Here is a 144,179-nt window from a genome sequence, read left to right on the forward strand (position 1 = left end):
TCAACAGCAAAAAGTGATTCAGAACATACATAAAACATCTGTTGACAACTGCTTCAAGAAATGGCATCTTTTCTTGGGATCCAGCACAATCCCAGTGGGGGGGGGGAATCATTTGATTTAGTCGTTTGTTACATTTTGATCATTTGATCCATAAACACAAAACAGTATATATTCCAAATTATTTTATGCCTTCAAATCTGGATCACTGCATTCCTTCTATCTGCAAAATTAGGGGCCTACAGAAGCAGTTGTTGACATACAACTAGAAGAAGCAAAGAGAATCCTAATGTACTCAGGGAAGTTTTCCAATTATGTGAAATGGAAAAGGAGGTGGCTTGGGAACAGGATAAGTCTTTTAAATGCACATCGTGGTTAATAAGATCAGTCAGATAGCAAAAGCATACCACTAGTCAGCACTACCAATTTGAATTATAACACATATGAATGTATGGATGATTTCTCCAAGTAAGTCCCTTCTGATAAGAAGTCAAAACATGATTCTGTGTGACAAAAGTGTTCCTTCTGCTTCATATGGACAGGAAAAGTGATCCACAACAGATTTCTGTGATAGCTACAAATTTAATTAACTAATTAATAATAATTATATAAAAATAGGTGCAAGTTAAAATTAGATGAAGATCTGACAGTCATGGATATTCAGTCAATTACACAATAGACAAGATATGAATCGAATAGAATCCTTTATTGGCCAAGTGTGATTGGACACCCAAGGAATTTGTCTTGGTGCATATGTTGGTGCATAGACAAGATATGTTAGGTGGCATAATAATATTGAAGACAGGAGTTCTTATAATGCTGAACTGATTTTCAGTCACATTTCAAAAGGGACAATATCAAAGATCTTTGTTTCTATCTTATTAGATTTTGGGTAACTAGGGGAGGTAGCTTTTAAAAAGTCAAAGAATCCCATCAGTCAATTTTCTGCTGAACCTTCTCCTTTTCTTTGAAATAAGTTTTTTTTTTAAATTTCAGCCTCTGTTAGCTCTGAGTTTTCCTTGAACAGCTGCATTAGCTAACACTGTTATTCTCAGCTGTTCCTGTCTCTAAAAATTCACACAGGTTTGTTTTCCCAGACAAGTCTGGGAATTAATTTGGTTCTGCAACCCAACAGGACAGACACAGACTTCAGGGTGTAATTAGGACTGCAGAAAAAAACAATTACTACCAACCTGCCTTCAATCGAGGACCTGTACACTGCACAAGTCAAAAAGAGGGCTGTGAAAATATTTACAGACTCCTCACATCCCGGACATAACCTGTTTCAATTCCTTCCCTCAAAACGATGCTACAGAGCATTGCACACCAGAACAACTAGACACAAGAACAGTTTTCCCCCGAAAGCCATCACTCTGCTAAACAAATAATTCCCTCAACCCTGTTCAACTCTTACAAAGTCTGCACTACTATTACTGTTAAATCTTGTCATCACTCCTTATCACCCATCCCCTCCCACTTGTGACTGTATGACTGTAACTTTGTCACTTGTATACTTACGATTTATATTGACTGTTTCCTAGTATGATTGATTGCTTATTGTACCCTATGACTATCATTAAGTGTCGTACCTTATGATTCTTGACTCCTGACAAATGTATCTTTTCCTTTATGTATACTGAGAGTATTTACACCAAGACAAATTCCTTATGTGTCCAATCACACTTGGCCAATAAAGTATTCTATTCTGTTAACAGAAGAAAAGGACCATAGATATGAGAGGACCATAAGCAGAACACAGGAAACTTAGTGGTCTATTATTTCAACTTCAACAGTTTATTTATTGGGACCAATTGGTGTTTTAAAGATAATAAAATAGACATTAGGAAGAAATATTATTAAGAGCACTGTAATATGTGAGCGCTCACAAGGTGAGTTAGATGTTATAGCCTTATGAGAAGCGGGAGTTATTCTTCTCTGGAAAACACTCCCTCCATTTTATTATCACATATTCAGAAGATTAACTACTGAACTTGGGAACAAGTTTTCCCAGTCTAAACTAGAAGAGTTTGTGCTAATCAGTTGTGAATCTGTAGCAGAACCAAGCCTGATCTTTTTCAGCTTAAAAATAATCTGGATTTTCGAGGAGGCTGGGAAGAAAACTTTAGAATAATTTAATACATCTTGAAATAGACGCAACAAAAAGTGGAAAGACCAAACTGAGAAAAAAGATACGGTTCACCTGGGAGGTAATAATAAAGAACCCATGAAGAGTAAAGACCTAGGAGAAGGTGTCTTTGATATACAGCAGCAAAATGTAAGTCCTACATTCCTATTCAAGAGTACAAGCAATATGAGAAAAAAATGGATTCAATTTAACAATACATTTTTCATAATTTTGAAATACTTGATTCCCAACTGCATCAAAATCTCTTCCTTGAACTTCTCCCTTGAATTTCTTGGATGAATAGTAGAATACATATGTGAGCCATATTATTATCTTGAATAAGCGAAGGTGCATAGCCCCTGATTTAGGCTGTATGTGGCTTTTTTAGGTATTTGATTCCCTTCCAATTGTGCTGAAAACATTTGTTTATTTATTTTTACTTATTTAGGAACTTACATAGCTATCTGTCTTACATAAGATAATACTAAGCAGCTGCCACAGTATTAAATTTAAAAAAAGTCAAACCCACGACAGCATTACATATCCCAAACACAGTATCGCAACATCACATAGTTGCTTCATGCTTTTATATTTGCTAAGCTATCCTAGCCTAGATCCATCACGTCTTCTCAGCCCACCAAAAAGCTAAGTTTGTAATACACAAATCATTTCCTACTACTTGAAAAGGCAACACATAAAGCTGAAATAAGTGCCTCAAGATAACCAAATCAGTAAAAAACAAAACCACTCAAAAATAAACCCATTCCTTTCCCAAACTAGAGAACAAATGGAAAATTTGAGTAGCACATGCTTGAATGGTGGCTTTGTCCTCTACAGCAACTCATCCAATTCTAAGTACAGCCCTAGTCACCCTTGAAACATTATAATATTTCTTCCTTGGAGATTTAAATTTTGTAGCTTTCTTACAAATTTGTTAAAGATAAATTCCTGCTAACTACAGCATTCTATTTTCTCTTTAAAAATACCCTTTCCCTTTTACCTCTGTTCTTCTGCACAGATAAATAGTTTGTGACACCATGCCAAGTTTCAACGCTTGAATGGGTGACATGGTAAGTTGAAAGCACTATATGTGCTCTGTGTGGATCCCCACCACGAAAGGCTAGGTAGAGGACCAGGTGTGTCATTCATCTTCCAATGTTCAGCAGGCCAACCCACAACACTAAGATAGAATTTCACATCAGGGAGATGAACATAAAATCAACCAGTGAATCATTGATCAGATATGCTATTATCCATGGTCTGACTTCAGCTTTCATGTGTTGTGCTTGTAGTCACTGACATTTAAGATGCTTGTTTAAGGAATAAGGGAGTCAGTGTGATATTTGTGGTTAAGGTTTTGGGTGAAAATTTGGGTTTGAACTCCTTTTCAGATGTGGAAGCTCACATGGAAAATTTTGGGGCATTCTTTCTCAGCCCATCTTTCCTTACACTGTTGTTATAGAGATAAAATGAAGAGAGATCCTCTTGACTTCAGCATTCGGAGGGAAAGTACAAAAATTAGTAATAAAATGGATAAATGGAAGCATAAGGTCCCTGCATATGCATAAAAGGCCAACTATATGTTTTTCTGTCACATATGTCCTTGGGGTATTTTATCTGAAGTGCTATATATAGCCAGAAAAATGCTCCTTCCTTCCTTCCTTCCTTCCTTCCTTCCTTCCTTCCTTCCTTCCTTCCTTCCTTCCTTCCTTCCTTCCTTCCAAATCCCACTCCAAAGAATGTTTTTTCTGCTTTTTAAGAACATGTTTAATTTTGGTTTTATAACACATTTACAAAACACCTTGCAAAGTTAAAAAGATCTCACAAGGCAATGATGTTGAGTTTCTTCTATCTTTTCTGGATCCAGTTCAGACTCCTTTGTACATACTGTATAGTCCTCTTGTATCACTCACTGACTTTGGAAACAGAATTTAAACTGGATGGAAATCAAAAATGGAAAGTATATGCAGTTATATGCATATTGCAGTGAAAATGAGTATGTAGATTTGAATGCCATTTAATTTTCCTCCTGTGTCTGCTGGTGCAAATATCTGGAATACAAAAATATGGGAACAGTCTGGAGGCAAATCAAATTCAACAGGATATTGAAGAAGGTAATATTCCTTGCAAATGAACTAGACAGAGCAATAACAATTGAATTCTTCAACCAACCTAACACCAACCTTATTGCTTGCAACTGAAGTGAATACATTTCAGCCAGCTTATGTTATGGTCTAAAAAAGCTATGTTTATTTGCAGACGGGATGTACCAATATAAAAGTTTTCCAATATAAAAATTGTCCTTTCAAACTGAACTTGTAAAGAGGTAATGTGACCAGGCTCCTGGGATGATGACCAAAAATATTTTGGTGATATTATTTGAAAAAGTTGTGCCATCCAATGGGTTGAAATATTATTACATTCATATACATGCCTGTTGTATTAGACATTGATAATCAGTACCAGTACAAAATACCTTCCTTGCCAGTTGGGGGTGGGGAACCATTTAACCTGAAAAGATTTTGAAATCTATGAATTTCCCCAAGGATCAACTGATAAGATGTGATTATTATGGCTAGTCTTTTTAACATTTGTATTTTATTGGGTTGTACTAATCTGGATGAAATAACAATATATATTTGCTAGTCCATGTATGATATCCCATATGCTAAATAAATAAATAAATAAATAAATAAGGACAGTGTAATGAACCACATGGTATGCTATGGTCCAGGGTTTGTGAAGAGTTGGACATGACTGAGCGATGGAACTCAACAATGATAAACTGTGGCTTAGGTATTTTGGCTTGGGTAGTTTTTGTGGGACTTGTTGCATATTGAACTTCTGTTGAAGACTAATACTAGGAAATGCAGCAACATCCTTAATAATATAGTTTTCTAATGGACTTGATAAAATATTTCCTCAAATCTGAGATCATCTCGACATTTACTACATGTGGGATAAACTGGACCTGAAAGAGGCAAAAGGTTTTGAATAGGGGCTGTTGCATCAAATTTTATCTTTTTAAAGGATAATTTAATTATGTAAGATTAAAGGATTTGTCTGTTCTAAGAGTCTGATTATAAATATTCAAATTTACTAACTCTCAAATCTGATTTTTTTAATGTATGCACCCATAAGTTAAAATTATAAATGGATTTAGCAGAATTGGGACCACAGCCAATTAACTTGTAATTCCTTGAAGATAACTATTATAAAATATTCTACAAAGCAACCATATGCTTCTGTGTCAAATGTATCCACTATTATAACACTTAACAATATCTCTTGATGTTACATAAATTTGACTTCTTGAGTCCTCAGCAATTCCAAACAGGATAGATACCCATGTTGAGCACTCTGACAGGATTTTCTTTATTCAGCAATTAACCAGGTCCTTACCCTTCAAAATGTAAGGAGACTGAGCTATATGTGAATTGTAATAAAGCATTTTAGTGTTTAATGCTATCTCAGCCCTTCCATACAACTGGCATTATGTTAGAAAACATCCATTCATTCCTATCTAGAAGTTGTGAGACATGAATCTGGTTTATTTCTGTTTGGGAGTTTGGTTTGTCATTTTAAATAGTGCACTTCTGAAAGGGAAAAGTGGGCAGAAATAACTTTAGACAGGAACACTATTTGATCTAATTAATGTTAAACAATATATTGCTTCTGAAAATGAGGCACTGGAGGGGCTGATAATATATATGTGCAGAAAAACAAAGGGTCCACACAAAACTTCATTTAGAAATTGATGGAATCTGGTGAGTCTTATAACTCTTCATTAACTCCCTGAAGCCATGTGATTCCTTGTGAAAAGTGCCATAAATTCATGAGAGCATGCAAGGTGATTTCCTGAAATACCCTGTAAACTGACTTAATCCCATGTGATCCTGTGAAGGAATTCTGCTGACCTCTGAAATACTACAGTAGATAGCCCTCAAGTGTGATAACCATGGTCAGAGATAATCCATAATTCCCATCTGAAGCCAGTTAAGCCAATAACCATCACATCTTGAAACCAAAACACCCAGGATTAATTTTGCATCCTTTTTCAGTTTGGTCTGATTCTTCTGTCAATTAAATTATACTCAAAGTCTTCAAGCTCTAGGATAATAGGAAAAGGAAAAGAAAACCAGTTAAAATGTATGAAATACAAGTAGTGAGCTATCAGAATATTCTGAAACTGTGTTGGATAATTTACCGTGTACAAGGTTTAGCAAAACCTTTTCCACCTAGATTATCTTGTTTCCAAAATAATATTTTTTTTATAATTAACACCTTTTATAGACATGCTGTAAAAATCATTAAACAAGAAAATAGCTTTCCAGATGGAGCTACACATCCCTCCCACGCATTCAAAATTAGCATTTCTCCCTTCATTAATGTATAAAATATGGGTTTTTTTTTGTTAAAGTGTCTCCACAAAAGATCTAATTATGTATAAACCATTAATAAGTGGGTGTACTACAGCTGCGTCACCTTTAACTTTTGGATGACACACTAGGGATTGCATGCAAAAAACATGGGCAGAGCCAAGACCAAGAAGTTTGGTATAATTTTAACTTAACAGTTACAAACATACAATTAAAATAATTTTTCCTCTTAAATTTAACCATTTTTTTTCTTACCTACACATTTACAATGTAATGGTGACTTCTGGAGTAACAGGAGAGAGAGAAGAGAATGGAACAAGAGGAGGAGAGTTAACTTTGTTTTACACCTAATTGGAAGAGCTACGAACTGCTTCATTCAATTGCTGTTTTGGGAAATGCATGACCAATCAGAATAGATCAATAAAGTAAAAGCGATAAAGAAGTAGAATTACTTGAATTATGACCCTTCAGATGGTTGCTCTTATTCTAATCACCTCACAGATCAATAATTGCAATGTGCTACAGTGGGGGCTGTCCTTAAAAATCGCTTGGAAACCATAGCTGGTCTAGAATGTGATGGCATGGACAGTAAATGAGATGTCACAGTATGGGCATGTGACATCACTGCTCCGTGGACTGCACTGGTGGCTACCTGGCTTCCGGATGCAAATCTAGGTGCTTGTTCTTAATTAAAGCCCTTTATGGGATAAGGTCTGGTTATTTGAGAAAGCCTCTACCCATCCTTTGTGATTCAGCAGAAAGGGTACCCTGTTAAATCACCTCACTGGGACTTTGGAGGTGTGCCTTCTCTGTGGCAGGACCTGCCTGTCAGACATTATCACCACAAAGCTTGATAAGGTTGTCACCCTGATGATCTTCTAAACGTCTTCCCTGGAGAGGTATGTGAGCCTTTCTACAGTTTTTATCATCAATTCATTTTACTGCTGTGACTTCTTATTGGGAAGTTCAAGTTCTGAAGTTGTAACTTTGCTCATTCTTACCTTTCCAACTAAATTTTAAAAAATGGATTCCGTGCGAGAGCAGAAATAAAGGCTGCTATTTTATTGCCTGCAGAATATAGTACAGGTAGCTTCCATTTTATGAGCACTATTGATTGGTAAAACGTATTGGCCACCCATCCTACCATAGAGCAGGGCTGTCAAACTCCTGGCCTGAAGGCCAGATGTGTCCCATGCCAGCCACGCCCACACCCAGAATAGCGAAGGGGAAAAAAAGTCCTGATAAGTCACGTGATGCCGCCATGACAATGCAAGTTTGACACTCCTGCCATAGGGTAACTCTGGGCGGCTTAGTCATAAAAAGGTAGCTATACATATACATTAAAACATAATTAAGATAAAACCAAACATTAAAATCTAAGGACACATGAGGAGGGCAGGGGTGGAGTGCAGGGAAATGTGATCTGTTGCTTCTTTATCAACCAGGTCCACAATTGAGCACAAAATTTCTGTTCTTAAGCCAGACATCTGTTAAGTGAGTTTTGCCTTTTCATGCCAGTCGTTAAGTGAATCACTGCAGTTGTCAAGTTAGTAACAAGGTTGTTAAGTGAATCTCCCTTCCCCAATGATTTTGCTTCTCAAAAGATTGCAAACAGAAAAATTGTCTGTGTTGAGTACTTTATACTTTGCTGCAAGTTATAGTTTGCATTGCCAATTCAGAAAAAAACAGTAGTAATGTATCTAGAATGACTGGGAAGATCTTATGGGCTGCAGTAAGAGAAATGGGATTAACAGCATAGATCTGCTGTTGAAATACTCTCAATATTCTTTGCTATAGAGGAGATACTTGAATGCTGTTCTTGACATAAGACCTCAATTGGGACTAGAATTTTGATTGTAAGTAGTTGCGGTCGTAAGTCAAGGCACCCATGTGACTGAACCTGATTTTTTAAAATTGTTTTTATAGTGGTTGTTATGTGAATCACACAGTTGTAAGTCTGAATTATGCACGTCTTAAGCAAATCCATTTTCCGATATGGGTGATTTTTTTTGCCAGATATTGGTAAAAAAAGTCATACCTCATGGTTGACTGCAGGATGCTGCAAACAGCTGTAAATGCCAGCCAGTTGCCAAGGGCCCCAAAGTGGTCATGTTTTACAAATGGCTGGAAGCCCTTTACAGGCTGAAAGCACCGTTTCCAAGGCCGTGTAACTTTGAACCATCATTAAACAACTGATTGTAAGCCAACGGCTATCTTTATCAGTTGTGTTTTGTAATGAATACTGCAGTTCCATAGCTACTGTTTATTATGTTGCTGGAACTTGTAAATGGGCTGGAGGGGTGTTTGCACTCATGTGCTGTCTTTGAGCATAACTTCTGGGCACAATTGTGTAAATTGAGCTGGAATGAGGCCTTGTTCCTAACACTATGGAAAGGATGAAAAGGAACACTTCCATTGGAATGATATTCCATCCCCTTGGGTGAGAGGCTGAGCAATGCAGTTTCATTCTTTGAAAGAATGGCTAAATTGTGGGAGCATGTTTCAATGCCCAGAATATTTGACTATGTGGAGTCCTTGGTGCTCTATGAATCTGGTTGCTTTCTTGCAGACGTTTCATTACCTAAGCTAGGTGACATTATCGGTGCTCTGCAAAAAACAACCAAACTCAGAAAGTACCAAGGACCCCTCATTTCAACCTTGAGCTACAAATATTCTCCTTTATCAAATTACATCTTAACTTAGTTTATAACTTTTGGTACTTATCTAATGTATTGCTTACTGCTTAGAGTTGGTTAGAGATATATCCAAGTATATTCCATTTAAAGCTCTCTTGGGATAATTATCTGCAGCTCTGTGGGGTTTTTTTACATGTTCCATACTTATTTTTCTTACATATTAGAAACATTTATGTAAAGCCAAGAGAAGATGACATCTTGTAATAACAAAATAATTGACTCTAAACACTTGAAGCTACTTTTGATGTCACAATTGCAAACAGATCATTCAGGCATGTCTGCCCTGAAAATTAAGCATTTATTAAGATTTAGAATGAAAGCAGAACACAAACAAGAAAACCACTTTGTGAGTCAGTCATAAATATAGTCCATTTATTTAAAAATATTGGTAGTCAATATTAATAGCTTATTTCAAATGAAAAAAAAAAACCAAGAGTTTTCCCTAGTTACATCTAAATGTGCTTGCACCGCAATATGCTGGTAAGGAATTCTGGGAGCTGTAGTCCCATCGCATTTGAAGATTCAAGGACTGGGGAAAACTTGCATTAAACATGGGTGGTCAATGTAAGACAGAAGAACACCGAATTTCTGGGGACAAACTGCTAAACTATAACTAAATGCCTAGTGTCAGTATAGTGCCAATATAGGACTGCTGTCTGTTGCCTTGTTTTACAAACAAAACTCTATGAAACTGTAGAAGGAGCTTCTTATATAGTGCTCATAATAAGAGTGGGACTTTTTCATACTTTGGATTTATCTACTGCCATTGCCTCTGAAATAGACTTTCTGGTAAACAATGGAGAAATGGTTTGGAAAATGCCACCAACCAAATCAGTCTTAGAGTCCAAAATTGTTTGAAAACCCCCATGAAATTCACATATTTTTGAAGGCAAATCAGGAGGTTTGGAATTATCTGGATTCCTATTCTCCAAACAAGGGAGAAAATACACCAGCCCTGGAGTTAACATGTTTTTGATCCCATCTGCTCCTCAGTTTCAACCCTGTAATGTTGTTCTAGTTGGACTTTGGAATGGGTGGTTCAGTTGCCATAGATTGACCTTCCCCGTCTGAACTTGACTTACTCTTTTACGGAGGTTGTACCTGCCCATGCGAGCAAATACCAAACAGTTGTTTGCATTAATGAGAGCAGGTTGCATTGAAGGATTTTTGCTCTTCAGTGAAATTACAGTTTTGTTTGTACAGTAGAGTAGCGTACTGTAAAAACGCCTGGATACACAGAACAGAAACTCATCAGAAGAAAATATGGCCTGAAAATTGATCTCAAAACAAACAACATATTTACAGTGTACAAGAGAACAAAAGGCATAAAGGCAAAGCACAGAAAGAAAATACTAAAGAACAGTTTTGTATGCGTGTAAACATATACACATGCATGACTTTTTGACTGTCTTCCAGGCTTGTCACATAGAAGCATTTTCAGTTTAAAAAAAAAAAAGCTTCCATAAACTTTACAAGTTCAAAAATCTTTTTCCAATACAAGAAGCTGTACAACTTAATTGGGCCTTATGCACAATTAATGCACGGATTTTTTTTCAAAATAATTCACATTTAAAGAACATATTTTCACCTGAAAATATTAATTGGAATCTTACTAGAATGGTTTCATTTACATGAACTAAAATATATACTTTAGAAGTACTTTCAAGTGTAACTGCCATACTAAACAAATATTTAAAAGTCTACTGCACATTCAGTTCATACATACTTCTTTAACGAAGTATTAAGCATTTCAGAATAACCAATTTTGTACATCCTGTTAATAGACTGATTTTAAAAACCAAAGTGGAAATCAGTGAACATTTCATTGCTTTGAATGAGAGTCTCTTGCAATAGCTGCAGTATGCTTTGAAGCTTAAGGATAGCTATCTCGTTGAAGTAGCTGCTTTCATTTTAATGAGGTTTTTAATAGAACACACATTTTTCCAATTAAATAAATATATTTTCCTTCAGGCTATTAAATATACACATATTTTGAATCTTCCCTTTCCCCCCTAAAATTCAGAAGTTTTAGATTTGTTGAAACACACAAAGGCCACGAATGTATTGAATGCAAACATTCAATTGCTGATGAAAGCAGCCGTGTTATGATTATGTATCAAAGTTGATTGGTACAAGAGACCCTGCTCTGAAAAAGCAGGCACACCCATTTGAGAACCAATAGGACAATGCCTTTATTCTTTCCAGTGCCATTAGAGATTCAAATGTAGGGTGATTTTACCATTTTAAAAATTTATGATTTTTGAGCTGACCACTATAATGGCTAAGTTCACATAACTCTTAAGTTACGGTTTGCTTCACCATGGTTTATTGAATAAACCATAATTGGTTGAATTTAAGCAACATACAAAAAGCACACCTGAGTTTATAAACCACAGTGACTGAGTTCATACAGCACCGTACCCGAAAACCAAATATATTACATCTCCACAGAGTTTCTATAACCTGAGCATTACCCAGATATGTGGACCTTAATTCCAAGAATTTCTTAGAATTCCAGGAGCCCACATATTTAAGAAAAGCCAGAATTGTGGAAGACTAGATCAGTACAATATGTCCATTTAGTACCTGAATTCAAATTAGTGCATTTATAAAAAGCTAGTCAGGTTTCCAGTCCCTATTCTTTTATAAGCTATCAACCCACAAGTCAGCTAGTAGGTAGTTGCTTTCTACGTTTGTTGAACTCCTCATAGTTCTGATTCTTTCTCATACTCATGCAGATAATATTCATCATCTGTGGTGGTGTCAGAGTCAGAATCTGAATCTGAATCTGAAGAATATGCAGAGGCTTCTTCGTCGAAATCAAAAGGTTCATTTGGGAACTGTTCTTCTGTAGCATTTGATTTCAAGAGCTCCAACCCACGTAAGGAGTACCCATCTTCCCTTTTAATAGACCTGGAGTTCTTTAAAAGACACGGATTCCACAACCGTCCTTCCGTGAGTGACCTCTTTATGTTATCCAAGAAAGTCTGCTGCTGTTCTTTCCCAAAAATACCAAATTCAATTGAGGGGTACATGATACGTCGTGAGCCGAAGTTCCTATTATTCTCGTTGTATGTGTCCCAGTTCTCATTTTCATCACAGGTCAACAGTTCAGAATAGGAGTTAAACTTCCGATTGTATCCGGGCTGTGTCAGGTTGTTTTTGGGGGGCAAAGAATCGTGGAGTTTTTGTGTGCAGGAACTTTCAGAAAAATGTCGTTTGCTGAGGTTTAGAACTGGCTTGGCACAGGATTGGTTTATATTTTTAAAGATGTTTGACTGCTCATTATCTTGATAATCATCACGTTCTACTTGAGAAGTCAATTTTTGCAGTGGACAGATATTTGCCTTTGACTTATTTTTAATGTATGCATGTTTATCAGATAGAAGTGGAAAAGATGAAAGCTCACCAATTTTACAGTGACCTCTTTTTGAGGGGTAAGCATCCATTCCTGCGCATTTGGAGAAAATGGGATGGTTGTTATTTTCTACAACTTTGCTACCTGTCTGTAAATTGTTGTTTAGCACAGGCATAATTGATTTTGAAAATAGGATGCTAGAATTTTGGATGGCCTTTATATTTTCATCACTTTGCCCTGAATGTTCTCTTTTCTGGTTGCACAAGTTTGTCAAAGGCCTCCTATCTTCATTAGCTTGCAATTTCTTAGTTTCCACTTTACTCAGCTTTGGAATATCAAATTCACCAGGTAGAGAAACCTGATTCTGATTCTCATTCCCTGTTTGCTGGGAATCATCGGGCAAAATCAACATTGGATGGTGGCTACTCTTCTCTAATGGAAGTACATCATTTTGTGAAAATATGCAACTTACATGTGGTTTGGGACATGAGCTTTTCTTATTAGAAAACTTTCGACTTGATCTGCACATGGCTGCCAGTTTGTTTTTAACTGAAGACCTATTTTTCCTTTTTTCTAAGTCATTAACTTTATTTTTAAGGTCATCCAGCGCAAGCTTACTTTCAGGTAGTAAATGCTCAGGCAAGTCCTGGGTAGGACCAGAATGCATCTGATCTTTAGAGCTAAGGTTCCCATTGTCCGCACAGACTCTTTCAGACCTCTGTAAATTTGTGCCAACTTTGTGGAGTGCAGGATTTTGGGGCACCTCTTGCAGTTGGGGCTTTGAACATTCTACCGCATTCCATTTTAGATGAACTGCATTAGCTGAAAGAGCAGCATCCCCTGGCGCAGTTAAATTCTGAGACTCTGAATGCCTCTTGGTTGTTGAAATTGACGTTTCATTTTGGACACCTTCATTTGTCAATGGAAACCGATGTCCCCTTTCAGAAATAATGCGGCATATATAACGAGCCCTTTCTTTGATCTCTGCAGCATTTCTCATTTTTTCTTTAGTGACATTTACTCGGGTGCCGACTTCTGGATACGCAGCGGGCTTTCCATTCTGGATAACATCAATTAAATTGGAAGGAGGAATGTTTGCTGATGCTTCAACAGATGGCTGACTACAACCAGGATTCCCTTTTTGGCCATTTATTGCAGAAGAAACTGCAGAAATATTCCCCAGAGAGATACTTTTGGAATTCAATGAGTTAAGATGTAAGCTTTTATTAAGTTTTGGTGTCTCTGTCCATGGAGAAGAGTGCCTGTCAACACGCAGGCTGGACAAAATATTGGGGTTAACTGTTTCAACCTCTTTTCTGCTGGGTTTGGGGCCATCCACAGGAGGCCTGTTGGAAATTGCAAGTCCCAGCTCTTCAGTTCCAGAGACAACTAATTCTTTTTTATTATTCATTGAACCATGTGCTTGAGAAATATCTGCTGTTCCCACAGTGGGATTTGAAACTTGGAGAACTTTAACAGGATTGCCTGTATTTTTTGAATCCTGTTGTATATCAGGAGCAGGTGTTTTGTTAGGGGAAATCAGTTTCTCTCCTTTTTCTAAGCTGGATGGAAAAGCTACAGTTGTCATACCGACACGAACTTCATACTGCTTTTGAGGGGTCTCGGGTTTTTCTGGGGACGAGGATGAATCTGCCTTTTTGGTATCTCCCAGGAAGACATCGCACAAAGTTTTTGAATGTTTCTGTGGTAAAGTATAATAAACTGAAATCAGTTCATGGTATTTTACATTATCTTCATCTATGCTTACTGTCAGTGTGCTGGTAGTTTTATATTGCTTTAAAGGATTTTCTGCTTCCTCCTTTTCAGGAGAAAGACAAATCGCTTTCTCTGGACCAAGCATCTCAGCTCTTTTTTTCCGCTTGCTGCCAATTACATTAGTACTCCCTGAAGGGCAGTTAGGAGCTTGAATTAAATGCACGTGGTACTTTTTAATTTGTTTGTTTTTTTCTTCAGCCATTTCTTTGGACGATATGTTTAAGGATGAGCAGGATGAGCTGAACAAAGACCTCTTATCTCCCTTATTTGAATAAATATTCCCAAGTCTGTTTGATGCATGACCTTCTAAGCTATCCTCCCCCATCCTCTTAGTTCTGAAAGGAATTTTCCTTGTAGGGGGAGAAATGAGTGTTTTAGAGAGATCACTGCCATCAATACTAATTGATTTTTTATATAACGTCTTAGGCGTTTTAGGAGATTTCAGAGGGCTGCTGCTGGGTGAGCCACAAATGCTATTACTAGCCGAATATCTAACAAATCTATTTGGTTTATGGAGTGTTTCAGCATAAGAAAGTGGGAAATCATTGTTTGGAAGTACTTTGGGGTCTTCAATAAAAACAGGGTTTAACATCTTATCAGGGTTAAAGGTTTTCCAAGTTTCCAATTGGTGTTCCTCTTGAGGGTTACTTTGAAGAATTGACAGCTTTGAAGGATTAGCAATCAGGTGTGGGGGACACAGTTGCTTTACACTGTTGCTTTCAGTGCTGTTGTCTTCATTTCTTTGGCCATTATTAGTGTGAATATTTGATAAACAAACGTTTTCAATGTGTCTTAAGGAATTTGCCTTGCCTTGCCTTTTTGAATTTAATATAAAAGGTGGGTGGAGGGATACACTCATAGGAGGGGTAGCTTGAGAAGAGACTGTAGAAGGAGACATATGACATTCTGTTGGATTATTTGTTTTTATTTGTCCAAACGCTTGAATTAATGATGTCTTTTTTATGTCCATGCTATCCACTTTGTCTGACTGATCAGCACCATTCATCTCTTCCGTGCCACGCATTTTAGAGTTTTTCTTCATTTGAAAGGGTTTAACAAATGTCTTTGAAGGAGTTTGTCTGTCTCCACTAACATGACTTTGACTTGGCACTGCATATTCAGTTTGGTTCTCCGAAGCAGCTGAGACGTAAGTTGGACCTTTCTGCATGCCTTTTGAACACTTTGCAAACAATCTGTGAGTTCCTCTTCCTGGATGGTCCTTACTCTTTGTGTATTCTGAGGCACAGTCTCGCATATGTTCACTTTGCCATACATCTTTTTTTCCCCCATAGTCATTTCGCCGGTCAATCAGCTGTTCGAAGTTTATATCAGGGACATGGTTAGCATCACTGAAATACTGATGATTATTACGTCTAAAAAGGTACTCCTCCGTTCTTCCAAAAGGAAGATTGTTTGGGGGCAGATTCATTTTACCACGAAATGATGGGTATCTGTAGCATGGTTTGGAAACATTTTTCAATGGATGTAACACATAATTCTCCCCACTGTTGAAACACAGAGGGTCTATCCGTCTCTCAGTGAATAAAGGATGGGTCTTGTTTGGTACTACTTGCCTGTAATTCATTTTTGATCTATAAAATTTATAACTTGAATTTTCCTCTGGAGAACAAGGATGTCTGTCCTCAAACACTGAGTTAAATTCTATTAATGACTGTGTTCTACGAAGTCTGTTTGGATGTACTGAATGTCTAGAAGACTGTGGCATATTCCATACAATGGATGAAAGAGGAGTCCGTCTGGAATGATGGTGAAAGTTGACTTTTGTGAAGTCCATATTGTTTTCAAAATCATGCTGTAAGGTACCAGTGGAAAACCCGTCAGCAGACGTCAAAGATGAACGCCTTGTAAGGCAAGACAAAGAGTAACTTCTGCCCATTTTATTCTTGGACATGAAGTTCTTAGGACCAAATCCATTGCTGTAAGATCCTGATGGAAATGCCAACCTATCTTCTGAAGAATGTCCAAGAGAACAAGTAGAATATCCTCTCTTCAAAACAGAAGATCTTTCATCATACAAATCCCCATATGTGTATTTTTCTGGGTGATGCTGCATTGTATAATTATCATAAAGCCTCCTTGGTGTGAAGAGAGTTTTGTATTTATCTCTGGCTCTTAGTATCCTTGTTCTGTCTGAGAAAAACAAGTTCTGGTCATTTCTCTGTACTTCTCCAAGGAAATTTGGTTGTACAACAGCGGAATGATGATGGATTTCTGGTGCTGTAGAGCCATAGTTAGTAGGAGTTGTTGTATTCATAGTATCTTGAGATTGTTCTTTTGCCAGCTGGTTATCCAGACTGTCCAAAACTAGTGAACAGAGAAGAAGGAATGAATTAATTTTATTTTTCAACATTGACATAGGTAAATCAACCTGCTATGAGTTATTGTTCTACATAAAATAAAACCCCCTATATATCTCTATTTTAATCAAGACACATAACAACAGATGTACTTCAACGTTTTTGATACACACTATCAGAGGTATTTCTTAAACACACAATATTTTTTCTCTCATTCTATGAGGCTTTTGTTGTTTTTATTGAAATGCAATTTTCTTACAAGTTAAAACAGGTTAAAATCATAGAAAATATTACAAAATTAGTACATTAGATTGCGTGGATGTTGTCCCATGTGTTACTGATTTTTCTCTAATCTGAATTTACAGCTAATGTTCTTGCTGTGGCACATTGAAAGCAGATAGCAGAATTCATAACTGAATTCATTGGCATCCTGATGTATATTTACTTGCTTGCTGGCTGTTCCTTTGGGTGAAATATTAAATCTAACTTCATTTCAAGAACATTTTCTAACTGCCAAGAATGTGGGGAGATTAATTTGCAAAGTATTTTCACCTTGGGGATACAAGGTGTAATCATTATTTTTTGTGCTGCGTGTGTTAGCCTGCATCTACCATTCCTTAGTTCCCTTAAGGGAAAAATAATCTTTTTCATATCAATTATTTAACCAAGATAAAAAATAAACACTTTAAAGGAGCAAAGTTTTAACTTTCCTACAACGACTTACTGTGACCTCTGAAGCACCATCTAATCACACCGCTGAAATTCAGCAACAACCTGACAATACTGTCAGTGAAATTTTATGTGCTTTTCGGTGCAAATTAAAGAACAAACTGGGCATGGTTTCTCCATTAATTGGATTTAAAACATTTATTTTACCCCTTATCTTCAAGCCCCAAAAGAAATGCATACTCTGGTGACATCACCTTATCCTCTGCCATACTCTCTATGGCAGTGTTTCTCCACTTAGGCAACCTTAAGGTGTGTGGGTTTCAACCTCCAGAATTCACTATCTAGCCTTGAATTCCCCAGCTAGCTTTGAAGGTGTTGAAATCCACGTATCTTAAAGTTGTTAAGGTTGAGAAACATTGCTGTGTGGGCTCAAGATCTGGAAACATGACCAGCCAAGGGGTGAGTAATTTTGTTGTCTCTGCTCTGTGAGGAAAAATAGGAATGCTTGAATATTGGAGAAAAAGATTAAGGAGAAACATCAGAAAGTTTAAGAGAGTCCTGGAGTTTCTGATCTTCTCCATTTGCTTTTAGGGAGTGCTTTTCCTGTCTTTACCTTGATGGGTAATGAGTATTATATTCTGCTGCACAGAATGTACTATGTAACGTTAAATAGCAGGTAGATGAAGCTTTGAGGAAGGAGAGCCAGTTATCCCACTGGGATGGCAAGAAAGAAGATGAACTATGTCTCAAGGACCATCTTTCATTCTCTACTGGTTTCAGCCTTATAATTCAATACAGTCTTTTCAAACAACACTAATATAATTAACTGTATGTTGCTTGGTGGTGGGTTGCTTGGTAGTCTTCCTGGACAACGAGACCCAATTAATGTCCCCCAGGCAGCGACAGTAGTGCCACTGTAGCTAACCAAAGGAAATACTCAAAATTTTTGATGTGTGTCAGTTCTTGTCTGGGGAGGTTGCGTTAATGCCTGAAGGTAAACAGGACGGCTATGGATAAATTGGAAGGTAATAAACCCTTATGTGATTATCTAATTCATTTATTACTCCACTCCAGTCCTAGGATCTTGGTGAAACTACAGGGCAGTCTGCCCCAGGCTATTGTCTTATACACACATTTACTTCAACTCCCAGAATTCTTGGAAAGCATTACCAGTAGACTGACTGGGAACTGACATTTAGCACCAGCTTAGGCCACAGTGGCATTACAGGTGGTCCTTGTTTAACAACTGCTTATTCAGCAATTGTTCAAACTTATAATGATGCTGAACAAAGGGAAATTATGACTAGTCCTCACACTTCAGTGTCATAGTATCCCTGCAATCACATGATCACAAATCAGGCACTCAACATTGGCACACAATTATGTCATGGTATCCTGCAGCCACATGTCACCATTTGCAACCTCCTTTGCAAACTTCCTAAAATGAATGGGAAGCCAGCAGGACATCACAATTGCATTATAAGTATTAAAACTATCGTGTGACACCCTTGTTTAATGGCCCACACTTAACAATGGCGAATAGAATAGAATAAAATAACAGAGTTGGAAAGGAACCTTGAAGGTCTTCTAGTCCAACTCTCTGCTCAGGCAGGAAACCCTATACCATTTCACACAAATGGTTGTCCAATCTCTTCTTAAAAACTTCCAGTGTTGGAGCATTCACAACTTCTGGAGGCAAGTTGTTCCACTGATTAATTGTTCCAATTGTCAGGAAATTTCTTCTTAGTTCTAAGTTGCTTCTCTCCTTGATCAGTTTCTATCCATTGCTTCTTGTTCTGCCCTCAGCTGCTTTGGAGCTTGACTCCCTCTTCTTTGTGGCAGCCCCTGAGATATTGGAACATTGCTTATCATGTCACCCCTAGTCCTTCTTTTCATCAAACTAGACATACCCAATTCCAGCAACCATTCTTTGTATGTTTTAGCCTCCAGTCCCCTAATCATCTTTGTTGCTCTTCTCTGCACTCTTTCTAGAGTCTCAACATCTTTTTTACATTGCGGCAACCAAAGCTGGATGTGTTATTCCAACTGTAGTCTTACCAAGGCATTATAAAATGGCATTAACACTTAATGTGATCTTGATTCTATCTCTCTGTTAATGCAGCCTAGAACTGTGTTGGCTTTTTTTGGAAGCTGCAGCATGTTGATAACTCATATTTGTCCACTAGGGCTCCAAGATCCTTCTCACAATTACTACTATTGAACGAGGTACCACCTATACCGTACCTGTGCATTGGTTATTTTTGCCTAGAAGTGCCGAATTTCTGTTGCTAAGTGCTAAAATTCATGTGACATTGCATTTTCTGACCAAGTTACTTAGTAGGAGACATTCCGGTCCCAATTACTGTCATTAAGTGAGGAATAGCTGTATATAAGAATGTTTTATACAGTTGTATCACTTTCATACCCAGAGTTCGCAGATCATGTACAATGCGGAGCAGAGATATGAATTTACCTTTTAAAAGCTCATTTTCCAGCTCCTCATTCCACGTTGATGAGTTGTCCATCACATCAGCAATGTTTGCATCAAGGCATTCAGTCGTAGGTTCAGAGGGCTTGCATGTCTGGGTTTACGAAGAGAACAAATGAAGAAAACAGATACTTTTTTCAACCAAACAAAGCCTTGAATACCTATCACTTATCACAATTCTCTTCTATGGTGATATTAATAGTATCTTGGCTACAGAGGTGGCCTTATTTCAACATTTGCACATTTTTTCTCTCTTGCGGATAAACTGCTTTAGCAGGCCTTAATTTAGTTCTAAACTCTTCAACAATTAAGGTAAATTAGGCAAATATTGGCCACATCTGCAACAAATATGGGGTAGAAATTCATAATTATAGTTTCTGAACATTACAGCTGAAAAGCAATTTTCTGAACGAATAGCCATGCTCTTCTTGAATGGGAAAAAATCTTTTTGGAATGATCACAATTATTAAAATTAAATTAAAATATACAAATATCAATGTTTCTTAAATAAATTATTCCCTTATTTCTAGCACATAATTGAAAGAAAAATGTGAATAGAGGTATATTGTAACACTGGGTCCAAGAACCAACCATAGTTTGGTTAACTGTTTTGGTTAAATATTAGTTAACTGATTATAATCAAACCTCTTCATGGAATCTTGCATGAAGAACTTTGGTCTTGTGTTAAAGCACCAGGTGAGAAAGCAGGAGAAAGCTGGGAATACACATCCTGGTTATATACAGGTGAAACTCAAAAAATTAGAATATCGTGCAAAAGTTCATTTATTTCAATAATGCAACTTAAAAGGGGAACCTAATATATGAGATAGACTCATTACAACAAAGCAAGATAGTTCAAGCCGTGATTTGTCATAATTGTGATGATTATGGCTTACAGCTCATGAAAACCCCAAATCCACAATCTCAGAAAATTAGAATATTACATGCTATCAATAAAACAAGGATTGTACATAGAACAATATTGGACCTCTGAAAAGTATAAGCATGCATATGTACTCAGTACTTGGTTTAGGCTCCTTTTGCAGCAATTACTGCCTCAATGCGGCGTGGCATGGAAGCTATCAGCCTGTGGCACTGCTGAGGTGTTATGGAAGACCAGGATGCTTCAATAGCGGCCTTCAGCTCTTCTGCATTGTTCGGGCTCATGTCTCTCATCTTTCTCTTGGCAATGCCCCATAGATTTTCTATGGGGTTCAGGTCAGGAGAGTTTGCTGGCCAATCAAGCACAGTAATCCCACGGTCATTGAACCAGGTGTTGGTGCTTTTGGCAGTGTGGGCAGGTGCCAAATCCTGCTAGAAAATGAAGTCAGCATCCCCATAAAGCTCGTCTGTGGAAGGAAGCATGAATTGCTCCAAAATCTCCTGGTAGACGGCTGCATTGACCCTGGACTTAATGAAGCACAGTGGACCGACACCAGCAGATGACATGGCTCCCCAAATCAACACAGACTGTGGAAACTTCACACTGGACTTCAAGCATCTTGCAGTGTGTGCCTCTCCCTTCTTCCTCCAGACCCTGGGTCCTTGGTTTCCAAATGAGATGCAAAAGTTGCTCTCATCAGAAAAGAGGACTTTGAGCAACAGACCAGTTCTGTTTTTCTTTAGCCCAGGTAAGATGCTTCTGCCGTTGTTCAGGAGTGGCTTGACAAGAGGAATACGACATTTGAAGCCCATGTCCAGGATCCTCTGTGTGTGGTGGCTCTTGATACACTGACTCCAGCCTCAGTCCACTCTTTGTGAAAGTCCCCAACACTTTTGAATGGCCTTTTCCTGACAATCCTCTCCAGGCTGCGGTCATCCCTGCTGCTTGTGCACCTTTTTCTTCCACACTTTTCCCTTCCACATAACTTTCTATTAATGTGCTTTGATAACAGCACTTTGGGAACATCCAACTTCGTTTGCAATTACCTTTTGAGGCTTTCCCTCGTTATGGAGAGTGTCAATGATGGTTTTCTGTACAACTGTCAGGTCAGCAGACTTTCCCATGATTGTGATTCCTACTGAACCAGACTGAGAGACCATTTAAAGGCTCAGGAACCCTTTGCAGGTGTTATGGCTTAATTAGCTGATTAGAGTGGGACACTTTGAGCCTAGAATATCGAATCTTTTCACAATATTCTAATTTTCTGAGATTGTGGATTTGGGGTTTTCATGAGCTGTAATCCATAATCATCACAATTATGGCAAATCACAGCTTGAACTATCTTGCTTTGCATGTAATGAGTCTATCTAATATATTAGGTTCACCTTTTAAGTTGCATTACTGAAATAAAAGAACTTTTGCACGATATTCTAATTTTTTGAGTTTCACCTGTACATACGCAATATGCAACCAACATCTTCATCTGCTCTCAAAGCAATGTCTAGTTCCTTGCCATTCAGGCTGCTTAAGTAATTAAATTTGCCCTGCTTTCCCATCTACTATTAGCAGAGTTTAGGAATCAGACTGCCCTTTGGGGACATGGCAATGTTCAGGAATTCTCCAGTACCTGCTCCTGACAGAAGACTTTAGCAGGCACAGCAAGGTAAGTTGGCAATCACACTGGAAAGACATCCTCTCGTTCCAACAAATACAATATTTTATTTATTCATTTCAAACACTAATACAGCCACCCATATTTCAGGCAACTCTGAGCGGCTCCCAATTGAAGATTAAAAGACATGTAAAACCACTTGAAAAACTATAAAACCCAACCAATTAAAACATAGAGCATTTAAAGTAACAAACACCTGGGGCCAATCCATGCTAATGTGCCATTGTGTAATCTTCTTCCAATACTTGGAAGGAAAAATTAGGTCTTTAAAGCCTTACAAGAAGCTAAAAGGGTGGAGAGGAACTTCAGGGAGCAAGATATTCCATAGGGCAGAGGCTGCCCCAGAAAAGGCATACTTCCTGGTTCCCATGAGATGACAATATTTGGGGGAAAGAGCCAATGTGACAGGTGTTTGCAAAAGGTAATCTTAATTTTTTTTAAAGGCAGACTTTAGTCTTTGGCCCACAAATGAGGGCATCACTGTATCAGATTAAGGTCAGAAAAACTGAACCAACTGCGTTGATGATTTCCAAAGACAATCCCAGCAGTTCTTTTAAAATGAAGAAGAACATGACAGGTGGGTAGAGTAATGTCTCTCTAGGTCCCTAAAGCCCTAGCTTGAAATAATTGTTCTCATCATTCAAGGCTTATAGAGATCCTCCAGTTGTGACATATGTAGTCACCAAGAGAGTCTAGAATAATTATGACAGTGGCAGAGTGGGTGTATTTGCATGTATGTCATAACTGCAAAACAAATTCAGAGCTACATGCAGAAGAAAACTCCTGAAGAACATCTTTTTCAACCCCTGGGATCATTTTCTTAATGTCAAAACAATGTTTGTTTCTCTATTCCTACTAGTGAAATCTCATGAGTGGAACAGAGAACAAAGAAGCTAAATAGCAAAAGGATGCTTAAGCCATTTTTAAAACTTTATCAGTTTTTATCTTGTTTCCCATTCATCCTCAAAAGGTTCACAGGCAATTCATAAAAATAAAATAAAATAATGAAATCCATAACACAAATAAAAGAACAATTGGAGGATGGAAGATAAGAAGAAACCAAAGATGAAATCAGAACAAAGTAATGATTATAATTAATTAATAAAACAGTAAGCTTTTTTAAAAAATAAAGAAGGCTGGAGTATTTTTAAAAAATGTAATCATTGTATCACAAATACAAGCGAGAAGAACCTTCTTATGCCTCCTTTTGACATCAAAACTCCTTTGACATCAAAACTTTTCAAATAGAGTCTGAACAAAGTCTTAAGTTCATGCATGAGCTAACTCACATTCACCACAGTTTGTCAGTTCTAAACTTTCAACCTGTATTAGAAAGGGACTGGGAAATTGGACACAGAACCCGTATTTTATTTCCTGTCAATTTTCTTTAAATGGCATCGATGAGAGTGCCATTACTACAGGTAGTCCTTGACTTAGAACCAGAACTGGGACCAGAATTTCCATTGTAAACAAGGTGGTGATTAAATGAATCATACCCAATTTTATGACCCCCTTTTTTTTTGCCTTGGTTAAGCAAATCACAGCAATTGCTAAGTGAATCTCACACTCATTAAACAAATCCTGTTCCCCCATTGGCTTTGCTTGTTGGAAGCCATCTGGGAAGGTTACAGCTGGGGATCACATGACCCCAGGGAGCTGCAACCGTTACAAATACATGCCACTTGTCAAGCACCTGGATTTTGATCACACGATTGTGGGAATGCTGTAATGGTCATGTCAATCACTTTTTTCCCCGTGCTGTTGTAACTTCAAATGGTCACTAAATGAATGGTTGTAAGTCGAGGAATATCTGTAACTTCATTCCTCAGCTGGGTTTCTTACAGAAGCAGGCACTGTACAATTGATGTTTTAACTGCATCTTTTAAACAGATAATAGATAACCAGAGTTGGAAGGGACCTTATAGGTCATCTACTCCAACCCCCCGCCCAAGCGGGAGACCCTACACCATTTCTGACAGATGGGAGTCCAATCTCTTCTTGAAAGTCTCAAGTGATGGCGCTCCCACAACTTCCAAAGGCAACTTCTGTTCCACTGGTTGATTGTTCTGTCAAAAGTTTCTCCTTATTTCCAGGTTAAATCTCTCTGTGTTCAGTTTCCAGTCATTATTCCTTGTCTGGCCTACAGGTGCTTTAGAAAATAGCTTGACCCCCTCCTCTGTGGCAGCCCCTCAAATATTGGAAGACTGCTATCACGCCTGGTCCTTCTCTTTACTAGACTAGCCAAGCCCAGTTCCTGTAACCATTCTTCGTATGTTTTAGTCTCCAGTCCCCTAATCATTCTGGTTGCTCTTCTCTGTACTTTTTCTAGAGTCTCAACATCTTTTTTATAATGTGGTGACCAAAACTGGATGCAGTACTCTAGGTGTGGTCTTACTAAGGCAATCTATTGAGAGCAGTTCTGGTGTAGTGACTGATTAAACAGGATAAAGAATTCTGATCTTCATGCAGCCATGAAACTGAGCAGAAAAATCCAAACCCACTGAAAATATTTAAGTTTTCATCTAACTTACCACATGAAAAAGGATAAGGATGAGGGGGACCAGATTTATTCCACCCTTATCTCACACAGAAGATACAAATGTAATAAGTCTACACTCTGTACCTTCAGAAACTAATAAGAACCATAATATGGCTCATACCCTTCCTACCAGGCACCAGAACCACCCATATTGTTGCTGCCCAACTTAACTTCATCCTAGCTCAATGCTTGAGAGGAACCAGATCTTCATGGCCTTCTGGAAAACTAACAGCATAAGGGGTATGGGGAGCTGAATCTCAAATGGGATCTGTTTAAAAGATTAGATGGCCATGAAGAAGGTGTGCAGCCGAAGTAGAATAGAATAGAATAGAATAGAATAGAATAAAATAGAATAGAATAGAATAGAATAGAATAGAATAGAATAGAATAGAATAGAATAGAATTCTTTATTGGCCAAGTGTGATTGGACACACAAGGAATTTGCCTTTGGTGCATAAGCTCTCAGTGTACATAAAAATACTTTCATCACAAATCAAAAGATACAACACTTAGTGATAGTAATAAGATACTAAATAAGTAATCAAATCATACTATGAAACTAAATAGAACAATATAAATTGTAAAGATACAAGAAATAAGGTTATAGTCTGAAGTAGAAGATAGGTAGAGATAGATAGGTAGATCCCACCAGATGGCAACAATTGAGGAAAAGGATCTGGAGTATGCCCGCTCTATGTGACCTGGTAGAACGGGTCAATACAAGGACTCCTTCCTGCTAACTTGGTCTCTTTCTTATCCCTTAAAGACGTTTCAATAGATTAGGGTCACATTGGCAATGCTACCCAATGTACTGTATTAAATGTGCAGTATTGTAAGTATCATGTCTTGGATCATCACTAAGATTCTGCAAAACAAGGAGGCAAATATTAGATGAATAATATTGCTTCTAGCACTTGGATCATAAAACAGTTAAATGACCGACCGTTGCCATTTCTTCTGCTTTGAAAGATGTGTGGGCACCGGAAGTCATATGGTCATGTCTGAAAAGAAGAATTTGAAGTGTTAATTTTTCACTGCATGTATCAAGTCATTGCAATCAGAATCAGAATTGAAAACTATCTACATTGCCTGAATATCAAGAAACTTCACATTAAACCACCCTGATAAAGCAATATTCCATTGCAATCCTCAGTGTATCTTTTTGGGGGTAAGCTCTATAACACAAGCAAAATATTAAAACAGGCATTCACAAAATTGAATTTCACATAAATTTGAGAGTTTTATTTTTATTTTCCTTACTGGATTCATAGAAAACATAATTATGATTTGTTAAATAGCAATGCTTTGTTAATTGAATGCTATTAGCTTAATTCATGTATGTAAGCCGTAATACAATTTGATTTTGTTTAGCACTGCAGTCTATACATCTTGGCTATCACTGTAGGGATGTCAAGTTTCCTGCCATGGATATCAGTATTTGCATAAATTACAGTATTATTTCATCTGTTTAATGGTTCTGACATTTCCTAAACCAGGGGAATTTCAGGATATTTGCTAATGCCAATTTACAAAAATCCCAATAACACTATTATGTTATAGCATTATAGCATGTTATTACAGTATTATAATAATTCATATTATATTATGAATTAATATTCTCTTATGTTTTTACTCTAAAATGGAACAGGTTAGCATAGCGGGTGATGCTGCAGCAGTTTTTAACATGTTAAAAAGCAAACTATAATGCATTTATGATTTGGAATAAAATTAATTATTGCTACAATCTGGACTAGAATAATCCTTGTATAACCTTAATCTAAACTTTTGAAGAATATCGATTTTTCATATAGAATTATAGAGATGCTTACTTTAGATTCTCTAATCTAACAGAAGGCATTCTGAATGGTGATCACATCTTTGTAATTGATTAATAATACATCTCAGTTCAAACTCTTGTCTATCCAAAAGTCTGTGGTAACAAGGTTAACATAGATTTTACCATAGTTATGATGGATAATTATTCTTAACAAAGAATCATTATTCCATCTGTGTATAGAAATATTACAGTCTAGGGATAGGTGAACAGCAGCCCTTGGATGAAGCACAAAATCCCTTCAAATTCAAACATTTCAAATGTACAGTACTGTGCTCCTTGCAGAAAACACCTTGCTCCATGTTTGAAACATTTTGTGGTGTTATTCTGACCACTCTGGAAAAGTTTCAAGCTCCAAATAGCAATAATTCAAGCTGGAAACACCTGTTTCAAATAGAAAACAGGTGCTTCAAACTAAAAGTATTTCTGGAATGAATGGAACATTACCAGTCATAGATAACCTATCCTGAACCTGCAACAATTGTGATGTTGAACCAGAACATTTCATGCTCAAGAAAAAATCCAAAGCATTTTGCATACATCCCTCGGTCCCTCTTTTGTGGCCCTCAGAAATTCTTCCTGACCCAGAGAGCTGAAAATGAAAGCAGCCTCTTGCCATGTGGACACAGGAAACAGATGAGAATTGTGCAGCAAATCCTAAAACAGAATATCGCATTTAAAATACTACTCTCTCCGAAAACTTTGATTTAGAAAGCAAAGTTTGGGGCTCACACATCCACATTATAGCACTTATGAAACCCATCCTCATTACAATTTTTATCCAAATTACCCTAACATCAGGATAGCTAAAAGCAGGCAGGTAACCAAAAGGCAGGAATATGGATGGCCTGAACCACACTTAGCACAAATATATTCATGCCTTACTCAACGGGGTGCTAGAATTCCCAGAAATTTTGCCAACAGCAAAGTCTGCTGGAAGTTATCATTTAAGAAGAACCTGGAAAGACATCAGGTGCCTCTTTTCTAATGGAAATTATGTGCATCCTTTTCTAAACAATACAAAAAATATTGTGCAGTGGAAACTATCAAGCAGTTCAAGATAATGCAAGATGGAAAGCCCTAAAAACAATATTGTTTTTAAAAAGTTGGGTTCATTAATTTCAAGGCTTCTTTGGTTGGAGTGGGACTGCCTCACTACAATTCCTCTTTGGCTTTTTTTAAAAGATCAACAATTTTCTGCTTTTTGAGGTTTTAATTAATCCTATAGAAATGGAATGATAAAAGTTTGGCAAGTCATGATACACAGCTCAAAAGGAGCATATGATGATTATTTTGAAGTCAGTTTCTGGATCCATTTATTTATTAAGCATTCCCAGCAAACATTTTCCTGGTCTTTATATTTTCTAGCTGGTATTCTAATTCTTTATAGAAACAACTCATACTGATGCAGGTACATATCCACATAGATTTATGTAGGATTGGCAGAATAAACTTTGAGAGAGAAAAAAAGATGAAAGCTGACATGCTTATCCAAAGCACATGAAAGTTAAGTGGGAGCTAAAACAACACATTTGCAGAATGGAATTTGAATATGCAGGATTCCAGCCATTCCTTATGTTTTCAAACTTTTATTCAAGTTTTATCCCTTTTTAACTCCCATAAGGCAATTGGCAAGTCCAATTCCCCCAAATAGTTCCACATTGTTTCTGAAGTTCCCCTCCTGATAATTAGTTATTTGCCCTTGTGGAAAGTTTGGCATTCCTACAATATACTTCTTTAAAGGAAATTATACACAGACCATGCCTCTCCCCGCTTAATGGGAAGTTAAAAATATATACTTCCGCCAACCCCAAGAAGACAGTTTGACTGTCTAATATGGCCTGTTCTCTAGACTTATTTTTACAATCCTTGCTTTTTTTTGTTTTGCAATTAATATTAATACAATCCCTTGTGAGTGGGATATAGATTAGGTCCCTTTAACAGAGAGGTATCTTAGGCCAAGAAAATGATTCAATATTTAAACTTATTGCTCCTGTGGCTTTTCTGCAGATAGATAGTGGGAAATACTGGTGGCCTCAGTTGGTGTGAGACAAGCAAACCAATTACAAATATTAAATATTAACGCTCTTGTGAGCTTTTTTTATTACTACTTTTCAGAAACTATACTAAGAACCTCTGCCTCAAGTCAGCCAGGCTGTCCAAATAATGCAGCCTCTTGCTTCCCCTGTGGCCAAGCCAATGTCCTTCTAGCTATTTCTCAGACAGAGAAAAAAATCATTTACTGAATTTTTACTCATCTCATGGCTATTAGAAGGCAAAAAAATATATATATCTTTAATTCCTTACAGTGAGAAGTTATAAATTCCTAACATTAAAGCAATAAATCAATCATTATCTGCAGATATAATCTCAACAGTTGGCTAGTTCCAGCCAGCTTATCCAGGCAGAACACAGGTTAAATCCGATAAGACTGGCAGTTCGTTTCACATTCACTAAGCAAATGTGAAAATTGCTTATAACGTGATTGCCTTTAATACCGTTTCACCTTGGAGCTGTTGATCTATCCGAGGTGGTGAAATGAAAGCGATTCATTAACAAGAGTAAATAATTTAATCTCATTCTGCATCTATAAGTCTATACATATGTTCATTGCCTAATTTTTTCTTTCAAGTGCCTTGCTAACTGGCGAGAGAAACCACTCTTACAGAAGAGGGGGAAAACAACAACTACTACATTGACACTGCCATTACAACTACACTTGAGGTAAACATTATCAATAAAAAGTTACTGGACTACTCCAATCTTTAATTTCACTATTTTAAAATGCACCAAGCAAGTTAAATTGGGAATGCTACCTTTTCCCAATGGTTCTTTATTTAATTGCAATCCCCAATAAGGGAAAACAACAACAACAATAGATGCTATGGTTTCAGAGGGCATAAAGGATGAGGAACAGAATCAAGTTAAAAGAAACAGAGGAGAGAGAGAAGCGTAACCAGGAGCTAGAAGTGTAACACGCCTCCCCCTCTCTTCAGAGCAATCCGATGATGAATTTAATTTCATAGTAAACAAAGTGGAATGAAGTGCGTTGCTAAACGGGGCAAAGTAGGAGAAGCAGCAGTTCTAGTTAAAAATTTCCCTGCGACCTACAGAGCGGAGTTAATTGTCTTCCGAAGGTGCACTTTTCTCCCGCCCACCCCTCCCTTGTGGAAAGGGGTTTTTTGCTTACCACGTCAACAACTTTCCTTGCCAGTAACAGTTTGTCTTGCCTCTCACATGGTTGGTTGTCCTTTCTTACTGGCGCTTTGCCTTTCAAGTGAAACCTTCAGGGCTCTCGCTCTCTCCCTCTTCCTCTCTCTCGGTGGTTTGCAATTCACGCTTTAGAGACCCTTCGCAACCCCTTCTTTTTGCCAGCCTCTCTTCGTCCACCGGCAGCCAATTGTGTATTCACGGAAGCTTCAACTTTCTTGTGCTCCAGCAGCAAGTATAAACTGGCTCGCTGGCATGCTTGGGGTGTCTGAATGAATTTTCCCTCCCAGATTGCTTTGTCATTTATTTGCAATGTGCTCGCAGGCAGGGAAGAACAAGTTGAAAGGTCCAAGTGCCTGCAATTTTTTATTTTTATTTTTTTTGCGGGGGAAACTGATGGACAGATAGAAAAAAAAAAAACAACCCAGCTAGGTTTTTAACACCTGCTGATCTGTGGTTTCAGCTGAGAGGAGAGAAAAAAAAATCCTCACAACATTTTACAGCTGGCCCGCTTATTCCTAAGCTTTTCAAATAGAAAAATCAAAAGGTTCAAAGTCTTCTGTTCATCCCTAAGATTCCCTTCATGTAAGATCTGTTGAAAGGCAGCAGCCCTGGTACTTCTAGATCAGGGGTGTCAAACCTAATTTCATTGAGGGCTGCATCACGGTTGTGTTTGACCTGGTGGGGGGGGGGGAATGGGGGCTGTGGCCAGGGTGGGTGTGGCCAGCTCAACGTCACTCATGTTGGGGGCGCCTGTGGTGGCCCAAGCGGTATGCTAGTGAAAACAGGCTCCTGAGCTCTGTTTTTGGTTGTGATGGCCTCCTGCAACCGCGGAGCGGTCCTTCACTGTTTCCAGGGCAGCCCCATGGGCCAGATCTAAGCACCCTGTGGGCCTTGAGTTTGACACCCCTGTTCTAGATGGAGGGACCCTGCCCCAAAATAGGGTTCAATACAGGTAGTCCTGTATTGAAAGAAAGTAACTTAGGATCATTTTTCCCATTTTAAAACAGTTGCAGCATCTCCAGGGTCCCAGAATCAAAATTCAGACTTGCTTTGCAAGTGACTCGTATTTATGACGGTTGCAGTGTCCTGGGATCACGTGATCATCTTTTACGACTTTCTGACAAGCAAAGTCAATGGGGAAGCCACATTCACTTAACAGCCATGTCAGTAACTTAACAACAGCAGTGATTTCCTTACCAACTGTGGGCAAGAAAAGTCGTAAAAATGGGACAAAACTCACTTAACAACAGTCTTGCTTAGCAACATAAATTTTGGGGTCAACTCTGGTCATAAGGACTACCTGTATTCCCTTCAGTCAGTAAAATGCATTCATCTTATGATGACCTCAAGAAATACGTTTCCGGCTCCCCAATTGAAATTGAATTACTATGCTGAGTTCCGGACTTCCAACAGGCAAAAGACCAGGGCAAAAGACGGAGTCAGAAATGATGATGGATTTCACCGAAGGTTTGAAGGAAAAAAAGATGGTCAAAGGAAATGAGATTCTACTTTCCAGGCACAAGTCTGTGGTTCGGCTTTCACTCTGGCTTCTCTGGAAGAAAGTAGCAGATAATGGGCAAAGGGCGAAATCCCTGGACAAGGCAAGGTAAAATAACTGTATTGTCATTTTTTAATGCAAGCACACCGGCCCACCTTAATTCTGTTTGCCTGCTCTCAAGAGAAAGTTTATATCTACCCAAACACATACAGAACACACATATACACATGCTATATACATACAGAACTGGTCTCCGAGGAGACAATTTTGAGTTAGGTGGTTATATTGCAATGGAGGATTTCTGTGTCAAGGCTTACTAGAAAGCTACTGAAATGTGCCTCTCCGAATAACAGAGTTGGAAGGGACCCTGGAGGTCTGGTCCAACCTGCTGCTCAAGCAAGAAAACCCTATACCTTTTCAGACAAATGGTTGTCCAACCTCTTCTTAAAAACGTGTGAAGTCCCACGGGTTTTGAAACTTGTTTTATACGGGTATCACGATGGCATTCCATCAACAATTCACTGAGACATTCTTGACAACAGTTTCTCCTCCGATCATGGACTGTTTGTTTAAAAGAATGCAGAGACTTCAGCAACCTCAGGGGTGGGCTGCTGGGAGTTCGCAAGGGTTTGGGAGAGCCCCTAGCTAAGATAACAGATAACAGATAATCAGAGTGGGAAGGGACCTTGTAGGTCATCTAGTCCAACCCCTCCACCCAAGCAGGAGACCCTACACCAGTGGTCCCCAACCTTTTTATGCCGCGGCCCGGTACCGGCATCAGCTGGCGCGCGGCCCGGTAATGCATCAGCTAAGGCCGCCATCTTGTTTGATGAAAAAGCCCGGTGAGCTTTCACCCGGAAAAGCTCACGGAAGCACTTTTTCATCAAAAAACAAGATGGCGGGCCCAGCAAACCAGCGGCCCGGTAGGATTTGTTCCACGGACCGGTACCGTCCACGGACCAGTGGTTGGGGACCCCTGCCCTACACCATTTCTGACAAATGGCAGTCCAATCTCTTCTGGAAAGTCTCAAGTGATGGTGCTCCCACAACTTCCGAAGGCAAGCTGTTCCATTGATTGTTCTCATGGTCAGAAAGTTTCTCCTTATTTCCAGGTTAAATCTCTCCTTGTTCAGTTTCCATCCATTACTCCTGGTCTGGCCTACAGGCGCTTTAGATTCTATGCAGTTCAGAGAACCCCCAAATCCCACTCCTGGCTGGCTTCACCCACCCCTCCCCTCCTGGGAGTCTCCACGCGGCCTGTTTTGGATGCAGATAAGTGTAGGGCGTGCGTGGAGGCTTGGGGAGGGCGAAAAAGGGCCTGAAATGGGCCCGTTTCCAGTGAGCCTCTGGAGTGCAGGGAGGCTGTTTTCGCCCTCCTGGAGGCTCGAGGAAAGCCTCCGGAGTCTAGGTAGGGCAAAAACACCCCCCCCACTGTAGTGCAAGAGGCCGACTAGGCCACGCCCATCATGGCCACACCCACCCAGCAACCAGGCAAAATTTGCTAAAATTTTTGAAGCCTATCCCTGAGCAACCTCCATCACTTCTATTAAAGCAAGCATGAACGGCCTAGTTTCCTCCTTTCTGCCTAACTCAGGGGTGTCAAACTTGCAGCCCGCAGGCTGGATACATCATGCGCTGGCCGTGCCCAGTTTAGCAAAGGGGAAAAAAGTCACGATACATCACTTGATGCTGGTGTGAGTGACGCTGTGAGTTTGATATTCCTGGCCTAAGTCACTGCAGCTCCCCCTAATTCCCTCTTCCATTCATTTTGAATGAATGTAGCAGGAATTCTACCTTCCTCTGGGTCCAGTCTTCCTACTTTCTCCATTATTCCTCCATTATTAATGTGATGTGACAGGTGAAGTCAGGGCTATCAGGAATCCTGTTTCCAATGCCAGAAGCCAGGAAACAGGTGCCAGTTTCCTACTCTCCAGGTTAATGGCAAAACAGAAACTACAACGGCTGTTCCTGAGTCAATCAATAGCTGGGAAGTTTTTCAGCAGATCAAAGAACCTAGAGACTCTCAGGCTTCAAGGCCTGTGCCACCCATCAATTACTTTAATAGCAAACTGAGGTCAGGAGAGCCAAAATAAGCATAACCCAAATGGCATTATTGGAGAAACAATAACACCTCAGTGGAATGCTAAGGTTCAGGGAAGAACAAAGCTTTTGAAAAAGACATTTGTAGGATAATGATGCCTTTGGTCCCAATTAATCAGAAACCTACAGAGATTTTACAATGACCAGTACACTGAAGCAGAATAGTGAATATTTATCTTGGAAAACACATTATTTTCTTGGAGAAGGAATATTTTCAGAATAAAAATGAGAATATGAAGATTTGTCACTTTCATATCCTTCCAGCCTCATTGAACTATCCTCATGCTTTTTTCAAAGCAGAAAATAAGGCTGTTTGGATGATCCATATAAGCACTAATGCAGGGCCCAGGAAACAGAGCTGATGTTCCTTACATCTGCTTTCTCTGGGTGATCTTTGCCTATGATTACAGATAATCCTCGACTTACAACGATGTGTATAACCATTCAAAGTTATAATGCCACTGAAAAAGTGACTTACAACCACTTGTCACACAGCATCCGTACTAGGTGGATAAACAGTCGTGCAGTAAAATTTCGAGCACTTGTTATAATAAATACATGCCAGTGGCCAATTGCAATGTCCTGGGATCATGTGATTTCTATTTGCAACCTTCCAAGGTAGCTTCCAACAAGCAAAGGTAATGGGGGAAGCTGAGTTTGCTTAACAAACATGTGATTCACTTAATATCCACGGTAAAAAAAAAAGGTTATAAAATTGGGCATGACTTACTTAACAATCACCATACAGGGAGTGCTCAACTTTCAACAGCTCATTTAGTGACCATTCAAGATTATAACGGCACTGAAAAAAGTGACGTAAGTGTTGGTTAGCCGGCAGCAGGTGCAGATGGCTGAGGAGAGTGAGGACTCAGATGAGGGGCCAGGACCATTAGGGAGTGGACTGCTGTCTTCAGAGATTGTGGGGGCTGGCAGCAGTGATGAGGAGGTTCCCGAGGAGCCTGTGCCAAGTGCACATAGGAAAGAGCAGTTACAACAGCACGGGCGACTCAGGAGTAAGGCTGCAAGGTAATGGCCCCTCCTTCAAGAAGATAAAAGCCAGCTGTGAAACGAACGTACTTTGCAGAAAGCAAAGACATTTTGAAATTCCAGCCTCGTGGACATTCCAGTATCCTGAGTTTGTATTTGAAGATTCTTATTTTGCAAATTATTTCTTGTCTGTTATCTTTTGGTAAGTCTCGCACAGTTTGGTAAGGCTTGTGCTTATCATAGCTAATTATTTTGCAAAACCATTACAAGGTTTCTGTTCCCTTTGGATTGTGGTTGATTTGTTGGAAATGGGCGTGGGTCAGAACAGTATGACCGTTTTTCAACAGTTACAACCTTTGTAGCCTCCCCATGATATGTGATCAAAATTCAGATGCTTGGCAACTGGTTCATACTTATGACCATTGCTGCATCCTGGCGCCATGTGATCATCATCTGTTGCAACTTTCTGACAAGCAATTTCAGTGGAGAAGCCAGATTCACTTAACAACTGTGTTACTAACATACCAACTGCAGTGATTCACTTAACAACTTGCAAAAGAGGGTTTGTAAAATGGGGCAGATTCACTTAACCAATTTTCATTTAACAACATAAATTTTGGGCTCAATTGTGGTCAGAAGTCGAGGATTTCCTGTACTTAACAACAGAAGTTTGAATCCCAAATGTGGTTGTTGAGGACTACCTGTACCAGGCAATCATGGATCTCTCCTTTGACTTCTACCCTGGCTGTATCACATTACGGACCTGCGTGTTAAATAATTGAAACTGGCCACCATCATCTCAAACTGATCTGAGACAGGCAAATCAAGCATCTTCTACAAATTAGTATTTGAAAGCCAGCATTGAGCATTTATTTTCCCAAGTTGGCCCCTCCTGTAAGAATTATTTTCCTACCAGTTTTACCTAGAATTGCACAATTAGAAAAGCCATTCAGGGAGAGGTCAACGTTCTACTCAACCCAACAAACTAAATTAAGGTTTTTCCAGACAAATGCCTATTTAGTCTCTGCTAGAAACACAACTAGTAAAGCAGAACTCATCACCTCTAATTGCTTGCATTATCAAATTGATCTTGCTTTTAGGATGTTTGCTTAATGTTCAACATGAATTTTCCAACACCAGACAAACAATCAAGCAGAAAACAATACTCAATCAAGGAACTACCAAGGAGAAAACCACCCCCCCCAACAATACCAGAAGGGATAAGCTAATACATGCAAACAGGGAGCAAACTCCACACTTACCAGCATTTATGAGACTACAAGAAAACAACCAAGCTTAGAAAGCACCAAGGATTCCACATGAATTTCCTTCCTGTAAGATAGGGAAATTTTCTTATTGCAGAAAAGTGCTGAGTCCTGAGATCTCACAGTGTACAGGAACACCAACCCTTCCCTTCTTATAAGGAATGCTCTTTAAGAAATAAAACAGCCTCTTGTTAGTTGTCTTGGCCAATTAGAGGCAGAATAGTGAAGAAAAAAATATTTTGACAGCCAAAGTAATAAAAGAGGAAGTTAAGAATAGTTTAAAAAAAAACCCTAAATGTTTCAGTTGTGCTATTTCTTTCTTTCTTTTTTTTTTTTTTAATGAAAAGCAATCTAAAATATACAGTGCAGATTTTGCCTATTTCATTACGGTATACACGTTGGGGAAAGTTTAAAACTTTGGAGATTGTATACCGTGCATGATTTTTCTGATGTTTTCAAGACAGCCATTTTAAAAACCAGATGAAATGCTTATGAAGAGAAATATTTCTAATTTAGCCTTCCTCAATTTTACAGCGTGTGGATTTCAATGCCCAGAAATATCAGCACAGCCAAAGTCATTTACTTCATACAATTTTATATTCCTACAGAACACAATTCATAATATGAACACCAAACACTGTTAGTAAATTTGCACTGTTTGATTCATGACCAACCAGGCAAAACATCAACAGACCCTTTACGTTGCCATCCTTAATCATGCTCCCTTTCAGAATCCTTTGCAAACAATCCTTAATTTGTGCCCCAACGTTTTCATGGTACTCTCTTCTGAATTCCTTTTGTAAGTGTTTTAAAATTGTCCTGTTTATCAGTGAGGAAATATTTAATGACAGGGAATACAAGAATATCTTAGCTACCTTCTATTTCAGGGCATCATGTCATGTGCTATTATGTACCTGTCTGTCTGTCATACATTTGGTAGATTGAAATGCATAAAGCTTGCCTGCCACTTCCCCCAAAACAAAAATTAAGAAAGCATCAAAACAAAGCAAAGCAAAGCCATACCCAACCCAACCCAGCACATGTTTTCTTTGCTCTGAAAGAGATTTGATAATGCAGAAGTTGGCAAGTGAAACGTGGTCATGGTGAATAAAATGAGATGGTTTGGGGCTGGTTCAAGAATTACAACCAGTAGCTACAAATTAGAAGCAGTGTTCTCTTTTTAGGACTCTGTTCTGTGCAGCTTCAGTCAGAAGAACGAAACTGGTTTAGAAAAGCTTTGTAAACAATATCAACAAAATAAATAAAAGTCCCACTACTATACAGTCCACAAACAATAACAACAATAACAATAACCACCACTAACTCGCAGTCCAGGTCCATTCTCTATTGACCCATTAATCCTCAGGCTCGTGTTAACACACTGACAGTGGGACGCAGCTTTTATTTCCCAGGACATGTGATTCCACAGGAGGAATCTATAAGAGGCATTATCATCAAATAACAACAACATTGAAAAACTTTGTAGGGTCAGTTCTGCCTTATCTTGACAGCTTTGTTCAGTTTTTTTGCTTTGTGGGTATTGTCTTGCTGACGTCTTGGATAAAACTAGACATAGAGAACTTAGTTGCCAAGATTGCCTGTGTGTGTGTGTGTGTGTGTGTTGTAACAAATCTGGAAACGGTGTACATTTTATTTGTATGCCAATCTCTCCACTTCTTATTTGCAAACCCAGCCAAGTTATTTGCCTTAGCAGGAAAATACTGCCATTGTTTTCCATCAGCTCCCCAGAAATGCAGTTTTTATGCTAGCTTCTGGAATTTTCCATCTACACATTGTCTTGGCCACCACACTTGCGTTCTCAGGAATTTCTCTATAGCTTTGAACTTGGACAATTGACAGAATCCCTGCTCCATTGTGTGCTTGGCCATCAATAAGATTTAATGTTAAATATCCTCTTGAAGGTGCTACATATGCCAGCAAATTTTACCTAGTGACTCAAGAGAATATTTATGATGTAACCAAGCATCATACGGAATTCCTTCCCACATCAAATGGTTCAAATTGAAGCAGTTAGATTATAAGATTATCTGCCCACCCAGGCTTTGAGTAATGGCTGTGTATTTCCATATGGATTCCAGAGTTTTCCTGTGTTAGATAGGGAAGGATGAATACCTTAATTTTATTTATCTTCATGACTGATTCCAGTACCGATTGCAGAATTTCATCTGTTTTTTTTAAAGAGCTTCAAACTCCTAAGAAGCAAAAAGGCCCCTTCAAGGCTCTGTCATCTTCAAAATAGTAGACAAAATTATTCTTTCAGGAGATGTAAATAAAGCATGTTGTAATCAGTACAGTGATAGCATTGTTTGTTTATGCATCATGTGACTCTCTATGGGAATGGTTTCAAATGCTTTTTGCAGGCAAGGATTACATCATATGAGGCCTGAGAAAATAGCTGTAATCGGTAAGTAACACCATCCCACACAATGCAGGGGAAGTACAATTTGCTGTAGCCTAGTGTTTCTCAAACTTGGCTACTTTAAGATGCGTGAACTTCAACTCCCAGAATTCCCTAGCAAAGTTCACACACCATAAAGTTGCCAAATTTGAAAAATACTGCTCTAGCAAATACTCTTTCTCTGCATTTACATGTTGTTGTTCTTCAATCGCTAAGTCTGTCCAATTCTTCATAAACCCATGAAGCAAAGGTTCTGGGGAACCGGTAGCGGAAATTTTGAGTAGTTCGGAGAACCGCAATACCACCTCCTGACTGGCCCCTCATCTATTTTCTGCCTCCCGAGTCCCAGCTGATGGGTCTTCTTTCGTTGCCCTGCCCAGGAGAACAGAGCTGGAAAGCAGGTTAGTGGGGTGGGGAGGAATGGGATTTTGCAGTAACCTTCCTCCAGGAGTGGGGAGGGAATGGGGATTTTGCGGCATCCTTTCCCTGCCATGCCCACCAAGCCACGCCACAGAACCAGTAGTAAAAAAATTTGAATCCCACCACTGCCACGAAGGCTTCCCTGTCCTCCTCCATTGTCTCCTGAATTTGCCTAAATTCATGTTCCTTGCGTCAATGACACTATCTAACCATCCCATCATCTTCAGTTCCTTCTGCTTTTGCCTTCCTTCTTTCCCTATGTCAGGTTTTTTCCAAGCAGTTCTTTTCCCATTTGGTGGCCAAAGTATTTGAGCTTCAGCTTCAGTATCTGTCCTTCCGAAGAACAATCAAGGTGGATTTCTTTTAAGATTGACTGATTTCAAAGCAAAGCCATACCCAACCCAACCCAGCACATGTTTTCTTTGCTCTGAAAGAGATTTGATAATGCAGAAGTTGGCAAGTGAAATGTGGTCATGGTGAATAAAATGAGATGGTTTGGGGCTGGTTCAAGAATTACAACCAGTAGCTACAAATTAGAAGCAGTGTTCTCTTTTAGGACTCTGTTCTGTGCAGCTTCAGTCAGAAGAACGAAACTGGTTTAGAAAAAGCTTTGTAAACAATATCAACAAAATAAATAAAAGTCCCACTACTATACAGTCCACAAACAATAACAACAATAACAATAACCACCACTAACTCGCAGTCCAGGTCCATTCTCTATTGACCCATTAATCCTCAGGCTCGTGTTAACACACTGACAGTGGGACGCAGCTCTTATTTCCCAGGACATGTGATTCCACAGGAGGAATCTATAAGAGGCATTATCATCAAATAACAACAACATTGAAAAACTCTGTAGGGTCAGTTCTGCCTTATCTTGACAGCTTTGTTCAGTTTTTTTGCTTTGTGGGTATTGTCTTGCTGACGTCTTGGATAAAACTAGACATAGAGAACTTAGTTGCCAAGATTGCCTGTGTGTGTGTGTGTGTGTGTGTTGTAACAAATCTGGAAACGGTGTACATTTTATTTGTATGCCAATCTCTCCACTTCTTATTTGCAAACCCAGCCAAGTTATTTGCCTTAGCAGGAAAATACTGCCATTGTTTTCCATCAGCTCCCCAGAAATGCAGTTTTTATGCTAGCTTCTGGAATTTTCCATCTACACATTGTCTTGGCCACCACACTTGCGTTCTCAGGAATTTCTCTATAGCTTTGAACTTGGACAATTGACAGAATCCCTGCTCCATTGTGTGCTTGGCCATCAATAAGATTTAATGTTAAATATCCTCTTGAAGGTGCTACATATGCCAGCAAATTTTACCTAGTGACTCAAGAGAATATTTATGATGTAACCAAGCATCATACGGAATTCCTTCCCACATCAAATGGTTCAAATTGAAGCAGTTAGATTATAAGATTATCTGCCCACCCAGGCTTTGAGTAATGGCTGTGTATTTCCATATGGATTCCAGAGTTTTCCTGTGTTAGATAGGGAAGGATGAATACCTTAATTTTATTTATCTTCATGACTGATTCCAGTACCGATTGCAGAATTTCATCTGTTTTTTTTAAAGAGCTTCGAACTCCTAAGAAGCAAAAAGGCCCCTTCAAGGCTCTGTCATCTTCAAAATAGTAGACAAAATTATTCTTTCAGGAGATGTAAATAAAGCATGTTGTAATCAGTACAGTGATAGCATTGTTTGTTTATGCATCATGTGACTCTCTATGGGAATGGTTTCAAATGCTTTTTGCAGGCAAGGATTACATCATATGAGGCCTGAGAAAATAGCTGTAATCGGTAAGTAACACCATCCCACACAATGCAGGGGAAGTACAATTTGCTGTAGCCTAGTGTTTCTCAAACTTGGCTACTTTAAGATGCGTGAACTTCAACTCCCAGAATTCCCTAGCAAAGTTCACACACCATAAAGTTGCCAAATTTGAAAAATACTGCTCTAGCAAATACTCTTTCTCTGCATTTACATGTTGTTGTTCTTCAATCGCTAAGTCTGTCCAATTCTTCATAAACCCATGAAGCAAAGGTGGTATTCATCAGGTTCTGACCGGTTCTGGGGAACCGGTAGCGGAAATTTTGAGGGTGGTGGTCATCTTATACGCCGGGTCGTCTTATACGCCGGCAAATACGGTAGTTCGGAGAACCGGCAATACCACCTCTGACTGGCCCCTCATCTATTTTCTGCCTCCCGAGTCCCAGCTGATGGGTCTTCTTTCGTTGCCCTGCCCAGGAGAACAGAGCTGGAAAGCAGGTTAGTGGGGTGGGGAGGGAATGGGATTTTGCAGTAACCTTCCTCCAGGAGTGGGGAGGGAATGGGGATTTTGCGGCATCCTTTCCCTGCCATGCCCACCAAGCCACGCCCACAGAACCAGTAGTAAAAAAAATTTGAATCCCACCACTGCCACGAAGGCTTCCCTGTCCTCCTCCATTGTCTCCTGGAATTTGCCTAAATTCATGTTCCTTGCGTCAATGACACTATCTAACCATCCCATCATCTTCAGTTCCCTTCTGCTTTTGCCTTCCTTCTTTCCCTATGTCAGGGTTTTTTCCAAGCAGTTCTTTTCCCATTTGGTGACCAAAGTATTTGAGCTTCAGCTTCAGTATCTGTCCTTCCGAAGAACAATCAAGGTGGATTTCTTTTAAGATTGACTGATTTGATCTTCTCGGAGTCCAAGGACTCTCAAGAGTTGTGTCCTACACTACAATTCAAAAGCCTCAATTCTTCAGCATTCCGCCTTCCTTAGGGTCCAGCTCTTACACCCATGCATGACTACTAAGAATTGCAGGGTATGCATAGCAGCTAAAGCAAAAGGAATATAAATGTTTTGATAGGTGGGGCAGCAATGTCTTTTTTGCCAAGGGTGGGGAGAGATAAAGGGTAGGAATGCTATTTTGCTTTATTGTTGAAATTTTTAAGACTTTGTTACACCTATTGTAGTACATAGGCTACATTTTTTTCCCCAGGCATTTTGGTTTCTCAACTTTGTAAGAAACTATACTTTCAGTTGTCAGCAGTTCTGGTTAGGTGGGCTGCAGAGAACACAAGGGGTTCAGAAAAATACAAGTTATTTATCTCTAAACTGCGGGGTTTTGGGAAAAATCAAGCAAAACTCATATCCAGAGCAAACTTGAATTGCCCATCAGAAGTATACTGTAATTAGACATAATTGGAGCTTTGCTGGAACAGTCGAAATCACCATCTGCTTCAGCATTTTGTTTCATTCACGGTGTCACTAGAAAGCACACAAAATCAAAGTTTGAAAGCAATAGCGCCATCCTGTGGCTTGGACCCAGTTCAGACACACAGCCTCCAAACCAGGGTTTCTCAGCCGTGTTAAAAGGGGTGGCCTTCAGTTTCCAGAATTCCCCCAGCCAGAACTAACTTTGCTAATAACTCTGAAAGAGCAGATTGAGGGAGAGAAAACAACCCCATTCTTTATGACCTTTGCGTATTCCTTAGATAAATTCTTTTCGTTGCTGTAAACTATCTTCTGAAGATCTGTTACAGAAACATTCCATTGCAATGCAAATATTTGCAATAAACCTGTAACTCAAAATCCCTTGACTGCTGTGAGTGCTGAGGTTTCATCAAGTTGTTTTGATTATCTCCCACCACCCCCAGTGATGGGATTCAAAAATGTTTACTACCAATTCTGGGGGTGTGGCTTGGTGGACGTGGCAGGTAAAAGATACCACAAAATCTCCATTCCCACTCCTGGGGGAAGGTTACTGTAAAAATCCCATTCCCTCCCCACCCCACTAACCTGCTTTCCAGCTCCGTTCTCCTGTGCAGGGAAACAAAGGAAAACCCAGCCAATCAGCTGGGACTCGGGAGGCAGAGAATAGATGGGGGGACGACGACCGTCAGAGGTGGTATTTGGCGGTTCTCCAAACTACTCAAAATTTCCCCTCCAGAACTGGTCAGAACCTGCTGAATATCCCCCCCCCATTTTTTTTTTCTCTAAAAAGGTACGTCCATTTCAGCATGATTCAGACTTTTTCAAACCATTAATTGGCCAAATGTCAAAACATGTTTGACTATATAACCATGCAAATGCCGTGATTTATGTACAGTACTTGTCTCAGATAAGGATGGTATTTGTACGATGTCACCATGTACCTGTTGTCATTTTGACATTATTGCTGCACACAACTCTGAAACTAGGAAACAAGATCATACCAGCAATCTGATTCCATACAAAGATTAAAATGCATCTTCTTAGGCATTAAAACCTGGCTGAAATAAGGAATTGTTCAGTGCCTCTTTGTATCGAACAGCCTGACAATTCAGGTAGGTTAATGAATGCCAGGAAATGGTTGTCATGGTGGTGCATTGATTAGAATGCAATATTGCAGGCTAACTCTGCTAACTCTGCCAAATGCCAGCAGTTCGATCCTGACTGGCTCAAGGTTGACTCAACCTTCCATCCTTCCAAGGTCAGTAAAATGAGGACCCAGATTGTTGGGGGCAATATGCTGACTCTGTAAACCACTTAGAGAGGGCTGCAAAGTATCCCAGTGCTATTGCTATTATCTGAATTTGTATTATTCAAGTGATATTGTTATGGAAATAGGTTAATTAGTTCCAGCCGGATGGTAATAGGCAGTGAAAATTTGTAAACAATTTTTATACATACTAATAAAGTATTACAGTTAAAGATAAAAAGAATGAATTTGTAATGTAACTTTCTATAGTTATAGAAAGCAAAAAAAAAGCAATAAAAAAAATCAACTATAGATTTAGTCGGCCAGACATAGCCTTGCTGTGACCATATTTATGTTGTTCAAATGTATCAAATTTTTGCTCTAATGCAATAACGAGCTTCTTCTTTTTAAAATTTGTATTGTTTCCTCTGATGGAATTTTCTTTTTCACCATTTTACACACACAAAGATTAACACATTAAAAACCCAATTGCAACGGCGCATGTGCTAGCCTTAGTTGCCCACTCTCTAGCCTCGCATTAACCGAATTTTGGGTCATGTTAAATGCACCTGGCGTCAATTTACAATTCACAGTACACCAAATATGGCACTATTTGAAACTTGCACTAATTGTGACCTACCTGTACTTCTATCTCCCTGCCGATCTAAGTTTTCCAGGCAATCTCCAAACCTGAGAAAAAGCCTTCTCTCTCTCAAGGATGATTTTAACAGGTACCCCCAGGAGATTCCTCACCCCTTCCCCTCCTAGAAAGAAAGTGGTCTATCTAGATCTCTTCTGGATCAGAGGCTAAAGAGGCAAGTCAGGTGGACTGATGGCCATTCAAGTAATGGGGCACCGTGATGACAGTTATGGAGTTAGAACAGAGGTAATGTGATCTGTAGAGGTAAACATTGTGGCAGAAGAGGACAGCCATGAACCTAGTCAAACCACAGAAGTGACCGGCATGGAAGACCAGTCTTAGCCTTTAAGCTTCCACCACCTCTCCAACTCCAGACTTGGGTTCCTGTTGATCCTGTCCCTTGTCCTTCATTTGGACCAGCTCCTGGAATTCCCAGAGGTTCTCTTTGGAAGGTTATGACATAACAGTTAAAGTTTTCAAACTGTATTTGACTAGTGTTCTTCCTGCATCAACTGCCACAGGACAAAACGGCTATTCTTTTATAAAGAATAAAAAGGCAGAATTCCAGGAATATGGAGGGAGACATTTCTATGCCTGAATTGAGAAACATGTAATGCACCTTCTCCACCAACAACTCTGGTAGGGGATTGGAAGTTTCCCAAGAAATTATGGGATATTCCAGGAAGCAACCAACTTTGCTTTGGGATGTAGATTTTCATTGAGGAATAAATTTCTATCCTAATTTAGATATTGTGTTTAGTTTTAATTTATTTTGTTTATGCTTAAAGCATTATTCTCTTATTCTTATTTCTCTGAATAAATAGAGACTAGTCTCCAGAATAATTATGCTATTATTTCTTTTTAAGTAAAATTGAATTTGGAAGCAAAACTCTTCCCCAACTTCTTAATCATAGTGAACCAATGCCAGATTTGAGGGAGAGTGGTGTTGTTGTTTTTTTTGGTAAATAAAAGTTTGGTTCACCCTGAGGGCTTCTGGGAGGGGAAATTTGAGACTTTCAGCCTATGGGCTCACCTGAGCTGCTACATGGTGCTATCTGTGGGATAAAATGAACACTAGATGACAGCTTGGAGCAGGAATAGCGATGGTAATAATACAGGTAGCCTCAATTGTATGACCTTTTTTTTGCCTGTCACAAATGGTAATCAATAATACCAGAAAAACAATGACAACGAGAATGAATCCTGCCCTTAATCCATGTATCGATGTTAACAGACTTTATTTACCAAGGAAAATAGGTGTTTGAGGAATATTGCAAGCACCTCAGACAGTTGAAGAAGGAAAAAAGGGAGTTGGAAGAATTATCTGAAGGACAGTGAAGAAGATGCACTGAAGGCTAATTCCCTGGGAGGGCTTACTGAGGACTGGAGAGACCAAACTGGTCTACAAGAAAAACCAAATTAAAAAAAAGAGACATAGCAAGGCAAAATGCTATGTGGCATGCATGCGCACACCCACACCCTAGCCGGCAAGGCAGACAACAGGAAGACCTGGTAATGGCTGAGTGAAGGAAAACTGAAGGAAGACAAAGGGGCTAATTTTGGCTGCATACCAAGCCTTATGAACAATAGCAATAGCATTTAGATTTATATACTGCTTCACAGTGCTTTGCAGCCTTCTCTAAGAGGTTTTACAGAGTCAAAATAGTGCCCCCAACAATCTGGGTCCTCATTTTGCCAACCTGGAAGGCTGAGTCAACCTTGCGCCGGTGAGAATCCAACTGCCAAACTGCTGGCAGCCAGTGATCAGTACTAGATCAGTCACCTGCAGTACTAGATTCTAACCTCTGCCCCACCATGGATATAAAGCCAGAATGTCAGAATTGGGAAGGTTGCAAACGACAGCAAATCAGTTGCCTTTGCAAAGAATCTGAAGAAACAATGGGCCATCTAGTTTGCTGCTACAAGTTAGGGTTATAATCACATAAGAGTGACTATAAACGATGGCATGACAATGTAGGAACAATGGGATATTGGAATATCTACAAAAAGAAAAAAAAAACCATTTACCTGTAAGCAAGAACTGGTGAGAGCACAGAAAAGACTAAGTAATAGAAAACGAAGCTGGAGTATTCTGGGACTTTAGAATTCGACAGTCAAGCACCTGCCGCACAACTTTGCAAATTTAACAATTGTGAATAAGAGAAACAAAGTCTGGCTAGCAGATGTTGCAGTACTCAGAGGCAGCAGAATAGGAAGGGAAAGAACTGGGGGGGCGGGATCACAAAATACAGAGGCCTGCAAATGAAGTAGAACAAGTCTGGCAAAAGAAAGCAAAGATAGTACCAATAATGATAGGTGTCTTGAGTACAATCCCAAAACATCTGGAACACCATTTAAACAACATTGGAATTGACAAAATCACCATCAGTCAATTGCAAAAGGCAGCTCTACTTGGAACAGCTTACATCCTGCAAACAATACTTTAACACTATCAAATATCAATATCTGTCTATTCCAGGCCTTGGGAAGGACTTGATAGGTGGACAAAACACCAAATCCAGTCTAGACATCTGACTATGTGACAAAGTATGATAATGCCACCAACTTTTTCTTCCTCTCCTTCGAGTTCCTGTTTTGGAAATATTATTGCTATGTGCCTGGCCAAATAGGTGGGCAGTTTTTCCCTTCTTTTTTTCTGAATTCTTTTTCAACAGAGATAATAATACATTTGACACATATACTTTTATTTATAGCTTCTAGGCTGGATGGGTTAGATCAGGGGTGCCAAACTCAAGGCCCTGTGGCCACCCTGGAAACAGCAAAGGACAGGCCTGTGGTCCGTCTGCTAGTGAAAATGGAGTTTGGAGGGAGGGGCGAGCTCCATTTTTTTTGCTGGAAGGGGGCTATCAAAACAAACTAAAAATGAAACAAAAGGAGAAATGTTCCCCCTTTTTCATTTCAGCATACAAGAAGGGACAGGAAAGGAGAAAGGGAAAGAGGAAAGACAAAGAAAAAGAAGGAAAGATGGGAAAAGAGCAAGGAAGGAAAAAGCAGGAAAGAGGGGAAGGAAGAAGAAAGGAAAATGAAGAGGGAAGGAAAGAGAAGAAAAGGAAGGAAGGAGATTATAATGAGAAGGAGGGAGGATCTCAGGGAAGTCGTGCTTCAGCACCACAGGTTGCCCCTGACACGAGTTCCGTGTCACACCCACCATGGCCAAGTCCCCAGCCATGCCCACACCCCATACCATACCACACCATGCCCCATGCGCCCCCCAGCCCTCCGAGGTCAAACACAACCCTGATGCGACCCTCAATGAAATCGAATTTGACACCCCTGGGCTAGGTAGATTGAGGCAGAACTTTCCAGTACATTACAGGTAGTAATGGGCCCAGAATTTCCCTAGCTAAGCAAGGCAGTTAAGCGTATGGCACCCAAGGTTATGACCTCTTCTGCCTTGGCTGTTAAGCAAATCATTCTGTTAAATGAATCATGGAGTCACTAAGCAATTCTGTCTTCTTCCCCTATCGACTTTGCTGGTTGGAAGCCGGCTGGGAAGGCTGCAAATATGGTGATCACAAGACCCCAGGATACTTCAACCATTGTAAATACATGCCGGTTTCCAAGAATCCAAATTCTGATTATGGGGCTACTGCAATGATTCGTAAGGAGGACCAGTCGTAACTTTTTTCAGTGCTTTTGTAACTTTGAACGGTTGCTAAACAAATAGTTGTAAGTCAAGGAGTATCCGTACTGAGCACTGGGGTTAAAAGATGCCATTTGGCAATATCAGCAAATGGATATAGATTCTCTACCCAAAGGCAGAGAGCCCCCATTTCTTCCTCTTTCATGCAAAATAGTATTCCTGTTTGAGGACTTAATAAAAGAAACACGAGTTTGTATTTAGGGCTTTGACCTCAAATTATAAGCCATAAATTAATGAATTACCACCAGTTACAACAAAAGCATAGTTTCAGGAAATATGAACTATTTTTTTTTAAGATTTTTGAAAATCTTTTCATGTACTAAGTTAATCTAATTCATTGTTCCCAACCTCAGGACCTCTATGCAAAATTTATATAGACCTATTGTTTACAGCAATGTTTAATATATACACTCATGTAAATTAAACCTATTAAAAAATCTAATAAAAGGTCCATATGCAAGTTTTGCTGACAACTTGCAATTCAGAAGTGGTAATTCCTCCATGGCATTTATATAATCTACCAAGTCTCTTCAAATGCCTGACATTACCGAATAGCTATGCCAAAATAGTTCGAGATAAAAGGGCTCAACTGAGTAGTAAAAAACATAGCTTGCATACAAAAGAGATCTGGATCCAAGAAGTAACAGCTGCAGATTTAGCAGGGAAGATCTGAAAGCCTGCAGATTTATTGCTATATACTATACATAATATTTGAGCATAAATAATGAGGCAGCTTCCTCTCTTCCTGAGTTAGATATCTGAAATACTACTGTACAGTGTTCTGTACTTCTGCCTCCTCCAATGGGGTAACTTAGATTAATGATGACAGCATAGAAGGGCTAAGTAGCCAGGTTGTTTATTACAGAATTCTCCCATCTAATGTCCTTCAGATGCATCAGTTTAAAATCTCCCAGCTAGCCTGGTCAATGCAATAGAAGTGGTAGACCAAGATGTTGGAACAGGGAAAATTGATTGCTTTGTGTCCTTCAAGCCATGAAAGTCCTTTCAAATATCTCACCAAAGGTGCAATGGAAGTACAGGTAGCCGCTTAGTGATCATCTGAAGTTAGGTTAAAAAAAAAAGTAAAGTTGAAGGATTTTACTCTATTACTCATTGCCAAGTATAGGGAGCAGGGCTTATCTCTGTTTCAAGACTATTGAGCCAGCACTGTCCGAAGACATTTCCATGGTCATGTGGCCAGCATAACGTCAAAGAGCCTGTTACCTTTCCCCTGAAGTGGTATCTATTTATCTAGTTGCATTTGTATGCTTTCGAACTGCTAGGTTGGCAAGAGTTGGGGCGAGGACAGGAGGTCACCCTGTCACGTGGGGCTCGGGTCTCGAACCTGAGCTGCCAGCTTTCCAGCCGCCAAGCCCAGCATCTTAACCGCTGAGTTAACACGCCACCTGTGAAGTAAGGATGGACTCAAAGAGGCACTACTTATGACCCAGATTCTAAATCCTGAGGACTGCCCCCCCCCCCTCACGTGATCACATTTTGGGTACTTAACAACTAACCCACAATTGTGCAGCATCCCATAGTCACATGACCATGATTTATGTTTTTGCTGGGAACCAGTATTTACTTTTGGTTTCCTACAAAAATTGCTCATTGCAAACAATGGGTTTGCTTAATGACCACAGCATCCACTTAATAACGGCCACAAAATATGTTGCAGTCCCATAATGACATGCCTAATGATCAGCACATGTTGCAATTGTAATTCCAGGTTCAATTGCAGTTATAAGCTGAGGATTACCTCTATTTTTTATATATATATATATATATATATATATATATATATATATATATATATATATATATATATGTGTGTGTGTGTGTGTGTGTGTGTGTGTGTGTGTGTGTGTGTGTTTTCTGAGGTTCTCGTGGGTATTTGTATGTGGATCTTTGGTTATTCGGGTTTCTCCCGCGTAAGATTGGAAGTATCTAGGCAACGTTTCGATGAAGTCTCATTCATCATCTTCAGGCTTGTGTCTTCCGCTCTGTGCTTCTCAGAGTGATGTGAGCTTGCAGCTGCTTCTTCCTTTTAACTGTTAGTGGGGGTGTGACTTGATTGGGTGGGGGCTTGGCTGTGTTCTGATTGGGTGGGGTCTGTTCTCATTGGTTGGGGGTTGGCTGTGTTCTGATTGGTTGGGGGTTGGCTGTGTTCTGATTGGTTGGGGGTTGGCTGGAGGTGTGTTCTGTTCAGGTGGGGGCTTGGTTGTGCTCAGGTTAGTCTTAGTTGCTGGGGATTTGAGCTGGTGAGCTGTGATCTTGCTGTTTGGCTTGAGTTCGTGGTCGTGCTGCATCTTCATGGTGGGGTCAGTTCGCTTCATGTATGGCTCGGAGGGGTTTGAAGTGGGTAGTGATGCAGCTGCAGTGCGGCTTCTGGTCCGTGGTCGTGTCTGCCCCACCACATACATTGGACAAACTAACAGAAGAATAAGTGCACGCATTGAAGAACATAAGAACTCAATCAAAAAAGAAGAACCGACCTCTTCCCTGGTCCAACACCTCAAAGCCACAGGACATGAGATTGACTTTAAAAATACCAGAACTATTGCCAAAACCGAACACTTCAACAACAGAATAATCAGAGAAGCCATAGAGATAGAAAACGCCCACACAGCATGAATAAAAGAGATGACACCTCCCGCCTACCAGCCATTTGGAAACCCGCCCTCATGAACAGACGAGTACCTAACATGAAGAATGACACCAGACCCACACCCACCAGAGCCACACAAGATGCCACCACCACACTTCCACGTAAAAAGCAGACTCACACCCACACAGAAGATGAGACACGACCACGGACCAGAAGCCGCACTGCAGCTGCATCACTACCCACTTCAAACCCCTCCGAGCCATACATGAAGCGAACTGACCCCACCATGAAGATGCAGCACGACCACGAACTCGAAGCCAAACAGCAAGATCACAGCTCACCAGCTCAAATCCCCCAGCAACTAAGACTAACCTGAGCACAACTAAGCCCCCACCTGAACAGAACACACCTCCAGCCAATCAGAACACAGCCAACCCCCAACCAATCAGAACACAGCCAACCCCCAACCAATGAGAACAGACCCCACCCAATCAGAACACAGCCAAGCCCCCACCCAATCAAGTCACACCCCACTAGCAGTTAAAAGGAAGAAGCAGCTGCAAGCTCACATCACTCTGAGAAGCACAGAGCGGAAGACACAAGCCTGAAGATGATGAATGAGACTTCATCAAACGCTGTCTAGATACTTCCAATCTTACGTGAGAAAACCCGAATAACCAAAGATCCATATATATATATACACACACACACACACACATATATACATACATATATACATATACATATACATATACATATACATATACATATACACATACACATACACATACACATACACATACTACACACATATATATATATATATATATATATATATATTCCTAACACACCTAAACAGCGCACACCCCAAAATCAAGTTCACCATGGAAACAGAAACAAACAAACAACTACCATTCCTAGATGTACTAATCTACAAAAAACAGATGGCACACTAGGACACACCATATACCAGAAGAAAACCCACACCAACCGCTACCTCAACGCCCAATCCCACCACCACCCAGCACAGATAAACTCCGTGGCTAAAACACTAATTACCAGAACCAAACGCCTGGCAGACAAGACACACATTAAGACTGAACTATGCACCCTGACTAAAGTACTGACAGCCAACGGCTTCCACAAAAGCAAAATCACCAGCTTGATCCACAAAAACACACTGAAACATAATAGAGACCCAGAAGATGAACAGACCTATGGAACAGCTGTCCTGCCCTACATAAGAGGTACTACAGACAAAATTAGTAAGGTACTACACAGACATCACATCAGGACTGCCTTCAAAACAGACAGAAAAATAGCAGCCATCCTTAGCAACCCCAAAGATAAAATTGACCTGGAAAACCAAGGCATATACGAAGTCCCCTGTGCATCATGCCCGGCCACATACATTGGACAGACCAATAGAAGAATAAGCACCCGCCTGGATGAACACAAAAATGCAGTCAAAAAGCTGGAACACACTTCCTCACTAGTCCAACACATGGAAGCCACAGGTCATAGCATCAACTTCAATGGCACCAAAACCCTGGCCACTATAGAAAACCCTAATCACAGAATCATCAGAGAAGCCATAGAGATTGAAAAAGACCAGAAAGCATGAATAGAAGAGATGATTCCACCAGGCTGTCAATCATTTGGAAGCCTGCACTCACAAACAAAAAAATCTCCACACCACAAGCCAGGCAAACACCTGGGCACAAACAGATCCCCCTGATACCTCCAGCTCAAACACATCCCAACCAGGCACCCAGATGAAACCCAGCTTCCTAACTAATGATAGCCGTCCATTTACCCGAAGCCAAGCTGCACTAAAGGCCTCCATTAAAGCAACACAATGCTGCCAGCCAATCAAGATACAAAAAGAGCCAAAAAACAGACAGAAGATATTAGAGACACCAATCAAGCAGAACACAGCAAACTCCGAGACCAATAAACACAGACCAAGACTCCCAACCAATCAGGATGAAGAAAAACCATTCTGGCACAGCAATAGGCTGCCCCAAATTCAAATCTGAAACTACTGTAAAAGTCTGACTCACAGACGGACACAATACAGAAGCCTGATGATGGCAGATGAGATTCTGCTGAAACGTTGCTACAACTTTAAAAGAACAACTACAATGACGTGGGAAAATACCCAACCAAGCCGAACACCATACATGTAAGTACCCGAAAACTTAAGAAAATATATATATATATATATATATATATATATATATATATATATATATATATATATATATATATATATATATATATATATATGTATGGTGTTCGGCTTGGTTCGGTATTTTCCCACGTCATTGTAGTTCTTTAAAGTTGTAGCAACGTTTCAGCAGAATCTCATCTGCCATCTGAACACCATACATGTAAGTACCCGAAAACTTAAGAAAACATATATATATATATATATATATATATATATATATATATATATATATATATATATATATATATATGGATCATTGGTTATTTGTTTTCTCCCACGTAAGATTAGAAGTATCTAGGCACGTTTGATGAAGTCTCATTCATCATCTTCAGGCTTGTGCTTCGGCTCTGTGGAAGCACAGAGCCAAGACACAAGCCTGAAGATGATGAATGAGACTTCATCGAAACGTTGCCTAGATACTTCCAATCTTACGCGGGAGAAAACCCGAATAACCAAAGATACACACACACACACAAACACACACACACACACACACACACACACACATATATATATATTTGTTTTCTTAAGTTTTCGCGGGTACTTACATGTATGGCATTCAGCTTTGTTGGTATTTTCCACATCAGTTGTGCTTTAAAGTTGCCAAACGTTGCTACAACTTTAAAAGCACAACTACAATGACGTGGGAAAATACCCTAACAAAGCTGAATGCCATACATACATACATACATTTATTTATTTATTTATTTATTTGCAGGCCCATTGGAAAAATATCCCTAACTGAATAAAGCCTCTTAAGGAACAAATATGAGGAAGAAGACCAAATAACAGAAGGGACCTTCAAATGGCATTGGACAATTCTTGCTTACTGTAGAGAGTTTTGCGGCTGCTTTAAATGCTGCTTTCTGGATTTCTTGAAGGACGAGAACAGAGAAGCAAACGGTGTTCTCAGTCCTTCTAGTATGGAAGTGGATCCAAGCTTCTGGGCTTGTGGGACGTCCAAAGCAGAACCCTTTGTGTTTGCAGAATCTGAAAAAAGAAAAACTAATGTTAATAAAAGAGGCGGCCATATATTGTACAAAACAGTGATGTTGTTCTGTTCTGATTTATTCAATTTCTACAGCTGCCCAACTCAACTAAGTGACACTGTCTCAACTAAGTGGTATTGTCCAGTATGAAGATTTTGTTTTATAGGAGGTCCCCAGTGACCAAATAAAGAACATATTTTAAATGGCCAAAATCTTACAGCAACACCAAAAGCTCGTTAAGATTTTTGACCTTCTTTCTGGAAAATAATTTTCTTTATTTGTTTGTTTGGAGCCTTTATTATTTTAAGGCAGTAAATATACCTAATATTCTTCCTCCTCCTATTTTCTCCACAATAACAACCATGTGTGATGGACTGGGCTGAAAGAGAGAATAACTGGCCCAAAGTCACCCAGTCAACTTTCATGGTTAAGGCAGGACTAGAACTCACAGTCTCCTGGTTTCTAGCCTGGTGCCTTAACCACTACACTGAATTTACTATTCTTGCTCAGTTCTGTGAAATATAAGTGGAAGGTCCATTGGGGGAATTACCTAGGTCCTATGCCAATTTGCCCAAAGCCATTGCACTTCAACTCTTGGTTAAACATGGCAGTTCTAAAACATTTGTTAACATGATCCACATAAAAGAAAAGGAGAGAATTGTGGCTTAACATGGTATGAGACACCACCAATGGTGATTAAACCACCTGTGTGTAAAATACAGAAGGCTAGTTGGAAACTTGCTAAAAGCAATAGCACCACAAGTGTTTCTTGCATCTTTATTAGTGCTGAGTAAGGAAACCGACAGACTCAAATCTTTTTATTCTGATATCTGATTATCTTGTCACCTGCATGTTTCTGAGCTCCACCCCATCTGTCCATTCTATCATCCATTTCATCTATCTAAATTGATTTTCTGTTCCTTGACAGGCAGATAAGAGAAACCTATTGTTTTATCTTCAATCTGATTTATCTAAAGTGCTTTTGTGTCTTATCTTCCGCAGAATGACAACAGGACTGGAATGTAGTAAGTCAATCACCGTTCTGCAGATATTCCTGTGATACACGATTTATTATTTTCCTCCTTGTAAAACTCTTTTATTTGGGTTTTTTTCGCATGAGTAGCGATCCCACTAGAATGTATTTTCTGTTGTAATCAGACTAATGTCTTCGCTGGATGGAAAACCAAAATTAAGTTTCAATATTGTCTTTTAATATTATTTTCTACACTAGGAAAAAAAGGTTATCATGTTTTAGTGCTGATGCCAAACACAAGCTCAATTATGCATGCATATGCATATATATGTTGGCAGGTATCCATCTGTGTATTTGTGTGTACATGTATAAAAATTAATCTTTTCCTTTCTCCATGCCACAGATAGCATTGTTATTTGTTGTGAATAAATTATAGTAGTGACAACTCACTGTTTCCTATGGCTTTTTTCAACCGGTGAGCTAGTGGTTGTTTCGGCATTCTGCTGATATCCGTCTCACTTTTAAATTTTTTCTTCTTGAAATCTCCAAGCCATTCTCCTGTCACTCCTGGACACCCTGTTGTATCTTCATTTTTCTTTTGACATTTGCTGAAACAAAGACACAGATATTACTGAACAGCTTTTTATTTCCCTTCAAGGTCTCAATAATGTCCTCAGAAGAGTTATGTTCTCTAAAATAGGCTTTAGGAAATCCTTGTTCAGTGACTATAATTGTGCATGGTTGCTATAAGAGGCAATCAGTAAATAAGGACCACCTATATTCTAAAGACTGTGGGAGAATATTGTTTTAAAATTCTATAAGCACAAATTGATTTTGTCTGGAAAAAGTACATTCATATAGTGTTATTTTACCAAGTCTGTTCAAATTGCGGGCTTGGGCATTCCTCTAGCCATTCTCAATCCAAATTAAGGGAGACCAATATAGTGTAAAATTATCCCAGTATCTAATTTATAGTAGTTCTTGACTTATGAACATTCATTTAACAACAGATTGAAGTTACAACAGCAATGAAAAAAATGACCTATGACCTGTCCTCAAAGTTATGACTATTGGATTATCATGGTCACATGATCGCAATTTGGATCCTTGGCAATGAGCTTAAATTTACATCAGTTGCAGTATTTTATTTATTTATAAAATGTATTGGCTGCCCATACAGAATATATAGAATAACAGTGTTGGAAGGGAGCTTTTAGGTCTTCTAGTCCAACTCCCTACTCTGGACAAATGACTGTCTAATTTCTTCTTTAAAACTTCCAGTGATAAAACACCCGCAAGGCAAGCTACTTCACTGGTTAATTGTTCATACTGTTAGGAAATTTCTCCATAATTCTTGGCTGGATCACTCTTTGATAAATTTCCCTCCATTGCTTCTTGTTCTGCTCTCAAATGTTTGGATAATACGTTGATTCCCTCTGCTCTATGACAGCCCCTCAAATATTGGAAGGCTGCTATCATGTCACTCCTAACACTCTTTGTTAGACTAACATACCCAGTTCTTGTTTATTCATCATATATTTTAGCCTAGTCCCCCCCAATTATATTTGTTTCTCTTCTTGGAACCCTTTCTAGAATTTCAATATCTTTTTTGTATCATGGTGATCCCCACTGGATGCAATATTCCAATGTGGTCTTACAAAAGTAGTAGCATAAAGTAGTACTTTACACTTTAGCATGTCATATAAAAAAAAGTAGATACCAAATGAAAAAGCAAAGCTGCCCCAAATCCTGAAGTTATTCTTTTCTGAGCATGATTCACACAGATACCTTTTAGAAAGACATACCAAGAAGAAAGGGATGGAATTCAAGAATTATAGCAATTTGATGGTTACCCATGTAAGGACCAATAGTGCAGAAACGTGTTATTGTCTTTGTGCTGCCTTCTGTTGAATTAGCAAACTAACATGTCTTTCACTAATAATGAAAGAGCTTGCAAGTGTTTTTTTACAAAACAGTCTCTTAAATTTTAATCAGTCCATGAACAAGCCACAGTTCATAACAAGGGAACATTTGACCTGAATGAGTCATCATGTGTTCAAACACCTGCACTCAGAATTAGTACAAACTTGAGTGGAAGATTGATGTCGCAGTCCAAAGTTCCACAATTTTAGTGTAAAAATGCACTAGAGGCTCTTCTCATTCTTCCAGTCTCCAATGTTTCCCTTCGGGAGAAAATTTTGGGAACAATGTTGGGCCGTGATGGCGAACCTATGCCACGCGTGCCAGAAGTGGCATGCAGAACCATCTCTCCGGGCACATGAGCCGTTGCCCCTTTGCTCTTCCGTGTTCCAGCACACCGGCCAGCTGGTCTTCACACATGTGGGAGTGCCAGAAACTGAAAGAGTAGCCGCTGGATGCACCTGTACACGCCAGGAAGATCACCTTCCTGTTTCTGGTGCGCGCATGCACACCGGTCACCTGGTCTTCTGGTTTCTGGCACACTCGTTGCCCAAAAGATTCACCAACACTGATGTAGGGCTAACGTGGAGATGAAGCAAGTATCACTCCAAGTCATTTAGAGCAGTGTTTCTCAGCTTCATCCACTGTAAGAAGTGTAGACTTTCACTCCCAGAATTCCTCATTCTGGGAGTGGAAACCCACACTTAACATTGCAGAGAAACACTGGATTAGAGGCTGTATAGGACTGAATTGGACAAAACATGTTCTAACTGAATCCTAGTAGGAGAGAGAGAGAGAGAGAGAGAGAGAGAGAGAGAGAGAGAAAGAGAGAGAGAGAGAGAGAGAGAGAGAGAGAGAGAGAGAGAGAGAGATTATTTATGCAGAATATCCACTTCTGTGTCTTTTTTTTTTTGTATCGATTATACGGGTGACCATCTCAACAAATGACTCTGGACAGCGAACAGGATTAAAATAAAAACAATTAAATACATGATACTAAAGCTCTATTGCTCCTACATTGGCCCTAGATAGAGTCACTCTCTCCCTGAAAGATAGGAGACATAGATTTTATAACAAGAATGTTATTATGACAAGACCCTTGTGGGGAGAAAAAGGATGCTATATTCTAGATCAGGGGTGTCAAACTCACGTCGTCACATTGTCATGTGACATGTGTGCGTAGCAGCAGCCCAAAAAGCTAATGCAATCCTAAGTTATATTAACAGAGGGATACAATCAAGATCAAGGGAGATACTAATACCACTCTATAAAACCTTAGTAAGACCACACCTAGAGTACTGCATCCAGTTTTGTTCATCACATTATAAAAAAAATGAGACTCTAGAAAAAGTACAGAGAAGAGCAACCAGGATGATTAGGGGACTGGAGGCTAAAACATATGATGAATGGGTTACAGGAACTGGGCATGGCTAGTCTAGTGAAGAGAAGGACCAGGGGAGACCTGATAGCAGTCGTCCAATATTTGAGGGGCTGCCACAGAGAGGAAGGGGTCAAGCTATTTTCTAAAGCACCTGTGGGCCAGACAAGGAACAATGGATGGAAACTGAACAAGGAGAGATTCAACCTGGAAATAAGGAGAAACTTTCTGACAGTGGGAACAATCAACCAATGGAACAGCTTGCCCTCGGAAGTTGTGGGAGCGCCATCACTTGAGACTTTCAAGAAGAGATTGGACTGCCATTTGTCAGAAATGGTGTAGGGTCTCCCGCTTGGGCGGGGGGTTTGGACTAGATGACCTACAAGGTCCCTTCCAACTCTGATTATCTGTATCACGACTTTTCCCCTCTTTGCTAAAACGGGGGAGGGTGTGGCCAGCGCATGACGCATCCGGCCCACGGGCCATGAGTTTGACACCTTTGATCTAGATGGTTTATTATATTAATTTTGGCCCATTAAAAGCTGTTAAACTGTGTAACAAGAAAACAATACTAGTGATCCTCGACTTACAATTGTTTGTTTAGTGATTGTTCAATGTTACAACTGCTCTAAAAAAAAGTGACGTATGACCGTTTTTCACTCTTACGACTGTAGCAGCATCCCCATGTGACCAAAATTCGAATGTTTGGCAACTTGCATGTATTTATGACGGTTGCAATGTCCCGGGGTTATGTGATCACCTTTTGTGACCTTCTGACAGGCAAAGTCAATGGGGAAGGCAGATTCATTTAACTACCACATTACTAATCTAAGAACTGCAATGATTCACTTAACAATTGTGGCAAGAAAGGTAATAAAATGGGGCAAAACTCACTTAATTCTCTTGCTTAGCAGTATCAATTTTGAGTTCAATTGTGGGTCATAAATCGAGGATTATCTGTATGGGGCTTGAATCTGCTGTACCATGACACCAAAGTCACAGTATCAACTCATAAAATATTTCTATGGTCTTTTTAGAGTTGCCAACAGAAAGGGAGGTTTGAAAGAGCAGTGCGGCAGCTTGGAAATCGAAAGTGCATTTCATACATAGTTTTTCAGAGGTAGTAACTAGGTGACTGAAGTTTCTGCTGTGCAAAAATCTAACTGGAGAACATGATTGATGACTCTTGGCTATGGATGTGTCTCATTGGAGAATATGAATTATGATACACCCGGGGAAACCAGGGTCAAGAGTGACAATGAATTATGTGTCTCAGAGTCGGCTTCACCCAGGCAGACATGTTAACTGCCAATAAATCCTTTGAAGTTTTGGAAGTTTGGCTTGAGACTCCTGATTTCATTGGGGTAACTGCCGGAATCCTGACACACAGTTTGTTTAACAGCAATCCTGTCTTTGTCCCCAGTGCACATTTTTTTTTAAATTGCATTAAATACTTCTACCAGTAAGAATCTATGAAAAAAAAAAACATTGCTTAAATTACCTGCCTTCAAATTTGTCAGGCTATTTTTCTCATATACTGGGATAATGAGAATTGTATCCCTGTATCTGATGGAGAAGGACGATTCCAATAAGAAACACAAATCTACTGAGCAAAATGCAACAACACAGATATTAATTGTTTAAAACTAAATATAAAATGTGACTACCATGGAAAGAAGAAGGGAATGAGTCTTTGTCACAGATTATATCTGACTGGTGATTCACCAGGAGTGTATACATTTCTCCTCACTTCATTAACCTTCCAGACAGCATGTTATTACTATAATCAATATAATGAGTCTACATTCTTGGTATGCCTATCAGAAATACATAGACAATATAAACACAGTATACGTTGTTTTAAAAATGCTCCTCTTTTTGAAAAAAAAGAACTAGATTTTTTCAAACTTTCTTATAAAATTTCTGATCGGCATGAAATATTGAGAATAAAATTAGACTCTTCGTTCCATCACCCTTTAACCGAGTCTCCTTCAGCATCACCTGTCAATGATAAATCTCTCAATCAAAGAAAGACTCAAGAAAAATACGAGCAAACTGGCAAACACTCATTCAAATAAAAGCTAAAATAGTTTGCTAATCTGGTCACAGCAGGTGGCAGCACTGAGTTGACTTTGACCGATCTGGGAAAAAACTCATTGGGATCAGATCTGCTCAGCGCTTTAAAGGAAACCACCAAGAAATTCTAACTTCGGGGGCTGGACCAAGAAGAGGAAAAATGTCTTCAGTCCAAAGAATTCTTAGCAAGGGAATACTGACAGAGCTTTGTAATATTTCAAACCCAGATCTCTAGGAATTGTCCAAATTGGGGAAGTGTATGAAAGCATGCAAATGTGAGTAGATAAATGGGTACCACTTTGATGGGAAGGCAACAGCGTTCCATGCGCCGCCTTAGAGTTGAATACGACCGGACAGGGAAACCTTTACCTTTTATGTTAGCCTCAGATACATACAAGGTTAAGTACCAACATTACAAAATGGAAATAATTATAATAATAAGTATCTTTCCTACTCCTCTTTCCTACTCCTATTCCTCAATCTATTGCCCACCAAATATATTGGACTGTCACTGACATGCAAGATGATAATGCCCCTTGAAGTCCAACATATCTGGAGGAAAATGTGGCAGAGCCTTTGATTAATGTGCCAACTGGGCCTTTCCTCTGGACCTAATCCTAGTGAAGGGAGAGTTGATTTTCATTTGAACTGCAGCAAGAGAGAAAAAGGTAAAAGCTCCTTCCTGTACCTAATGATGTTCACTTTGATCACTTTCTACCCACTCAGCTTCTCTCACTCTCCATTATTAGATTTTGACAGAATTTTCAGGATTTTGGAAGAACATTTAGTTTCTTTATAAAGAAATGGTGCGGTGGCCTAGAGGTGGAGTTCTCGCCTCACAATCAGGAGGTTGTGAGTTCGATCCTAGGTACAGGCAGATATTTCTCTTTCTGGCCACACTGAGAATATATTTGCTGAACAAAGACTCCGCATTGGTGACAGGAAGGGCATCCGGCCATTAAAACACTCTGCTCATTTAACGACTCCATAGTCCCTTGCTTCAGCTGCCCAGACTCCACTCCGCAAGGGATTATGGAGTCATTAAATGAACATGATGATTTAGTTTCTTTGTAAAGGAAACATCATGAATGATTGATTCCAGCAGGATTTTGGAACATCTTTTTTAAAACAGATTTTGACTAATTCAGAATCATCTGAACTAATTTTTGAGCTACAGTACTAGATCTTACTTGGGCTAAATAAAGTTTATATAATGGTTCCTTGTTCCTTGGGTTTTTTTTAAGCAAACTGCTTTTTCCTATAAAGGAGTTTTTCTTCTTTCAAAACAAGCAAGGAAATCAACTATCAAAAAGTAGTTCATTCTTGATACTTTTAAAAAATCTGCTCGTCTGCCTAATTACATTCCTTTTTACACAGCAGTTCTGTAAAGGAATAAGTATAATTCTCTACAAATTTCTCTACTCCCCACCCTTAGGGTGCAGAGCTACAGAAATACAACTGGAGTCCATGAGAACAAACAATCTCTTAGGTGTGGTTGTTTTTCAACATACCATCTTTGTTTTTAAAATGCTCACTGGACAAATCACAGTCCACACACTAAGACTACCTTCATTTGCAAATAGTGATCCTGACCCATGTCTAACCCAAGGAAATTAGTAGCACATTAGTAATTTGTGGATGGAAATAGTGTCATGCTTTCCCATGTGCAATGTAAGATCCTTTCAGCTATTTAATGGAAACACAGTTGAGTCATAAGAGGCAAAGGACATGTGTGGCCAAACCTTTCATGCACACTAACTGGGGAATTCTGGGATTTGAAGTCCACACATCTTCCAATTGCCAAGGTTGAGAAACACCACCTTGGGGCAATTTCACATTTTGTTTTTCTTGATCTTCTCCTCAGTTTTATATATTTTATTTCATTTATTTATAAGCTGTGTCCATCAAACTGATTTTGAGTGGTATAGAATTTCCTATATCCATATGTGGGAAGAAATATCCACCTGGTTCAGTTCCAAGCTGGGAGAAAAGCAATGGAAACATGGAGGCTGATTGGAAAGATGATTTATTGATGAAGCAGAACCACAGGTGGTTCTGGGACAAAATGGAGTTGAGAGTAGGTGGTTTTTATACCTTCTTTGGACTTTGTATTTGAGCTTCTTGTTCCTGTGCAAGAACATATCATTTAATATTCTTTTGGCTGTTGTCAGACTCCTATGGGGGTCATGTGGGGGTTATGTTGGGGTCATAGCTGGCTCTATAGGCAAAAGAGGAAATGCAAACGCTAGATGTTTGTCTCAACTAATTTTGTCAAGCTTTAGTTTGTTGCTTATTTGAGTTTCTGTCTTGACCCAGTCTTTCTGAATGGATGATCAAATCTGCATTTCTAAAAGCTGGCCTCCTCAATTTCTCTTGGGGCAGGGAAACCTGGGCTGGTTTCTGAATAGGCTGGCCCAATCTTTCTTTATGAGCACAAAATATCTGCTGGGGATTCTTAAGAAAGACCAAGTCTGCTTTCTGCCTTTAAAAGCATGTTTTTGTGGGTTTTTTTTTTTTTTGCATTTCTCTTTTAGGGAAATATAATATTCTGCCTTTTTAATATTTCTCAAAATATTTGATTTTTCTGGAGGGTAGGTGCTGACTTTCTACACATAACTTGGGTTAAAAAAAACAGATGAAAGAATATCAAATCCTAAAATCTGTAAAAGGCAATACAGCTAACAGAAATCTAATCTTTCGGAATGACCAACAGATCCATAGTTCATGAATCTCTGTTCCAAGAATCCAAATATTTTTGTTCCTTTTGAAACTATTATGTTGCATATCTGCATATGTATGGTAAACTACAATTAAGCAAAAGTTGGCTAGAACTACTTTAACAAATAAAACTTTAATAAGGTGACACTAGAGGATTATATATTTATATTTCATGCATTTCAGCTATAAAAGGGGGAGGAATTGAATTCATGAATTTATATTATATGAGTACTTCTTAACTCCCTTTCTAGCTAAAAGTTATTAACAAGGTCGTTTTCCAATCCAATGATTGCCTTTGGTGCTTTTAAGCTATTGTCCCTTGTGATTTTTTAATAGCTGTTTATTGTGTTCATTTACCCTAAAGCTATGGCTCAATTCACTGTCAGATCACTTACTTTGCCCCTTCTCTTTTGGGGGAGGTCTGTTATTATTCCCTAACCTGCTATTTTGGATGCATTAAACTCAAAACATTTTATCTTCCCAGTTAACTTTTGCAGATCCACCCTGGGCAGGAGCAAAGGCTAATTAAATTCTTCTGCCCAGCAGAGTCTGTGAAATGTTTTAACAAATTGCTATAGGGTGTTAGATTTGAGAATGCAGAATTATCCATCAAGTTTGAGCGTACAAATTGCTCCCACAATTATGAGATATCAAGAGTTTCCAGACAAATAGGCAAGAATTCCTAGCGTGGGATTTTTGTCAACTCTTTAATTGACCTACCACTGTTTAGAAACAATCACTGCAATTGCTCAAAAATCTTTTATTTGTTCAAACTTGATCTGCTGATCTTTCTCCCACGTAAAAGGCAGAGGAGTTTTAACCAAACGAAGAAATGTTTTCATCTGCTTTTCTGAACAAGCAAGATCAAGTCCTCTACATGTTCAAGTAGTAGCACAAAAATTAAATGGAATGTGATCATTGATCACTTGCCATCACAAGCATGTTGATTTTTTTTAAAGTTTTTCATTTATTGGAAGGACACTGGATTTTGTTTTTGTTTTTTTCAACAAGCCTCTTGGTGCGAAAGACCTACTGCTACCCAGAAACGGACATCTAAATTTCACATTCCACAAAAGGAAGAAAGCGTCAGGGTAGAAGATAGAAAAAAGGAACTAGAAGTTCCAGGACTTAGTTGCCTTACCAAGATTATCATGATTGCTAGCTGACCCTTTTGACCTTGAAAAAGCTGAACTGGTTACTGGTGCTTTGATGGGAGACAGCCCAAAAAATTCTAGACTTGTACCTTACAGCAGATTGGGAAATTGAAAAAAAAATACAATTAGAATAACAGAGTTGGAAGGGACCTTGAAGATCTTCTAGTCCAACCCCCTGCTTGGGAAGGAAACTCTATCCTATTTCAGACCAATGGTTGTCCAATCTCTTCTTCAAAACCTCCAGTGTTGGAGCAGCCACAAGGTCTGGTGGCAAGGAGTTCCACTGGTCAATTGTTCTGTCAGGAAATTTCCCTTTGATGAGTTTCCATCTGTTGCTTCTTGTCTTGCCTTCAGGTGCTTTGGAGACTAGGTGGACCCCTCTTCTGTGGAGCAGCCTCCCCAAATTGTTCCAGAAGGAGGCAGTGGCAAACAGAAACAACTCAAGGAAAAGCAAAAGGTGGGCATCCTACTTTCTTCAGTTTACTTGCCCTTTACTTAAGGCGTCTCTCTCGGAAATATATTTGTCCAGCATGAAAATAATTAATGCTGTGCCCCAACTAATAGTCATTTCTTAATGTGCGACTTCAAATCCATTGTTTCTCTTAGCGTGTTTTCTACAAGTGCAGGATCATTTTTTCCTGATCAACCAAGTGTTGATCCATTAGGTGCAACAGGAACTCACTGATCAGTTTGTTGCCCAAGCATGACTTTTTGGGCTGAGAGGAAGTGGTGGACCCAAAGTCATCCAGCCAGCTTTCATGCCTAAGGTGGGACTAGAATTCATAGCCTCCCGGTTTCAAGTCTGGTGCCTTAACCACTAGACGGGGTGTCCAACTCAAGGCGTCATGACGTATTGGGACTTTCCCCCCTTCGTTAAACTGGGTGTGGCCAGTGTGCGATTCATTTGGCCCGTGGGCTGGGAGTTTGACAGCCGTGCACTAGATCAAACTAGCTCTCTGACTTGAAATCCAATGCTTTTCTCAAAATGTTAAAGTAGCTCATTTGATGACGAGTCTGACATATTAGGAATCTTGCTGAATTCAGTGGGGCTTTTAACTGAATGGTTGCATTCCTGGCTAAGGATAAGGCATTATTTGCTTCATCAAAGCTTTTTCAGAAGTCACAACTGGATGGGTTCACACATGGCTTACAAACCCATGGCTAGATTTTATAACAGGCTATGTCAAAATCCAACAAACCTTATTTATGTGTGAATATGATGTGTGAATCCAGTAACCATCTATCTATTTTAGTAACTTTTTAAAATGCCTTTTTTCATTCTACTAATTACTAATGTAATCAATACTCCCAAGGCAAGGGAATATTTTTACTCAGCAACAATTAATGACTCAATATATACATTATATTCACTGTAATTAGAATACAATAATAAGGTGCTAAGTATTCATTTTTAATTGACCTTCCTTCTCTTTTTAGCTACAGAAAAAAAAAATAACAATCCCTGTCCAATATAATTATTACACATTTTACCAGTACCTTATTTCTTGACTGTGATAATGGGCCATAAGGACTGTGGAGAGATAATTGCTTTGATGGAAAATGGTACCTCTTATCGTCTCCTCTCAAAACTGAGAGCTGCAGAAAATGGTTTCAGGGAGTTAGAGAACTCTTGTCACTACACATTCAAATTAGATTGTGTGGTGAAACTGATTGCCCAGTTCATCTGTGTAGGGCCAGAGCTACGATAAGAAAGGCTTTCTCTAATAAAGGAGAATATTCATAACTCAGGGTTGAAATGAGGAGTCCTTGGTGCTCTCTGAGCTTGGTTGTTTTCTTGCAGACATTTCATTACCCAAACTAGGTAACCCCATCAGTGCTAGTAGACATTACCCAGTTTGAGTAATGAAATGTCTGTAAGAAAACAACTAAGCTCAGAGGGCTTTCTGTTAGCCCAGGAACCACGACAGCAGTCTTGGAACTTGTGGCTCCAATGTCATCATCTTTCTTGTTAGTTCTTCAATCTTTTGCAAGTGAGGAAGCAGAAAGAAACAAGAGGATAGATCTCAACTCTCCTTCCTCTGGGAGAGAGAGATTTTAGAATAGAGCAGAATAAGAGTTGGAAGGGACCTTGGAAGTCTTCTAGTCCTCCTTAATCCCCTGCTTAGGCAGGAAACCCTACATTGTGGTCAACTAGGCCAGAAAAAGCCACGACTCAATTAGCTATAAAGAAGTAAGTAGAGGATGAGCACCTTATCACTTTCATTTCATGAGCTTTCCAAAACCTTGAACCATCATTAAACTGGTGGCTATTGCTTTGGGATGCCCAACAGATTGCCATGTACCATTTTTAAAGAGGAGAACGATCTGCACATTCTATCTGAACTAACCTTTTGATGCACATAAGAGAGAAAATATTAAAATATTTGATTCAATGGCTACATTCATGTTACAGCCTTAACTATGACTAACTTCTCTGCATATAAATTTTCACCAAGATTTACTCAAATTTTTGAGTAAATAGTGAATATTCTCAGGTTTGGGGGTTCACAGGAAACTGCACCATAACTAAAACATTCTGGGTAAGTCTGCACAACAGTCTAGAATAAAATGTGCTTCTTTGTTTTGTGTACAGCATATTGTTTGAAAATGGTCTATCTATGACTCTCTCTCTCTCTCTCTCTCTCTTTCAAACTGCAGAAAGAACATTTGTAGACTTGAAAAATTATTCTTTTCTGAAAAAGGAAGAAGCATCAAAAGTCAGTTGATGAGAGTGGGGACACTAGTGCTAATGGTAGTCTTGATGTTGGGTTGAGTGTTTAGACTGAATCTTTACAGTAAAATCAGCCTATTTCTTGTGGTAATCAGTAGTCTCCATAAAATGAATCTATGTTTCTCTTACTGGTTATGGCTATTCAACTCTCTATATCTTATAAACAATGAATGAGAATAAGAGTGTGTCCCTTTCTTGATTCTCCTCTACAACCCACTACAGGTGGCCCTCAACTTATGACTATAATTGAGCCTAGCAATTATGGCAATAAGTCATGGTAATTGTAAAACAGATCTTCCACATGATCAACATAATTTTATGACATCCTTTGTAAGCGATTGTAAAGTGAATGTGGCAGTTGTTAAGTGAACCCATCGTTTGCTATGGGGAAACCAGAAGTAAAAGCCGCCTCGAGTCGCCATTGGCGAATAGGTGGCAATATTAAATAAATAAATAAATAAATAAAGGCCAGTTTTCAGTAGAAATGTTGGTTATGTAACTGTAAAATGTGGCAAATGGTCATAAATATGGCCAGTTGCTAAGCACCCGAAATATGGTCATGTGACTGCTGGGGGTGCCAGTCAGAACCTCAAAATTGGATTATAAGTACCTTTTTTGGCGGGGGGGGGAATCCTACCAGCACGTATGTGCAAGGGGAACCTTTACCTTTACCTTTGTAACTCTGAATGATCACTAAGCGATCAGTGGTAAGTCGAGAACTACTACTATAAGGTAGAGTACATATGAACAAGTGCAACTTTTATGCCATCATGAGGATAATGAAGAGTTAAAAAGCACCAAAGGAAAGTGCTAAAGTTACTGTTAGAAATGTCTTCTCTAATCACGAGACCCAGGAAGAGAAGCATCCGGTTTGGTCTTATAATAAAACGCAGAGGGCGGGGAATTAGTATGTGTTATAAAGCCATGGGTAAACAAGAAGCATCAGCTGCATGATTTGAGGATTCAAATCAAGCTGCACTAATAATGCTCTAGAATCCCTGGAGATAATTGCTTCTTAATGCTTGTTTATTGAAACAGTGTAACTAAGAAAAAAAAAAAGATAGGTATTATTGTAATACATTTTTTATTCTCTATATTCAGTTTTCTAATGAATTAGAGATTTATTGCAAGGAATCGAAACATTCTCATGTTTAGCCTTCATAACTGACCATTTATTAAAATCTTCATTTATGCTTAGGTTTTTTTTTTTTACTTATTACATTTTGAGCCCATCCTTCTCCTAGATAACTGTGGGCAGCTTACAATTTAAAACCAATATATAAAATAACATAATTGACTGGATATTGAAAGAACATTTCACCTGTTTTCATGAAATCATTAAATAACTTTAACACAGCCAATTTAAGAAAGAGAATAATTGCATCCCATTAGTTTTATCCTCTATGACAGTGGTGGCTAGCCTTTTTGAGCTCCCATGCAGAAAATTGCACACGCACTTGCGCAGCACGCTTGCATGTCAGCACCCAGAAGACACGCCCCACCCCACCCCCTGCGCCTGCGTGCGCCCCCTGTGTGCCATGCATCTCTATGCATGCACACGCATCTCCCCTACCCCTGCGCATGCACGCCAGATACCCAACAGCCGTCGGACGGGTGGTACACACGCATGCACAGTGGGGCTCTTCCGGGCGACCTCTCGCGTGCCATAGGTTCGCCATCACGGCTCTATAAAATACTCCACGAAAGCAAAAGTTGGACTAATTTGATGAGGGAGGCTGCTTGGGTCATGCTCACACGTCAACAATTTGGAAATGCATTAGATGGCAGAGGGACCAAAGGAGAATGTGGGTATAATATTGATTCATGTGCTGATTGTATCTAATTTTCTTTGTGAGGAGTCCCTTCAAAAATCAACCTTGACTCTTGACAACTTGCTGGAGAAGTCCCGGCACTTTTCTTGGCCAAAATTTAGTTTGTCATTGCCTCCTGCCTAGGGCTGAGAAGGTGTGACTGGCCCAAGATTACCCAGCTAGCTTCGTGTCTAGAACTCCCAGTCTCCCAGTTTCAGTCCTGATGCCTTCAATATTACATCACCAGCCTAGTGGTTGGAAGATCATTGATGCTTTTGATCTTCGGTGTTCGAGAACAACCTGGGAATATTATGTGTAGCCAAGAAACTAACAAATGCAATATCAAAGAAATGAACCTAGATTCTTCAAATGATCATATTTTGGGTGTGTAATATGAAGATCTAGCTCTCTGGAGAGAAGTATTTACAGGTAGTCCTCGGCTTATGACGACGATTGGCCCCAAAATTTCTGCTGTTAAGTGAGACATTTGTTAAGTGAATTTTGCCCCATTTTATGACCTTTCTTGCTACAGTTGTTAAGTGAATCATTACAGTTGATAACATAGCAGCATGGCTGATACATGAATCTGGCTTCCCCATTGATTTTGCTTGTCCAAAGGTTGCAAAAGGCGATCACATGATTCTGGGCCCCAGCAACGGTCATAACGACCCAGATTTGAAGTTCTCATGGCCACTTCTCCCCCCCGGGATCACATGGTTGCATCTTGGGTGCTTGGCTACTGGCCTACATTTATGGCTATTTGCAGCATCCTACAGTTACATGACCATGATTTACATTTGGGGGGGCAGAAACTACCATTTAATTCCAGTTTCCAGAAAAATAGCCATAGCAATAGCACATAGACTTATATATTGCTTTACAGTGCTTTACAGCCCTCTCTAAGTAGTTTTACAGAGTCAGCATATTGCCCCCAACAATCTGTGTCCTCATTTTACCGACCTCGGAAGGACAGAAGGCTGAGTCAACCTTGAGCCTGGTGGGATTTGAACTGCCAAATTGTAGGCAGCTGGCAGTCAGCAGAAGTAGCCTGCAGTACTGCACTCTAACCACTGTGCCACTGAGGCACCGAAAAAACACTCATTGCAATGAGCTCATTTAATGACCACAGCATGTGCTTAATGACTGCAGTGTTTGCTTACCAACTTAAGCAAATATGTTTAATTATCATAATGATTTGCTTAATGATCGCCACAAAAACATTCCTAAAATCCGATTGGTCACCTGATGAGTTGATTAATGGCAACACAATTTATGACCGTAATTTGTATCTTGATTAGGGTCATACATCAACGACAGCCTGTAAAGTTTAATTCGGGCATGATCCTAATCCAGAAATTCGGTTACAACGGATTAGCTCTTGAACCTGGTTTCAATGAATGTGGTTTAGGCCCACTCAAAACTGATTCATCAGGGAGGCAAAATGAACTGTTGTGAAACAGTAATCTACTAATGTACAATTACATCATCTGTTTCCGCCATTGGCTCAGAGAAGTTACAATTAGCCTGAATATCAGGGAGAGGAACTCCACCTTGATACATAAGTTTAAATATAAACAAATAGCCTGAAAACACCCTTCTAATACTTCCGTAGACTAGTTGGTACATAGCAATATCTGCTCAACTGAAGACTGAGTTCATTGCATTACTGTGGTTACCTAGCCTCATTAAGCCAAAGGTTCTTTAAAAAGGTGGCATAATTTGAATATTTACATGCTTGTGATTAGAGATAAAAGACAATGTTCTTCATATCTGTACACACCACAACACTGCTTAATTTATACCTTACATGCAGTCTAGTTAGACAACTTATTGTCTCTATTGTAATCTTCCAATCTGGTATCTTTCAGATGAATTTGGCTTACAAACTTGTGCAAGGCAGCCTGTAAGTTAGATTTTTAAATGGGCTTTTAGGATGTATATGCTTGTTATACTTGCTTACAAGTGAGGATAAGTGCCACTGAGGTACTTTTGAGTAAACACATATTAGTGTTTTTTCTTGAAGTTGTTTTGCTTCTCATCCAAGAAGCTTCATCAATTCTGGCAGAATGATGGGTGGTGGAGGAGGAAGGATTAGTTTTGACATGATAGAGGTGGTGGAAGGATCATATTTCTTTGTAGTCATTTGGTCCTTAACACTTATGATCCTTCCATCCCCCCACTATCCTGCCAGAACTGATGAAGCTTTTTGGATGAGAAGCGAAACTTGTCTTCAAGGAAAACCAAAGAAAGTCCAGTTGCCTTTTAAAAAACACATTTGAGACAATCATAACCTAGATCAGTGGCCCCCAACCTTTTTTGTACCACGGCCCAGTACAAAATGTACAAAATGATCCACGGACCGGTACCGGTATCAGCACGCACGACCAAGGCAAGTCGAGCTGAGCGACCGGCCAGCCAGCCGTCCCCCGCTTGTCCCCGCCACCTTCAACTCCTCCTTTGTACCTTCTCGCGGTCGATGGGCTTTTCGGGCTCTTTCTTAATCTCCTCCTGAGTAACGCGAGACTCCACCGCAATCAGGACGGCTCTTCGTTCGAAGCCGCCCCCCTCTCTTCGACGAAACTAAGCACCCAAACACCGCTTTCCAACCGACGACCGACAAGCTCACCTGGAAGCACTTTCTCAAGCGCCGTCGAAACAAGATGGCGGCGCCCAAGCAAAATAGGTGGCCCGGTACAAAATGATCCACGGACCGGTACCGGTCCAGGGCCCGGTGGTTGGGGACCCCTGACCTAGATGATTGAAAATCTCCATAGATACATCTCTGTGTTATAGAAATGTGCCTTCTCACTGGAAGGAGTGGCATAACAGCATTTTTGTTTGTGCAATTTATTTTTTTATGCTAATGGGAAGAAATCCAGCTACAGTGGTACACAAAAAAGGCGAATTTCTATTTGCCTTGGGATATTGCTGCTAATTAAAATCCAAGCTAAGCCATTAATTTCCTTAAGGATAAGGAGAAAGGTTCAGGTTTGTGAATTAAATGCTTTCAAACACACCCTTTGTTTCAATGATAGATATTACCAAGTTTAATAAGGGCATATTCAAATGATATGTGTTCAAACATGTGAACTCAATCAGCACCACTAAATACTTGCCAAATGGAAGCTAGTTTTAATCTGTTATTTTAGTGCCATGTTGACCATTCAAAGTTTTGGGCTGCCATTCTGCCTAAGAATTGGGGGACTTAAAATCCAGCATATCGGAAGGCAGTAGATTTGAGAATCTATTCTAAGGGCCAAGCTTATTATAACATATAAGGTGGATGGATCATGGTCTTTAGACTGTTGAACAGAGATAGAAGATAGTAGAAGATGTACAAGTTGATCTTTTCCAGTATATTGCAGTTACACAATTGCTTAAAAAAATAATATTTTATTGCCACCTAGACTAGATTGGAAATGAAAAAAGCTTAGAAAAACTGTGAATTTTTATGGGTTAAGAATTTTTAAGTAGCAGCTTATTTTTTTTTCTCAATTCTACAATGTATTTTTGTTTTTTGCTCTGGTTCTAGTTACTGGACCATTGATTCCTAGCAATCAAAAACAATAAATAGATTTAAGAACCATGAAGTTCTGTCCTACTTTAATATATATTTGGAATGGATATATATTTGTTTCTCATCAAATATAAGCAGCATTTTTTAAAAATATCACTTTTTAATGAAGAAAGGTAAAATTGCCAAGATTGGCTGATTGGTCTAAATCCCATTTGCCTAAATTTCCATGTAGATATCTTGCAATGTGAAAAAGAGGGAATTGATAGAAATATTGATACCTGCAAAGTTAATTTATAAAATCATTCCTGCCCCTCCTTCACAAAAAGCTTGGAAACATTTTCTCCTCCTAAGAAGACCTCAAAGGGTCAACGCTATGAGTAACACCCTTGAACAAGGGTAGATATTGACAAGGAGTATTATCAAAAATGAAGATGTAAAATCAATATTATCCATTAGCATTTATGTTCTCTAGTGCAGGGGTCCCCAACCACCGGTCCACGGACCGGTACCGGTCCGTGGAACAAGTCCTACCGGGCCGCTGGCTTGCTGGGCACCGCCATCTTGTTTTGATGAAAAAGTGCTTCCGGTGAGCTTTTCCGGGTAGAAAGCTCACCGGAAGCACTTTTCATCAAAACAAGATGGCGGCGCCTGCGCTGTGAGCTTTTCCGGGTAGAAAGCCATTTCTACCCAGAAAAGCTCACTGGAAGTGGCGCCGCCATCTTGTTTTGATGAAAAAGTGCTTCCGGTGAGCTCACCAAAGCACTTTTTCATCAAAACAAGATGGCGGCGCCCAGCTGATGTCGGTACCGGGCCGCGCCATAAAAAAGGTTGGGGATACCAGGCCGCGGCGTAAAAAAGGTTGGGGATCACTGCTCTAGTGGATAAGTCCAATGCAGATTCCAAGAACATTCCTGTGACCTGTAGACTTCAACTCCCAGAATTCCTTAGCCAGCCAAATATATTTCCCAAATTCCAAGCAGCATAGCTGAATTCTCAGAGATGCAGCTTTAACATATTTGGAAGATGCTACACTGGAAAAGGAAGAACAATACTTCCATAACACTCAGAAAAACTATGTGGACATCACATTCTACAAGAAAGACTATGAAGAGCCAACATATGTATGAAAACAAATAAAAATATCTAATGTTTAATTTGGGGTAACTCATGATATTTTGTACATGAGATTTAGGATAAGATGGCATGCAACTAAATAAGAATAACTGACCTAAGGCAAAGCAATCTCATTCCAGTGACTAACAACCCGACTGAACTCTTTGGAGTTCAGGATCACTCTTTGTTATCGAAGCAAGCTATAGAGCAGGGGTGTCCAACCTTGGCAACTTCAAGTCTTAAAGTTGCCAAGGTTGGACATCCCTGCTATAGAGCAAAGTCCCCTACAGAAAGAATTAGAGAGTTTCGGAGGAATTTTAAAAATGAAACAAAGTCCAGAAGCAAAGCAGTCTACGTTCAGACAACAGCTTCATTTTGCCTTGTTAAGAGCCAATACTAAGTTTATCTATATATTTATTTATAAGGTATATAAATAGTTTTATTCAAACTCTACATTGTATAGAAAATTAACTTTATACACCCTTCAAATGAAGATGATGTCTTTAATAAGGAAATGAACAGGTAACAGACAAAATATTCTGAAAATTAACATCACCAAACTCAGGCTCAAATCTTTCAATTTGCAAGTATATAGATAGTCCTTGACTTACGACCACAATTGAGCCCAAAATTTCTGTTGCTAAGTGAGACATTTGTTCAGTGAGTTTTGCCCAATTTTACAACCTTTCTTGCTGCAGCTGTTAAGTGAATCATTGCGGTTGTTAAATTAGTGACACAGTTGTAAGGTGAATCTGGCTTCTCCATTGCCTTTGCTTATCGGAAGGTCGCAAATAGTGATCACATGACCCTTGGACACTGCTACTGTCATAAATATGAGCCAGTTGCCAAGTGTGCGAGTTTTGTTCATGTGACCATAGAGATGTCACAGTGGTTGTGTGGAAAATGGTCTTAAGTCACTTTTTTTCAGTGCCATTGTAACTTTGAACACTCAGTAAATGAACTGTTGTAAGTTGAGGACTACTTGTACTCAATTTGTCTGTATATTCTATATTACAAATGCTAATAGTCAAAAACAAATGAGCATATTGTAGCAGAAGAAGCTCAAATACGTGTTGGAGTTTCCTTATAGGAGGGGTATCAGACTCGCATTGTCACGATGGCATCACATGATGTATCGGGACTTTTTTCCACTTCGCTAAACTGGACGTGAGCATGGCCAGGGTGTGACGCGTCCGGGCCCCCAGGCCGGGAGTTTGACAGCCTTGCCTTATAGGTTTAGTTTGAAAAGAAATCAATTACATACAATGAAACTAACTCTCAAGGAGTTGGACACAGGAAGCCCGTGATTTTAATCAGATACTTGAACTCATAGTATCCTGATATAAACTGAAATTGACAAGACTTGTTTTCATATGGCACTATCCCAACTGAGTCTCCTAATCAAAATGAGAATTACATGAAAAGCCTTACTTACCTATGAGGCTTTCTATGATGCAATTTTAGTAAAACAGTTTTATTATTCCATTCAGATGACCCAAATTTGACTTTTGATGCTAATATGTAGGATGTTTTGCAATGCTTATATATACATACAGCTGGCTCATAATGAGATGAATTGCTGGGAGGCACTGATGCTTACAATTTCTCTAGTGAAGGGAGCATCAGAACAGACCTTTCCTTGGGAACAAAGCTTAAGGCACTGTCACAAAGGAAAATGAAAATACTTCCTTTCAATGTTTGAAGGCCAGTCATGTACAGTATTATAAATCAGTAGTAAAAGGCCATTTAATACACAGTCCTATTCTTATTTTAACCAGAAGAAAACCCAAATGTACTCAGCTGGGTTTACTTCAAATAAATTTATCAAAGCACTCTATTGAAATATCCAAGATGTACCAAAAAACAACAATTGGAAATGATCCAGGATGTAGTCAGTGCCTTCCCTTTATCCTGTGTGCTTAAGAGAAAGAAAACAGCCCAAACATTAAAAAAAAAGTCTAAGAAAAACAGATATAACTTCATACAAATCAACCAGGAATCTACAAGAGTTGTGGACAGGAAATAGTTTGAATTCAAGTTTTGGAACTACTGTAGAAAAAATCGAACACCTCGGAATACGTTCCTCAGAGTACCTGCTCCTGTCCTCACTTCTCTGACGCTCTTTTGTTTTACTCTCAGCAATACTATAAATTTGCCAAGCAGCTGAAATCTGCCTGTACTGCCTCAAGACCAACTGGGTTCTTTTCTAACTCAACAATTTTATCTTTCTTGTAAAGGAAATGTATGCTGCCTGAGAAATCTGGGAACTAAATGTACACCCAAGTTAGACTGGAGTGAAGCCATCTACAGCTGTAAAAAAAAGCACCTGGGGCTCAGGAATAGAAATCAGATGAACCAATGGTCCAATGCTCAGGAAGGACGAGGGTGAGATCCAAATAGCTGTTACCCGTATCCTAAAAGGAGCATACAGATTTAGATAGCATCTCTTGCCCATCTCTCGCTCTTTTGTGAAAGGCGCCTTCTTCCAATGTGTTGCCTTCCAGGTGGGTAGGATTAAGCTTCCTACATTTCGGGAAAAGCAACAGGTTTGCAAAGAATCTGGTTTGGTGCAGAACTGCAAAAGCCGACCCGCCAAGAGAGGATCTCCTACCTCAGCCTTTCTTTTTCGGCTTTTTTGAGTTGCGAGTCCCGCTCCAACACCTTGAGGATCTGCCGGGCTTCCTCGCCATTTAAGAAACTCAGATCTATTCCGCGGGATGACCGACTCATTCTGGATTTAGCGCTCTGGAGGTCAGCCGGGCTGTTCACCTTTGACTCTCGCGCTGCGTCACCGGCATCGCCTGGCGCACCTTGCCCGGAAAGCGCAGCTTCGGACCCGACAAGTGAAATAAGGAGACTGCGGGACGACCAGAGTTCGCTCGTCGCGAATCGGGATAGGGAGAACTAAAGCAGGTAGTCAACGCACTCAGCCCCTACCTGCCAGAGACCTGAGCGATTGACAGCTCACTTGACTAATCATTGCGATTGCCGCTTGAATCCGAAAGTCGGAACGCGCCAATCGCTGACTCGAGGAGGGGCGGGATCTCCCTTTCCCAAGGTGTCTCTGAGTCGCCGCGTTTCTCCTTCTCAAATATTGGCTTTTTAAAGGCCTCGGGACAGAAATGTTTGCTTTGTTTCCGGCCGACGCATTTGTAAAAGGTGTGAAAGATAAATATACTGGAAAGGTAGGCCAAAGGAGTGTATGTAACCTTCAGATCAGTGGCACAAGTTTTAGAGGCGCTGTTATTTCTAACATTCAAAGAGACTTGGGTAAAAGTCAAGTAGCTATGGTAGAAACTAAGCCATAATATCCTGAAATTTGTATTTAGCATATAAATGTGTGAACTCGATTAGCATAATCATCCCAACCTAGGTGCATCAACTCTCAAAACTCTTGAGTACAGGTAGTCCTTGACCTACAACAGTTCATTTAGTGACTGCCCAAAGTTACAACGGCACCAAAAAAGTGACTTATGACAATTTTTCACACTTATGACCCTTTCAGCATCCCCTCTGGTCATAATTCAGCATCCCCTCTGATCAAAATTCCGACTCTTGACAACCAACTCATGCCAGTTACAGTGTCCTGGGGTCCTATGATCACCTTCTGCAACCTTCTGACGGGCAAAATCAATGGGGAAGCAAGATTCATTTAATAACCTTGTTACTAACTTAACATCTGCAGTGATTCACTTACTGACTGTGGCAAGAAAAATTGTACAATGGAGTAAAACTCATTTAACAAATGTCTCACTTAGCAACATAAATTTTGGCCTCAATTGTGATCATAATTTGAGGACTACCTGTAATAACCATGAGAGGTGTGTGTGTGTGTGAATTCTGTGAGTTGAGAACTACACATGCAATAGACAAATTAGGAAGAGCTAGTTTAATCTGTGTGAATCCAGCCATTCCTGATTTATTCAAAAAAAATTAAGCAAACTATCATTTGGCTTTAGAAGATGGATAAAGAGAAGTGTGAGGACCAGTTCATGTAGTGATTGGTGAGGCAGAGGTATACATGCAATGGTGCATCTAGAGTTGAATCTCGAAAGCAAAAATGGCCAAAAACGCAGCTAAAGATTAGCAAGTAATAAAGACAAAGGTCAAAAGTTATGGCAGCAATCATCAGAGGGTAAAGACTAGAAAGTTACCACTGTTCATTTTGATATTGTTACTTTAAAAATACTTTAGATTTGCTTGTAAAATGGTTCTAAAAGCAAAAGTATTTTTCAAACTTGGCTATTTTAACATGTGTGGACTTCAACTCTCAGAATTCCTCAGCAAGTTAACATTTATTATGCCCCAGGAAAAGATGCAGAGGCGGGGTTTTTTTTGTCTGTTTCTTCCAAGCTGTGGCTGATTAGGAAAAAAAATCATATTCATGCTTTAAAGTTTATTCTACAGTTTATTCCCTTTTTTAAAAGTATTTTTTTTCAACTTTAATGATCAGTATGGCTATGATACATTTTCCCAGACATAAACATTACTACAGACTTTTACAGAACACAAGGTAACTCATAGACTCTTCAAATTTTTATGTTTAAATTTGAAGAGTCTATAGGTTACCGGTTTCTGTCAAATGTAATACCTTTTTAAATCACATAAAGCTAGCCTCAATATCTGGATGAAAAATTTGTGGGGATAATTAGCATCACACATAGTTTAATTTTACTAAAGCAGGTGCTAAGATATATAATATTATTGAATGAGCCATCTAGTTTTATTCTTAGGCTTTCAATTTGATATAGTGCTGTAAATGGAGGGTTTTATACTCTATAGTAAAAGTTGAAAAAATGGCAATGATGCAAAAAAAAAAAAAACCCTAGTTGAAATACTAAAAAAATATATATGGAAAAATTGTTCGTAAGAAAAGCAAAAACAATGTGATAACCTCACAGCTATTATCCTAGAGGTGCTGAAGAACTGTAGAATCCAGTCTATTCCTGATTGAATTAATTGCTCTGGGAGATAACTATGATAATTACAAGATAATGTGCAAGACAAGTTTAATTAAATCAATTAATTAAATTACAGAAAAAGTTACACTATGGAACAAATGCAAATATGTAATACTCCTTGGTTCTATACTAAAAATAGAAAAGATAAGAAAGCCCTTGATGGAGTGTCCAAATCCCTCCCTAACAACTACTGCCCTGTTTTAGCTGTTTTAAAGTTTTTTTTTTATAAGTGTCAATAAATTGAAAGTTGATAATTTAAATGAAGTTTAACAATAAACTTTATATGCCCCCCAACTTCCAGAGACTCTGGGCAGTTTCAATCCCTTGCTTTAGTATTTGTATTATTTAACCACAATAATACATCACTTATTCATAGATGCCTCTATAGCAGGAGTGTCAAACTCAAGCCCCCAGAGCCAGAGCCAGCCCACGGGGGTGCTTAGATCTGGCCTGCAGGCCCACCCTGGAAACAGTGAAGGGCTGGCCCACAGTACCTCTGCCAGTGAAAAGGGAGTTCGGGAGCCCATTTTCACTGGCAGAGTACTCAGGCTACCGTAATAAGCGACCCCAACATGAGTGACATCGAGCTAGCCATGCCCACCTGGCCACACCCACCTCGGCCCCCCCAAGGTCAAACACAACCCTGATGTGGCCCTCAATGAAATCGAGTTTGATTTCACCCCTGCTCTATGGATATAAGCTTACAAATATTTTATTATATGGCATTCAGTGTGCTTTTCTTGTTTGCGGTGTTAGAGAAAATTGTGCATACGTATAGGCACATTTGCTGCCATTCATGAGAATAAGTCTTTAAGGTCTCAAGTAAAATTGTGTGGAATTTTAATAGTAAGTGTATTGACTTCCTTGATTCATGTGATCCTTGCGCTGTGTGAGAGAGCTCCCATGATAAAATTAATATGAAGAACAATGTAGGAAAATAGAATCCACACTGAAAGGCTAAGATGATAACATGGAAAAATGAGGACAATTGTGAAAGTTGTTGACAGCAACCAAAAATCTTGAAGCATTTTTGATCCATAAAATGCTGTTCACCTCACTGCAATTCTTATTATATCAAGATATATAGCTATATGCCAACCTTAGCATATGGGTATATTTTGCTTGATATATTTCTGTAGTAAGCAGTTGCTCATGGCCCAGTCTTATAATTTACATGTGCCTTCGAGGTGCTGTAGTACTTAGCAGATGGAATCAGGATTGCAATTGTGGAGATTAATTATGCTTTTCATCAACACTCTAGCTTTCTCATCATAATCCAACTTGTTTTTAACCTTCTAACCTAGTCTGTTTGACTGGGAAGTTGTTTTTCCATTCCCTCTTTTAAAGAAAGCTTCAGAAAAATAAACTGCCAGCCTCACCAGCTGCTTTATATGGACTGAGTAAAGAAAATAAACTGCCAGCTTCACCAGCTGCTTTATATGGACTGGGAAGGAAGCACTACAGTACTTTGGTCTTTACCTCAGGCCAATTTTCTGTTTCACCAGTACCATAACATGCTCTATTGTAAGACATTCCGATGATGAATATTCTAACTAAGAAATTGCTGAGTTGTGGGCTAGATATAGTCGGCACTCAAAAAAGCATCAGCTTTCTCATTATTGAAACTTAAATGTATTTTCCTCAGAGATCCATGTTTTTTTTAAAGTTCTACAACCTCAGAATGACTGGCAATTGTAAAACTAAACAAACCAGAAACAGTTCCATTGTTTCAATATAAAATTGCTTTGACTAGATAGAAGGAGAGGAAAGCAGTTTTTAAAGAAAATGATGTACTGTTGAAGGGAGGTTAGAACAATTTTCTTCTTCATTTCTGTTTTAAAAATGGAAGCTAACTGGGCCAGTTAGAGCAGGGCTATTATGAGATGGCTGGGATGGGTGTGGAAAGGGTGAAGAACCATGCATATTATTTTGTGTTCTGTCAGTGGAAAATAAGATACACATATAACAAACAAATAGCTAAAGTACAATGTTTTCTGAATTTTTTTGCTTGTTGGGTAAATTAAAGATGTTTAATCTTTGTTTGATCTTTGCAATGCCATGATCATTTAAATTGCTGTAGGTAAAAATGAATACAAAACTGATCTATACAATACCGTAAAACTAAATTAGAATAAATTGTCAATTGAAGGTGGCACTGGCAAGCAATGTCTCACATAAACAAAATAATCCTTATCTTACAGAAAGTCAGCAATAGGAGATTATGTGTAGCTATGGAGAAGGTCTCCATTTGGGTCCATGTCTTTCTCATCTCAAGACGCTTGGACTATAAACGTTTCTATCAGGGAAGATGGCACAGGATGGTCAGAATCCATTTGATGGAGATGTTTCTTAAAGTAATCCAAAGCCGTGTCATATAAATGCATACTTTCAATTGGACTCAAAAGTATTGATACCCGGGACAAACAATGACAGAATCAGCATTATGCAGCAAAAGTTCACATCTAGTCATTATGTTTTAGATCAATTGTAGCTTCTGAATGGTTTATAACCAAGCAAAAAAAAAAAAAGGATTCATACAGATTTTCTTTAGTGTATGTGTTTTTAATGGTAAAAATGTATGGTTTGCAGAATCTTGAGAAACTCTGCATGTCTCCTTTATTTTTGAATTTATTAATGCAGTCTTTTGGAATGTTTGAATGTCTGTTTGCATGACGGACTAAGTCTATTAGATAAGCTACTTTCTAAAGATATAAGTCTTTCTTCCTTAGTTTCAGGAGCATATCCTACATCTGAAGACTGGGCACAAATTGTCAAACACAGCTGGATTAAAAAAAAGAGCCTCTTCAAGAGAGATTATAGCACTGCCTCCTTCAGGGTTGATGGCACCTCACCCTGTCTCAAACAGGCATTAATCTCTGCCCAAATCCAGTCCAACATGTCCTTCTCATTGCCTGAAGAAGTCAGGCTAGGCAAGAATCCAGCCATAAATGACAACGTTCCTGCTACATAGTTCCCATTCATTCCCTCAAATTCCACACAAAACAGGTGGTGGAAGCAGGTTTGACAAATTCTGGAGAACTGGTAGCGAACATTTTGAGTAGTTCGGAGAACTGGCAAATACTACCTCTACCTCCCAAGTCCCAGTTGATCGGCTGGGTCTTCTTTTGTTGCTCTGCACAGGAAAGTGGAGCTGGAAAGCAGGTTAGTGGGGTGGGGAGGGAATGGGATTTTGCAGTATCCTTCCCCTGGAGTGGGAATGGAGATTTTATAGTATCTTTCCCCTGCCACACCTACCAAGCCATGCCCACCAAGGCACACCCACAGAACCAGTAGTAAAAAAAATTTCAATCCCACTACTGACACAAAGAATCTCAAATAACACTGCAAGACAGCACCTTGTTAAACTCTGTCCAACTGGCATTCCGCACTAAATGAAGCACTAGTAACTTCATCTGTAAAGGGTCTCACAACCATGTCCCAGAAATCTGCCTATCCTTCAATCAGTGCAATTAAGTGAGATTCCACCAATCTGTTAAGAACATAGAAGGTTATACACATTTCACTGCTGCTACCACTACAGAACAGATACAAATATGAGCATATACCTTTGTTTTATCATATTCCTATTCACAAAATTATAAAATAATTAAAGATTAAGGATGATGCTCAGATTGGAATCACTATCCTTAAAAGGATACAGGTGAAAATATTAAGCAGGTTAGTTCAGGTCTCATTTGGAATTTTATATTTTTAGATTAAATTGGTTATTGATTTTAAATTTAATGGATCATTGTGGATCTTATTTGAAGGCTGCTGTGGTTTGTAATGCCTGGAAAAAATGTTGGCATGTATTCTGCACTACACAGAAAAACTCCTAATAAAGAGGTTACCATATGTTAGCTGGGACCACATTCCTTTCTTTACACTCATTAAGGATGAGTCAAGGAGAGAAGGAGCCAACAAAGCTGTTTTTTGTTATTTAAGTAGAGACCAATCTTACTCCAGGCAAAGATGGTGATCTCTCTGCTTATTCAAGGTAGGCAATGGCACAGAAAAAATAAGTCAAAGCACATATATCATCATGTGACAATACTTTATGTTAGGAAATTAGCATGTACAAATTAGGTAACACCTGAGGGTGCTGTGATAAAGTATTGTAGTGTACATAATTTATCAGCTGCCAAATCCCAAATAACTATTGTTATGTTCCACAGCTTTGCCTTTGGTGTTCCTATCCTCAATCTGGAAAAAATAAATAAAAGACAATTCTGAAAGAAACACGGTTTGTGAGAAACACCCCTTCCTACTAAAGTCAACAGGTGTAGATTATTGCTAGTGTTTATTTTTTGTTAGCACTCTTTCCATCCAAGTCCCAATGGTCATCAGAAAGAGAAATCAATATAATTTCCATCTCACAACATCGATGGAAAGAGGTCAAGATAATCTGCTTTATCTAGGAATCTATATTTACTATACTGTCTAAAATCTTCTCTAAAAACAAACATTGGATATTTGGACACAAGTTTGTCAGATCAATAGAAAGCATTTTAAGGAGTAGTTGCACCATCTTTTTCTTTAAGGTACCGTATTTGCCGGCGTATAAGAGCGACTTTTTGCCCTGAAAAACATGCCTCCAAGTGGGGGGTCGTCTTATACGCCGGTAATCGTTGTCACCGGTGCAAGAGCGACGGGGCGGGGCTCCGCAACTTGCGAAGCCCCTTCAAGCCCAGCCGGAGTCTCTCTTCCTCCTCCTCCCCCCACCCACCCCCCACCCTCCGCCCGGCTCGGGCGCGCTTGGAGCCAATCTGGAAGTGGGGTGGGGGTGGAGCGGGAGGGTCTCTGGCGGGCCGCTTCGCCCAGCCAGCCCCGAGCCGCGTGGCCCGGGGAGTGGGGGGAGAAGGTGGTGGGGTGGACTGTGGCGCCCCTCCTTCTGGGCAGCGGGGCGGGCGGCAATTTGCTCCTCCCGCTTCTCCCTCCCTCTTTGAAAGACCGGGAGGGCTGTGCTTGGGGGCGGGGGTGTCCTCGGGAAGTTCCTGATGGGACCCTGCTGGGCAGGGCCACCCGGCTCCCGAGCTGCTTTCCAGGGTCCCCTTGGGAAGAAAAGAGTCCGGTGGGCGGTGGAAGAAGGCGAGGGACCTCCTCCCACCCCCTGTCCCGTCCCATCCCTCCTCTTGTCCCCTCCTCACTTAAGAGAGAAAGATCCGCCTCCCCTGCACCGAGCTGCCACCGGCGCCGCGTCTCCCGGCCAGCGCGCGCTGCGACTTGGGAACCGGCCAAGCGACTTTAAAACCGAGCGGAGGCCAGAGATAGCCGGAATTACCCTCCACACCACCACACACACACACACACACAGAGAGAGAGAGAGAGAGAGTTGGCAGCTGTCTATCCCCCACCCTTGGAGTCCCGATGGCACGCACGCGGGGCTGTCACAAAGAAAGGGAGAGGAATTGAGTGCCAGCCTGAGAAAGGCGAAGCTGCCTCTCTAAAGCATTTTGGTGGCTTTGTAAGTTTGGGGAAAGGGGCGGGGGTGTCAATCAAGAATTATATCCAGAATACCCCAAGTGTTACAACTTACTGTATTTGCCGGCGTATGAGATGACTTTTTTGCCCTGAAAAACATGCCTCCAAGTGGGGGGGTCGTCTTATACGGCGAGTATATAACAAACTCTATATTTTGAGTGGAAATGTTGGGGGCTCGTCTTATACGCCCAGTCGTCTTATACGCCGGCAAATACGGTAGCTAATATAAAATGTAGATTACCCCTTGAAACAACCAAATGTACACTTGCTTCCCTAAGGGGATAGAGGGAATATTAATTTGGATCACACTCACTTCTGATATTTGAAAGCAATCAAAAAGTGTGTGTATATAATTTCTCCACTTAATAAGTGCTATCAAGGATTAGCTGTTTATTTTAGAATTTGTCCTTCTTCCTATCCATAAAATCTTGACACATCTTGCTTGAAAAAGAGAGCTGAAATTTTTAGAAACTTTGTGATTGCATGAAATTGATTTTTTCTCTCTTTAAAAGACTGTACATTCTTTCCTTTTCCTATATTGCATTTCCAACACTGCAGGTTATTTACCTTCCATTGTATACCCTAGTTTTTCTAGGTGTCTCAGTATGGCATAATTAGGGAGACACACCTGCTCAATGCATCATAATTGCATCATATGGCTAAAATGAAACATAGTGAAAATAAAAAAGCACAATACGCTGGGTGGAATTCATGCAAAAAATACTGTTAGTCCATATATGGTATATAAAATCATACATTGCAATGTCCTACCTGTCAGTGAATACTTCAGCTTCAACCATAACAACACAAGAGCACACAATAGATACAAACTCAAAGTAAACCGCACCAAACTTGATTGCAGGAAATACGACTTCAGCAATAGAGTGGTCAATGTCTGGAATACTCTACCCGACTCTGTAGTTTCTTCCCCAAACCCCAAAAACTTTATTTATTTATTTATTTATTTATTTATTTATTTGATTTGCCAATTGTTTACAAGATAATAAGTATAAATGTATACATAGTTGTGAATACATGAAATGGTTACATACAAGAAAAATAAAAGAATAGGAGAAACAATAGGACAGGGACGGTAGGCACGTTGGTGCGCTTATGCACGCCCCCTACAGACCTCTTAGGAAAGGGGTGAGGTCAATAGTAGACAGTCTAAGGTTAAAGTTTTTGGGGTTTGGGAAGAAACTACAGAGTCGGGTAGAGTATTCCAGACATTGACCACTCTATTGCTGAAGTCGTATTTCCTGCAATCAAGTTTGGTGCGGTTTACTTTGAGTTTGTATCTATTGTGTGCTCTTGTGTTGTTATGGTTGAAGCTGAAGTATTCATTGACAGGTAGGACATTGCAATGTATGATTTTGTATACCATGCTTAAGTCAGACCGAAGGCGGCGTAATTCAAGGTTTTCTAGTTCTAGAATTTCAAGTCTGGTGGCATAAGGTATTCTACAGCGAGTAGAGGAGTGGAGAACTCTTCTTGTGAAATATTTCTGGACTTTCTCAATTGTGCTAATATCAGATACGTAGTGTGGATTCCAGACTGATGAACTGTATTCGAGTATTGGTCTAGCAAATGTTTTGTATGCTCTGGTTAGTAGTGTGATATTACCAGAGAAAAAGCTACGTAGGATTAGGTTAACAACTCTTAATGCCTTTTTGGCTATGTAGTTGCAGTGTGCTCTAGCACTTAGATCATTAGAGGTGAGTATTCCAAGGTCCTTTACAGAGCTTGGGTCATCAACAAGATCTTGACTATTCAGCTTGTATTTTATTTTCTGATTTTTTTGCCAATATGTAAGACAGAGCATTTATTTGTTGAGATTTGAAGTTGCCATTTGTTTGACCATTCGGATACATAGTCAAGATCTTTTTGAAGGGTAGCAGTATTGTCTGTGGTATTGAACAGCTTTACATCATCAGCGAAGAGAACGCAATTGCTCTTAATATGATCACAGAGGTCGTTTATGTAGAGTATGAAGAGAGTTGGTCCTAGAACACTGCCTTGGGGAACACCACTATTGACAGGTACTGGATTTGATAGGGACGCTCCCGATTTTGACCATTTGTTGTCTGTTTGACAGGAATGCTTCTATCCAGTTATTCAGTTGTCCAGAGATACCATAGGATTTTATTTTTAGGAGTAGTTTGTCGTGTACCACTGAATCAAAGGCTTTACAGAAGTCTATGTAGATTGCGTCTATTGTTTTGCCCTGGTCGAGTTGTGTCGTCCATATGTTTTTGCAGTGTAAGAGTTGCAGATTACAGGATAGTTTTTTCCTGAAACCAAATTGTTTATTGGAGAGTAGGTTATTTGTCTCTAAGTGAAGGATGATGGATTGGTTAATAATTGATTCCATGACTTTACAGGTGACGCAGCATAAGGAGATTGGCCTGTAGTTTTCAACTAGGCTTGGGTCACCCTTTTTGAAGATGGGGATGACTGTGGCTTGTGACCATAGGTTAGGCAAGGAGCTGGTTCTGAAAGATTTTTCAAAGATTATGCTTAGAGGTTTGGCTATGGCAGAGGATAGCTTTCTTAAGAAGTAGGCACATATTCCGTCCGGTCCAATAGATAGAGATGGTTTTAGGTTGCGTATTGCTTTTTCAACATTGTCTTCTGTGAAATCGATATGTATTAGATCATTGTTGTTATCTGTGGTACGGCTAGGAAATATTGGGCATGATATTAACCTTAGACATTAACCTTAGACTGTCTACTATTGACCTCACCCCTTTCCTAAGAGGTCTGTAGGGGGCGTGCATAAGCGCACCAACGTGCCTACCGTCCCTGTCCTATTGTTTCTCTTATTCTTTTATTTTTCTTATATGTACCCATTTCATGTATTCACAACTATGTATATACTTATACTTATTATCTTGTAAACAATTGGCAAATCAAATAAATAAATAAAATAAATAAATATGTTTATCTGGAAATCACAGTGTAATCCTGTTTGTGTCTACCCAAACTTTTCCTTTTGGATAAAGTCCAGTGGAATAGAATATTGGAGCGTTTTCATTCTAAGAGTGTGTGTGTCAAGATGGTTGATGTACATAAAAAGGAAGAGTTTTGATTGTGCGGTTGCAGGAGTTATTCTAACTTATGATCACAAACACAGACCCAAATATCTCCTGTCTGAAATTTGATAGCATGGTTTTATGTTATTGTTGTTGTTTTGTTAAAAATAAGAAATTTCGACCAATGCACTCATCAGATAAAGATACAGTTAGTCCTTGACTTACAACCACAATTGAGCCCAAAATTTTTGTTGCTAAGTGAAACATTTGTTAAGTGAATTTTGTCCCATTTTATGAACATTTATGCCACAGTTAAGTGAATCGCTGCAGCTGTTACAGGGGTGGAATGCTACCGGTTCGGCCCGGTTCTATAGAACCAGTAGCTCTGAGGAGCAGCAGACATCGAACTGGTTCAGTGCAACGACCTTTTGGTCGTTTGTTTGGCCCTTCTGCCCACTCGGGCTTTTGGCTGTCCTTTATTTCCTGCCTTTTTAACCTCAGCTGCTTTGTCCTGGCGACACAGCTGATGTCTTTTACCAAATGTTGTACATGCATGCGCAGCCGAAAACGCAATTCTTACCGAACCGGTAGTAACACCAATTGAATCCCACCGCTGAGCTGTTAAGTTAGTAACACGGTTGTTAAGTGAACCTGTCTTCCTCATTGACTTTGCTTGTAAGGCCACAAAAGGTATCCCTTGATTCTGGAACACTGCAATCATCACAAATATGAACCAGGTGCCAACCATCCGAATTTTGATCCAGCATCTATAGGGATACTGCAATGGTTGTAAGTGTGAAAAACGTTCATAAATCACTTTTTTCAGTGCTGTCGTAACTTTGAAAGATCACTAAACAAACCATTGTAAGTCGAGGATTACCTGTACCTTCGTGCTGCTGCCATATTCCCTGCAACCACTGAAGAAAGAAGATGCATTTTAAAAAAATGTGGCCAGAAAAAATTGACAATCTGTGTTTTAAGAGTTTGCAATTAAACCAGCCAAGATAAAACAGCAACTTTGCCCTAGTCTCATTATATGTCAATTTCTCCATTTTTCTCTCAGGCTAGTGTTGGGAAGTATTCCATTACTTGTTGGATGCCTAAATCTGCCCTGGGTGTGGCGTAACCACACCTATCACTGCATGCCATGCTTCCAGGGACTCAGCTCTTCCTTTTCATTCATCATTCTCTAATTTGAGATAGACACAAATGTTTCCTCGGAACAACATTCACTGCTTTGTTGCCTTTAGCTTGGGAATTAAATATGCCTTACTTTGCGATGTTTTTTTTCTCTTTTATTCATAGCTGAACCAAATGCCAGATGGACTATTGCTAAATGTATATTATCCTGTTACATATATAAAAACAATGCTTCCATATTTATCTAGAACTTACGTTCTTTTCATTACTAACTTTAGAAAAGTCTCCCTCAAATTCAGCTTGATTCCTGATGACTACTGTACACTGACATGTCCAAGTTATTTTCCTGGCAACATCACCATCTCCATGTTCATCATCATGTCACGTGATGTTTTTATGCTATTTTATTATGTTGTTATAAACTGCCCGTAGTTAGGTGAGATAGGCGGGTGCAGAAATTTAATAAACAAATAAAATAATCTTGTGGGGAGATTTTTATTTTACTTTATAGTCTCTGGTCTATTGGTCTAGGATTTCTTCTTGTGTTTTTCTTAGGAATGAAGGCAAATATACGTGTCCCAGGACAATGTTGCAGATAACTGGGACCAGAAGTTTAGTTTTCTGATCTTTCAGACTTGTGCTGGAGCCCATCCTCAGGGAACTACTCTCTGTCGGAATGCACATTCTGTTCTGTCCTCACTACACGTTAGTTTGTGTGCAGCTCAACATGCAGCTAAACCCACCTATCCTCCAACAAAACAGACCATGTGCATAGATCTGAATGCTTTATTAAAAGAACAAGTTATGGTGAAACTGGGAAAAATAGGGATACATACAATGAGAACCAGATACAAGATAGACAGTATTAAGTTACTGCTGAACATAACAATTAATAAATACAAGCAATTTAAATCTCCCCAGCGATGCTCTGTGAGTTGGATGTGGATTTGTCCTTGGATGACCATGTGCCACAGATTAAGATGGATCCTTCTTTGTGCTTCTGCCTTCTCCAAATGTTAAAGCAGTGGTCCCCAACCTTTTTGTACCAGGGACCAGTTTCAAGCACAAACACTTTTTCAAGGACCGGGGTGGGGTGGGGGAAGAATCCGAGTTTGGTGGTTTGCTTGCAGACGTTTCATTACCTGACTAGGTAACATCTGATGTTGTTACCTAGTCGGGTAATAAAACGTCTGCCAGCAAACCACCAAGTTCAGGGCGCCTCGGCCCTGCCTCCCTCAGCCCCATCCCTCAGGTGTCTCCCTCCCTCCCTCAGGTGTCTGCCTCATTCCTCTCTCAGTCGCTCTCTCGCTGCTCCACCAGCCCAGGAAGAAACTGCTTCAAAGAAGCGGGGTGGTGGTGGCTTTTCCTGTCGCCGCAGCTCCTCTGAAGCGCCCGTTTACCCCCACCCTGCCCGCCCCGCACACGGTTCAATCCACAGTGCTCTGTTCTGCCTGCCTGCCTGCCTTCTTCGTTTCGGAGCAGCTTCGGCTGATAAAAAGAGGCGAATAGTTATTATTCTCAGCGAAGCTGCTCCCAAACAACCAAACAGGCAGGCAGGCAGAACGGGCACTGAATTGAACCCGCGGCGGGCGGGTGGGGTGGGGGTGAACGGCGCTGGGGAGCTGCGCCGACAGGAAAAGCCACCCTGCCGGCTTCTTTGAAGCAGTTTCTTCCTGGGCTGGTGGAGCAGCAGAGAGCGACTGAGAGAGGAACGAGGCGGGAGGAAACCGAAGCCGCTGAGCCAGAGAGCAGGACAGGCTTTGGTTGCTTCCTCCCTCCCCTTCTTTCATTTGTGTCCTTGATCCCTGATCCCAGCAGCATTCACCGAAGGTGAAGAAAGCCGCCATTTTTTTTAAATTTTTTTTTCTTTGCGGCCCGGTACAGAGTGCTCCACGGACTGGTACTGGTCTGTGGCCCGGTGGTTGAGGACCCCTGTGTTAAAGGAAATGGAATCTGGCTTCCCAGCAGCCACTTGTATTGAGAGTGCGGGCTGATGGGTAATGGGATGGGCAGCTTCAAACAATATACTTGCTATTTGTCCCTCCAGCCACTAGATGGAGCTAGAGAGCAACAACACTATATAAAAGTTATATGCTGGAGCATAACACATTCTGCTCCAGCATAATTCCAAAAGCTCAGAAGACTAAACCTCTGGTCCTGGTGACTGGCCCAGATTGAATCCTGTTCTCCTTAGTTTTTCAGGATCAGCCAAAATTGACTAGTTGCTGTCATCTGGGAATTGTTATAATTCTGGATATAAACTGAGGGCCCCTTATGTTATCTCCTCGTAAAAAACAGTGTCTTATTTTTCTTAGTCTGGCTTTATTAAAGATATTAACACAATCCTTTTATGTATGAAACCTCAACATTTTGCAACTGCCCTCCTCAAAACAAGCTCCTTTCTCAAAGTTACCACTAACCTAAACCATGAGAGTCAGTTATACCTTAAGTTACCTAGTGTTTAGATGTTTTCATCCTACTTTAATGGCCAGGATTTTTTCCAAAACATCCCACAATTAAAGTTGGGAGGGAAGCCCTGAAATCTCTAGTTGAGATCTCTAGCTCTGCTATCAGATAACTGTGATTCCTGTAGGAATTAACAGTTAAAAGTCTCTTATCCAGTTTATGACCATAGAAATTAGCATGACCACTGTAAAAATAAGCACAGCAAGTTCTTTTAAACAAGATTTCAAAAGATCATGAGCTTTGAGTATGTCATATTTTTGTTTTTACATGATCTCAAAAATGTTTACCTAGTTGTCTAACCTAATGGCTACATTAATCTCATTGATCCTCATTGTAGGTTGACCAGAACTAAAGTTAAAAAATAAAGGTTAACAGCTGAGACTGATACATGTAAATTGCTATTACAACCAGGGTTACCTCTTCTAGAAATCGGCCACAGTTCCGTAGGACAATACATGTTTTGTTTCTAGACTGAATCTTAGCAACTTGGAGCTCTCAAACTCTTTCGCCACTTGAAGCCCTTTTCAATTACATTTTTAGTGGTTCAGCAACACAACTGCCATAAATAATACTGATGTTTGCAACTGTTTTGAAAGAGAAAATCCATTGAAAATTTAAAAAGAAGTACCCAACCTTTGCCCAAAAGTCCTAACCTTGGTGATAGGCAACTCTAAACAGTTGGCATCATTGCCCTTTCACTGTACCTTGGCTAGGGAATTCTGGGAGTTGAAGTGCACACATTTCAAGTTTGCTAAATTTATGTATATAGAGAGTAAGAAAGAAAGACTTGATGCAGATATGTAAGCTTCATTGCCTAAACCAGTGTTCCTCAACCTCAGCAACCCTACAATATATGGATTTCAACTCCTAAAATCTTAAAATTGCTGAGGTCGAAAAACTCAAAAGGGACTAAAACATTTGTTAAATACAGAGTAGCCAGGTAACATGTGGCAGTGGCTCAGATATCTTCCTAATTCATTGAACTATAAGAAGGAATACAGCACAATTAGATTTGCAAGATTATATTATAGCCTATTAAAATATAGATATCCCATGGAATTGATTTCATGGTGTGGTCTACATGATATTCACCCACTGGGAATTCAGCTGAAACTGACTCCTAAAGCCAAGAAATGACTTCATTTTTCCAAAACAGGTTATGACATAATAGTTGCACAATTCCTCGTTACTGGTACCAATTACTGTTTCATTCCAAATTTATACTGTGCTTTGTTATTAGCATGTAACAAAGTTGGAAATGCCTGTAGCCACATTTATATTATTTCTTTCCATATTTCATTTTGGTTGTGAACAATAAAGAGCTAAAGGTTACCTGGAGCAAAACTCAGCTGATAACATGGGCACATCAATTAAGTTTTCTTGGTAATAATATGGACGTGGTTTGACATTAATGTGATGATTTAATTTTTCCGTTCTATTTCTGGTGGCCTCCCATTCAAATGTTATCCAGGTCCAGCCCTTAACTTTTCTGCCTGCAGAGCTTGTAGAAGGTAGCCGTGCTTCAAATTATATATAGGTAGTCTTCAACTTAGAACCACAATTGAGACCAGAATATTCATTGCTAAGCAAGACATTTGTTAAATGAGTTATGCCTGTCTTTACTGCCATTGTTAAGCAAATCTGTCTAGTTGTTAAGTGAATCACATAGTCATTAAGCGAATCCAGCTTCCTGCATTGACTTTGCTTATGTTGTTTTAAGCTCCGGGCTTGGTGATTTGGTTGCAAATGTTTTGTCCCTATTGGAGGAGACATCTTCAGTGTGCTTTGGATTATGCCTGTCTGGGGGAGTACTGGCCTTTAAATACTTTTCTGAGTCCTGGTCTGATTTCAGGTTGCTATATCATAGTCCTTGGTTTTTGTACACATGTTGTACTCTGACAATAAAGGTAATAATAATAACTATGGCTTTGCTTGTTGGAAGTTGCCTGTGACGGTTGCGTGACCCCAGAACACCACAACCATCATAAATAACATGCCGATTACTAATCCTCTATGGGGATATTACAATGGTCCCATAAGTGTGAGGTTCAGTACTGTTATAACTTCAAATGATTGCTAAACAAATAATTGTTTAAGTCAAGGATTATCTGTATTTTATATTCCCTCTACAATGAAGCATAAAATAGTGCACCAATGCAGAGCTTCCCAAACCTGGGTAAATTATCCAAATTTGGATAAAAAAGTTCTTCGAATAATCACACACAAACCCATTTCTGAACAGGGACTTTTAAAGTACTTTTAAAGTGTTTTAATAAAAAAAAGTTTCAGTTGGGCAATGAAGCAAAAAGTCTCGCAAACACTGAACAAGTATTGCAAGACAGCATGTACAACAGGCAGATGCAACACAACAACGAGCACAATAATCCGATCCTATATGGCTCTGGTGCAACACAATCCAATAGTAAGAACCTGAAACAAACATTATTCTTGATAATATAACAAAGGCAAGGCGCGAAGCCAACGGGACAGCATCCAGCAGCCATCCCGTCGGCTAAACGCTCATCATCCAGCTCACAGCAGGAACTGAGAGGGATTCCTTCCGCCTTCTTCAAAGAGGGAGGAACTTTGTCCGTGATGTCATCTCTATGCGCCGGGCTCCTTTGGCGTCGCCTTCTTTCCTTTGGCAGCGTGTTCCGGTCCTCAATCTCACCGAGAAGGGGATGGAAAAGAATCGGAGCGTCGCGTCGGGATCGGGCGCCGACCCGGTGCGCAGCTTCGACCGCTGGAAGAAGAGGTACGCCAAACGCAAAGACAAGCAGCGGGAACAGCGCAAGCAAAAGAAACCGGAGTGGCAAGTGGAGAGGGAGTCGATCGCCGCCTTGGAAAGGCGCTACTCGGAGGTGAGAAGAGATGCGGGGTAGTAAGCCCTCTCGGGGCCGCTTGTCCCAGCCGCAAAACCAGGATCCTGTTGGAAGAAATATCCTGCTGTGTTCAGTTCCAAGTGGGTAAAAAGACATTGCTTGGAAAGGTGGTTTATTGATGAACAGGATGGGTTCCTGGGCAGAAAAAGGGAAGAGATGCTGAGAGTGCCTGGGTTTTATGTTCTCTCTGGGCTTTGAACTTCCCGGGGGCACAGGAAGAGTATCCTGATCGGTTGCTATCAGAAATCATAGCTAGCTTTGTAGGTTGTGTGCTAAGTTTGGTTGAAACTTGGAGGGTGATGCAATGAAGAGCAATTCAATGGCTCTAAGGAGGTAGAACTTTGTTATGTAGAATAGACTGGCCCAGGACTTAATGGCCCATTAACAAAGGTGGGGAGTGGGACTGAGTTTCTGCCTCTCTGAGTTTCTACTTCTCTTTTAGGGAAAATATTCTGCCTTTTTAGTATATCCTAAAATATTTCATTTTTCTAGGAGAGGGGTGGGTTTTAACTTCCAGCAATCCGCTTTGTCCCACTGCCTGTGCCTGGTTGGCAGAGATTGCCTTGTCCTTGGATTGCTTTTGTCTCCCAGATCCATTTTAGAACTAAAAGATTCAGTATTTTTTTTTAAAAAAAGGGTGTCCTAGAGTAGGGGGTCTCCAACCTTCGCAACTTTATGACTTGTGGACTTCAAGGAATTCTGGGAGTTGCAGTCCACAAGTCATAAAGTTTATTTATTTATTTATTTGATTTGTCAACTGCTTACAAGATAATAAGTATAACGATAAACATAGTTATGAATACATGAAATGAATACATACAAGAAAAATAAAAGAAACAATAGGACAGGGACGGTAGGCACGTTGGTGCACTTATGCACGCCCACTACAGACCTCTTAGGAAAGGGGTGAGGTCAATAGTAGAAAGTCTAAGGTTAAAGTTTTTGGGGTTTGGGGAAGAGGTCAGGTAGAGTATTCTAGACATTGACCACTCTGTTGCTGAAGTCATATTTCCTGCAATCAAGTTTGGTGCAGTTTACCTTGAGTTTGTATCTATTGTGTGCTCTTGTATTGTTATGGTTGAAACTGAAGTATTCATTGACCGGTAGGACATTGCAATGTATGATTTTATATACTACTTAGAGCATACACGGGGTGCCTCTCTCTTATACTGTGTATCTCTTACATATTACTATGTGTCAGTAATTTAGATATTCCAGGTTGGGGAAAAGCTTAACGATTGTGTGAGAGAACCACATCAGTATTGGTTGTGGAGACAATAAGGAGGAGAGAATTCCCAACTATCCATCCACATAAGGGATTCAACTCTAATAAACTTCACAGGTTGTGGTTGTGGGGGGAAAAAAATTGTGTTGGTTGGATTCATCCAATATACTAAAGCTCATGATTTTTCTCTGCCTCTTATGTTTGCATGATAGGAACTAAGTTTGCTGGATCCTGTGCTAGATGTCTCTCACTGGAAATATTTTTCATCACTTATGAAATATTTTCTCACTCGGATTTTGGGAGTCATATCTATTAAACTATTGTTTGATGGATTATGTGTCACCAAGTTGTTTTTGATTCCTAGCGACCACAGATTTTTCTTCACGGTGATCTGTCCCGAACCTATTTTTCCAGGTCTTCCAATGGTGCACTCATCACAATGGTAACTGAGTCCATCCACTTTGCTTTTAGTTGTCCCCTTCTCTTTCCTTCCAGCATTAGATTTTTCTCCAGAGAACTAGGTCTTCAAATAATGCTTCTGAAGTAGGACAAATTGTGCCTGGTCATTTGTGCCTTGAGTAAGAAGTGTAAGTTGACTTGTTTAATGATCCACTTGTTTATTTTCTTGGCTCTTCATGGTATTCTCAGGAGTTTTCTCTTGTTTCCTTTAAAACTCAACTACCCAAGTTGGTGTGGAACTGAAAACAAAATCTCCTGGTGTCTGAATTTGGGGAAATTACACTAACAGTATGAACCACAAGTACTTCAGGAAAAGTGGAAAAAGTATTTGTGTGTGTGTGTTTCAAGTCTTTATATTGGATACAGAAAAAGTGATACATTCATTATATGTAATGTGTCAGAAAGCAATAATAAAAGCATTGCTGAGATATGAGAAAAGACAGACACCCTTATTGCATCTTCTCCTTTCCCATCTGACTTGTTTCTTAATCACTTGAAAAACTCAAAGACTCCAAAACACGGCCTTATTATTTAATTTATGAAATGACCAGTTTTTGCAAGGAAAAAAAAGAAATGGCTTTTCCAAAAGGAAGACATTGTTTCCTGAACTTCAAAAGGAGACGTGGATGCCATGCTAAACTATTGATATCACCTTTACTTAAAAGGTAATAATAAAGCCTAAAATTCCAGGTAACTTTTAACACTTGCCAAAAGCATCACTACTTGAATCCTATGGACAAGAGGAACATGATTTCATATTTGTTTAATGTTAATAAATTATTTTTTTCTTCAGACCCTCTCTTTGAAGGCGAAACTTATTTTAAGCACCTTCAAAATTAAATCTGTTATCTAACTAGCATTTTGAGGGCTCTGCTGTGTACCAATGATGAAAGTTTGAATCAGCAGAAAAATGCTTTAAGCTGATAAGCCTATAACAATGAATCTTAATTTATATGTATATTAAATCTGAAGTGGAAATGTTTAGGTAAATATGCTGTGAGGATATATATTTGTTTTTATTACAGATTCTAAGCATAGCCCACCTGTAATCAGTTTTTGTCTCTGTAGTTAGGCAAACAAGTATTGGACATTAGATTCTTATTTGGGCAAAATAGCTTGAACTATGTGAAAATGGCATTGCTTTCTTGTTCATAAGTACAATCATGCTCTTGCATCTCATTTTGGAGAGCTGCACATTGACTGAGTGGGTTGCACCTAATGGGAAAAGGAGGGCTTTAGAAATGGGAGAAAAATTACTGGGGCTGTCAGAAGTTCAACTTAGATTTTCCAGCATTACAGTATAGCAACAGCTTCTCTGTTGGCGCTGATGCTAAGCAGTGGGTGGGGATGTCCATTCTCCTCTTTCTTACCCACCTTGTTCTGCTTTCTGTAACAGATAACTGTTTTGGTGATGATAAAAATGGGTGGTCCGGGTGGCAGTGCGGGGGGAACCGGGGGCGGGCGCGCCCCCGCGGCCCGGGGCCTCCGGGGAGACCCGCCCCGCGCTCTCTCTCCTTGGTTGGCTTACCCGAGGCCAAATTTGACCAGGCGCCCCCTGGTGCGTGGAATAGGGCCCGGCTGCTTTGGTAGTAACTGTAAATCAACATGCTGCTGAGTGCTGTTGTCAGAGGGACCCAGCTGGTCCTTGGCATGGAGACTTTGAAATGAGTCCAAGAGTCGCATACGGCCTGAGGACAAGTTCTCAATAGAGGACTTCTTCTCAATAGGATTAGGCAAGGCTGTTTTTCATTCAGTCATTCTTGTCCAGCCAAGCAAACAAAATCGGTCCAAAAATAAGGATCAGTGGGTGTGATGGCAGTTCACACTGCTTTTTGAATATGCTCCAGTTGTCTTTGGCCATCAATTCTTATCTCTCTTTCCAAGCCATGTGGACAGTCAGTGATTTTCTACCCCTGCTTGTTGACATTTCTCTTTTTTTCTTTTTCTTTCTGCTGGTCTGACCAGATCAATAAGGGAGAATATTTGTAGCTCAGAGTTGAAGTGAGGGGTCCTTGGTGTTTTCTATGCTTTATTGTTTTCCTGAAGATGTTTCATTACCCAAACTAGGTAACATCATCAGTGCATCACCTTCAAGTCTTCTTTTCATTAAAGTGCTGGTGAAGCAAGGATTAACCAAACATCTCCTGAGATGCTCACTGCCTTTTTAAAAAATAAAATCATTGTTGGAATATAGCCTGGTTATTTGTTTGTTAGATTTATGTCCTGCTTTTAATTCAGGAGTCCAGTGGACCTCACATAGACCTTCCTTCTACTTTCCCCTGCTGGATCTCTAGCATGGTTTTCTGACGTTTGCTTGTTCTCGGCTGCCATAGAAACGGGGAGGGGGGCATGGACATTTGGGTTGGGGAAGCAAGCTGGTGTATAGTAGTCCCATGAGAACTGGAAGGGAGGTTTGCATTCACGAATTATGCTGAATTGAGTTGTTTATACTTCATCGAGGCCAATTGTCTTGAGACTCCAGATGCAAGAAATACCTGTAGAGAAGCTTTCCCATAACATCATTCTGGACATTGATTGACTCTTAGTGCTGGACCCTGTGGGGAGGGATTTGGAGTGACTTTCAGTGTGTAACTTTTGCATGTTTTGATTCAGATCTTGCCTTGCTTTCACTGCTATCATTTCAAACTTAGTAAAAGTACCTCTTCTCTAATCCAGTGAAGTTTTCTTTCTTGAGTTTTGAATGAAGGCAGACCTAACAGCTCTGTAAGGTAGGCTGGACTGAAGATGGAATGGTCCAGAATCATCCAGTGAGCTCTTATGGCTGAAGGTAGACTAGAATCTGAGCTTTTGCAGTGCCAGCCAGCACCTTAAATGCACCACCATGTTGAGGGAAATGTATGGCAAATAGAAATAATAGGAGCTTGCTGTTTGGACTAAAAAATGTGATTTAAAAAATAAATAAATATTATGTTCTTGATTTTTCTAGTTGCCTCAGAATCCTAGTGGAAATAAAAGATTCTACTAATTCCTCTATTTACAGGTAGTCCTTGAGTTATGACCACAATTGAGCCCCATTTTAGGACCTTTCTTGCCATAGTTGTTAAGTGAATCACTGCAGTTGTTAAGTTAGTAACACAGTTGTTAAGTGAATCTGGCTTCCCCATTGATTTTGCTTGTCAGAAGGTTGCAGAAGGTGATAAACAGACAACAAATGGTCAAAATTGGGAGCATCCTATCAAATTCTGTACCCGTTAACAGTGGTGTCCCCCAAGGCAGTGTTCTAGGACCAACTCTCTTCATATTCTACATAAACGATCTCTGTGATCATATTAAGAGCAACTGCGTTCTCTTCACTGATGATGTAAAGCTATTCAACACCACAGATAATTCTGCTACCCTTCAAAAAGACCTTGACTTTGTATCAGAACGGTCAAACAAATGGTAACTTCAAATCTCAACAAATAAATGCACTGTCTTAACATATTGGCAAAAAAAATCAGAAAATAAAATACAGGCTGAATAGTCAAGACCTTGTTGATGATCCAAACTCTGTCAAGTATCTTGGAGTACTCATCTCTAATGATCTGAGTGCTAGAGCCCACTGTAACTACATAGCCAAAAAGGCATTAAGAGTTGTTAACTTAATCTTACATAGCTTTTTCTCTGGTAATATTACACTACTAACTAGAGCATACAAAACATTTGCTAGACCAATACTCGAATACAGCTCATCAGTCTGGAACCCACATTACATATCTGATATTAGCACAGTTGAGAAAGTCCAGAAATATTTAGAGTTCTCCCCTGCTCTACTCATTGCAGAGTACCTTATGCCACCAGACTCGAAATTCTAGACCTAGAAAACTTTGGTCCGATCTAAGTATAGTATATAAAATCATACATTGCAATGTCCTACCTGTCAATGAATACTTCAGCTTCAACCACAACAACACAAGAGCACACAATAGATACAAACTCAAGGTTAACTGCACGAAACTTGATTGCGGGAAATAAGACTTCAGCAACAGAGTGGTCAATGTCTGGAATACTCTACCTGACTCTGTGGTTTCTTCCCCAAACCCCAAAAACTTTAACTTTAGACTGTCTACTATTCACCTCACCCCTTTCCTAAGAGGTCTGTAGGGGGTGTGCATAAGCGCGCCAACGTGCCTACCGTCCCTGTCCTATTGTTTCTTTTATTTTTCTTATATGTATCCATGTATTCATAACTAAGTTTTTACTTATACCTATTATCTTGTAAGCAGTTGAAAAAACAAATAAAATAAAATAAATAAAAATAAATCCCATGACCCTGGGACACTGCAATCATCATAAATATGAACCAGTTAGCAAGTGTCCAAATTTTACTCACATGACCATGAGGATGCTGCAATGGTTGTAAGTGGTTGTAAGTGTAAATGGTCATAAGTCACTTTTTTCAATGCCATTGTAACTTGAAACAGTCACTAAATGAATGGTTGTATGTCAAGGACTATTTGTATGGAAAACTTTCACACTGTAAGTATGTGGAGATGGCTGTAATCTTTTAGAGATTTATTTGGAAGAAAGTCCTATGGGGCTTCTATTGAGACATATGCTTTTGAATAATACACGTGTTATAAATCTGTTTAATGAAATTATACCAATATTGAATATTAATCATAGTGGCACAGGAGAGGCACACACAAATTATTGTTGAAACTTCATCAGAAGCAGTAAAAAAAAAAATGTATTAATGCTACAGAACAAACCTGAGAGAAAAGTGAATAAAATATTCACTTTTGCAATGGGATACTTATAAATAATGCTAGTTTGCAGAAAGGGTCAGGTTCTTTAGTGTTTTAAAACTTAATGATCTGTTTTATTTTTTCCCCAATACAGATAAATACAAATGAAGTGACAAGATTTTCTGATTTCCCAATATCCAGGAAAACTCTGAAAGGTAGGGATGGAATCCTTAAGGATAAAAGTGTTCTCAAATTGAATTACTGTTTTGTTTGTTGCATTCTGAAACGGATTCTTTGTCTTCTGTGTATCATCAGGTTTACAGGAAGCTCAATATCGCATGGTGACTGAAATACAGAAGCAGACCATAGGTTTGGCATTGCAGGGTAAAGATGTTCTGGGAGCTGCGAAGACAGGATCAGGCAAAACTTTGGCTTTTATTGTACCTGTAAGTAAGGAAATACTTGTTGTATGTCATCATATAAGCTAATACGTATCTTATTTGTATTAATGGATGTGTTAGGAGTCACTGAAGGATTCATTGTCTTGCCTAGGACAGGGGTGTCAAATTGGTGGCCCGTGGGTGTCAAATTGGTGGCCCATGTGTCACGCACAGGCCACGCCCATCCCAGCTCTGCAAAGGGGAAAAACGTCACGTGACAGCAACGTGATCACGAGTTTGGCACCCATGGCCTAGGATAAGGAAGGCTCTGGCAAGTAAGAATTAATTATTCAGCTATTCCAGACCTTGTTAACTGTGGGATCTGTGGTTCTGAGGTAGGACAGGCAACACAGTTATGGAAATTATAATCCAGCCTACCTACAGAGTTGGGGAAGGTTGTTCTAACAGAAACCCTTACTCAAATAACAATACCAATAGCATTTAAGCATATATACTACCCTGCAACACTTTACATTTTACTGACTTCAGAAGGAATAAAGGCTAAATAATAATAATTAAATAATTAATATTAAATTAAATATTAAAAATAGGGACGTGGTGGCTCAGTGGCTAAGATACTGAGCTTGTTGATCAGAAAGGTCGGCAGTTTGATGGTTCGAATCCCTAGCGCCACGTAACAGAGTGAGCTCCCGTTACTTATCCCAGCTTCTGCCAACCTAGCAGTTCAAAAGCATGTAAAAATGCAAGTAGAAAAATAGGGACCACCTTTGGTGGGAAGGTAACAGCGTTTCGTGAGCCTTTGGTGTTTAGTCATGCCGACCACATGACCATGGAAACGTCTTTGGACAGCGCTGGCTCTTCGGCTTTGAAACGGAGATTAGCATCACCCCCTAGAGTCGGGAACGGCTAGCAGGGGAACTTTCATCTTTATTTTTACTAATATTAAAGCATCAAGATTATAAAATGATATGTTGTCGTGTTTGTTTGATAAGCTTAGCGCTGGACATTTAGTGGGAATTATAAAACAGCTTAGACCTTCCTAGATTAGTGTAGTGATAATGCAATACAGTGTAGTAGTGACCAGAATCTCCCTAAAAATCTCCTGATTGGACTACAGCAATGCACTCCAACATGGGCTTACCCTTGAAAAATTTCAGACCCTTCAGCTGCTGCAGAAAACAGTGGTATGGAAAGTTTTGCTTGTTTCTAAAACAACACATGTTACACCTCTGCTCCACAAGCTTCATTGGCTGCCAATTTGTTTCCAGGACCAAATCAAGACGCTGGTTTCAGCCTTTAAAGCCTATATAATTGCACGGAACTGGCATATCTGAGGGACTGCCCATCCCATCATATCATGTAGAGGGGAGATGTTGTAGACATGCTGTGAGTTTGGTCTACTAGGGAACTATTCTCAGTCCCAGGAGATGAGCCTTAACCATGGTGCCCAAAGTCAGGGTAGATCCATTCCTGTTAATGTCTCAGAAATTATGTAAGAGCTGACTTTGTCATCAGGGTGCCCAAGGGGACTAGTGAAATATTGAGGTTAACATTTACTGTCTGATACTATTTTATATATTTCAACCATGACTGTTCTTATGTATAGGTAGTCCTTGATTTATGACTGGTCACTTAATGACCGTTGAAGTTACAGTGAGCTTGAAAAAAATTATGTAGGACGCATCCTCGAAGTAATGACTGCTGCTCTACCCCCTTGGTCACGTGATCACAATTCTTGTGCTTGGCAACCAGCTTGCATTTATGAGTAGTTGCAGCATCTACCTAGCACATGACTTTTGCTGTTTTTCAGCAAAAAAAAGATGCCCATTGGATAAGATGGATTTGGACTGATGATCATGTGATTTGTTTAAGAGCTGCATCATTTGCTTAACGGCAGTGACTTGCTTAATGTGCGCCATAAAAACGGTCGTAAAATACGATCCGGTCACATGGTGACTCAAACGGCAATGACTTATAACCCAAATTTAGTCATAAGTCAATTTTTTTAAAACTAATTATTTTATGCTGCCTGGAGTAGTTCTTTGTGAGGGTTTTGTGAGCCCACATAAATTTGCTAAACAAACAAATACAATAAATGGTCAGGCAGGTGTATTTTCCTTCAACAAGAGATTGCACTGGGCAGATTGATACGTTCTGCCTTGTCAAGCTGCAGGAGCTATGCCATTTCATTTGATGAGTGTTTCAGTGCACAAGAAGCATGTCTTGAACATCTCTTCACTGGAAATCGATATCTATGGATGCATAGTCCATGTGCTGAGGCCCCTTTGCTCCAGCAAAGTGATGTGGCTGCAGGGCTGTTTAGAAATCAGAAGCCCTGTTGCTTGGGAAGGAGAGTTTCTGCGCAGAGATGCTTGAAGGGAGTCATTGCTTCAAAGGTTTGCCTTAGAAGGGAACGTTGTAACTGGTTCAGATTAATATTGAAAACGTACTCCAGGAGAGCGTGTGATGGACTTTCTAACTAGTGCTTTTTTAACTCTTCAGGCTCTAGAAATTTTATACCGACAACAGTGGACTGCCATGGATGAACTGGGTGTTTTGATAATATCTCCTACCAGAGAATTGGCTTACCAGACATTTGAAGTCCTGCGTAAAGTGGGGAAGAATCATGAATTTTCTGCAGGTCTGATCATTGGCGGAAAGGTAGGCTCTTCTTTTAAGCAATTATTGTTTGGGGGGCAGTTAGAATATTTGAGTGATATTTGTTGGCACAGTAGGTTTAGATGTGTGCTAAGGGTATACATGAACCTGCCCTCCCCAGATCAGAACAAAAATTCTGCAGAATGATTTCAGATGAGCCATCCTAAATTCTCAACCAACCTGCTTTTTCAGGACTTGAAACAAGAATCAGACAAAATCCATAATATGAATATCCTCATTTGTACACCTGGTCGTCTTTTACAACATATGGATGAAACCTCGTATTTCCATGCCTCTAATCTTCAAGTGCTGAGTAAGTATAAAATATTTGCTGGGATCCTCTGATTCTGGCTCTGTTCAGTGTGAATTCTGATTCAGAGCTTTGCTTGAAACCTTAATAGGAACGCTGCTGCCTTCTAACCTTAAACTTCTTATGGAACTGATGCATAAATGTTGTTCTGGGCAATTCACAGCATGCAGAGGATATTCCTTCAAATGGAAGAAAGGGATATACTGTACTTGTTCAAACTTCCTGTACGAGACCCCTAAATGTCTTAATGTTTTAAAATTAAAAGAATTGTGCAGGAGGTTGCATGGAGTTAAGAATAGCAATAGATATGCATAAGAGTGTGGTGTTATGTCCATATGGGATAGGACATATTAGATGTCTACAACCACATCAGCACATTTGGGTGATATGTAGTGTTAACTACTGTTAACTCTGAAGCGAACCTGTCTGGGGCTATTTTGGAGGCTTCAGGGTTGCCACAATGTGAAGAAGGGATAGGGAAGGGGAACATAGTTAGATGGGAGGTTTGTAGCCAAAACAAAATAGTTTCCTGTGGGAACCAAGGACATTCCAACAGGTGGCTGGAGAGAGGAGGAGCACAGTAACCAGGCAACCAGCCAGCACCTTGATTGGACAATGTGACTAATTGTTTGGGGAAAGCAGGAACTTTTACTTTTTAATCAGGTGAAAACTGCGGGAACTTTCAGAATCGGTTTTCACTAGTTTGTGCCAATATGATCTGTCCAATAAAATTGTTCTAAGTCTGATTTCCCCCAATTTGCTGTTCTCATTCCAGTCCTTGATGAAGCTGATAGAATTCTGGACATGGGCTTCGCCGATACCATGAATGCAATTATAGAGAATCTTCCTAAAAAACGGCAGACCTTGCTTTTCTCAGCTACACAGACCAAATCTGTGAAAGACCTTGCTCGGTTGAGCTTGAAGGATCCAGAATACATCTGGGTGCATGAAAAAGCAAAGTTCAGGTTCGAGTTCAGTTTATTAGTCTGCAAAGAAATATGTGTGTTTTGGGTACTGTATTGTTTTTCTCTATTCTGAACTTGGTTGTGGCCTGGTATGGTCTGAGAGTTTCCAGTCTTGGGCTTAGAATAAAGCAAGCCAATAAATTGGAGTAGGCACATCTAGGAAAAGAAAATTTAATTTGGATTAATCATTGGGTGTCTGTAGAATTCCTTGTTTCAATGCTTGGTTATCATTTAAAGAACCGCATGTACAAGAAATCACTGCAATGTATAATGTTTGGACCTTGAGGCAGAGAGCTGCAAGCTAAAGTAAGTGTATAAAATAGTTGATTTAAAAGAGACAAGACCGACTAACAGTGCGACTGTTGGGAGCTGCCCAAGAAATTTTTGATTTGATCTTAAGCCTTTATTTCTCAAAGGTCTGGGGTGATCAGACAACTTGGTCTATAACTGATGCCCAGTTACTAGATAGCTTCCAGTAGTTGAATTAAAAAGTGGCAGACAACAGGGTTCCATGCATGTATTTTTAGGATTACAACTCAAGCAAATTTTGCAAGCTTTTTCAAGTTCCATAGGTCCTGTGAACGCTGACCTTATGGCTTGTCCTGCAATAGGGACTGATTTCTGGGATGAACAAGTTATATTTTCGCTTCCCTGCTCTTAACTTCGCCTGGATTAGAGGAACAGCAATTGCCACTTATTCCCTTTTTGGGGGGCTCCAGGTTCTTTTTCATTTTGAAGCCGAAACCTAGTGAAAACTGTAAAGTTGAGATCTATAATACCTTACCAGCTGCTTCATTTGAAGTTATAATGGTGTGGGTTAAAAAAAAAAAAAGCTTTGCAACCAATCCTTGCATTTACAGCCATCACAGTATGCCACAGTCAGCTGATCATTATTTGGATCCTTTGTAACCTCTTTGTGACAAGCAGAGCTAATAGAGAAGCAAAATCATTAAGTCATAGGAAAGTAAGGTCATGAACCTATCATTGATCATGTGATTTTTTTTCACTTAGCAACTGGTGCTAAGCAACCAAGTTGCTGGTCCCAATTGTTGTTAAGCAAGGATTACCTGGAGTTCAAATAAACACCTCAGAACTTGAGGTGGAAGTCCTCCTTGAGGTGGAAAAGAAATTCCCTGACTTTTCTGTTCGCATGATTTTCCTTCCAGTCTCAGGCATCATCTTGGCCTGGATTCCCAGTTGCAAAATTGTTATTGACCTACACACTTTATATGGAAGATAGGGCTAATTCAGTGGTTTTGCGTGAAATTGGAACTGCATGTTATGGAGAATAAGAAGAAGCAAAACTAAATGAACAGGAAACAACTTCTGGGCAGTGTTTTTGATTAATTGTATCAACTATAACAACCATCTTGAGAATTCACAGTCCCCGTTTCACCCATGATCTCCATAGAATTAATTTGGAGTAGTTCTGACAAAATGCCTTTTAAGATTCCAGATATGCCTCCAGAAGAACAGGAACACAATCTAGGATTAATATGGCAATGCATAGCTGGAGAAAAGTGGTTGAGAGTCTGAATGTCTATATTGTATTTATTTTTTTAGCAAATTAATATAGTTGCTCATCTCAGGGTGGCATGCAAATGTAATAATTAAAAACCCCTAATTAGCTAACCCCTAGCTCAAACATAAATATAAAAGAAACAAGATAGTGCCGCCTTGCAAGCTCCACGTGGGATCTCCAAGGTTGATGAAAGAACCATGTTTTAAGGCTAACAATGATGGGGCTAACTTTATCTCAGGGGAGATGATGTTTCAAAGTGGAAATCACAGCAGAAAAGGTACACCATCTGGCTTCTGCTGGATGGAGTATGTACTAGGCAGGATTTGCAGCATGACTCTCCTTGATGTTAGTAGGGAGAAGTGGTTACTGAAAAAAACCTGGCATCAGTGATTCGAAGGACTGCCATACTTTTCGCACTATGAGACGCATCTGACCATAAGTCACACCTAGGTTTAGAGGAGGAAATCAAGAAAAAAAATTGCTGCCTCCGCCAGGGAACACTGGAACCTTTGCTGCCGAGTAGCTGATAGGTGGTTAGATAGGTCTCCTGGAATACCGCCGATCAGCTGATCCAGGTGGCAGGGATCGCTGCCACTGTTCGCCGCTGCTGCCTGTCACCATGGCCCAGTCTATGATGCAGTATTCGCTCCAAAAGATGCACAAACATTTCCACCCACTTTTTTGGGGGGAAAAAGTGCATCTTATGGGGCAAAAAATATGGTATATGTAATTTCAATTACACTGAAATGGCAAATGTAACTAAACAAAGTGACTTTGATATTTTACCTTGGCCCTAGTTATTCATTTTGAGAATATGGTCATCTCTTGCAAATGCCGTAAAAAAATAAAGGATGCCTCCTTGCTTGGATAAAATTGTGGATCTGGTTTTACTTAAATAATACTTTGAGACACGTTTACATATATTGTTTGTTTTTCATTGCTTTTCTTCCCCTCCCATGATGTTTTTATCTGTTGTCTATTTATCCTTTTCTGGTACTTTTAGTACTCCAGCAACCTTGGAACAGAACTACATTGTTTGTGAACTGTACCAGAAAGTCAATATGTTGTACTCTTTTCTGAGGAGTCACCTGAATAAGAAGAGTATTGTATTTTTTGCAAGCTGCAAAGAGGTATTGTTATAATCCCATATCCTACAATTTATAAAGAAGAGTGTTAATTATAATTTATAAAAATCAAATGGATAAGAATCGTGCAGGGTGTTGTATCATAAATTATCTATTCTACGGTAAAAGTAATCCTCGACTTACAACAGTTCGTTTACTGACTGTTCAAAGTTATCAATGGGCACTGAAAAAAGCGACTTATGATATTTTTCACACTTATGATCATTGAGGCATTTCCATGGTCATGTGATCAAAATTCAGACGGTTGGCAACTGACTCATACTTATGTCCGGGGTTATGTGATCACCTTTTGCGACCTTCTGACAAGCAAAGTCAGTGAGAAAGCCAGATTCAGTTAACAACCATGTTACTAACTTAACAAATGCAGTGATTCACTTAACAACTGTGGCAAGAAAGATCACCAAATGGGGCAAAGCTCACTTAACAGCTGTCTCTCTTAGCAACAGAAGTTTTGGGCTCAATTGTGGTTGTAAGTCCAAGAACATGTGTAATCAGAAAGTTAGAATATTGTAAAACAGGCAAAGCAGATAAAAGCACATACATTGTTTTGCTGCTGAATCCTGAGGCTGAAGAGCACTGTCAGGACTATAACCTAGTCACATTATTTATCAAAACAGCTTTATAGACGTTAGCAGTTAAGTATCCAAGCAAAGAGAAATTTCGAATGAAGGTAGAGGCAAATACTCCAACTGGACTTCTTCAGATATCTTTGTATTGTATTCAATGAAATGCATGCTTTATTTATAAGTGGACCAAACACATCATAGTAAACATTATCATCCAAGCATTTTATTCTATGAGAGGAAAGGAAGATGTTTTTCCTGATTAGGTGCCTTGTAAGTGTAGTTTTAAATAAGCACTTCACTTAAAAATGACATGCCTTTAGATCAAAGGGTGGGGTTTATTTTTAAAAAGGTTATTATTTTGGAAATAACTCCCATCTAAATTGTCGTGAGATCCTTTTTTGAGATATCACGAAATTTAAAACAACAACTCTGTTGGGTGTAGCTATAAATCTGTCAGTATCTGAAAAGATTATGGTTACAAAAGGCCTGGCAATTGATTCCCGTGCAAGTTGCTGTGAAATTGATGAAAGAAGGTATGTTCAGGGGCAGAAACAGATAGATTAGCTGAATTAAATGAGACTTCATGAGATTTCAGAATTGTAAATTCTAATCACGCTCCTGGGTTTTCCATAGCATTCGCTTTTAGGAAACGTAGTGATTTGGTTTTAACTCCCATGGTAATTTTGTGAAAATTGCTGCATGATAAAGATGATATGAAAGTTCTAGAAGGAAAGGATATTTTTCTCTTTTTCCCCCGGGAGACATGACAACTTAGCATGCCTTTCCTCTGATTTTTTTTCCCATTTTGCAGATCTCTGGCCTTTTCCATTTGCAAACCTTTGTATCCCTATGTCTAGCTAGCTGAGGTAACAGAAGTGGCTCTTCCATCTGTTTTAAACTAGTACTAAAGACTAGAGAAAGCTGCTTCTTCCTAAGCATTCAATTATATGTCTTTTGGGATATCTTTTAACATCCCAATCTAGCCCACCGCCCTGGGTTTTTTCTTCCATGGTATTGTTAAACCAGCTTTGATCCTGTTTAGCTTATCTACCTCAGCCAAGGCTGGTTAGGCAGTGCTGGCCTACAATATAATAGATACGTACCGTCAACTGGTCTTGCTCATAGAATTTAGTATTAAAATTATGATTGGTTTCTAGGTTCAGTATTTGTTTAGAGTATTTTGTCGCCTTCGACCGGGACTCCCTATACTGGCTCTTCATGGCAAACAGCAGCAGATGAAAAGAATGGAAGTTTACCAAGATTTTTTGCGTAAGAAATCTGCAGTTCTTTTCGCTACGGATCTTGCAGCTCGTGGGCTAGGTAAATAGTTGTGCATTCCTTCACATCCAGGGGAGTTGTCTAATTTAGGGGTCCCCAACTGGTGGTCCATGGGCCACTGGTGGTCCGTGGGAAAATTTTGATGGTCTGTGATGCACCCGGGTGGAGCAGCTGCTCCGGGATGAGCAATGGGCCAGTCCTGTGAGTAGAGCTCTGGATTATGGGACTGTCCAGGCAGCTTGTGGTGGGGCTGGAAATCACCATAGAGGGAGGCATGTGCAACTTGCAACTTTGCAGGAGGTGCAAGCTGCAAGGAGTAGCACAGCCCTCGGTGGATGGAATGAGGTAATGGGGCTGTTGCGGCAAGGGAGAGGGGGCTGGGGGTAGCAGCACAGGCAGCCTGAAACAATGGTTGTTGGCATCTCTTCTCCCTGCTGTGGCTTCCGGTCAGCTGAATCCACCACTGGCTGGCCCCAGCCCTCACCTACCCCTCCCACTCACTCTTTGCCTGAGAAGGGAAGGACGGGGGATGGAGATTTGCCTCCATATTCCAGAGTGGGAGCGAAGTTTCATCTCTTGCTGGGTCTCGCAGGCGTTTCTTCCTTTTTGGTGCTGCGCAACTGGGAGACATGCAACTTCCTCTCCGCCCCAAAACTGGCTGGCCTGGCTGAGAGAGATGAGAGAGTGAGAGAGAGAGAGAGATGAGAGAGAGAGGAAAGAGAGAGATGAGAAAGAGAGAGAGAGAGAGAGAGAGAGAGAGAGAGAGAGAGAAAGATACTGAGAGAAAGAGAGAGATCCCGGTATTTTGTTTTCTGTGGAAAACGGGTCCAAATGGCTCTTTGAGGTTGCAGAAACAGGCAGCCAAGCTAAATGCCTGAAGGACCCCATCCTGTCATGTTCTCCAGCAGCAGACCTGAGATGCTAGTCTTTATCTTGTCATTGCTTGTGTCCCCTCCTGCTGCTTCTTCCACAGTCATGCCCTTATTGCTTCAAGTCCTGCTGTAGCTCAGGAATGAGATTAGTTTAATTCCCAGCTAAATTAAGATCCAGGTGAGAATCCAGCAGGCCAGCTAAGCGAGAGGAGGAAGACGAGGAACTAGGAAAGAACAGAACCATATGTTCCCTAATTCAAATAGCACCTTGTCCACATTTCTATAGGTTTAGTATTTGCATTTGTTGATTATTCCAATCTTGCATCCCCATGTGACAATGGACTTCAGTTTCTATAATCTCTGGTCAGGATGATCAGAATTACCTAGTGACAACTATTAAGTATAGTTAATTAGTTTATTGATCATATCAAGAGACAACAGAGTGTAAACTGAACAGAAGGATAAAGTAGGCATAAAATATAAAGTATGGAACAAAGAAAATGCAGATAAGTGCATCACCTTTACTGTGCATGTGACCTCAATCTGTTCTATGTAATGGGCTCTCGGATGAATAGCTTTAATTATAAACTTGGTAATTCTGCTGGGTGGCTCTATATTTATTGACACCCTCTTGTTGAGATTCTAATAGGCACTTTAGTCAAATAAAGATTCTAAATACTGGCCCTGGCTGGGGCAAATAATTGGCATTCAAATAAGATATGTACAATGCCTTTGATATCTGGGGCTAGAGATCAAGTATTGATAAGGGAATCTTCAATTAAATTTTCCTTCTCTGGTTCAGCACTTCCTTGAAGCTGTATCTTCTCCAATGTGAATGTATACTTGTGCCTTTCTTGAATTTTGAATGTACAAGATCTGATTGATATAAAGTGGGGTTTAATAAAATTGCTGGTCTTCAGTTTAATGGGCCATTATCTTCATTCACCAGCTTCTAGCATAACTATCATATATAGAGAGATGGGGGCCGGGGAGGAGAGCATAATAAGAAAGGGAATAAGCAGGAGGAGAAGAACAGAGACTAGACAAAACCTTAAAAGGGAAATACTGTATTAGAAATATTAAAAAGTTAGCCGAAATACAAATTGAATTACTTCTGAGCTATATAAGCATTGCAGATTTCTGGTTTAAAATCATAAATGGCCAGTTCTACTTTTCAATTTGTAAAATACAAATGATTTCTCTCTCCATACCAAGTTTAAAATTATGCTCCCTTTCATTATTTAGGAAATTAAGCTTCTATTAATTTTAGTTCCATCTGACAGATACATGTAACTAGAATGTGTGATTAATTGTACTTTGTGAGCAGTCTCTTTCAACACAGTGCCATTAAAATAGAGCTGGAGTGCAAATTTCATATGGAATTACACTGCTAACATAGAAAGTGTTTGTATGTGACTGGATTTCAAATGATTTCTTTACAGACTTCCCTGCTGTGAACTGGGTCATCCAGGTTGACTGTCCAGAAGATGCAAATACATATATTCACAGAGTTGGGAGAACAGCCAGGTATGTAGGGTTTTTATGTTCTACTAGCAGATGACCTGGCATTGCCTGGGTATTTATTTATCCCAATCCTGTATTAGACAGGAAAATCCTGTAGTCGGGACTTACGTTGTTGTACTGTCTCTCGCACAGTGTCACAAATCTTCTATTCCTCTCCTTGGGAGTTTCTTGTCTATGCTGGTGTTTCTTTTTTTTTTATATTGCACTTGGCCAATCACCTGATGTTTCTTTGGAGGGCTGAGAGGGAGCCCCCTTGTGGAGTACTATGAAGCCGTTACCATGGCAAGTCCACTGTGCTGTACAGTAGAAGCCATTTTAAGGCAACACCCCCCCCCCCCGCCCGAGGAGCGTTAGGGGTTTCTTACCCCCACAGTATTTGTTTCCAGAGGGTAAGTCATCTGTGTACCAAGTTTGGTTGAAATTGTTTGAGGCATTCCAGAGTTATGCTGGAACACACACACGGGGGGAGAAGAGGGAGAGAGAGAGAGAGGCTTTCCCTAACTTGATGTCCTCTGATTCTGTTGCTCCATCTTCCAGAATCAGCCAGCCAAGTTAGCTAATAGTTGTGGACATTGTAGTCCCAATATCTAGAATATATTGAAGAAAGTTTTTCAGTGTTAAGGTAAAACTATTCATAGGTCTAAGAAAATATTAAGGCTAGCCCTGTTATTACATTAGATTGGTGTTTTTCAAAATGCTGGCTGGGGAATTCTGGTCCACACATCTTAAAAATGGCCAAGTTTGAAAAACACTGCATTAGATTATGTTATTAGTTTGTGACTGGATTCATGTACTTTATTTAAACAACCATGATGACCAACACTGAAAAAAAAGTAAGGAAAAGTGTGGTTGGTATTTTTAAATTTAAGTAAGAGTCATCTGAAAATGGGCAGCAAATAAATTTGATAGATTGATTAGAGAGAGAGAGAGAGAGAGAGAGAGAGAGAGAGAAAGAAAGAAAGGAAAGAAAGAAAGAAAGAAAGAAAGAAAGAAAGAAAGAAAGAAAGAAAGAAGGAAGGAAGGAAGGAAGGAAGGAAGGAAGGAAAGGGGGAGGGAGGGAGGGAGGGAGGAAGGAAGGAAGGAAGGAAGGAAAGGAAGGGGGGAGGGAGGGAGGGAGGAGGGAGGGAGGAAGGAAGGAAGGAAGATTTAGTTTAAATGTTACATTTCTTCTCCCTCCCTGGTATTTAGCCAGTATGCCAGGTGACTCTTGATTTCTCGTAAACTAATACTTTTAATATTAGTCTAATGAACGCTTTCCTTCAGTGTGAAGTTTGGATTCTTTTCCCTCCTTGGTTAAATTTAGGAGGGAAACAGCTTATCAGTGAAATATTTAATCATATGAAAACCCAACACAATTCAGTTTCCAAGTCTTGGGGCTCTCATAGCCTGACTTAATAATGTTTAATAATGACAGAAGAATAGATATGTCCATATGACTAGGACACAGTTTGAGCACAGTGTCTGAGAAGCAGGTAAGAATATATTTGCTGTGGATTGTAAAATATGTGGTGCATATATTGTTCCTATACAAGGCTCTGATTTCCTGTTGAGATCTTGAAGCAAGTTTATACTTGCTTAACTTCACTAAGGTTGGAATAATGTTTGGACGCTGAACTCTGTATTTTCTTGATATCTGTTCTGCATATGAATTTTGTTCATCATTTAACACTGGTTTTTACAAATAGCAATAGCAATAACACTTAGACTTATATGCCGCTTTATAATGCTTTACAGCCCTCTCTAAGCAGTTTACAGAGTCAGCCTATTGCCCCCAACAATTTGGGTCCACATTTTACCCACCTTGGAAGGATGGAAGGCTGAGTCAACCTTGAACCTGGTGAGATTTGATCTGCCAAATTGCAGGCAGCTGGCTGCAGCAGAAGTAGCTTGCAGTACTGCACTCTAACCACTGTGCCACCGAGGCTCTTATCAAATGTTGTGGAAGCAGCATAACATAAGCCTTATTTTCGGTTCATATTGGTGAGATCAGATTGGCTAGAATGGATTTATAAGCAGCATACATTGGGGAACCTTGCATTTTATTTATTAAGCTTTTAGTTTTTCTTAAAGAAACCTTCCATAAAAACTATGATATTTGTGATGTTTAGGTCTCTGTCCACAGCCATTAAGATTTTATTATTTTGGCTCTGGACAGGGCATGGTATGCCTTCACAATTTTTTATTTTTTTGAATTTTCCAAAAAGAGCTTATTGAAGTTCACTTGGGAAATTTTGTCTCTCTTCTGATGCATTACATTTGTTTTTGTTTTCTTACCTACTCAAAAATTCTGCCTGGGCAGGTTACAGTTTTATATTTCCTCCCTTACTACACATTATTTTAAAACCATGTTTTCTCTCAGGTACCACTGTGCTTCACTATACATATTTATAAGGCATTATATAATGTATTATGCACTATAATAAATACAAAAAAAGATTAAACTGCTTTGAGGAGAATTTGGCCAATTTGATAGTATAATGGAGGTTTCTCTCAGGCTTTCTAACAAAAACTCAGCAGTAGTTCCCAAATTGTCAACTTGGCATGGTTTGATGAGGTGCTTAAGCTTGAATTCAGCCGAAAACTCATATTCCTGAAGGCAAGATAAATGTTTTTATCTCACACTAGGCTGGAGCCACTAAAACAGTTGATTGCTTCCTGTTAACATTGAAACGCAGTTTAATTTAATTTCACCACTCCTTTTTTTCCTCTTTCTTCCCACAGTGTGATGTTCTTTTTGCCTTTTACTTTCTACTCTTGAAGCTTGGTGACTGTTGCAGGTGGACATTACTTGCCACATTGTCCTGGGAAACTTTGGTTCTCAGCTTAATTCCTGTAACATCCTTCTCCCCATATTATTCCCCTTCTCATCAGTGGCGAAATGAGTTGCCTTGATGTCAAGGTTAAATTTTGTCTTCTACATACCTGTCATGCCCCTGTTGGAATCTGACTCAGAGAAGGAAGCCGAGCAGCTGACAGGGAGTGGGAGTGTGGTTCCGTTGGCTGTGGAAGAAACTGGGAAAGGGCAAAGTCTGGCTGGGCAGAGCAGGGAGAGGTAGAACAAGGGAGAGGGAATTCAGAGAAAGACTCAGGCCCACCCCCTCTTCATCCTAGGGTACGCAAGGAAGAACGGAGAAGAGAGCAATGTGGGTTGCATGGCTTACAGGGGAGGAAAGGGCCCTGATTCCCTTCATTAGCTGCAGCTGGGAACACAGTGTATTAAAAAGGCAAGCTGCGTGCAGCAAGCTATTGGGAGCAAATGTGACTTTATCTTGTATTGTTGTGAGTTATCTGTGTTCCTGGCGTCTTCCCAACTGTGAGTTTTGCCGTGCTTTCAAGTTTGAAATTCCTGCTCCTGCCCTGCCAAAATAATTACTTCAGTTTGGTTTGTTTGGATTTTAAGTTACAGTTGGTGTGTACCTTATTTTGGACTGAATATTCTACAGTCAAAGGCTGTTCCTAAGAGAGTTTTTCTCCAGCCCAAAGGTAACCTGGACATTGGGGGCAAACTTGGAGATAATAAAGGGACTCTTATTGCTTATCTGACTGTGTTGCCTTTGTGCCATGCCCTGGGTCATCACAATACCAGGATTGGACAGAGTGACACTAAAGACTGAGTAGCTTAGCTCCTCATTTAAACATCTGGACATTCCTGGAGCTATTTTTGTTTGACACATCTGTATTAAGGTACAGGTGGAGAAGAAATTTTCAGTTGAAGACCCAGAAGGGTAAAGGCAAAGATTTGGTGAGTAAAATGGCTGGTAGAAAGGATTGAAGCTTTCAGAGAATGTTAGTGAAGATAGCCTTACAAAGATGTCAGAATTCAAGAAACTCAGGAAAGAATTGTGTTTCCCTCTTTCCATGCTCCCTCCTAGGCTAGAAGCAATCCAGGAAGTAGAAATACTGAGAATATGCATTGCATGAGTCAAGAAGGGAAACAAGATAGACTCTAAAAAGCTCCATTTGGAATTGTCAGGGTAGAATTCTATGTATCATTTTGTAAAGCTCAGGCCACTCTATCTATTGGAAACGTACGAATTATCTACCTAAAGGCACTAAGAAAAATAAACACTATAATTTAGAGAAAAACAGTATGTTCATCTGGAAAGTATATGTCTTTCTTCCTACCCTCTGACAATACCTCATTTGGTCTAATTCAGTGTGAAAGGTAAGGAGGACATTTCTCTCTGTTACTTGGTTTCAGTGGCAATTAGAGCTTCTTTCTCTGGGAACACAATGGCAGAATGAGGAGCAGTTCCGGCCTCCTCCCTTCAGCCCTCATGTCTGAATGTTGTTTATTGGCTAGAGCTAGTCAATTTCAGGAATGTCTTCCACAGCAGTGGTCCAGCTTTTTAGGCCGCCAGTACAGGCATGGTAGCAAGTCTTGGCGCTCTTTCTTGAGAGTCATCTGCGAATCCTCATCATATCTTCCACCCTCTACCAAGTGTCAGAATCTCTGGCAGAAGCTTTACTGGCAACAGGTCAGATTATTTGAGTACTTCAGATGGAAGCAGTGAAGGAGGCAAGAAATGAGTATGTCATTTTAACACTTTTAGAAATGTTGTAAGTCTAGGCAAGAAATAAATGGGAAGTATGTACACATGTTTCTCCTTCAGTTCTCTCTAAACCAAAGGTCTTCAACCTGGCAAGTTTAAGACTTGTGGACTTCAACTCCCATCCAAAATTCCTGAGCTAACATGACTGGAGGAGGAATTCTGGGAGTTGAAGTCCACAAGTCTTAAAGCTGTCAAGTTGGAAGACTCTTGCTCTAAACTGTTTAGATATGGTACACTTCGAGATCCTACACCAAACTGGTGTGTACATACACGCACACACCACGAAAATTCTCCATAATATATCTGCCAGATTTCTTGTTTTATCTGGTATTTTTTTAACTAACATTCTGAGGGACTAGAGATATCGGTGGTGGTTACCAATTTGTCTTCAACTAAGTTTAATTAAATAAATACTGAGCTAATTAATTAATTAATTGAATACTGAGCTAATAGTAAAAGAACCCACTGGATTTCTAACAGCCTTTAGCATGTTTTGGCTCAAAGAAATCCAGTGTTTTTAGACCAGTGGGCACATTGGGAAATTTGAAACCAGGCCATAGGTCTCTCACACTGAAGGGACCTGTCTGTTTCCAAAATGGCATTTAAAATAGAAATTACAGTACAAAGTGGGTAATGATACAACCATTTATTGGAAGGCAAAGTAGTGAGGCTACTCTGCCCATCCTTTAGATTGTTTTTTTATCACTCCAACAGGTTGATACATTTTTCAACTGAAACACCGAGGCTCCACCATCTACCATTGCTGTTTTCTAATAAATCCTATGGGCTCTAAAAGAATTCCCTACTCTGCCCATTTTCCATACATTATTTTAATTAAGAGAAATTAGGAAAAAATTAAAACTAAATGAAGTATGCAACCTTGCAGGTACCTCCGCAAAATTAATAGATACACTGGAGCCCATTGGCACCAGTTGACCTACTTTTGCTTAAGAAAAACTGTATTAGAGAAACCAATGCAAACAAAATAGAAAAAAAAATTTTTTTGACAAGTCCTTGGTTTAACTTTCACTTGATCTGAACTCCACACTGGAATGAGAAAAAAGAGTTATTTCCTAGCTTCAGTTGTTGTGGAATGATTTTGTTTGATCAAATAGGAATAAAATATGAAGTTAAATTAGGCAATATCTTATGTCCAGATCCTTTTAAAAAGGATTGGGGTTGCCAGAGAGATCATAAGCTTTATCTCTTGGAAGGTTCATTTGATAACATAGATTACAACACCAACATAGTAGAACTATAGTGTCTTCATGCAGAAATATTTATAGCCATCTGGTTCAGAATTTTCTTCCATGAGGATTGTTTTGATCACATTTGATATAAAACAAAATACAGTGCCACTAGAGGACAGCAGTTAGTTTTCATTTTGGAAAGTCACTTTTATGTATTTTTTTTTTTTTGCCAACAAATGACAACATACTTTAAATGCTTTGCACATATAACTAAGTCTCAGAGCCCAGTTTGTCCATCACACTCATCCTGGCAGCAAACATGTTGGTTTGCAACTGATGCAAGCTTTGTTTGCTGTAGTGTAACTAGAAAATTTAGCTTAGCATAGCTAAACCTGGTTTTGAACCCAGAAGCAATTAGAGAATGAAGTCATGATTTGTTTTAGTCTCTGGTTTCTTCCAGGTAGAGTAAACTGGGATGCTGCCTTCAGCCATTATTCCTGGCTTGGTAAGCATGAAACGGCTGTTTGTTAGCCATTATTATGCCTAAACAACAACAACAAAAATATGTTTGTTGGTATAGAAGTGAATAGCATGAGAATTTTTAAAAAATGGTATGTTCTGAATCTCAAAAGAATCAGAGAGTGATCAGGAGTGTATAAATTATTTCTTAGAGTGATTAAAAAGGGCTACTGGCTATGAAAACAATGAATAGATCAGACTATCCTTTCACTATAAGAAAAAAAATCTAGTTTTTGATGATGAAAATGTGGAAGGCAACCAACGAGCTTTGCAGTAATCAACTACCTATATAATGGTGTGTTTTTTGAAATAAGGTTCTCTTTGGAATTCTCTTAGTCTTCCTTTAAATAAGGCTATTAATCAAAGCACTTGGATTTCTTTTTGTTCCTTGGATTTTTTCCAGACATCACTACAAGGAAGGAAATCTGACAGTCAGCAAGATTCCATGACCATTGGTTAGATGTATTCAAGTACTCAGACTGATTAAGTCTTTTAGAACATTAATGGATAAACTTTCTATAATGAATGTAGCTGTGGCCTGAGGGAGTAACAAATTTTAAAGCTATGTCTCTCAACCTCGTCAGCTTTAAAATGTGTGGAATTCAACTCCCAGAATTCCCCAACCAATATGCTGGAAGTTGAGGTTTACACATCTTAAAATTGCGAAGGTTGAGAAATATTGCTTAGGGTGTTGAAACTTTCTTAATTCTTAGGATGGGACCTCTACAGAATAATCTCTACTTTGGGTTATATAGATAAAAGCAACCTAGTTTAGGTTTTCATGTAATAATGTTTGTGAGGTTAAGTTATTGGACGTACATGGTTGCCGTTTATTGGATTGAACAATTATACAATGGTATTTATTCATGTTTTACATATTACAAAATAATAAGCACATTTGAGAGATTTTGAGCATGAAGCAGAGGATCTTCATTCATTCCTTAAATTCCAAATTTTCTGTTCTTTGCTTGTAGCGTGGAGAATCATATACAATGCTCCTCTGAACTCCATGTCTCTTTGGCTTAGAGTTTGAGTAGATATGTTTGTGAATATGTTACAAATATAGTTATTAAATAATACATTTCTAAAGAAAATCTGACCAGCTTTTGCTGTTCACAGGAGTAACAAAATAATTGACGCCATGGTTGGGTGACAGCGAAAGGGATAATTGATTTTCAAATATCAAATTTCATTGCTATGTGGATACATTCTCTGTCCAATGTTGATCAAAGAAAAAAGGAATGTTGTCCTAGGTCTTGGTGGTGCTGAAGGAAGGGAAAAGAATGATTTAGTACCTCTTTCATTTTTTTTTCTCTGAAAAAAAAAAAACAGTTTTAACACGGCATCTCAACTATGTTCTGTCTGTCTGTTATAACCCAGGATCTTGGTATTATGAATAAGTGGTGCATTGCAGCTTATTGCTCTGCTCTGCTTCTGCTAAAGAAACCATATAATTTACTATAATTTTTTATTCCACGGTCTTGAATTGTTGCATCCTTTTAATAGCGAGAATAGGAATCTTCATTCTTGGCTTCAAAGCCTGACTTGTTTGGCAGGAACAATGGTTTGCTTTTTGACAGTCTTAAAACAAGGCTATTCAACCTGTGCCAGCCATGAATTCTGGGAGTTGAAGTCCCAAATCTTAAAGTTTCTAAGATTGGACCTCTGGTTTACATCAATGGGCATCTGTCATGCCCTGTGTTTTCTCAAGGGCTATGAAATGGGAGCTCATAGATAGGGTTAAGAAGATTTGGAGCTGGAATTGGGCAAGATGGTCTCGTTTTTTCCCCCCTCCAGCAAAGAGGCTGATGGGGAAAAACAGATATTTTTGTCAGAGATCTAAACTGATTTCTAGCATAAATGCTTTAAAATCAGACCAGTGGATGGTGTTAGAGCATATTCTTGGTAACGGTAATTTCAGGTGGGAGAACATGAACAAAATGTATTGGTGCTACTCATTTAAGAAGAATAGGCAGAATTTTTAAAACAAAAACAAACCCAAAATTAAAAATGGTCTCAGCTGAGTTTGCAGCAGTCTTCATGGGACCCCTCCATCCTTCCATTCCTTGATCTGTGAAGAGCCTGCCTGTGACAGGCCCATTTATACCTCTTTATTTCCAGAAATCCTGGGAACAGGGTGGTCCCTGAGATACAACCATTTCTTTAGTGACCTTTTGAAGTAACAACAGCATTGAAAAAATAATAATTTTGACACTGATGACACTTTCACACTGATCATCATCCCCAGGATCAAGTGGTCAAAATTTGGATGCTTGCCAACTGGCATGTATTTAGACGATTGCAGTGTCCCCGGATCATGTGATCGCCTTTTGCGAGCACCCGACAAGCACAGTCAACCGGGAAGCCAGATTCACTAACAACCATGTTACTAACTTAACAACTGAAGTGATTCACTTAACTGTGGCCAGAAAGGTCGTAAAATGAGGCAAAACTCAATGACTATCTTACTTAGCAGGGGGAATTTTGGACTCAGTTATGGTCATAAATTGAGGACTTCTTGTAATTACTTCCTGAAAATCTCAGATTTGAAGACCCCACCCTGCTGTTTTCGCCCACTTTACATAGGTACAAAGAAGGTGGTGAAGCTCTCCTCGTTTTGCTTCCTTCAGAGGAAAATGGCATGATTCAGCAGCTGTCACAGAAGAAAGTTCCTGTCAGCAATATCAAGTAAGTTGTTTTCCACTTTGTACATAACTTAATTACGCATTTGAAACCAAAAGCGATTTCTTTTCTATGAGACCATTTTTTTCTTCATAAAATAGATTTTTAAAACTTCCTTTTAAACTTAAAAATGATGTGGAACATAATGAGAATATCCATTGGCAACACATTATTTTTTTTAAACAAATAAACGAACCACTGCCTACATTTCAAATCTTATTTCCTAGGAAAGCAGATGGACAAAATGTACTTCCATTATTTCAAACGTTTGGGGAAATGGAGGTCTGTAAATACAATCTGACCTTTCTTATTTTTTGCACCTCCTGCTAGCAACTTTACCTTTTTTTTTTTCCAGGCTAAATGATGTGATCTGCCAACACTTAAATCTATTTAGCAAAGACAGAGCTGAGACAGGGAACTCTTGTCAGTAGCAAAATTACACGAAATGTGAGATGATTTGGATGCTGTGTGGAAAGTGTATGTGTTTTGTGTAATATTAACATCAGTAATGTATTTTTCTTTTTAAAAATGTGTACCGTTAGCCAAAGAAATAAAATTGGAGGGAAAACAAATGGCTATTGCCACTATGAACTCCTGCCAAACACCCACATATGCTTTTAAAATCTATTATTAAAATACAATACTTTGCAAAACAAATATACTCCAATCTTTGAAGAACTGAACATTTGGCAAAAGCAACTGTAGTACACAGTTCCTATATTGCCATATTAAAATGCTGATCTGAAATAGGGAAATGTTAAATTTGGAGCATTAAGGCTATCTTTTTCTCCAAGCAAAGCTCAGTTGATAGCACCAATAGTCTTCTGCTTTGCGTCCAATGATATCAGTTTTATGCCTTCATGTATGCAAAACTAATTGCCATTTGCTACCTAATATCCAGTAGCTCAATATGCAGAAAAAATGGTTCATATGCTGCACTGAAGTAGCTGTTCACTTCCGATAATGCTGTTTACAGTGCTTTAAATCATGGATGATAAAGTTGGAGTGCAGTGAAGCTTGCAGATTCTTGTAAATGGGTCCTTTTTGTCTTCTTAAAGGAATTTAATTATTTTCAAAAGCCATTTAAATAACAGAGCTGTAGCTTGCTACGTTCATTTTTGCAGAAGAAATAATAATCCAGGATTGTTTGAATACATAAGAATATTGTACCCTAAGTCTAGCTAAAGCCATCTTTTTTCCCCAAAGGTTGTAAATGATAAAAAGGGCTAGTGGGGTGAATGGACTGGACTGGACTAAACTAGACTAGAGAGAGGAAGGGACCTTGGAGGTCTTCTAGTCCAACCCCCTGCTTAGGCAGGAAACCCTATACCATTTCAGACAATGGTTGTCCAGTCTCTTCTTAAAAACTTCCAGTGTTGGAGAATTCACAACTTCAGGAGGCAAGTTATTCCAATGATTAATTGTTCTAACTGTCAGGAAATTTCTTCTTAGTTCTAGGTTGAAGGTTCTTGAAAACATTCAGCAGATATCAGGTCCATGTTTAAGAAAGTACACTGAAGTTGGGCTGCAGAATTCAGCACATTAAGAATACCTGTTTTCTGATTCTTAAACAATATAGAGAAGGCTTTTCTTGAATGTCCAATAAAATGTACTGTCCTTTGGAAAGTGCTAAGACTTCCTTGCTTTGTTGTTTGTGTCCTGCGCCAGCAGTTAGTGTGTAACACCAATATTGTCTTCTTTATTTTAACACGATGTAGGAATTGTTATAGGCTAACCATAAGGAGATCTATACTCTGCACAGGTAATCCTCAACTTATACAATTCATTTAATGACCATTCGAAGTTACAATGGCACTAAAAAAAGGTGACTTTTTCACACTTACAACCATTGCATTATCCCCATGGTCACTTGATCAAAATTCAGACACTTTGCAACCGGCATGTGTTTATGAGAGTTGCAGCGTCCGGGAGTCACGTGATCACCTTCTGCGACCTTCTCACAAGTCAAGTCAATGGGGAAGCCAGATTCACTTAATCCGTGTGGTGTACCAGTGTTAAGAATAAGGTCTGAAGAGGTATGATTACCTAATCTGACCCTCTGAGCGGCCAGACAGGAAATCCATAATCCAAAGGCAGATTGAATAAGAAAAGCCAAGGTTCAGAAGTTTAGACACTAGTCTACGTGAAAGAATTGTGTTAAATGCAGAACTAAAATCTACAAAAAGCATCCTCACTTAGCCCCCCTGCTGTTCTAGATGACTACTTTAACAACTTCAGTGATTCATTGAACAACTGTGGCAAGAAAGATTGTAAAATGGTGCAAAATTCACTTAACCGTCTCACTTAACAACAACGTTTTTGGCTGAATTGTGCCCATAAGATGAGGACTACCTGTGATCAGTTAATCCTGTTGTCTAATACCTAGATATTAATCTATTTCTGTGTGATTTTAGAGGAAGGCTCCTTATCCTGTCTGTAAAATGAGTAATTTCTGTCACTGCTTTCTTTTCAGTGGTTTTCCAAATACTAAAACAGATATTGAAATTTTCTCTGCTGCTACATCTATCAGTCAATAATGTTTTCTTGTCTAGCTTAAACATACCTAATTTTTAAAAACAGCTTTTTCTTGGTGTCCCTACATTGCAGTCTCTCCTTTAAATCTTTTCCAGTTGCCAATATTTTCTAAGTCATCGTGTGCCCCAAATTTCTAGCAAATTTTAATCAGGCCACACTAATGTTGAGTAAAATGGCATTATTATTTCCCATGCCTTGACAACTGCTACTCAAACATAAGGCCTAAAAGTGACTTTGGCTTCTTTAATTAGTACATCACTTGGTTGACTCATTTTCAATATTTTTGTGCTCAATAGCTTCTGACTTTAGCTTTGATTAGCCAGTTCTTGGGATTCGATTGTCATTTCCTATTTTTAATTTAGTAACTTTTAGCCATGTTGGATTTACCGTGGTCCTGTTTTCTCTTCATATCTACATCTTAATGTATGAAAATAAAGAAGGGTGGTCTGAAATGTTATCCTTGCATAATGTATCCTGAAGGAGAACTTAACTGTTACATTTTATTCGTGGATCTTGGTTTGTGAAATAAATGGTTTTTTAAAAAAATAATATTTTTTTAGTACGCACATTCTAAAAGTGGCAGAAGAGAAAGATAAGGGAATTGGATGGCTTCTTTCTGAGATGAATTGTTAAGTTGGGGAGCTGGCTTGGATGCAAGGCTTTTATAAAACTTGGCCTTAGTTACCAGTTGTTGGTTGCATTGGATTTTGGTTTTAGACCTTTGATTATGGATGTGAGATAGAAAATGTTTAGGAAATTACATAGTGGAGTATATAGAGAGAATATTTACAATGCAAGAAAGTGAGAACTGAGGGAGGAATTGGGGATGGAACAAGAGGCTTACATTCTCCAGTTACTTATGGTAAGTAGATACATTTTTGAGGTTAAAAAGTAAGGAATCGGGTACTTCTTCTCTTTGTAGTCTACGTTGTTTGTGTGTCTTGGATTTTTAAAATATAATAAACCAAAGAAATCAAACCTTTTAGTGTATCTGCTTGAAACTTTACTTTTTAAAAGGTGAAAAATCCCAAATGCTGATGCTAGATGGTTACGTTCTTATGTTAAGACTTTTTACATTGTTCCTGAAGGATTTCTGTCCAAGGAGTGTCAGACCTCCGAGAAACTAGAAAGAGGCTGTGGTTACTCAAAATAGTTAAAGTAGTTAATTAAAATAGTTCTCAACTTACAACAGTTTGTTTCGTGACCATTTGAAATTACAGTGGCACTGGAAAAAGTGACTTATGGCCACTTCTCACAATTATGACCAGCATCTTAAATATCCCCATGGGCACGTGATTTACATTCAAATGCTTGACGACTGATATTTATGATGGTTGCAATGACCTTCTGAAAAGCAAAGTCAATAGGAAAAAGCCAGATTCATTTAACAATCCTGTTACTAATTTAACCACTTAACAAATATGGCAAGAAAGGTTGTAAAATGAGGCAAAACTCACTTAACAAATTTCTCACTTAGTAACATAGATCTTGGGCTCAATTGTGGTTGTAAATCAAGGACTACCTGCACTATTAAAAAAATAAGGTAGCTGGTTTCCCTTCTTAGAAATCTCCATTCCTTATTCTTTAATGCTCTATACACAGATAAAGAGTTGGCATTCCAATGATTTATTATGTTTATTTTTTAACCAATTTAGTGTGAGAAGATATCTTTTGGCATAGACTCTATAAAGTCATCTGGAACCAGTTTTTTGTTTGCAAGTGAATGCTCACTTTGGGGTTCCAAAATGGTAAAAGCAGGTTTAACCTGGAATGGCCCGCCAGCTAGAAAAAACCGTTGAAGCAAGTATTATTTATAAGGCTATAGTGGGGCATTGCGTTATTGAACTGACTTATTCACTGATTCTTTGATGGAGAACCGCTTTGGATTTGTATGTGCACAATTGTGTTTGTGAATTTGGAGTTCTGCTGAGAGTTCTCAGGTTTGGAAACATCTCTAGTGAAAATATTTTTTACACACTGAAAAGAAAAGTCTTATGAAAAAGCTCAGTATGAAAAATTACTGCTAAATATTCAGCTCTTTCCTTCTGAGGAGTTCAGTGTTCTATCTTTTTATAAGTAGAAAGGAGATATATAATGTTAATTCTGTAATTTTATCTTGGAAGAATGGTTTTCTCTTCCAGTTCAAATGGTTTTCTGCGTAAAAGGCTGGAGCTGCAGCTTTTGTTGCTTCCATTATTTTAAGAGAACACTCTGCATACCTGATATGATTTCAGCTGTATATTCACAGTAGTTTTTCTACATTTTAAAATAATGGGGGAGGAGAGATAAAGAAGTATTCCTCAGATGAAGAAGCAGTTTTTCTATGAACAGGAGACAGATCTTCGTAGGCCTTTAAGAGAAGATATGAGAATGTTTCTGTGGTTTACCGGTGTTCTCTATGACTCTCTGCTCTTCCAGAATCAACCCTGAGAAACTTTTAGATGTCCAGAAGAAACTGCAGTCCTTATTGGCTCAGGATCAAGATTTGAAAGAACGTGCACAACGGGTAAGGGGACAATGGCTAGTCCACTGATACGTAAGTGGCACGATTGTAGAATCTCATTGTTTAGGTGTATAAGAAATATTAATCTTGAATAAGATTTTTGGTTTTATGGGTTATAGGAGATCTGTAAAGATGTGCTTATGTTCTTTGACTGAAGTAAAGAGGTATTAGAAATTAATTAGTTGAAATTAATCAGCAGTTCATTTATTAAATTTATTTATTAAGAAAATTTATATGGTGGCCCAGCTCACACATTGGAGATTCCAGACAGCTTATAACAGGGGTGTCAAACTCAAGGCCTGCAGGCTGGATCCGGCCTGCGGAATGCTTAGATCTGATCTGTGGGACCACCCTGGAAACAGCGAAGGACCAGTCCGTTGTGTCTCTTGTCAGTGAAAACGGAGCACGAGCTCCGTTTTCTCTGGCAGAAGGTTGCAGGAGGTCGTCCCAGCTGAAAACGGCACTTGGGAGCCCGTTTTCGCTGGCAGAGCACTAGGGCCACAGGCGTCCCCGACACGAGTGATGTCAAGCTTGCCACGCCCATCATGGCTACACCCACCCCAGCCCCCTGAGGTCAAATACAACCGTGGTACGGCCCTCAATGAAATTGATTTTGACACCCCTGGCTTATAACATTAAAAATCCCTCCCACTATAATTCTTAGGCAGTTATTATCCTCAGTACTTAATACTTTGAAAGGCACTATGTACAAGGAAAGGATCTGGAGAGGGAAGATAGTAGGAAACAAGATGATGGTAGTTAGTTCAAATGGATGAAAATATACACACCTTTCAGGTTGTTATGGTACACATTCTTTGTTCGGGAGGTCTCTTTTCTTTCTTCTCTTCCTCCTGGTCTCCTGTTGCTTCTGTTCTTCAGGGCTTGAAGAACAGAATCTGCTTCTTGTCTTTACAGGGCAAGTTGATTCTCCAGAAGTCCTTTGGTTGATAATTGGGGAAACATGAGCATGGATGTTCAGGAGTAACAGCTATTTTTTTCCCCTTTTCCATCCAGGCAAGATGTTTTCTTAAGACGGCCTCATGTAATTCAAGCATATATAGTTTCTTGTGAAAGTTAACAGAAACTTAGTAATGTAGACTTACGGTAACATCATACTTGAGAATTCTCAGCATTGAACTGCCAGCCTGGCAACAGTGAGACAGTTGCTTCTTTCCATACTGGCCAGGGAGGCAGATGGCTGTCTGCCAGACAATAATTATCTGCTGACCATAGTGCTCTTTTATTTACATTTTTATAAATTTGTTTTCTAACTGATCTCTCAAGCTGTTACATTATTATGGCAGGCATTTAAAACAAAAACAAAAATAGGGTGATATTTAATCTTAGCAATGAACCATTAGTAAAACAACAACACATAACGTGTGTTGACGTGTGTTGCTTAAATAACATCCATGGCATGGAACTATTTCAGTTGTATCTACCCATTGTTTGAGATCCAACAGGAGACGTATGCTCTGGGTCCCATCTGCTAGGCTAGAGAATATCACCTGGCAGGTAACCAGAGGACTACCTTTTCTTGTAGCGGCATCGTCTGGGGCATCATTTCCCTGAAGAATAGACTTAGTCAGACTCTAGGTAAGGGAGGTTCCCCTCACACATATGTGCTAGTTGTTTCTGGCTCTAGAGGGCGGTGCTCATCTCTGTTACAAAGCTAAAGAGCCAGTGCTGTCTGAAGATATTTCTGTGGTCATGTGGCCGGTATGATGAAATGCCGAAGGCGCACACAACGCTGTTATCTTCTCACCAAAATGGTCTCTATTTTTCTACTTGCATTTTTACATGCTTTTGAGCTGCTAGGTTGGCAGAAGCTGGGAGAGGTAACAGGAGCTCACTCCATTACACAGTGCTAGGGATTCGAACCACAGAACTGCCAACTTTTCTGATTGACAAGCATAGCGTCTTAGCCACTGAGTCAACCTGGCTTGTTGCTGTGCTTGGGCCCAGATCGTGGGATTGAACCTGAATCTTGGTTTTATTGATGGTTTCTTAGTTTTATTGATGGCATTGGTTAGTTTTTCCCCTTAGCTCTTATACTTGCTGTTTATTATTATGATGATTTTATTTTTTTGTTACCTCTCAGCATCAAATGTTTGAGATGGCTGGCCAAATAAATTGAATATATAAAATAAATAAATCAGATTTTTTTTTAAAAAAAAGTAATTTTGATTGAGGAAGTATAATGTTAATTAGAAATGGGAAAGAGATGTAACCAAGAGACTACTCAGATGAAATACAACTTAGCCCATAGCAGGATTGTGGGTGAGGCCAGCCAGTCAGAAGAGACCTTTCCTAGTTTCTTGAGCTCCAGAGGGGACAGGAGGAGATACTTTCTGACTGTTTGATTCTTTTAATGCAGGGATCTTCAAACTTCACAGCTTTAAGACTTGTAGACTTCAACTCCCAGAATTCCTCCTCCAGTCATGTTAGCTCAGGAATTCTGGGAGTTGAAGTCCACAAGTCTTAAACTTGCCAAGTTTGAAGACCCTTGTCTTAATATAATCTTACAATAAAGTAGAATTAGCTCATCTGCCTGTGTTTTCTGTTGGGTCTTCCTTACAAGGTTGACAGGAAGTGAACTGTGCATTCCTTGGAAGATAATTGGGATCACTAAGAAGAAGACTTAGTTTCTGCTCTGCTGCGATACCAGATGTTCTGTTGCTCTCAACTTGAATTTGAGCATCGGTGTGAGAGCAAGGGATTGATCAAGTTCATGATAAAAGGAAGGCTTGCATTGCATCCACCGGTCATATTCCCCCCCCCCCCGCCCCCCCAGAAAAGAACCTTCATGCATGAAGAGAGGAGGAAGTAGCATAGAACTCTGTTTTTGTGCAATATACCAACAGCAGCAACCTGTTTTATTTTAGTCATATTTGGCATATCTTTGTGACCTTGCTCTCCCTTATTTCTGTTGTGCTTTTGTCACTGAGTTGCTGAGTTGGCTTATTCAAATCTTTTTAACTTAGGTTATTAGTTGCATTAAAAACTTTATAGAGCAGCTGGTACTGCTGAAATAATTGTTACCCCTGTAAATAGTCTGTCAGCCACCTGAGTTTCCTGTTGATTTGGATATCTAAGCTCATATAAAAAGAACAATTTTTTTACATATCTAGGGACATTTTCGGATATAACCTTTTTAAATTAAAAGAAAAATGCATGAACTGATTGAAAAGAAAGTGCAGTAGGTGTCCAGAGGTGATTATATAGAGAAGAAAATTGGTCTTCTCAAGCTTTGGAGCTTAGAAAAAATGGTTAAGATTTGGAGAATGTAATGTTAACAAGATTTTTTTAAAAAAACCACCCTTCCTGAGGTGTATAGAAGTATTTAAGAATGAAAAGAACAGCATTTTTTCTTTTTTATCACTCACTCTTTTACCAATAAATATTTATAACTTTGCATAGCATGTTCAGACTTGACTCTTCTATGCATACAGAGATATAGGAAGCTGGTTTATTTGATGTCATCTGTTGCCCCATTGTAGCTTAATTGTGATTGGCAATGTATTGTAACCTCCAGAAGAGAATCATCTTCTACCTTATTCTTCTAGCCTAGCAAAGGTTGGCCTAGGGAAGGAGTAGAAGACCTTTAATTTCTTCCTCCTGAAACTCATGCTGTGGTATGAACAGGTTTCCTTGAGTCAGACTAGGCTCCTGATGATTACATGGACAAGTTCATGTTGTTTTCTTGGAAGAGGTTTGTCACTGTCTTTTTCCAGATTTTTTTTGTTTGCTTCTTCGTTTTGACTTTCTAGTTTACTTTATCATCTTGGAATTTTCAGGATCAAACAAAGCTAGCCTTGGACTGCCATCTGCTGTGACCTTTGTGTGCTTCACCTTTGAGCTGCAAGCGAGGATCATATAGCAAATTCATTTCTTCTTACATAGTTATTAGTTCAAAAAGATTCACATTAAAATGGTACAGTTTACCTATTGGATGTTTGCATTTGTTATTGGTGTAGCAAAAACTTGCATTTGGCAGCATATACTCATACTTCGTAGTTTATGAGTACTTCCAATGTAGAATGTCACAAAGTTCAAATCTCTCTGTAAATTGATTGGGATTAGAATAACAGAATTGGAAGGGACCTTGGAGGTCTTCTAGTCCAACCTCCTGCTCAGGTAGGAAACCCTATACCATTTCCACTTATTAAATTGTTTTCACTGATTCTAACTGTCAGGAAATTTCTTCTTAGTTCTAGGTTGCTTCTCTCCTTGATTAGTTTCCATCCGTTGCCTCGTGTCCTGCCCTCAAGTGCTTTCTGGAATAATTTGAGTTAAAACATTTGAGTAAAAATGAAAATTGTTGCAATGTAGAAGATAGAATATTGAATATCCCTGAAAAAGTCTGAAATTATATCATGTTTTGGTCATCATGTGTGTAATTTTTTTCAACCAAGCCTTCATTTTACTGGATAAAATGAAGCAGAATCATGTAGAAAAATTAGCCACTGAATCCCTTACTTAGTTCAAGAATCCAAATTAATGCATTTTAAACAAATGACTATAGTAGTCTGTACTTGAACATATTCAGTGACTTGTGTCAATAAGGAAACAGCTGCTATTCCAAGATCTTTGGCAAGTGCTATTAACAAGTCAGATTCTTCTTACTCTGTACCTGTGTCTTTGATTTTCATAACTAAAGGTGGCAAACATATCCAACAGGAAAACCCCTGTTTCCCTCACAACAACAATCATATGAAGTGCGTTGGGGTGAGAGAGTGAGTGACTGGCCCAAGGCCACTCAGTGGGCTTTCATGGCTAAGGCGGAACTAGAACTCACAGTCTCCTGGGTTCTAGCCCGGTGCCTTTAACCACTGGACTGACCTGGTCTTGATGGTATTTACTCCATCTGTCATTCCGTTTTGATGAAGGTACATAGTCTTTGAGCTTGCACATTTCATTATCACTCCACCCAAACCACTTTTAAGTGGCTGGCTGATCAGTATGGAATGGGTAGTCTATAAAATGCATTGCAGGAATTGGCATTTGATTTCTTCTCACAGTCCATTCAAAAAGCTATCTGCTTAAAAAAAATTAAACAAGATTCATCTGACAAAACTTATTCTTCAAAAATCCAGGCTGATATTTAGTAATGAGCATTACTTTTAACATGGTTAAAAAAATTTTTTAAGATTCACTCCAGAATACTCTCGTGTGTTAATGACAGATTAGACTATAGTAGCAGTCCCCAACCTTTCTGGTACCATGGATCAGTTTTGGAAGAAAATTTGTTTTTCATGGATCGGGAGGGGGGAATGGTTTCATGCGCAGTCTAGATCCTGCTCATGCACACATGAAGCTTTGCTTACTTGCCTGCTGCTTGCATGGCCCAGTTTCTAATAGATCATGGACTGGTACTGGTACATGGCCCTGGAGTTGGGAACCCTGATCGATAGTTTTTGAAAATCTCATTTTTTTCTCCTTTTAAGATCGAAACAAATTATCCTCTCCTTCAGTAATCTGGCACTTCATATCTTTAAGATTTCTCACAGATAATATATAGGGGGGGGGGGGGGGGGGGGGGGGGGGGGGGGGGGGGGGGGGGGGGGGGGGGGGGGGGGGGGGGGGGGGGGGGGGGGGGGGGGGGGGGGGGGGGGGGGTGAAATCTTAGGTCCATCTATCTGCTAGTTTCTGCAATATTCTAGGCTAAATTTATCTTGTCTGAAGATTTAAACTCACTCAGACTAAGCAGATATTCCTGGGTCATTTTTCCATCAGTCTCAAACTTCAAGCTCTTCATTCCTCCCTTTACATTTTTCTAATTTTTTTGTTGTTGGAAAGACTAAATCAAAATAGTGAATAGCTTTGCCTTTCTTTGTCCCTAGTTAGAATTATGCAGTGTTCATTGATCAACAAATACTGTATATACTCGAGTATAAGCCTAGTTTTTCAGCCCATTTTTTGTGCTGAAAAAATCCCCTCGGCTTATACTCGAGTCAGATCCCCTCTGAAAAAAATGGTGTGGAGTCGCGGCCTCCGGCGGCAGCGACTCCCAACAGCCCCAGCCGGGAAGGGAAAGGCAAAAAGCTTTTGCCTTTCCCTTCCCGAGGCGGCGGGACTGGGGCCGCTCCGGCGGCAGCGACTCCCAACAGCCCCAGCCGGGAAGGAAAGGCAAAAGCGCTTTGCCTTTCCCTTCTCAAGGCGGCGGGACTGGGGCCGCGCCGGCGGTAGTGACTCCTGACTCAGGGGCCTCCGAGGGAGGGGAAGAGAGTGACTCCTGCCTCCCGCTGTCATCATCATCTTCTTCTTTTGGGTTAGTGAATCAATTAAACCTTTCATGATAGTGAGATCGCTTTCCCAAATTAATTATTTTTATTTTTGAAATTTACCAGTAGCTGCTGCATTTCCCACCTCGGCTTATACTCGAGTCAATAAGTTTTCCCAGTTTTTTTGTGTAAAATTAGGTGCCTCGGCTTATATTCGGGTCGACTTATACTCGAGTATATACGGTATACTGATTCTTTGTTTTGTTGAACATATCTGAAGATTCTGCATTTGTTTTTAAAATTCTTAAATCATTGTCACCTAATTCTGAATTTTGTTTTCCCCAAATTGCCTTCCAGTTTTTGCATTCTTTCTTGGTAACTTACCGTATTTGCCGGCGTATAAGACGACTTTTTTGCCCCGAAAAACATGCCTCCAAGTGGGGGGGTCGTCTTATACGCCGGTATATCCACTGCCGGCTTTCGGATGCTTGTTGGGCGCAGCGAAGGCGCCTCTGGCTTCCTGGATCCCCTGCGTCGCTTCCGCTTCATCCCGCCGCCTCGCTCCGCCCGAGGCTGCAGCCTTCCTGCTCTTCCCACGGCCCCTGGCACTCTGCCCTGCCGCTGCAGCCCCGGGGATTTCTGGAGGGCGTTTCCGGTGGTGGTGGGGGGTCGTCTTATACGCCGGGTCGTCTTATACGCCGGCAAATACGGTACTCCAGTTTGTTTTCAGATGTTCATCTGACTTTTTGTCTAGTTGTGTTACTGTTGTACCTACTTTTTTTAAAACCTAGTTTCTGTTGCTTGTTCCCTTGTTGGGAGTTGTTTGCAGTAATCCCTACTTATTCTAGTTTATAATCTTTTTATGTTTAACTCTGTGACAAAAGAGAAGCATCTATGTGATCAATTATTCCATAAAATCTGATCACACAGGACAAAGTTGGAGAAACAAAAAGCATATTTATAGCCTTGCTCGTAAAATCTATTTATTACTCCATTTTTAATCACACATTTCTTCCAGTAGCTCACGGCAACACTTGTGCTTCCTTCTCACCTCCATTTTACTTTCCAAATTACAATGTAAAGTATGAAAAGTGAAAGATGATGCTCATACCAATGAAATATTCAATAACTTTCTTGGCTGAATGGAGTTGGATTGTTCATTCTTAGCCCAATCTTTGCAAACTTGATACTTGATACTGATGTGCCTGGGCAACACTACCAACGCTCCTTGGAAGAAATGCTGCAAGTCACTTCCTCTTGATAGTTTCTTTTGTGCAAGATCAAGGCTGCTAAAACTTGCAGGACCGAAAGATTTCAGGTGGAGCCTGTCTTGAAGGAGACTATCTGATCACTAGGTGTGAAAACATTGCTCCCTTGGGGTTGTAGGACTGCTGCTTAGGGAGCATGCCCTGTTTGTCAACACAGCAACAAGGGAGATGCTGCCATAGATTTCTGGTCTGATTAAATTAATAGCTTAGTATTGATGAAATGAGTCATGGAAATCAAATGATGAAAAGGAAAATGGCCTGCATGCAAATACTGGAGTAATAACTAACAGGAGCAGGTATAATGGTACGTTATAAGCTGGCTGTTACAGGGGGGAAAATTAATCAATAGTTGCAAACAAAGCCAGTTGGATTCATTTCAACTTGGACACCAATATTGAGACAGTCAACAGGGAAGTATATTTATATGGATTATTTTCAACTTGAAGATTTCCATGACATACAGATGTGTGCAGAAGTGAGGGCCACAATCTGTTTGCTTGACCTAAACCTTTCCTGGCTGGTTAAATTGACTACGTCAGACTGGTCCTGTGATTATAAGAGGTGATTAATGCCTTCTTGACTGATGGATGTTTCTCGATTGCTTAAAGGAAAAGTCATATGAGCCTTATTGAAGAAAAAAAAAAAAAGCTCCCAGAACATGAACGAACCTTGTAATTAAAGGGAGTATTTAATCTTCTAAGACTAGGAAGGTGATTGAAGAAGCAGCTTTGTACCTGCAGATTTAGGCCCACTTTAATTGGGGATTCACCCAGGATGTAGGACTGAGATTACATTAGTTGTCTTGGTAGTGAACCTGCTAGTTACGCTGGACCTCTTGGCACATACAAATAATACATTTTATAATTTAAATTTTAATTGCTGTAAGCTGTTTCATAAACAGGAAAACATGGAACATAAACGAAGTCTAGACTATCTATCCCACTTTCAGACTTTCAGAGTAGTCCAGCCAAGAAGCACACCTGGAAGTGCTGTCTCTAATTTTATCGGAAAGGTGCATGAACTGTATCTTTCAAGTGTGAAAAATACATTCATCCCCCATTGCCTTTACAGCCCAAGGGACTAGGGGGCATCCCTTCTGAAATGTTTGTACATCCCCATTTCTTCTACAGCAGGGGTGTCAAACTTGATTTCATAGAGGGCCGCATCAGGGTTGTGTTTGACCTTGGGGTGGGTGGGTGGGAAGGATGTGGCTGGGATGAGCGGGGCCAGTTCGACGTCACTCGTATCGGTGCCTGTGGTGGCTCGAGCGCTCTGCCAGTGAAAATGGGCTCCTGAGCTCCGCTTTCAGCTGCAACGGCTTCCTGGAACCCTCTGCCAGTGAAAACAGAGATTGGGAGGGCCACATGCGTTTTCACTGGCAGAGGGTTGCAGGAGGCTGTCGAAGCTGGAAATGGAGCTCAGGAGCCCATTTTTGCTGGCAGAGCACTCAGGCCACCACAGGCACCGATACGAGTGACATCGAGCTGGCCACGCTCATTCCAGCCACATCCTCCCCCTCCCCCGAGGTCAAACAAACACTGTGGGCCGGTCCTTCCCTGTTTCCAGGGCGGTCCCGTGGGCCAGATCTAAGCACCCCATGGACCGGGTCTGACTCGCGGGCCTTGAGTTTGACACCCCTGTTCTACAGTCTAAGCTGCCACTTAATTGACCATTGTGCTGACTGCAACTATTCCCGTATCTCCCATTTCTACATACCATAACATTAAACACAATCAAATCCACACACTACTAGTGGAATTGATTTCACTATATTTGAAAGGCACCATGTCGGGGAAGGTGGCAACAGCATTGTTCTCCAATGATACTATAATCTGCCTTCAAGTATAATGATAGCAAACTGGGGAAATGAAGCGACAATGGTAGTTAGATACAGAAACATTAAACAGAGTTTTGGACATGTGAAATAGTAATATCTTTGAAAGCAGTTTTGCCTTTTGGAACAGTCAGATTGCTCACTGAATTATAAGCCCTATCTTTATGGCTTTATTGTAATTGAATAAGAGGAGCAGGTGCTTTCTTCGTAAGAATCTTTCTGAGAACTGTTTTCAGGCTTGTATAGTTGCATTAGTTGGCAATAATATATTGTTGATTTAGTACCTGAGTTAGAATTACCTTGCCAGAAAGAAATAGACATGACTTACTGGGTGAAAAATAATAATGAAATAAGCTTCTTTCTTCCCTTCCCATTTTGTCAATGCTTTCTAAAGCAGCCTTTTAAAAGAAGAGTGGATTGGAGTGGAATAATTTAGGAATTTTAGGATATTGATGAAACAAGTGGAGACAAGGGCTTTTGTTGTAGCTGACAGATCTAGTGATAGGCCTGCCTGGTAAATCCAGTTTTATTGCTATATTTAAAGCCATTCTTTTATTGCTGTGTGATACTGAATTTACAGTTTATTCTTCCTCTCTGTTGAATAAGACTGCAATATCTTTCTGAAAATGTGAATAGAAAAAATAACTTTTAACAGTCTTCGCCTGCCTAGAATTTCCTTGGGTTTCCAGGATCTTCTAGGATAACCTTGCCCAGTCTACTTACTTCCTGAAGGCAGAGACTTCAAATCCCATAATAACCCTAAAATTGGCATGTCAGTTTCCGATCTAAATACTAGTTAAGAGATGCTTTTAGACCGACATCATCTACAGGTATAGGTAGCTAGATCTTTTTGGTTAACTGGAGCTTAGAGTAACTGGATTCTCTATGTTAAATATTGGTGTGAAAATTCTCATAACTAATAGGTTAAAAATTGCAAGAGAGGAGAACTAAATCCATAATTTTGTTTCCATTTTTTAACTGATTAAAAGAGAGTTGATTCATTACATCTGCAGCACTCTAAGGAGTATTATTTTCACTTCATATAGTTCTGTATGTGAGTTGTTTGTTATGTTTAGTGCCTCTTCCACAGTTGTGCCTTTGATATTAAAGTGCCATATATCCATCATTTTGCTATCAAATCCTGCAGCTCTATAAGAGATATTGCAGTGGAATAGATAAAATGAATTTTGAATTCAATCAAGCTTTATCGCTGCGACTTTTAATTTTAGCAAGCACATTAAATAACTGAATTATTGGGTAACTGTACTCCTGTTTCAAAAAGTGTTAAATTTCCCACACTAGCAACTATGAAGGTTACTTATTTTTTTTAATGGTTATGTAGCATGTAGTTTACATTTTTTACTGAACAGAACTAATGCTTAAAACCATAATGATAGTATATTACTGTACAGATAGTCCTCAACTTATGACCACAATTGAGACTGGAATTTCCAAAGCTAGAGAAGGTGGGTTATTCAGTGAGATATGCCTCATTTAGGGCTGCTGATTTCCAATATCCCTTTTAGCTGAAATACATAACTTTTCAGTTTCTGAATTTCATTCCGTCAAAGATCGAACAGGAGGCCTTCTGCACAACCATGTTCATAAGATCTCATGATAATGACCTGGCATCATCAAAATATTTTATTGTAGTCATCTGGAGTAAGTCGTGTATGACTCATGAAAAAAAATGCAAAAGACAGTGAGGTACTGCAGATGTCTCTGATCAGTCTTTTGGGTGATACTGAAAAATGTAAGGACTGATAATAAGTCTTCATTTAAGGTCTACAGCTAGCAGAAGAATGAATGAGAATTTCCTATGTGGGCCCGTAATTGTACCTAAAAAAATACTTTTTCCCTTGTTTTCCAAATAAAAATTACTGAATAGTGTTGCAGAAACATAAAACAGTATGGTTAGAATTATACACTTGAGTTACCAGCCAAATGAAAGGGCATGCTGATAGCAGCAGGTAATTCAGTTTTATAGAAGTGATTTTCCAGTGTTTTATTGCAACCTGGATATCGTGAAACCACAAGCAAAACCTTTACTATTTTTTTTTTGTTGATGCTTCTTTTATTGTGTATTGTAGCTTCTCTTAGTAGCTCAAGATTATTTCCAAGGACAGACAAATACTTTCAATTTTAAGAAATAATAAAAAAGAATGAAGGTTATTTTGAAAGTCGAGTGAATTGGGCAGAGATGCCACCAAAAATGTGAATATGCACTTAATATAAGCACAACCAGAATATTAAAAATACATATACAATGGTAACCTATTTGTACATAAAAATTAATCATAAGAACTTAGTGATACTGAAGAAGGAAGGTTGTGGTTTTTTTCCAGGCTGTGAATTATATTTGGTTTTTGAACAATGTGCTGGGGGTTATACTTCAAAAATTATTTACAACAAAAATGAAACAAGATAGTTCTCATTAAATGATGGTAATTGGGACCAAAATTTCCATCACTAAGCAATACAGTGGAAAAGCACAACATCATACGGCCACACTGCTTATTGATGGCATTTCTGGCAATTCCTGGTTATGTTGTTAAGGAAAACACAGGTTGTTAATTGAGGACCTCTGTAATGGCAACTCTGACTTTCTGCTGGCTTTCCTCTTTGACTTTGCTTGTGGGAAACCGGCAGGGAAGGTAGCAAACTAGGATGAAACCGTAATGAAAACAGATATCTTGATTTTCAGTGTCATAATATCAAGGAGGACCTTATAAGCTACTGTACTTTGAAAAGTAATTAGCTTAAACTGTGCATCTGTTTCGGTTGAGTCTTCTTTTATTCTGTGACTTGAACAAGTTTGTTTCCCCTTTTTTCCTTAGTGTTTTGTTTCTTACCTGCGATCTGTCTACCTAATGAAGAACAAAGAAGTATTTGATGTGTTAAAGTTACCTATTGCTGAATATGCCCTGTAAGTACTATTGATCTTTAGTAATTGTATATGCCATACAAAAACTGTACATCCTTTTTTTAATAAACTTTTTTTTGAACTTGAAATTTTAATCAGTGAGCCAAACCAACATTAACTCACTGATTAAAACTAACAATGAAAATCAGTTTGTTAAAAATGGAGATTAGTCAAATAGAGCTAATGGAAATGAGGAGAAAAATCAATAAATGAATCCTTAATCATTTTGTGCTGCCTGTTAAAACCCAATAACATTTTTAATTTTTTGAAGGTATCTTAGAAATCCTTATTAGTTAGTCCTCAATTTGTGGGTGAGTTCCTTCTGTTCATGTCTAAGGTTTTAGATTTGGTCCTGGTATGTTCTTTGAAAACCCTTCCCTAAAGTTTTAAGAGCTACTGACATTTAGTGATGATAATCCTGCAGTCTTTTATTTATTTGCTTTTTACCTTGCCATCATTTGTGATCAGCTCAAAGTGACACAGATCCACACTATATAATTCCATTCATTTACAGCTTTTGTCCTTCCTAATTTGTTCTTATTTTCTAAGATCCCTCTCTGATACTTCTCTTGCACCATCCCTCTCTGACTTCTCTTGCACCCTCCCCCCAAAAGCCACCTCCTTCCAAAAAAAAACAAACATAAATTGACACCAGGATCAATAGCAAATTTGCAATTCTTGTGTGTCTACCAACTGTCTACTTACAAATAGTCCACCATGTTTTATGATCAGAGATTTTACAAACATTGGAAGTTAAGACAGCCATGGAATGGATGCTTTAAAGAATGCTCTCCCTTCCATCTCACTTTGGGCTCACAACCGTGGAGCTGCTTAATGCCGTGAAAGCCCTTCCCCCATTTTTAATTAACTTTTGATGTCAACCTCAACTATCTTTGTCTGTATTTTAAATTTTATATTTAGTTTTTATGTTTTCAGCATTTACTTGTGCACTTCCCAGAATCCCCCTGTGAGGGTGATGGATGGTTCCTAAATGCAATAGGTAGATTAGATACCATGTTTCCCTGAAAATTAAGACCTAACTGGAAAATAAGTTCTAGCATGATTTTTCAGGATGCTCGAAATATAAGCCTTACCCCCAAAATAAGCCCCAGTTAAGATTGTCAGCCAGACAGATGCATTTAGTACCATATATCCCCAAAATTAGGCCTAACTGGAAAATAAGCCCTAATGTATCTTTTGTAGCAAAATTTAATATAAGACCTGGTCTTATTTTCAGGGAAACATGGTCGATTGATGGATGGACAGACAGACAGATCAATTGATCTATATTTCCTATCCTTTTTGGGGGGATAATAGGAGTATAACATATGAGACGATCTCCTCTGATTCTACCCATAGAAATACAGCCTTGTAAACAGGTGGAAAAGAAAGAGAGAGACTGGCCCAGACTGGTGTACATTCATAATAATGAATGAAGTCTTGAATCTGGGTTTGACCAATCACGTATAATCAGTACACCAATAACTAATGTCTCTTGTCTAAGAAAAGAAATCTCATTAGATCTCAACATTAGGTTTTTCTGGAAGTATTTCAGATTCCCCCTCTGGGTATGTCAAACCTTAGGTGGCTTTTGCTGTTCAGATGGGCTTGACATTTGAGAACATTAAAAAGTTCCTCTGTGCTGAGTCAGATCAATTATCCTTGTAGTCCAAAACTCTCAACTACCAGTGTTTTTCAGTGTATAGGCTTGTTTGGGAGTTGTTTTCAATGTATGGGCTTGTGTAGAAGAATTGGGAAGAACTGAAACTGTGATAATATAATAGTACAGTAGTAGTAGTTTCTGGGGAAAAAATCAAATTATACTTCTGTCAGTAGTAATAGTTGGTTTGAGCCATATTGTTAATGGCAGAGTGATTTGTTGCCCACTTGATTAAGGCCTGAGAGATTGAAGGTTTGAATCTGCACTGATTTTCAGTGGCTCATTGAAAGAGACACCTGTCCTTATCCGATTTAGAGATATCAGATAATTGAACACTGGGCTTTCTGCATGTTCCTTTGATCAGTATCCCACCCCTCTGTTAAGAATTTTCAACATAATAGATGTCAGACAAGGTCACATTATATTATGTTCACTTCAAAGAAAACTGCTGTGGGATTCTGCCAGCCCTGTGCATTTCTTATGCCAAAGATTAATAAGCCTGGCTATTTAATTATGAGTGAAATGTTCCTTTGCTTTTCATTGTTACATCATTGTCAGGTGTATGGTGCTTGCATTGCCCATATGCTGTTTTAATTCTTTCCACCACTATTTTCTAGGGTTGGTTTCTCAGGGATGCTGAGAGTACAAATCCTTTGATTTACATACATCTTAATTAGGGATGGGTTAAAGACCAGGGCATCTCTAGACCCTCCACTCTAGAGGAATAAAAGGATATGAAAATGATTCCAAGCTCATCTCCCTTGGCTTAATTTGCTAAAAAGTATTGAATTTGGTCATCTATGTCTTCTCTTTATTTTTTCCTCCCCCAAAATATATTGTGTGGACAATATATTAAAGTACAGATCTATAATAATTAGTTTGAAAGTGACCTGTAAGGTCCCTTTTTTTCTTTTTCTTTGACTTGTGGTATTCTTACTGATTTCAATCTCATTCATACCAAACAAAATACTAAATGCAGTTCTAAAAGGCTGTACAATTTGTGGCTATTTATGTAATCCTTTGTCTAGAGGAAGGAAGGAAGTCTTTTTAAATGGCCATTGAATCTAATATTCAATAAGGGTAGAATGAAAGAAGATTTAGTTTGACTTTTTCCTCTTAAAAGCAGGTTCAGCTATATTCTGTAGCACAATATAAAAAAAACTTCTGAACACACATATACCCCCAGTGTATGATTGTGAAGTTTTAATAAAATGCTTCATGGGATACTTGTTTGTAGGGCAACATTTATTAGTCTCTACTTCTAGTATACAGTAGATAACTTTATGCATTGAATGCATGTCTAGCTTTGAAAGATGACTTCTTTCTTATAAAGGTTTCCATATCATTCTTTAAAGTTTTCTTTTGTATACTCTTGTCTTCAGAAATCAGGTGGGTAGCAGAGAGAGAGAGAGAGAGAGAGAGAGAGAGAAACCAAACTTTAGAAGACTTTTCCAGAAAGAATGATCTCATGTCATGTCAGTTCTTTTGTCTCTTTGGCAAGTTGGGAAGACTTTTTCATTTCTAGCTTTTAGTTTGATTTAAACCCTGCAAGATTTTGGAGTTTCACCAAATCTTCCTACCAAATTACAGCAGCATTGACACAATGAATAATTAAATATGGGAAGAAAATTCCTGTTTAATTAATTGTTACAATTATCTACATGTTCAGCCCTTCCTTCCATTTGTCCTCATCTCTTTGGAGTACAACCCGTGCAAATCACTTCAAAAAAGTTACGCATCCCTCTTATAAAAAGACTCCTATTTTTCATATTTGAGGGTGGTTTGTTTGATTGCATTTACTTTAATTATATTTCAGCTGTGTCAGCCATTCTGGAAGCAGCATTGCCAAAAAGCTGGACTAATGATAAATAAAGAATTACATATTGGAAAACCATCTACCAGATAACGATAATGGAAAATTAAGGATTGAAGAAACACATAAGAAGTAGCTTGCAAAGGATTCAGATGTTTAGTTGGCCAGAATTAATTTTGTTTGCCAGATGTGTGAAAAGTCCTACTATTAAGATAATGCTCTTAATAATCTTACTGTGGGTTTTTTTTTGGTTTTTAAAGCATCGTATAAACTCAGAAATTATATTTTGTGCGCCATCTTTTGTGCCTTATTGAGTGTAAGTCATCCATAAGTTATAAGTTATTAATCTGTGTGTTGTGCCTGGCCTGCACAAATGTTAAGAATTGCTTCCAGCCAGTAGAAGTTTGCTGTCTTAAAAATAACGCCATGCAAAACAGATTTTGATGAACTTTATTGGGTAGCCTTTAATATTAGAGCAGAGGTCCTGTTCTGATATTTGATACTTTTCTATTTTGTAGCTCTCTTGGGCTTGCAGTGGCCCCTCGTGTACGATTTCTCCAGAAAGTCCAGAAGAAACTGCATACAGCGGAGCTTGAAAAAGGGGGGAAGGAGCAGGCTGAGGACACAAAGTTTTCTTTAAGTGATGAGGAGTTAGAAAAATGCAGGAGAATTTTCTCTAGAACAGGCATGTTGGGACAAAAAGAGCCAGAAGGCCTCTCTGGGAAAAGCAGTCCTGTTGAAGAAGCATTGCAGAGTCCGTCTGAGCCAGAAGAGCCTGTGATAGTCCATGAATCAAAGCCTGAAAGTCTGAATTTTTTCGAAGATGATGATGATGATGGAGATGACGATGACAATGCCTTTAAGGACGTGCTGACTGTAAAACGGCGAAATGTATTTGGCTTGGAACCAGAAGAGAAAGCACCATTGGTAAGGATTTTTTTTAATGTTAAGAGCCAGCCTTCTTCTTCTGGAAGAGGGTTATGATTTTCATTGTCCGGCTTTCCGAATATACATAGTTGACTATTGCATTACACAAAATACCAGACTATTAAGCCTATGCCTTGATCTAGCAGAGCTTTTCCATTGCTCATATATGAATTTGGGATAGCTGGTTATAATAATTTATTTGTATGAAGCTCTTGTTTAAATTGAATATATGTAGTGCTCGACTTACGATCACAATTGGGACAAGAATTTCTGTTGCCAAATAAGGCAGTTCTTAAGTGAGTTTGTGCCCAATATTACAACCTTTTTGTTCAAGTTGTTAACGAATCACTGCAGTTAAGTGCATCACATTCTTGTGAAGCCAAGCCAACTCTCTCCCATTGACTTTGCTTGTTGGAAGCCAGCTAGGAAGGTCACAAATGACAATTACATGTTCCCAGGACACTGCAACCGTAGTAAATATATGTCGGATGTCAAGTGTCCAAATTTTGATTACATGACAGATGGGATACTGTGATGGTCATGTGAGGATTGGTCACAAATGACTTGTTTCAGTGCCATCAATTTGACTGGGCGCTAAACCTCGGTTGTAAGCCAAGGACTGCCTATAGACTTTTTTTTTTATTGGTTGATATCTAAATTGCACAGATTGAGTTACTCAGCTGACTGAGTGGGCGTGGCCAGGATGGGCTAAGGCAGCATGGGCCGGTCCTTCGCCATTTCCAGGACAGCCTCTGGGACAATTCTGGGCCTATCGCTGTCTCCGGTTCCAGCGTGCTTGACACGTTTGTTATATACTAATGTTAGGGTTATATCATAGATTTTATTTTTATAAGACTTCAAGAAATATTAGTAACTTGAACATGTATAATTTGATAATTAAACTCTTATTATTCTTTTGTAGTTCTGATTAACATTGGATTATGGGTTAGTTAAAATATAATAATTGGCTTTTACTTTCATTGCCTTACAAAGCAAAAAGAAATGTAGAATTACTCCATTGCAGAATATTATGACAAGGGCTCTGGAAAAAGCCCTGACATTTCTTGGAGAAGTACATTATTTTATTATATGTCAACACTGGTTCAATCAAAAACTTCTAATTTTAGACTTAATACACACATTGGCATACTCACACTTTCATCAGCAAATATATTTTGTAATGTTGACAACTCATTTAATAAGTTGCCATGGTGAGAACAAGTTGCTTAATTAATTTTGTGGGTTTTAAAAGTGCAATGTATTTTAAATAATCTGTGTGAATTGACCTTGAAAGGAGCACTGTTCAAATACAAGCTACCAGCTACTAAATCCAGACTGTCAAGATAGTAACTCAATTTGCTTTTAAACATGCAGCCTATCTTCGTATGACTTTTAAGTTTGTCACCTAAAGGATGATCAGTGCTGCAAGTTGTAGAAAAGTGTATATCAATGCTTTGATTGTAACCAAGTGTGTCACTGAGGGACTGTAGGAAGTTAACAATTTGAAATGAAAGTCCAGTCATAATTATACCATATATTGAATGACAAGATCTATCCATGTACAGTATATGCTTCGTGATTTTTCTCTTCATGGTTAAACACACTTTCCCGGAAGAGTAGATGGCACCTATGGCTAGGGGAGCACAGGTTCATCTTGTACACTAATTGTACCCTTTCTTCACTGAGAAGACCTTACTCAACATCACTCACACCTTAGTGATGTCTTGACTAAATTATTGTAATGTGCTTTATGTGCTGCCTGCGTTTGAAGACTACCCGAAAGTTACAACTAGATCAGCATGCAGTGATGCATTCAGTTTTAAGCTCTTTGCATTTTACCCATGTTGTGTGAGAACTGCGCTGGCTTCCAGTTGCTTTCTGGATACAATTCCAAGGTGATTGTTACTACCTTTAAAGCCTTACATGCCATGAAACCTGGTTATTTGCAGGACTACATCTTCCTAAATATATATGCCAGCCCCACCAGCTCAGATATGGTGGCTGCGCTTCACCTTCCCTTAACTGTTGCCACCTGATGGAAGTTTGGAGATTCAAAGGGCTTCCACCTCTCACCAACAGATTCAGGCATTGGACTAGAATGGAAGTGAACCAAGAAAATGTAAAGGGGATTTCTAGGTGAGGTATGATGGACCAAAGATGTGTTCACAAAAATGACTGCGATAACCATGGCGCAGCACCCAAGGAAGATCAGTTTCCTGGACATTTTCCAGATAAGGAGAGGATGGGATATTGCCCACATGTGCTCTGGATAGTTGCTCCTTATGAGGTCACTGCAGGACAACAATTCTCCACAGGTTTGAGTGCCAGGATATGAAGAGATGAGATGAATCACAACTGCGTCAGAGTCTTTTAAAAAAATTTGTGAAATACAGTGCAAGCCTCGCTTTCTTTCAAAAATTGCCTATTGACCATGTTAACACTATAGGAAACCAAGCAGCACACTTGGTACTATAAAGAAATGTAGTGATGACCTCTTGGGGAAGGAAAGAAGATAGCGGACTCTAGTTTAAGTGGTTTTTAAAGGGGACTAGACGGCTCATGGAAAACTGGGCTGTCAGTGATTACATATCGTAATAGCTACTTACTACTTCCAGAATCGCAGGCAGCATACTTTAAATGTCAGTTGCTAGAGACCTATAATGAAATATAGGTGTAACCCTCTTATACTCTTACATACTTGGATCCATGCCTTCAAGTACATGGTTTGACTATTTGCAAAACTTAATAGGTTGGGAAGGTTTTTTTTAAAACAGATACAAATCTTAGTGGGCTTTGGTTGTCATTTTTCTTCCTGTTTTTTCAGTTGGGAAAAGGTTAGTGTATCTTGTTTCTGAGGTAAATCTAGTTGATACAAATGTGGGCGAAATATGTTTGAAATTGCTATAATTGTTCTTTCCATTTCCAAACTGTTTCCCCTCCCCCTCCTTCCAAGCTCATCGTGATCTTTTTGGTAATATTTACTCATTAGCAATTGGCAGGAGAGGATATCTTGGATATTTTGCTGATAGGTTCTATGATTAACACTACATTTTTCTATAATAAGGGAAATGTGATGACTTAAATAGTCCTTCCAAACCTATCACAATACTGAGTTTGTGAAAGTTACATAGCAAAATCTCGGCAGTCTTTTGTATTTCTCTAAAACCTTATTTATCCTTTCTTTTTAAAATATTTTTCTTTAAAAAAAATAACAGAACACTAAAAGATTTTGATTTTGCATTTGAGGGGAGTAAAATAAAGCTTAAGTATCACATAGGAGGAACAGATTTGGGTTCATTGGTTCTTCTGATGGTAGTTTTATAATGCCTATGTGAGATTGTTGATAGATAATTATGCATGCTGTCATTGAA

The 144,179-nt window shown here is 39.4% G+C and overlaps 2 protein-coding genes across 5 annotated transcripts in view; one reads left to right on the forward strand and one right to left on the reverse strand.

Moving 5' to 3' along the window:
* Positions 1–9,548: 9,548 nt before the first annotated feature.
* Positions 9,549–75,555, reverse strand: EXPH5 (exophilin 5). 4 transcript variants are annotated; one of them, XM_087966234.1, is made up of 6 exons: positions 75,214–75,555; positions 54,635–54,792; positions 53,053–53,212; positions 25,844–25,901; positions 19,792–19,900; positions 9,549–16,656 (listed from the first exon to the last, which is right to left on the reverse strand). In XM_087966234.1, the coding sequence occupies exons 1-6, from the start codon at positions 75,330–75,332 to the stop codon at positions 11,903–11,905; spliced, it is 5,358 nt and encodes a 1,785-aa protein (XP_087822360.1). In that variant the 5' UTR covers positions 75,333–75,555; the 3' UTR covers positions 9,549–11,902. The 4 variants fall into 4 exon arrangements, with proteins under 4 accessions (XP_087822360.1, XP_087822362.1, XP_087822361.1 ...); XM_087966236.1 differs by lacking the exon at positions 25,844–25,901 and having other exon boundaries at positions 75,214–75,548; XM_087966235.1 differs by lacking the exons at positions 53,053–53,212; positions 54,635–54,792; positions 75,214–75,555 and adding an exon at positions 37,931–38,003.
* Positions 75,556–92,295: 16,740 nt separating this feature from the next.
* The window catches only part of DDX10 (DEAD-box helicase 10), a 159,786-nt gene continuing 107,902 nt past the window's right edge, over positions 92,296–144,179 (forward strand). Inside the window, exons 1-13 of the mRNA XM_026685339.2 lie at positions 92,296–92,543; positions 99,091–99,151; positions 99,252–99,382; positions 101,840–101,998; positions 102,188–102,308; positions 103,081–103,270; positions 105,796–105,922; positions 107,661–107,823; positions 110,096–110,180; positions 119,026–119,127; positions 124,075–124,162; positions 136,323–136,411; positions 140,400–140,808. Coding sequence (XP_026541124.1) covers positions 92,364–92,543; positions 99,091–99,151; positions 99,252–99,382; positions 101,840–101,998; positions 102,188–102,308; positions 103,081–103,270; positions 105,796–105,922; positions 107,661–107,823; positions 110,096–110,180; positions 119,026–119,127; positions 124,075–124,162; positions 136,323–136,411; positions 140,400–140,808 — 1,905 coding nt within the window. The 5' untranslated portion in view covers positions 92,296–92,363. The remainder of the gene's footprint in view (positions 92,544–99,090; positions 99,152–99,251; positions 99,383–101,839; positions 101,999–102,187; positions 102,309–103,080; positions 103,271–105,795; positions 105,923–107,660; positions 107,824–110,095; positions 110,181–119,025; positions 119,128–124,074; positions 124,163–136,322; positions 136,412–140,399; positions 140,809–144,179) is intronic.

The sequence above is a fragment of the Notechis scutatus genome, chromosome 5 (genome assembly GCF_049901735.1).
Source record: "Notechis scutatus isolate UNSWTSFEM ecotype Mainland chromosome 5, rNotScu1.2, whole genome shotgun sequence".
NCBI classification, from domain to species: Eukaryota; Metazoa; Chordata; class Lepidosauria; order Squamata; family Elapidae; genus Notechis; species Notechis scutatus.

Bases quoted from the DNA above. Each gene is read 5' to 3' on its own strand.
- EXPH5 (XM_087966234.1), bottom strand. From the start codon at position 75,332: ATGAGTCGGTCATCCCGCGGAATAGATCTGAGTTTCTTAAATGGCGAG. The intron at 25,902-53,052 runs GTAAGCAAGAAT...TCTTCTTTTCAG, and splicing joins CAGCCGCAAAACTCTCTACA to ACATGACCATATGACTTCCG. The intron at 16,657-19,791 runs GTAAATTCATAT...TCTGTTCACTAG, and splicing joins GGAAAATGAGCTTTTAAAAG to TTTTGGACAGTCTGGATAAC.